At 43.3% G+C, this 121,743-nt stretch overlaps 1 protein-coding gene and 4 long non-coding RNA genes across 7 annotated transcripts; 2 read left to right on the top strand and 3 right to left on the bottom strand.

The window, feature by feature from the left end:
• Positions 1 to 5,373: 5,373 nt before the first annotated feature.
• On the bottom strand, positions 5,374 to 11,093 carry LOC116600147. 2 transcript variants are annotated; one of them, XR_004289519.1, is made up of 2 exons: positions 10,913 to 11,093; positions 5,374 to 5,952 (listed from the first exon to the last, which is right to left on the bottom strand). It is a non-coding gene; the product is annotated as an uncharacterized LOC116600147 (long non-coding RNA). The 2 variants fall into 2 exon arrangements; XR_004289518.1 differs by having other exon boundaries at positions 10,917 to 11,093.
• Positions 11,094 to 44,705: 33,612 nt separating this feature from the next.
• Positions 44,706 to 77,346, bottom strand: FDX1 (ferredoxin 1). Its single transcript, XM_032356826.1, has 4 exons — positions 77,010 to 77,346; positions 71,684 to 71,808; positions 50,473 to 50,602; positions 44,706 to 45,988 (listed from the first exon to the last, which is right to left on the bottom strand). Exons 1-4 carry the CDS (start codon positions 77,174 to 77,176, stop codon positions 45,874 to 45,876), a joined length of 537 nt encoding a protein of 178 aa, XP_032212717.1. The 5' UTR covers positions 77,177 to 77,346; the 3' UTR covers positions 44,706 to 45,873.
• On the top strand, positions 46,211 to 49,681 carry LOC116598272. Its single transcript, XR_004289021.1, has 3 exons — positions 46,211 to 46,389; positions 48,326 to 48,437; positions 48,803 to 49,681. It is a non-coding gene; the product is annotated as an uncharacterized LOC116598272 (long non-coding RNA).
• LOC116598269 lies at positions 76,547 to 120,615 on the top strand. Of its 2 annotated transcripts, XR_004289017.1 has the most exons (4): positions 76,547 to 76,708; positions 96,505 to 96,587; positions 115,700 to 115,849; positions 119,792 to 120,615. It is a non-coding gene; the product is annotated as an uncharacterized LOC116598269 (long non-coding RNA). The 2 variants fall into 2 exon arrangements; XR_004289016.1 differs by lacking the exon at positions 96,505 to 96,587.
• LOC116598271 lies at positions 94,455 to 104,550 on the bottom strand. The gene is made up of 4 exons (XR_004289020.1): positions 104,468 to 104,550; positions 98,372 to 98,539; positions 97,407 to 97,556; positions 94,455 to 95,804 (listed from the first exon to the last, which is right to left on the bottom strand). It is a non-coding gene; the product is annotated as an uncharacterized LOC116598271 (long non-coding RNA).
• Positions 120,616 to 121,743: the final 1,128 nt, after the last annotated feature.

The raw sequence follows: 121,743 nt of genomic DNA, 5'->3' as shown, positions 1-121,743 counted from the left end.
TAAACTGGTTTCACAGTCCCAGGGTGAGGGAGAACAAGCTACTCAGCAGATGAACAGGGCTGGTGTGTGCCAGACTTTGTCACAGATCTCCCCGGGTCTAAGCAGCCTTATTTGCACGGATTCTGTTTGCAATGGCCTCGTATCCTTCCGGCATTGGCCCCTGCCTTGTCTAGCACAGTGTTTTCTCCCAACTCAACCTGGGAAAACACAGCCCTTGGCCGCTCCCAAGTAAGGGAGAAACAAATGAGAGCCTCCAGACTGAGGTTCTCTGCAGAAAACAAATACTTGGTATTTGCGCATTAAAAATATCCATTAGTGGGGTTTTTGTGTGGATCCGGAGAAGCCTGAGGATATGGTGCAGGAGGGTGCCTGGGTGGCTCAGTTGGTTAAGCAACTGCCTTCAGCGCAGGTCATGATCCCAGAGTCCCGGGATCGAGTCCCGCATTGGGCTCCCAGTTTCATGGGGAGTCTGCTTCTCCCTCTGACCCTCTCCCTTCTCATGCTCTCTCTCACTCTCTCTCTCTCAAATAAATAAATAAAATCTTTTAAAAAAAGAAAAGAAAAGAAAAGGGTGCGGGAGAAGCCAGTATGTTCCAGGTGTATTAAAGATCTCTGGCCTCTCAGTGAGCGCCCTCAGCTCTTTAATATTAACTGTTTAGAAACTGCTATAATAAATATATAAACCAAATATTATAAATATATATTTATTATATATAATGTTATATATTATTATATAATTATAGTTTGTATTTATATTTTATTTTATATTTATATTTTATAATTATATTATATTATTATATTTTTATATAATTATAATTACATTATAAATATATAAACTGAACACTGAGCCCACTGCCTCTTCCTGAAGCCGTCTCTGTCCCCTCTCCTGGTTCTCTGTTGTCACCAACCACCTACCATTTATAATTTCTCTAGGCCGAAGTCTCAGATTAGTGTCTCCTGAGATGGGTTGAGCAATTGCACATGGTCTGCACACTGTTCACTGGCATAATTGTATCTCTGATGTTGTTTTTTCAGTCTTGAATTAGCTGTTGCCTTGAAAATGTAGGAGACTCCACCATGTTCTGGTTTATCTCTTGCTGCAGAACAAAGCACCCAGACCGAGCGGCACAGCACACGGACCTGTCATGTTCACACAGGTCAGAAATATGGACAGGCTCAGCTCAGGAGGCTGCTCTCTGCTCCTGGAAGTCTGCAGGCGAGGCCCAGGCAGCTGGGACTGCTGCTCAGAGTCCCAGGATTAGCCCAGGTGAGCCTCAGTTTATTGAAAACATACATATTAAAAGATAGTGTTTGCCTAGGGCGCCTGGGTGGCTCAGTGGGTTAAGCCTCTGCCTTCGGCTCAGGTCATGATCTCAGAGTCCTGGGATCGAGTCCCAAATTGGCTCTCTGCTCAGCAGGGGGCCTGCTTCCCTTCCTCTCTATCTGCCTGCCTCTCTGCCTACTTGTGATCTCTGTCTGTCAAATAAATAAATAAAATTAAAAAAAAAAAAAAAAGATAGTGTTTGCCTAAAAGATCCAGAATTGTGTTTGTTTAATGGTGAGGGGGATACAATGTAGATACCCACACAGGCTTGTCAGCGGTTCCACTCACCACCACTCTCAAAAGGGGGCTGGTAAAATCCCATCTGATCAGTTCAGGGTCTGCACTATGGCATATTGTGAGGTTCGCTTGAGAAATAGGCTCAGGTCACCTTTAAACTGGGAACCTCTTGGCCTACACATATGAAAAGGGAGAATTCCAGCCATTCTAAAGGCATTTCACACTTCTTCAGCTACCTGGTTTCCCAGCTCAACACCCCCCCCCCGCCCCGTTTGTTAATTGTTTTTATGCAAATTTTCTGGGTCCCTTGACTGTTTGTAGCAGATGTTGATGAATATTGCTTTTGCAGAAATATTGGCATTTTCTCAGGATTTTTATTCTCCTCCTCAAGTATCAGGCCCCAAGCTATTTCATTAATGCCTGTTGCTTTAATAAATATCTGACATTCCTCTCTTAATTTGTCATAATCTGACAAGTTTATTCTTCTACTTCACATGTCATCCAATGAGAGCTAGGAACCATAAATTTGGGATTGCATAATTATCAGTGGACTTACAAGACTTGTTTGCTTAAATGCAAAATGCTTTTCATACTTTGGGTGAGTTGAAATGACTCTTAAAATATGGTACCAGATTAAACAAATCCCTCACAAATTTTATGCTTCCTCTTGATGTTAAACTTCTTTTACTAAATTGGCAAAAATGGTCAGTGATATTGAAAATAATTTAAAGTCTTCAGTGAAGCAGGGACCCCATAAGTCCACTTGCGTCTGCCGCGTCCAGAAGGAACCCAAACCCGCTCTCCTCGTCAGCTGGAGAGATGGGGAAGGTACTGGTCTCACACAGGCTATGGCGTGAGATTGACCCGAGTTCAGATCCCTGCTGCAAATCTTAGGGGAAGTCTGGGTCTTAGTTCTAAAATGAACTCCCCTTATGTATGGCTCCTGTAGGCTCAGTGGCTCAGGGATTGTGCTGTGGTGTGAGAAACACCTAGATTCAAACCCTGACATTGTGACTGACAAGCTGGGTGACCACTCTCAGCCTTACCTTCTTTATCTCTAACAAGGGACTGGTAATAGGGCTATTTCACAGTTGTTGCAGAAATATAAACGAGGCACAAATACGTGTGAAGTGTTAAAGCAGTGCTATGCGGGGCGGGCGGGGATCTTGATGTCTCTGAGCTCCTTCCTCTGGCTCTTTTCCTGTGCTTCTGGACCCACGGTCCCTGCATCTCGGCTCTATCTTACTCCCAGCTTTTCAGGGACCTGATTTTCAAGCATTCTGCCCATGTGTCAGAACAGGAGTCTCCATATGCAACACCAGGGTTTTATGACACCCGCCAGGGCCAGATCCAGGGGGTAAAAGCCCCTTCATAGCACACGGCAGGCTTCCACACAGGCTGCTGTTACCTGGCACAAAGGAGAAGTTCAGGGACTCCAGGAAAACATTCAGGCTGAGCTCTGCAGCACCCTGTGGCTCAGGGAGGGGAGAGGCCGCCCGAGGCTGGAGAAAACTGTGCCCTGCAGCCTGCTTGGCTGCTGTGGCCAGAGGAGCATCTGGGGAAGAGGCTGGAGGAGGAGAAAGAGAATCAGAGCCCCTCTCCATTCTCTCCTACAACTCAGTCTTAACAGCTCGAAAACCCTATTAGGACCTGGTTCCTTAGTGCATGTCTACCAGCACTTTTGTCCCAGTTTGGAGGGAGTGCCCGCTTCATGCTCAGACCTCAGCAAAGTGCCCAGAGGAAATGCTCTGGGAGTGACTTCTGGAGGGCCATGCAGCTAATTAGAGACAGTGCCAGAATTAGGAGCCAGGTCCCACTTGAGTAACTGGTCTGTAAGGAGTGTGCTCCCCTTCTGTGGCCCCAGGGCTAAAGACGAATTCAGGAGGAGATGCAGAGTTTAGGGATGATGCCGACTTACACTCTGTATACAGCTGTAAGCATAACCATTCCTAAAACTACCATTTACCCAACATTTCCCAAGGGCCGGATCCTAATTAGATCTTCATAATATCACTATGAGGCTGCTATTACTATTCTTACTTTACAGTTAAAGAAACTGACGTTCAGTGACGCTAAGCAACTTGCCCAAAGTCACACAGCTGCTAAATAACTGAGCCAGAATTAGAATTCAGGCCCGGGTGTTCCAAAGACTGTCCTTCCACCCCTGAGAAACGCTCTCAAATCCAGGAATGAGGTCGTTCTGGAGAAGACAGGCTGCCGTCCATCATTGTAATGATTCCTGGAAGCGTCTTGGAGCAGGAAAGGAAGCTGTCGCAGAAGGAAGAATAAAGACATCCGTGGCCTTGGGAGCTGAGAGAAGTCTGATCAGGGTCAGGAGAGAAGCACAGTGAGCACTGATGTGGGCTTCTGGGTCCCAGGCAGGCTGGGCCAGAGCCCCAAGAGTGAAGTCTGGAGCAGCAAAGGGCCAAGCCAAGTAGAGCTACTGTCGTGGGGGCTTCACACGGGGAGTCGGTGATGAGCTGAGGGCCATACAGGCACCTACATACATCCAGGGACCTTCCACACTCGCTCTGGTGGCGTCTCCTTTCCCTTCATTAGCTAGCCAACAAGACCTGATCCTCAGTGGAGGAAATCATGTCAAGTTACTCATCATTAATACGCAATGCCAGTGACTGTATTATGCATATTTGATAAGTACTTTTTCAACGTTAGTAACAGCTCTATGGTCAGGCCTCGGTGTCCCCCAATTTACCTATGAGGAAACAGGTTTAGAAGAGCTGAGAAATGTATTACTAAGTAGCACACAGAACCCCCTCCTTTCCCTACAGCACATGGCCACCCCCGCCAACCTGCTTGTCATAGTCACACTCAGTGGCTGGCACGTCACCAGTCAGAGCTACACCAGGGCTTCAGGGAGGATGGCTCCGCGCTCTCAGTCCTCCCCCATCTTTTCTTGATAAAGCTCCCCCCTGCCTTTTCGTGCAGCCGAGCAGCTCCTCTCATGCAGCGACCCAGCGGACACGCCAGGCGCGGGGCTCTGTCTCCCGTCCAGACTCGCCAGGCTCGGCAGGCCAGCCCCTGTCAGGCCCAGCGGGTGAGAGATCGGCCCTTCTGCTGGACGCGTACCAAGAATTTCTCCATCCCCCTTTGCCAGAATGCATGTTTCCAATTATGTGAAGCTTCGGGAAAAGTTAACTTCCTTTTGAACCGGTTAAGTAAAAACTCCGTGTTCCTGGAGGAAAGCACCAGTCACTTCATGAGGAAGTCCCAGTGGAATGGAGCAAGGGCAGCCCCTGCCAAAGGTCCCCGCGGGACTCCCTCCCAGCCAGCAGCGGGAGTGTACCCAGCAGCTTTCATTTTGCATGCTCACTTTCCCCCATTTACAAGATCAGGGTGTCTGCTGTGGCGGAATGGAATCCTGTGGCCGTAGCGTATTGGGTAAGTGGCTGGAGGCAGGAAGGTGGCCCATGCACCACCCCCACCCCAACCATACACACACCTTGGCTTTTCTAAGGCAACCTGGAAGCAGAACTCTGGTTTGGGAGTATCAGGAGCTGCAAACGTGAATGTCAAGAGGCCTGGTAAAGAGCCATCAAATGGGATGGCACTCTCCCTCTGCCTTACCCACCCAGAGTCCTTCCTTCCTTCCCCCTGAGGGCCACTCCTCCAAGCCTTTGGCCGAGGTGTGTTCAAGACTCTCTCTTCTTTCTTCCTTTCTCTCTGCTGCCTGCCTCATCCTCCCTTCCCCACCAACACACATACACTCACATTGTGATCTTCTCCAACACCCAAACAAGAAGCACGAAGGTTTTGAGGGGCCAGAGAGGATGTCTGCCATCCTTTGCTGTCCCGTAGACTGATTTCTTCCAGCCAGCAGCTTCATATCTTCCAAGCCCACTCCAGTTTCACGCAGGCCGAGGGCCAAAATGTCGTTGCCAAATCCAAAGTCGAGTTAATCCTGGATCCCCCTTCCTCCCACTGACGGTTTCTGCTGAGCGAATTTCTCATACCATTGCCTAACAGACTTGAACTCCATCCCCCACACGCCCTCCCCCGGTCAGCCAGTTGCTGCTAAAATGGGGAACACCCACCATGTTAACTACTCCTCTGAGGGGAAGACAGAGTGGTGGTCGGGAAAGATGTCAGGAAGACTCTGGTGCTTGTGCTGCATCTTAAGAGATCTTTCAAGACTTTCTTCTAAGACTTGAAGGTACCTCACGGGGAGGTGTCTGTTGGGTGGGTAGACTGAGTGAGAGCAGACTTTCCAGGCAGAGAGCATGAGAGAGGCCCTGGGCAGAGGTGAGCCCTCACAGTCTGGCCCAGGAAGAGTAGAACAACGTGGAGGTCACCACAGCCAGAGTGCAGGATAAGAGCAGGGTGCAGGTCAAAGGGGAGGCTGGAGAGGAATCCTGAGCACATCGTCAAGGTCCCTGTGTGTAATGACAAGGATCCGGGACTCAATCTTATGGAATAAAGGAGTCACTGAGGACCTTAAACCACAGGAGATTTGCCTTTTCCAGAGATCATTCTGGGAATGTATGGAGGAAGACACAACTGGGAGCAGAAAATCTCTTGGGAAACTCTTGTAACAATAGTCTGAGAAAGAGATGAGAATCCTTAGCACGAAGGATATAGCAATCGTGGGGAAAAAGGAAGACCAACAAAGAAGGGATATTTAACACACAGAATACACAGGACATCCTGAGTGACTTGTCTGAGGTTAGGACATGCTTACACCCAGGTTTTCTGGCTCAGGGAACAGATAATTAATGGCACCATTAATTCACAGAGAAAGGAAATGCCAGAAGAGCAGAAGATTTGGGAAAGCCCATGATAAGTCTGGTCAGGGACATGTGCAGTTTGAGGTGCCTGTAGGACAAGCAAGTAGACAGGTTTCATTGGCAATTTTTTTTTTTTAGGTCTAGAACTCAGAAAAATTGTCCAGTCTTTGCATTGGCCCAGGCATCCCAGAATTCTAACCTTGTCTGCTTTCCATTCACTTCTAACCACTCTCACCCACCAATACCAATCCTCCATAGATCCCAGTCAATTAGAATGATTTTGGGAATCACGTGGACAGTATAGCTTTTAATGCCTAGAAACCGACCTCATGTGACACTCTCCACCCCCCACCCACTTGCCCATGCCTCTTACCCACCATCTAACAGAAGGAAATGTCTTTTAAACTCTTGAGTGTCTCTACTAGTGAATGATAGGATTTTATGGAGTAGCTACAGCATGTCTGAAATGAGAGATCTGTGTATTTTGGGTGGTGGTGGTGTTTTGGAGGTACCTTCTAGAACTTCAAATGTCACATGACCTGGAGCAGAGAAAAAATTATATACAAAGCTCAGCAGACTAGAAAGAAGTTAGCACATTCAGGAACTGCAAATAGATGCGTGTGAGGAGGTGGAAAAGGAAGGGTAGATAGGAACCAGATCTTGCAAAGTCTTATAAATCATATTAAAGAGTTTGGAGCAGGAAAGTGACATAATCAAATGTAAACTTTAAAAAGATTATTCTAACTGCAAGATTGGGGCAGGGAGAGAGGGACGGTCCTGGAAGCTGGAAGACCAGGTAGGATGAAGCCATTGTGATAGTTCAGGCAAGATAATCACCTGGCCTAGGGTGGCAGCTATGAGAGCAGACAGCAGTGGAGGGATCTTAGGTCTTTTGCAGAAGTGGGAACTATAGTATTTGAGTAGGAAGTCTCCTAAAGCTCTACATTAGCAGTGTCGATTCTGATATCTATCTCTCTGGTCCCACTGACCTATCCCACCTGGCAAGATGGGATCCCCGAGGCTATGAACCAGGTTGTCCTGTGGTTTAATGGTCATAAACAGCTGACTAGTCTCCACACGTGGCTGTAGGGTGAATGTAACAGGGTAGTGGCTCTTAACAATCTCCAAAGGAGACACTTTCAGGACACAACAGGCTTTGGGAAGCCACCTATAATTGCTGATATTGTGACTGTGAAGGACCACCTTCAAATTGTTGTCAGGTGAGACAAAAGAAATAAAATATGAGGAGCTTTCCATCTGTTTGGAAGAGCTAATATAAGTATAAATAGCAAAATGAAATGATATAGTGAGATTTTAAGGGGATAGAAACTAAAAAGAATATTTTTAGTTAATAAAAAATAGCTCCCAATTATTGATCACATACTGTCAGTCAAGCATTTTCTCCTTTAAAAATTGGCATAATCACTGTATGAAGAAGATGTTATAATTTCTGCTTTACAGATTAAGAAACTGGAGCCCAAGGGTAAAGTCCCCTAATTGTATTAGTTATTAATTCTGAATAACAAATAACCTCAAAACATGGTGGCTTAAAACAACAACAAAAATCTTTTCCTTCTCACAGTTTTTGTGAGTCAGGAATTTCGGAGCACTTTAGGGGGTACTTCTGGCTCAACGTCTCTTATGAGGTTGTAGTCAAGATGTCAGTCAGGGCTACCGTCTACTGGAGTCACTGTTGACTGTGACTACAGGATCCACTTCCAAGGTGGCTGACCCACAAGCTGGTGCTGGTTGTTTATGGGCCTCAGTTCCCTCCCATATGGACCCTACACAGAGCTGCTTGAATGTCCTCACAACATGGTGACTGGCTCCAACCAGGGTGAGCTGTCCAAGAAAACAAGGCAGAAGCTACAACCTCCTTTATTAGCTAGCCTGGAAAGTCACACACTACTACTTGCTCATTATCACCTTGGTCACACAGCATGGGAGGGGCAACACAGGGCATAAATATCACAAGTGAGAATCACTGAGGGCCATCTTGGAGACTACTAACCTACTAGTAAGTGCTTCATTCAAGATGCAAGCTTGGGTGTCTGAAACATCTCACTTTCTTGAACACAAAAAATGTTCTGTGGTCAAATAAGCTTGGGAAACACTGGATGAAACAAAGTCACACACTTTCTCTCCTCAGAGCTATGCACAGAGTAAGGTCATGTGACCTTGGGACCAATTTAGGAAGTAGCATCCTACCTGTGCTGCTCAGAACTCTGAACAGAAAATTTTTTGTTTTCAGAAGGAAAGAGAAGAAGGCAGTGATCGTTTTAAAGAGAAGAGCAGGGAGAGACATCCAGAGGTAAGACAAGGAACCACGAAGCTCAGGGCTACCCCTATGATGCCCAACTGTAAAGGTGCTGGGTCCTGCATGGCTTGATTTAGTTTGAACTGTGGCTCCAGAGTATACAGTCAAGTTCAAATAGATAGTAGATAGCTTTGCCCAGCTACCTCAGGGGAGAACCATTTTTATTGTTCACTTTTATTCTTTCATAGCAAAGTAAATTAAGGTCTTTAATAGGACACTTGCATTATACAAATGGTATTCACATGCTTTTGTATCTCAATGCAATTCAAGGTGAATATATTGGACTCGAATGACCTTAGAGTAGTGGCTTGTCCGCTGGTTACACAGTAGACTCACCTAGAGAAGCTTCAAACCATAACAGACCCTTAATCTCAGGAAGGTTCCTGGAGGGTTGCTGGAGGGGAGGGTAGGAGAGAAGGATGGGTTAACTGCGGGATGGACATTGGAGAGGGTATGTGCTAGGGTGAGAAAATAAATTTTTTAAAAGTGCATTGGAGGGCGCCTGGGTGGCTCAGTGGGTTAAGCCGCTGCCTTCGGCTCAGGTCATGATCTCAGGGTCCTGGGATCGAGTCCCGCATCGGGCTCTCTGCTCAGCAGGGAGCCTGCTTCCCTCTCTCTCTCTCTGCCTGCCTCTCCATCTACTTGTGATTTCTCTCTGTCAAATAAATAAATAAAATCTTTAAAAAAAAAAATAAAATAAAATAAAAAATAAAAAAAAAAAAAAAAAAAAAAAAAAAAAAAAAATTGCATTGGAAAGACAAAACAACAACAACAACAACAAAAACAAAACACCGCAGTCATACCTGGGCTGCACTCCAAGTTAGATAAATCAGACATCTAGGATGTGAGGCTCGGGGACCAATGGTTTTTAAAAATCTCCTCTTGGCAACTCTAAGATGTGGCCAGTGTTGGACATTGTTTCTTCTGTTGTTCTTCTTCTAACATTCTCTCTCTTTCTCTACATGACCACCTCAAGCCAAAATATCCAACTGTCAAACTACCTCAAAATCATGGTTTTTTTCTCCCTTCACCATACCTGGCATGGAGCCTGGACTTGTTGATCTGAGTTGAAGGCATTTCCCAAGGAGACCATCACCCCGGACATCTTTCTGTCTGGTCTAACAGAACACACTCCTACTGACAGTTTGAGGCCTTGGGCGGACAAGGGGCATGCCTAGCCAGAGATTCTTTCTTAGGGTTTTTAACATTCAGATGCCACTCTGAATAAGTTTCCCCATGGTATTGATCATTTACTATCTGAACTTTACTATCTTAAGACTCAAGTTCACACTCAACAAATCTTTCTGGGATTTTGAGACACAAAAACTCTTATCAGATCACCTGAAGTTTTTTTTGTAAAAAAAAAAAAAAAAAAGGAAAGAAAAAAGAAAGAGAGAGAAGAATTTTAAAGGTGGCAACACAGTCTTAGTTATATAACATGTATTTTTTTAAAGAAATGATCATCTCAAAAGATAATTTTATCCAACATATTTTTTATATTAAGTATAAACTAAACCTAGGGGAGGATAATACTGGCTTCCAAGATAGATTTCAGTCATTTAAAAACATTCCAAGTAGTGGTTATTGATGGGTATAGGCACATGAGGACCAAGGTTGGGAAGGAAACGTATCTCTGTGTAAGTTTTTATACTTACTAGTTTGTGAACCATGTGCATATATCACCTATTTAAAAATGAAGTAAAAATGATGAGAATGTAATCAATTATATCAGGTGAAAAGAAATGGCATTATAAGATTAATGAAGTGATTGCTTTGGTCTATTAGTATTTATTTTGCTTTTCAAGTTTAAAGTAATTAAAAACTAATCTCTTCCACATTGTTGAGTAAGTTCACTGACTCACAAATTCTGTGCCTTTTTCTCTCTTAAAGTACAGAAGTATTTTTAAAAGCCCCATTTTCTCCCCAGGGCCTCCTCACTGACTTCCCAGGGTGCTGAACACAGGACTCTAGGAGGCCTGATGCCCAAGAGATGGGCCAGAAAGCCATGTAACAAGCCAGGAAAAATAGGAAAAAATGCAGTCAGATGGAAGAAACCCTGGCTGGGCAAGGAAACACACCAGACTGGAAAACGATCAGGCTGGCATTTTCCTGGCCAATCTGGCTTGCCTATGTGGCAGATCTGGCCAATGAGGCAGAACAATCTTCAGGGGAACCATAGAAGCCAAGATCAGTGGAGAACAATTGCTTGGAGGTACCCGTCTTGAGGGAGGCGTGGGCCAAACCCTCCCGGACAAGCGGGATCAGCTCCCAGCCCCACCCAGTCTCACTCACCTACCTCCTGAAGCGTCTTTTCCCAGGAACGAAACCTTTCTTTCCGGGACAGATTTGCAGAGAGGAAAGAATGGCCATGGAAGGGGCCTCTCCCCAGCTTGCATGGCTGGTATCAGGCCTTTCAGGAAGTGTGAGGGAGAAAGCAAAGAAGCTGAAGGACTCTGTGACCAGGCTAGTGAGACTCAAGAGGGGTGAAGAGATGGGCTGCAGCTGTGGCTTCCATGGACAACCCTGGGAGCTGAACTCCCGGCCTGAGCACTCCCCCAGCATCAAGACACAGAACCAACGTCCCCATGCCTGCACCTCTCTCAGAAGATGGTGAGTACCTAACTTGGGAACATGGAATCTTAGCTCCTGATGCGCTCTGCTGGGCAGAGAAGCCGTGGTTCCCTGTCACCTCTCAGCAGGCCTCATTGCCTCCTCCAGAGTGTCTAATGTCCATGCTGTGTGTGCCATAGTCACTGCTCTGTGCCTGCCACTGCCCACAGGCACAGTCTGGAGCAGCTGGGGGGCCGAGTTCTGGAGCCAGGTGGCCTGGGCCCAAATCCCCGTGCTCTGCCAGCCTGTGATTATGTCACCAGTGGCCAATTCTGGCTAACTCCAGCTGGAAGGAACTGTATTGTGTCGCACAGTGGCTAGGATATCAGGACAAGAGCCAGAGTGGCCCCTGAGACCGATGACATGGGCAGAGTGGTTGCTGCAGAAAATCTAGCCCCACCCTCCTCCATCAAAGCATCTCTCCATGTGCTGTGAAGAGGAGGAAATTGAGGCTGAGGGCTACAAAATTCCCAGAATCTATTTCCTTCAGTGACACCGAATAACCACTTACCTTATCTCAGCCTCAGCTCGCTCATATGCAAAACAGGGATATCCTTAGTATTGACCACAAGAGGTTGTTCCGAGGAATTAACAAAATCAGGTAGGGCAGACGTTTAGTCCAGTGTTTGGCCCACAGCTGGTGCTCAGTCCGTCTTCGTCATCATAGTGGTTCCCATTCTTGGTTAGCTCAGACCTTTGTTCGGAGGCGCCCTGCCCCCTTCTCTGACAATGGCTGCTGTTTTCCTGCAGGCTCTGGTGGGACCACGTTGTTGCAAGGCCATCTGGACCATTCTGACCACTCAGACAGGGTTTGTGGCCACCAGTCCTGCTGGGTTCCTTCCCAACAGGGCCGGGAACCCTTGCTCTCAGAAAGCTGCTCACTTGGGACAACCTCACAAATTCCTAGGAAGACTGTTTCAGCAAAAACATTTCATCCCAACAATTGCATTTTCGGTGCATTGATCCCCCCACTGTTAGCAGGCATAGAAAACATCATTTACATCTGTCGCCCACAGTTGTTCCTTTGCACACGAGACCGTAGATATCCCTCAGCCTCACCCCTCACCCACCACCTGCGACTTCTGCTGAGTCTAGGCAGAGTGCACAACTCTGATTAGCTGTTTCTCAGAGGTGTCATTTCTTAACTTCATAATTCAGTTAGCAGCTTGAAAATCATTTATCCAGAGTACACAGTGAGTTGTGCTCTGCCCGCAGCACACACCCAGCGCCTGCCTACCCCCCTGACTTCACAGCACGCCAGTGCCCTCCATGTCACAGAAAGCTCCAGTCTTCAGGGTGTCCTTAGCTAGCTTGATAAACTTCCGTCACTTTTGCCTGCCCCTTCTCCAGATTTCACTCAATAAATTCCATTGTCTCCAAGATTTGTCTACTTCCTTCACAAAAGGAGACCCCCCACCTCTGTAGACATGTGTGTCCACGTGCACACACACACACACACAGTGTGACGACCCTAACCCCCCTTCACTCACCGCCTCATGAAATACACAGTGCCATATTGCTTGTTTTCGGAGTACTGACATACATAATGTATTTAAGCCTTTTGTGAATTGGATCAGGGTTTGTGCAGCTGTTTGTTCAATAAAAAGAGCCTGTCAGAATTCAGGCCATGGCAACAAAGAGGGTGCTGGATTTTTAGGCTTTCTATGGAAGCAAACCCAGCCTAGTAAAAACTTGCATCTCCCCTCCAGGCTTTCTCCCTTTTAGTCCAGCCCTTATTTTGTGGTGAAATTGAGCTGTCTACACCGCAAATCCAAGACTGCAAAGCTCCCACCTCCCTCCCACCCCATCCCCAGCCCTCCAGCTTTCCACAGTGTCTCCAAATGAAATTCAGCTTCCCTATCAAGACTTACAAAGGCCTTTGTTGCTCCTGCTTTCTTCCCCAGCCCCACTCACCTCTTCCAGTTCGCCCAGCAACACTCAGCAGAGCCATCCTCTGCTCGGGACCTCTTCCTCAGCCCCTCAAGCCTCAGTTCAGGTCCCTCCGATGTGCTCACCCCAGTCGATACACAACTTGATGTCTGGGACTGTGCCCTTCCCAGCTGTCCTCCCGGGGGCTAACCCAGTGCCCGATCCCAACGGGCTCTCAATGTTTATGGATTGAATTGATGTGTGTGAATAAATTATAAAAGGGTAGGGGGACCACCACTGAACTGCACGATGTCTTCTTAAGCAACAGACTCAGGGCTGGCTCTCTATGAATTGTGGGGCAAGCCTATCTGGAAATTAGTTACTTGCAGGATATGGATATTACGGGGAAGGAAGCCAGTAACGATGGAAATGAATTAGGTATCAGGAGGAAATAACGCTAATTGGAGTCAATTTAATCAAGTAATTTATTCATTCAACAAGCAGTTATAGAATATCCAACTGCACGCCTAGCACCCTGCTGGGCCCCCGCAATAAAAGAAAATAAGAAACAGTCCTTGCCTTCAAGGAACTCTGAGTTTAGGAGGAGACAGATGTTCACAAAAATTAGTAACAGTAAAAACAAATAACACTAATAATTATAACCCCGACTTTGCGGAGCATATCCCCTACATTCCACATCCTGGCCTTGGCATTCTACGGACCTGCCTCATTTTCTTCTTCGCAGCACATGAGTCAGCTGGGTGGGTGGGGAAGGGGAGGAAGGGCCCTCTCGTGGAGGCAGCCCGGAGAGAGCCAAGACTGGGTGCCTAGGAGGACCAGCCACGGCTCAGCTCCCGTTCCTCCTCCTCGGACAGCCCCCTTCAGGCCAGCGTGGCCCTCCCGCAGCTGGACCGGGGCCGAGTCAATCAGTCTTGCAGCCCAGGCAGTCGCACTGGGGCCTCAGCAGAGCCCGTAATTAATCTGGCTGGAAACAGAACTTATTTTTACACCTCTTCGCGTCAGTCCCCCCAGACCCGGCTTGAGCCCAGAGTGAGAAAACGTGAATTGATCACAGCTGTGAAACCATGGTAATTAGTGTGAAGTGCTTAGACCCACATTTCTGTGGCTGAAAACCTAGGCTTCCTGGCCACAAGTGATTAATAACACAAATACCTGTGCCCCGGCCTTCCACTCAAGCGTCCAGGCCCCGCGGGCAGCCCCTGCTTACCTCATGCCCCATGATGGGTGAGCTCAAGGTCTGTACGGGGCTTTGGACGCATGAAATGGGAGGGCCCTGAGAAGGGCTGCTGCAGCTACAACCTGCGGCCGAACAATTACCATTGTCAATGGGGCGAAGTGCAGCATCCTGGGGCTCACAGCCCAGCACCTGAGACCGCAGCCTTGACGTCAAGTCAAGTGGGTTCAAATCCCAGCACCTGCTAACTGTGTCCCCTGGGGCAAGCAATTCATCTCTCTGAGCTTCTCTGTTTCCTCATCTATGCAATGCAAACAACATTATAGAACAGTGCTTCTCAACTACCTGAAATGAAGGACCAGCTTTGGACTTTTCTTTTCTTTTTTTTTTCAAACCTAGACTGATACTTCCTTAAATGCTTAAACAATGATCACATACTTGGAAATGGAAGCAGGGTCAAATTGGTACAGAAATGTTTAAATACTTGTTGTTGATTCCTGTATTTCCTGTTGGGAGCCATTAACAAGCAGATTATGGATCAGCACTGATCCCAGATCCTGCTGTGAGGAGCACAGCAACAGAGGAAGGTCAAGAGGATGATAACTGCTGTGATCATGAGTCCCCCGCCCATGCCCAAGCTCAAGCCACCACCGCACCTCCATGGCGTTGGTCGGCTCCGGAGAGGCTCCACGACTCTGTAAAGTGTCACCAAGCAAACACACGGAGAGAGGAAACAAGAGTCTTCTAAGCACTATGATTATTTGTTATCTGTTGACTCTTCACTGGCATGGCTCTGACTAAAACAGTTTAAATTTATTGGATTTCTGCTTAGAATTATTGATTTAGTTCTACATTTTTAATGGCCATCTTAAGAGACTCATTTCCTATCCTCAGGTGCCCTGCCTGACAAGGCTGATTCTGCTGTGGATGGGTTTCTATGGGCGTATTATGTTGACCTGATTCCAGGGATCATACAAGCTCCCTGGATGTTACGGAAATGAGCTAAACATGGCCTATATACACTGGCCTTCAGATGGTTTCCTTCTTCCCTGCGGGCTGGGGTCCATTACTCGAAATCCCGACAGCACCAGACTCCAATGTTTACACATCCAGTTGTCTTCAACAGTGCCCAGAGCCAGAGGGACTCTAGCATCGGTGACACCCTGGAGTTAAGTCTCTACCACTGGTTCAAACTTTCCTCTTCCCCTTGGAAGCATCCTTAAGTGGTTTCATAATGGCTTTCTTCACTCAGCGTTGTATTAAAGCTAAAAACTGGAGGGGCTGAAGCATGCATAGAAAGAGTAAGGGCCTCTGAAAAAAATATCCTCCATTAAAACCAAAACACTGGCAAAAATTGTGCAAAAGCAACCCATCCAGGACTCCAGAAATTGAGGTTTTGCAACACTCCAAGGAGAATTTATTTCAGGAAAAAAGGGTGGGGGGATTGCGGTAAGAACAGTGAGGTTTGTGGCATTCTAACTAGCCCTATTCCCACCTTCTGCCTCCCGGCTACTCAATCTTGAAAACCGATGCACTTGTAACAACCACAGTTGCTCAAAGCAAGCACCTTGTGGTCACTTGAGAGGGAAAGGGGGGTTTGAGACGTCCCAGAAACTCCATTCCCAGAAAATTGTCATTATTTGACTTGTCTGGCAGCTTCCAAAAACACTCCATCCTCAGAGTTCGTCTATATTTGACCTGACTCAGACTTTTCTCTCTGAAACAGTCATATCCCTTGCCAGTTGTCCCCACCCCACCCCACCCCCCAAAAATCAGGAGCAGTTATTTAACACTGTACTTACCTGAGGAGATGATACCAGTTGGGACTAACCAGACCCTAAGCAAAAATCTCAAAGGGAAAAACTGGTGAGCGAGATGTCTGCAGCAGCCTCTGAAAAGCTCCAACACATTCCTAAGAATCTAGAAGGCCATACACACGTTCAGGGCTATGAGCTTACTCAACAAAGATCTGAGAGGACCCTACTCTCTCACACAGAGCTGGACTTGAGGCTTTGTGAAGCAGGAAGTAAAGGCTAAGGCAGAGTTGTAAATTTCCTGCCTAATCATTGAAGGTGTGCCCCAACGTACATGCAAAACCACTCAACAAAGGGGGCATTTAAGGAAATCACTTGCCCAATCATTAGCTGAGCACTAAAGCAACTGAGCAGAGTACTCAGTGACTGCATATGACAAAGACACAGACTTTGCAAAATTAGTTCAAGAAAAATTTCATGACATTGGATCTGGCAGTGATTTCCTGGCTATGACACCAAAGGCAACAAGTGAAAAAGTACAGAAATTGCACTTCATCAAAATTAAAAACTTTTGTGCATCAACGGACACTATCATTAGAGATATTATCAAAAAGGCAACCCACAGAATGTGAGAAAATATTTGAAAATCACATATCTGATAAGGAATTGTTATCCAGAATATGTAGAGAACCCTTGCAACTCAACAACAGCAAAACAACCCTGTTCAAAAACGATGAAAGGACTTGGATAGACATTTCTCCACAGAAGATCTACAAATGGCCAATGATCACATTGAACACGTGTGAAAATATGCTCAACAACAGTAACCATTAAGAGAATGAAAATCAAAGCCACAATGAGATACTTCTTCACACCCATTAGAATAGTTACTATAAAATAATCAGAAAATATCAAGTATTGGTGAGGGTGTGGAGTGTGTTGCTGGTGGAAATGTAAAATGGTAAAGCAGCTATGAAAACATGGTGGTTCCTCAAAAATTTAAGCATAAAATTGACTATTTTGCAGCAATTCCATCTATCTATCTATCCCCAACAGAACTGAAAGCAGGGATACTAACAGATATTTGTACACCAATGTTCATAAAAGCATTATTCATAATAGTCAAAATATGGAATTAATCCAAATGCCTGTCAATGGATAAATGGTAAACAAAATATGGTATATTCACATAATGGAATATTTTCCAGTCTTAGGAAGGAAGTTCTGATACATGTTACAACATGAATGAAACTTGAAGACATACTAAATGAACTAATCTAAACAGAAATGTATAGATATCATATGATTCCACTTATATGAGGTACCTAGAACAGTTAAATATGCTGAGTCAGACTCTATAAAAAAAAATGGGTAGAGAATTTCAGTATGGGAGGATGAACAAGTTCTAGGACATGAATAGTGGTGATAGTTCCATAATAATGTGAATGTGCTTAATGCCCCTGAACTGCACACTTTAAAGTGTCATTTTTAAGTTATGTATATTTTACCACAATAAAAAAATGGGCAAAATAGAACAATATTTTTTAGGGAATATAGTCCCTATCCTACTATTATAAAAAAGAAAGTACCAATACATTCCACAACATGGATGAACATACTAAGTTGAAGAAGCAAGCAAACAAAAGACCACATTTTGTATGATTCCATTTATATGCAATGTCCAGAATAGACAAGTCTATAAGTCGAGAAAATAGATTTGTGGTACCATGTGCTAGAGCAAGGAGGAGTGAGGAGGGATTGCTAATAGTATAGGGTTCCTGGTGTATTGAAAATATTCCAGAATTAGGCTGTGATGATGGTTGCACAACTCTATGAATATACAAAAAGCCACTGAATATTATACTTTAAAAACATGAATGTGGGGTGCCTGGGTGGCTCAGTGGGTTAAGCCTCTGCCTTCGGCTCAAGTCATGATCTCAAGGTCCTGGGATCGAGCCCCACATCGGGCTCTCTGCTCGGCAGGGAGCCTGCTTCCCCCTCTCTCTGCCTGCCTCTCTGCCTACTTGCGATCTCTCTCTCTCTCTCTGTGTCAAATAAATAAATAAAATCTTAAAAAAAAATGAATGTTATGATATGTGAAGTCTACCTCAATAAAGCTGTTACATAAAAAAGAGGGGGGTGAAGTTTTCTAATTATTTCTCCCAAGGGCTCCTTGGCTCTTATGCAAATTTGCCCACTCACTCCCTAGACGCTTTCGGGACAGACTTTGTTGACTTAACAGGAAAGTTTGCCTCCCTACCCATGATAGTTTTTAACTGAATAATTTAAAGGAAGTTCAAGTGGTTCTTTCCAAGGTGATTTATCTTTACTAATGCAGAAAAGTGGCTAACAACTTTCGAATGGCAATTTTTCTCACTAAAATGTGAACAACAAAACATGCATTCTCTCTTCCTGAGTATTCCTGATGCATGTGTTTATGCGGTAAATAGAACCTTAATGGAACTGAACCATCCCAAAACTGCATTGCTCTGAGATACATCCTTAAACTCAATTTCTGGGTCCTGCGGTCCTACTTCGTTCTATCTCTGATGTCACTGGGTCTCTGGGAGTTTATTTCCTCCTCAGACACTTGACCCTAAAATAAAGGCCTTTTAAAGATAGTTTGTAGTTTCTATGCTTTTCGAGAAAGGCTGGTTATCTGGCTCACATGCGCAGTCTTCTGGAGTCTGATACGAAGTCCTATTTGTTCTTCACTCCTTAGCACCCTGGGGGGATTTCTGCTAAAGCTGAACTATAACACCTGGAATGGAGGCACTTATATAATGCTTCAAATATTTGTTAAGTGAGTGCTGTATGCCGGAGGCACCCTGTCTGGTGCTGGGAATACAATACACCCAGTTCCTTCGTTAGGCCTGCAGTCTGACTGGAGGGTCCAGTGAAGGTTTTTGGCTTTTTGAGGATAAAGACTTCTGTCTTCTTTTTTCCCTTCAGTCCCAGTTCCCAGCACAGGGGATGGGTGTTGCCTCAAATTTCAGCTTGGTCTCCACTGGCAATTCCCCCCTGTTCTTGCCTTTTTTGACCCGTCTCATGACATAAAAATTAAACTCAACCGATACCTAAGTACATTGAGAGTCCTGTTGATGACTGGTTCATTTAATAAGCTAGTAATCTTAATAAATGTTATTCATTCCTCTTATATAAAATGATCTGGCATAAAGACATCAGTAACATAAAGTCCAAGGCAGGAAGATTGGAGTTGCTATTTCGAGACACAGAGGATTTTTAATGTCCTCCTAATCACGCCATTGTTGAAAGATAAAATAGTAACCGTCATAACCACTTGTGTTTTTTCTCTATAGTGCAGAAGTGCGTTCATGTACATAACATCACCCTATAAGATAGGCAGTGATTTTTCCCATCAGAATGTCAGCTTAATGAGAAAAAGGATGTTTATGTCTTGATCACTGTTGTTTTTTCAGCATCTAGAATAGAAGCACATATTGGTACATATTTGCCAGATGCAGGGATGAAGAATGAATGAATGAGCCTACAATTTATATAGAAAAAAGAATTGAGGTTCAGACAAAGTGACAAGCTCAAAGTCAAATGGCTAATGCAGTTTGAACCCAATTTAAAAAAAAAAAAACCTTGCAAAGGGGCACAAAAATACAGTTTTCCAGAAAATATAGTCAAAGTCATATGAAAAGCTGTTGAGTTTTACTAGTCATCAAAAAATACATATTAAAAACAAAGAGACTTGTTTTATGGCCCAGGTCCACTAGTAAATGTTCCATGTGCACTTGAAAAGATTTGGATTTTTCAGTTGTTGAATATAAAGTTCTATAGATGACAGTTAGAACAAGTTGGTTGATGCTTTTGTTCAAATCTTCCATATCATAGCTGGATTATTCATCTACTTCTATAATGTGCTAAAAGAGAAAGACTGAAATATCCAACTACAGTTATGGATGGTTCTATTTTCTTCAGTTCCATCTATTTTTATTTTGGAGCTTTGTTTTGAGGTGCACACACTTTGAGTACTTTTATGTCTTCTTGATGAAGACATTGGCCTTTTGTCATTATGAAATATCCCTCTTTATCTCTAGTCATATTCCTTACTTTGATGAGTTTTTTTTTTAAGTTGTTACATCAATTTGCATGGTGTTCTTTCCTTTTTTTTTTTAACTTTTAATCTGTCTTTATGTTTAAAGTATCTCTCTTATAAATGCCAGATAGGGGAGTCTTGTTTTTTTTAATCCTTATAGTCTCTGACTTTTAATCAGAGTGTTTAATCCATTAATATTTATGTGGGTTGAATAGTGTCCCCACACAATTCATGTCCACCTAGAACCTCGAAATGTGACCTTATTTGGAAACTGTGATTTTCTGAGAAGTGTGTAAACCTGGCGATTCACAGACCTGTACCCCTGGGGCTGATAATACATTATATGTTAATAAAAAATTAAAAACTAAAAACTAAAAAGCAATCCAACACACACACACACAAAAAGAAATTGTGATTTTGCAGATGGTAGTTAAGATGAGATTATTCCAAATCAGAACAGGCCCTGGTGTCCTTCTAAGAAAAGGAGTGGACACACACAGAGACACAGAGAGAGGAAGACCATGTGAAGAGATCAGATTGGCACAGATACAAGCTGAGGAACATTAAGAATCACCAGCAATCACCAGAAACAGGGAGAGAGGCATGGGACAGCTTTTCCCCCAGAGTGTCCCGAAGGAGCCAATGGTGCTCAGCACCTTGATTTTGTACTTCTGGCCACCTAACCTGTGACAGAGTAAATTTCTGTTATTTTAGGCCACCTAATTTGTGGTCATTTGTTATGGTAGTGCTAGGAAACTAACATCAGATTTATTATAATTATTGATACAGTTGAGTTTGGGTCTGCCATCTTGGTTTTTGTTTCTTGATTTCCCATCTGTTCTTTCTTTTTCCTCCTTTCCTGTCTTTTTAATTTTTAATTAATATAATATTTTTTATTCCATTTTATTTCCTCTGTTGATTTTTTACCAGTGTTTCTTTGTTGTATATATTTAAGTAGTTGATGTAGGGAATAAAATATGGCTTCTCATCATAGTCTATCCAGAATTAATCTACCATTTCATACATAGTGACTAAATCTTACAGCAATATTATATTATCAGCAACTCTTCTCATATCTTATGTGCACCCAGTTTCTGCACTTTCCTCTCCCCCAAGCCTTCCATTTTTCTCTCCCTATTTTCTTTTCCCTTCTTTCCCAGGACCAGATGATCTAATGGTAAGGCCATATTTTGTGTCATCTTACAGACGTGGGCGTATCTCTTGGTGTTGGATTTTTCCATGAAGTACCTAAGAATTTTCCTAAGAGTTAATCTGTTTAGAGAAGAGCGTGAGGTGGTGGCAGCGTCACCAGCACTCAGGTCAGGGGAGCCAGGAAGAACTGGATGAAACGGTCAAACCAGGATCACCAGGAACTGAAAGGAAGGTATGAGTGGGCTAGTTGGGGGGAGTGGTGAGGGCTAAGGCTGAGGGCCTTAGTGAAGCCTGAGGTCACTGGACCCCATGGGCCTCCCTCATAACAAGCTTGTATATTATCCTGATCGAGATTTTTAAAACCACTAATGGAAATTAAACATGATTATTATTTGAAAACTTCACTGGTTGAGCCGTGAAGAGCCTGGCTTGTAAAAGAGTAAACACGGAAGAAGAGAACCAGTCAAAAGGCTGTTTCATTCTCCAGGAAAAGCTGACGGGAAAGATTGATTTCTCTGAACTTCCCTGAAATCCTGTCTCCAAGCTCCCTTTCCCTGAATCCAGCATGTAGTTAATAAGGGAGCCGTCTCAGACCAGGAGATGAAAGAGGAAATGGACTGTTTGCGCCACAGCTGCAAAGTCAGCTGTCAGATGAAATAAATGGCCTTTACTTGAAGAGCAGAAGGAAGTGGTAGGATGGAAACAAAGATGAGCTACTTAGAAGGGCTAATTCCCTCCTCCCTGTGACCCCTCCAATTGACTTGGGCATGGTTAATGTGGCTGAGGCCAAATATTAGGGTTGCCTATTGGTTGCCTTGGCAATAGCTCATTCCAGCTTTTCTAAAGTTAAGGAAATCCTCTTCCAAGTTGCAAAGGCAATCCTTGAAGTATTTGGCTAAGATGCAAACTGTTATCAAGACATTAGAAAAGCTTTTTGTATGCATTTGAAGGAAAATCCTGTCTCTTTGAAGGTTTGCAGACCTCTTTTATGAATGTCCGAACTGGTAACACCAGACACTTCCCTTTCAGGAACTCTTTGCAAGGGGCCACTCTCATGGACAGAAGCTGGGGGGCTGAGAGAAGCGAGGGGTGACTATGACCATGAGCCCACCCCAAAGATTAGGGGGAGCAGTAATCTGGCAGAAATTGTGCCCCTACTCCCCACTTCCAGACCCTGCTCCCACAGTATATGAACCGCAGACCTGATCTGTCTTCCTGGACCCTCCCCCCGTATCCCAGAGCAGAGAGGCACAGGGGAGATGCTCCTGACATGCGGAGGGGATGGAGCTCATGCCCTGCTGCTGGCCGACTCAGGATGGCCCTTTGCTATGGTTTGTCCACACCACGCCGTCTGCTTCACCTCCCTTTCCCCTTATTGCCAAAAACAGCAATGAATTTGACTAGGATTTTCTTTCGCAAGAATATTTCTCTAGATGCAGCCTGAGTTCAACCACCAACCTGCCAGGCAGTGGATCTCAAATCTGACTACACCTGAGAAATACTACAAAACACTGATGCTTTGAGCCTTCTGCAAACTAGTTAATTCAGCATCGACAGGGAGAGGGCCCAAGCATCACTATTTTTTACAGATTCCTAGGGGGTCTGATGTGCAGCCAAGCTTGCGAACCAGTTCCCAAGGAGACTGTGTCTCAGTTGGGATGAGTGAGGGTGAGGGGTGGCAGAAATACTGGACCAGGGACACCACCTGGATTACAGAGGAGGACTAGGACAGGCGATGAGCCAAAAATCAGCAAAATCAACCGGAGCCTGATTTTTCCCTACAGAAAACATACACAGGTTTGCTCTGCTCCTGATTTCCTTGTGGCAACATTTTTGTAGAAATCCGAGTCTGAGGAATCACTGGGTTCTATGCTTGGAAGTCCTCACAGGGAGCAGAGTTGGGCCAGTGTCCTCGTGGACCAGCAGGCTCCGGAAGGTGTACACAGGGAGCAGGGAAGAGGGAAAGGGCATGTCCCCACCTCCCCGCCACATTCTCCAAATTCTGCCAGCCTGGAGAGCAGGGGCACCTAGTGTCACAGTGGTGTCCCATGGCATCTGGATTTTAGAGGTGGAATGACCTCATGGTTGTGTGCCTCAGTCATTCTCAAACCTGGCTACACACTCGATAATGTAAGACACCAGAAAAGAGAAAAAATATCTCCAATTCAGACCCCAGACCAGCTGAAACAAAAACTCTAGTTGCCCAAGCAACTTTGCTTTTAAAAAGTACCCCATGATTCTAATGTGCAGTAAGAGTTGCAGACCACTTCTAGGCCTGTCTTCTCGTTGTGTAGATGGGAAAACCGCAGTCCAGTGGATTAGACAACATGAGGCATTAGATCCATAGATGAGCCATTTTGGAAGAAACAAATCAGATCCTCATCGTGTGCTCTACACCAAAATAAACTCCAGCAATTTCAGTGTAAAAAAAAAGAAAAAAAAAACAAAACTCAATCCTTAAAAAAGAAAACCAGAAAAAAGTATATGTAAATATTCATCTGTTCAAAAAATTGTAAAGAAGTGCTTGACTACATTATTCAGGAAAGAACATGTGAATTCGACAACTGAAATGTCCTTTTTCATATAGTATATTAATGGGATTTTTTTTAAAGATGAATGCCCAGTGGTGTGGTGAGACGGGTGTTCACGCACTGTATTCGTCCTCTTTGTGAACTGTCAACTCATACCCTCTCGTACATGGCTGGGGGGGAGTATTCACTGCTAAGCCTTTTTTAGTTACTTTGAAAATAACTATCAAAAACTTTAAAAATATTCTAGAGAGAGAATGTCCTATTAGGGTTCTCCAGAAAGTTGATAGAAAGTGTGTGTGTGTGTGTGTGTGTGTGTGTGTGTGTTTACACACATAAAGAGATTTATTTTAAGGATTGACCCACACAATTGTGGGGGCTGGTTAGTCCAAAGTCTGTAGTGGGCCAACAGGCTGGAAACCCACAAAAGAGTCAATGCTGCAGTTCCGGTTCAAAGGTCATCAGTGGTCATCAGTGTGCAGACCCAGGAAAGAGCCAGGGGTTGCAATTCAAGTCAGAAGCCATCTGCTACAAAATCCCTTGCGTGGAAGGTCCAGTCTTTCCTTCCTCCCCTACTCAGGCCTTCAACTGCTTGGATGTGACCCACCCACATTATGGAGGACAGTCTGCTTTACTCAGAGTCCACCAATTTAAATGTAAATCTTATGCAAAAACACCCCCAAAGAACCATCCGGAAAAATGTTTGATCAAATACCTGGGCACTTGGGCCCAAGGCAAACTGATACATAAAATTAGCCATCAGAAATACATTTTAGAATTAAACCAATCAGCATTTGAATCTCAATTTTGCCACTGAGTAAGTATGTGATTCTCAAAGCCTTCTTTCATCTGTAAAATGAAAATAATAATACAGATCTTATAGGATTATGTGAATGAAATTATCTAATGAACATAAAGTGTCTGGCACTTATGCATTTTATTATCCCCAGTCCTAGCTTTCTCTTTGGTATTCTGTGCTAACAAAATAGTCTGAAATATGAAAAAGTTATATCATCAAAGGTGTTCATTGCTGTACTATTCATAATATTGAAAAACAGGAAATAACCTGAATGTCCAGCCATAGAAGAATGGCTAAAGAAACCAGAGGAGGAGAGAATACTAAACAACCATTAAAACTAATGGTTGCAGGCGCCTGGGTGGCTCAGTGGGTTAAGCCACTGCCTTCGGCTCAGGTCATGATCTCAGGGTCCTGGGATCGAGTCCCACATCGGGCTCTCTGCTCGGCAGGGAGCCTGCTTCCTCCTCTCTCTCTGCCTGCCTCTCTGCCTACTTGTGATCTCTCTCTCTGTCGAATAAATAAATAAAATCTTAAAAAAAAAAAAACTAATGGTTGCAAAGTATTCTCGATACTATAGAAAAATACACATGGAAAACAACAAAAGCAGGATGTAAGAGTCAGATACATTGTATGTTCTCGACTATATTGGGCAATGAAATATTAAAAGAAAATACTCAAAATATTGTTTTATGATTTCTTCTTTCTTTATTTTCCAATTCCATGTGCCTTCATGTTTTAACAAGAGGGCAAAATTAAAATAACGTTGTTTAGAAACGTGCCATTTCAGATTGCCCTCAGTGAAGACTTCTTTTCGGTGTGGTGGCACACTGGGGACCAGGAGCACCCTCTCCGTAACCTGGACCTTCTCACTCCAGCTGGGCAGACAAGCCAGGCATATCTCAGGCTGGCTGCCAAGGTTCTTTGGAGGGTTTATTGCCAGACTCCCCCCAAGGGAATGCTCCAAATATTTTTTATCAGTTGGCTCCCTCATAGAGTGAGGCCACATTTCCCAGCCTACAGCCTATATAATGGTAGCTCTATTTTCTTGATTTCTTGAGCAAAAGTGAATGCGTGCCCATGCACATTAGGGCTGTCTCCAGTTTCCTAGCCTTGAAGGTGCAGTGGGCAGACAGAAATTTGACATCCAGAGTCCCTGGTAGAACTCTGTGGACATTAGTTCATGACCTATGCGCCCTGCCCACAGTGCTGAGGGTCTAATTAGTACGATGAAGGGAGGCATCCAGCTAAAATTACCAAATCCTCCAGAAGACCGTGAACCCAGCACCCAGGAACTTAGATAACTGCTTGCATTGCCTCATCCCATGAGTTGTATGTGATCATAGAAACAAATTACTCACCCCAGAAAATTACAGACTAAGTAAGAGAAGATCAGGAAAGGAGAAAAGAGAAGCTTGTGCTCTCCCTGCAATTAAATATGTATAACTAATGCATGAACTAGGATTAAAACTTTGTCAGTGTGACAAAAGCTCAATTTCTGCTTGGGATGGAAGATCAGGAAATGACTTGAGCGGCTTATTAATAATGTAATCGTGATCTTGACGGTTAGCATCATGAATGAGCAATATCCTTTCCCGTGGTGGGAGACCTCAAGCCAAAGAGAAATATGGGAGCGGGCACCATGGCAAACCGGGTCTCCACATAGGATGGCACTGGGGTTCAGCAGTAGGTTGGTTGACCTCACCAGCATGAGGGTGGGCATGGCAGTGAATGCTGCTGTCTGCAGGCACAAGGGGAAAGCAAACATTTCCTTGGCATTTCCCGTCTTCCCTACAGTGTCCTCTTTCCTCTTTCGCGTATCTCTTCTCTTACCCTCTTCCTTCCCATTCTGACATATCCCTCCACCCTGGGTTGCCTGGCACCACTTCCTGCTCGGGGTGTGGCTACATAAGAGGCTATCTAATTAAAGTATATAGTGTACACAGCTCCCCCCAACAGAGGTATTCATTAATAACTGGAGGATTCTTGAAAAAAAAAAACATTTTTCTATTATGAAAGATAACACTTAACGTTTCTGTATAATTCCTTACATTCTTTACTCTCTGCATGAATTTCATTTGAGTATAGTTGAGATGACACTGCATAAAGGATTGTGAAGCCTACTTTGCTTTTTATTTAACAAACATTTTCCCCAAATTGTTATAGACTCATAGGAAAGATAATTTTTAAAGGTACATGTGATATTCCACTGAGTGGATAGACCATAGTTAAACTACTTCTTTGTTGTCATAATTCCTCTTAAGAATTGTCTGAACTGGGCGCCTGGGTGGCTCAGTGGGTTAAGCCGCTGCCTTCGGCTCGGGTCATGATCTCAGGGTCCTGGGATCGAGTCCCGCATCGGGCTCTCTGCTCAGCGGGGAGCCTGCTTCCTCCTCTCTCTCTGCCTGCCTCTCTGCCTACTTGTGTTCTCTCTCTGTCAAATAAATAAATAAAATCTTTAAAAAAAAAAAAAAAAAAGAATTGTCTGAACTTAGAAAAGTGATTTTAAGTCCTAGAAGTAATACTAACAGCTGACATGTATTGAATAGTGACTAGATGCCAAGTATTGTAAGTGGACAAGTAAGTAAGTGGACACTCTGTAAGTGTTCTGTATGTATTAACTCATTTGATCCTCACAGCAAATCTTACAAGAAGAGTACTGCTGACTTCACTGCTGTTTTGCAGGTAAGGACACTTGGAAGTAGACACGGTGAGTAACCTGCTGGAGTTCCCAGCTAGGAAGCGGGAAAGCAGAATTTGTAAATCAACATGCTCTGACTCCAGAACTTGAGGTCTGGACTTCCATGAGATGGATGGGCAAGGCCAAGGGCTCAGGTCTGAGCTGGAGTCATAGGTTCAGAGTTCAGGGATGAGGGCAGAGTGTTCAGCATGAGACAGGGAGAGAAATTCATGGTTGAGGAAAAAGAAAGTGGATGGGGAGAAAGAACGGAGGGGAGGGGGAAAGGGTCAAAGAATGATGTGGGAAAGGCCGAGAGAACTTCCCAGTTGTGCGGAAGCATAAAGTAGGACTTTGAAGAACAGGAGTATCTACAGTGGGTTTTTAGCAACAGCTTTAATGAGATAAAATTGATGTAAACTGTACATATTTATTTTTTTTTTAAAGATTTTACTTATTTATTTGACAGAGAGAGATTACAAGTAGGCAGAGAGGCAGAGAGAGAGAGGAGGAAGCAGGCTCCCTGCTGAGCAGAGAGCCCGATGCGGGACTCGATCCCAGGACCCTGAGATCATGACCTGAGCCGAAGGCAGCGGCTTAACCCACTGAGCCACCCAGGCGCCCATAAACTGTACATATTTAAATCATACCATTTGAAAAGTTGAAACTATCACCACAGTCAAGATGGTGAATGGACCCATCACTCCAAAACTTTCTATAATCCCCACCAACCTAGGCAACCGTGGATCTTCTATCTATCACTATAGATTAGTTTGCATTTTCTAGAATCTCATGTAAATGAAATCACACAGTATGCACTCTTTTTTCTGTCTGGTATCTTTCAGTATAGTTATTTTGAGATTCATCCATGTTTCAAGGCATATCAATATTTTATTCCTTTTTACTTCTTAGAAGTATTGCATTGTATTGATACATCAATTTTTTTATCACTCACTTGTTGATGAACATTCAAGTTGTTTCCAGTTTGGGATTATTACACATAAAGCTACTCTGAATATCCCTGTTGAGGTCTTTGTATGGGACTATGCTTTCATTCCACTAGTGGAATGGCAGGGTCCTATTTTAGGTTTAACTTTTTTAGAAATTGTTTTCCAAAGTGGTTGTACCAGAAACCAGAATTCCAATCCTTCCACATCCTTGCCAACACGTGTGTTGTCAGTCTTTTAAATTTTTAACATTTGAAATGTAGTAATATTTATTTTGATTGACATTTTTCTAATAAAGTTGGTTGAGTATCTCTTCATGCATTTATTAACCATCCATGTATCTTTCTTAAGTGTCCACTAATATATTTCCCTATTTTTCTTATTGAATTGTTTTATTGAGTTTTGGGTTATTTATAAATTTGGATATAAGTCCCTTATCAGATATGTTATTTGCAAATGCTTTCTTCCAGCCTGTGGCTTGACTTTTCATTCTATTCACTGTTATCTTTTGAAGCAGAAGTTCTTAATTTTGATGTAGTACAATTTATTATTTTCTTCTGTGGATCATTCTTTTGGTGTCATGGCTGAAAAAATCTTTGCCTAACTCAGGGTCACAAAAGTATTCTCCTATTCTTCTACAAGTTTTACAATTCTAGGTTTTACACCTACTTTTAAATTTATGATCCATTTTGAATTCATTTGCACACAGAGCAAGTATGGATCCAGCATCATTGGTTGAAAAATCATCCTTCTCCCACCAAATTGCCTTTGTCTTTTTGTCAAAATCAATTCACCATATATGTGTGAGTCTGTCTCTGAACTCTATTTCATTGATCCATATGGCTATCTTTATACCAGTATCACAATGTCTTGATTACTTTAGATTTATAATACATCTTGAACTAAGAAATTTTAAGTTCTTCAAATTGTTTCTCTATTCTAGATCCTTGCATTTCCATATGATGTTAGAATCAGCTTTTGTGAATTTCTACAAAACAAACGAAAAAAGCCAAAGCCTCCTAGAATTTTGACTAGCAGTGTGTTAAACCCATACATCAATTTGGGGAGAATTGGTATTTTAACAATATGGTGTATATCTCTCCACAAAACAGATTTTTAAGTGTTACTGGTATGTCTTCACTTCAGTACCCAGTTTTTTAGTAAAGTCTCAAAGTTATAAATATATGCTCGTAAATGTTTTGTGATGTGTGTATATGTGTGTATGTGTGTGTTTGGAAACTGTTGAGAAGGCTAAGTTTCATGTTTTGATCAACATGGTAAGGGCCAAAGCAACATGCATAGAGCCAAAAGCATAGGACTATGGGAAGCAATGGAGCTCCACAGGCAGCAAAACAGAAGTTATTAGGTTGTGTTAGTATGTCATCATGTTATAGAAAGATATTACCTAGATTTCAAGGGCCAGAAATGCTCCTAGTGACATTGGGGTAATAGACTGAAAACCTCTTCCACGAGAAAGAAAGCCCCCTCACCATGTCACCTCAGATCTGGAATGACAAGTGATAAAAATCTAGCCATCACACTTCAGAAGATCTGTTTTCTGATTTCTCCACATGAAATGAGGCTTTATACCATTGGATCACAGCTCAGTTTCCTATCAAGCAATGATACATGTGCACTTAGGTTTGAAAGCTTGCTAACTGTGAAGTAATGGAAGACTTTGTCTTTTTTCCTCCTCCCATTTTTCTTTCCATTTATTTATTTATTTATTTTAGAGAGACAAAGAACATGAGCTGAGGAAGGGGCGGGGGGGGGGGGGGAGGGGAGAGAACCCTAAGCAGGTTCTCTAATGTGGGGCCTGATCTCATGACCCTGAGATCATGACCTGAGCCAAAAATCAAGTCAGATGCATAACTGACTAAGCCACCCAGAGACCCCTCCTTCTTTTTAAATTCAGGTCCCTTTCTGATACATCGATTGATGTATCAATCTTGCATTCCCCTAACCATCACCCTTCCAAGATAATGGTGGTATACCCTTGGAGGGTATACTCCTCTCACTTACCATGCACACAGAGTTGCACCAGATAGGAAGTTCACCGATCTCTACTTGCTTCTCAAGCTGTAGAGAGGACTATTTGACTTCTGACAGTTGCTAAATTTTTCCCTGTCTGTACTTTTTTATGTGGCCAGCCTCATTCTCAGCCAGGTTAAACATAGGACAAGAATTCTATCTTATTTTTGGTAATTCCTTTGCCTTGTGAGGAAATTTCTATAGCTACTACCTTCCTTGTGTCCATTAGGAACTGAGCCACAGAATGAGAAAATTTATCCTCCAGTGAGGAATTTGAACCCAACCTCAAGAGAGGAGCAAAAATGAGCATATAGACCCGTCAGCCACCAAAAAGAGAACTATCCTAGCCTATCTTCATTTTAGTCTCTTTCTTCTAGGAATGGTTTTGCGTACTTGCAAAGGAAAGCTTTCTTCTTGCCCTGAGTCTTGTGCAGAATAGCCTTCCTTTAGGACAGGTGCTGTGGCATTCCTTGACAGTCCCCCTGCCAGGATCCAGAGCTTAAGCTGAAGCCCACAGTGGAGCTGGATACTTGGAGTGCAGACCTGGTGCCTTCTGAACCAAAACACATGAGGGAAGGTACTTCATGGTTAATTTAGGGCTGTTGTCCTGACTTCAACTTATTCAACATTTGTGTCAGTGACTTGCCGGAAAACAGAAAATCATGGAGTTAGATAGTCAGTGTGACAGAAAAAAAAACAGTGCTCACCCAATATTTGTTTCCCAGACTCCCTTGAAGTTAAGTTGGGGTCATGTGACTGATTCTGGCCAATGGACAATGAGCCGGGTTCCTCCTCCCCCTTCTTCTTGGCTTGGGATCCCCTTGTTTCCAGTGGCCCTGCTGCAGGACAGAGGGGCAGCCAGACTCACACTGCGCTTCATGGAAATGAGAAAGAAACCTTTCTGTGTTAAGTCACTGAGGTTTACGGTTTGTCTGTTAGAGCAGCTGCTGTTAATTTTGTCAGTGTAGTCCAGATTCCTAATGCGAGTGAGAAGCAATCTCTTGGTGTAAGGCTGCATCAGGACCAGTCGGGCTGTCAGTCGTCAGGTGCTGCTAACTAAACTGCAGGGAGCCAGCAGGGTCACCCTTTTGCCTTAGATTTTTCTTTTTTTTTTTCCTTCTTTAAGATTTTATTTATTTATTGGAGGGAGAATGGGTGAGAGAGAGCATGAGAGAGGAGATCAGAGGGAGAAGCAGACTCCCCAAGCAGCTGGGAGCCCGATGCAGGACTCGATCCTGGAAGCCCGGGATCATGACCTGAGCCAAAGGCAGTTGCTCAACCAACTGAGCCACCCAGACGCCCTTGCCTTAGATTTTTCTGGACTAAAAATGACACTGAGCTCACAAACACCACCCAAACAACTATATCCAGAGGTAATAGACGCAGCCTTTCTGTGAGTAGGTTAATGATATCTTCAGAAAGCATTTCAGGGGCGCCTGGGTGGCTCAGTCAGTTAAGCATCTGCCTTCGGCTTAGGGTCCTGGGATGGAGTCCAAGTGGGGCTCCCTGCTCAGCGGGGAGTCTGCTCCCCCTCTCCTGCAGCCCCTCCCCCTGCTCATGCCGTCTTCCTCTTGCTCGGTTCTCTCTCAATCTCTCTCTCTCTCAAATAAATAAATAAAATCTTTGAGAAAAAATAAAAAGAAACAGGAGTTTCAGCAATCCCTCTAAACGAGATTCACCGTGCTTTGGAGTACAGATATGGCAGGGTAGAAACCTCTGCTGGTCGCCAGGCAGAGCCCAGATAGGCAGTCATACTGGTTTCCCATTCACACCAAGGGGTGGCATCAAAACCTTTCTGCCACAGAGAGAAAGTGTGGCACTTGCCTGCTCACCACGGACAACCTCCAGCCCACTGCCAAAGAGGAGAGAGCAGCCTTCCTGCAGCAGAAAGACTGGAGGTGGTGTTTATCTGAAGCAGGGTGACATAATACGGTCTCCCTCAGAAATTAGAGCGTGATAGGAATATCAGCAACGCTACCAAAAATAAGTAAACGAGTAAAGCTCCCCCTGGCTCCATGCTCACCAAGATTTGCCTCACAGCATCCCAAAGAACACATTAGGAGACTCCGTCAGGGTCGGGGTCCTCTTCAAGTGGAACCAATATTCATCTACGGAGAGAATTTGGAAGTTGCAGCTTGACAAGATTGCTCTCTTCTTGGAGCAGCGGTGACCCAATCTCTTTAGAACCAGTTGCTTAGGAAGCACCATAAGCTCTGGGAGAAAAGAAGAAAAGGAACCCTTGAAGAGCACATTAGTCTCAGAGTGGAAAAGGCATCCATGCCGAAAAGAAGGAAAAATACTCAGGACGGTAGTCTGCTCACCTTAGAACTCAGGTATTTTAGAATTCTTTCAGTTTTAGGATGCAAAGAACTTTTGACAACTTAGCTAAAAACGATAGCCTGATGTCACAGGATCAAGCAACAAGGCAGTCAAGACGGCTTTGCGGTTCTGTCTAGCTGCCGAAGTTCCTTACTGCTAAAGGAGACCAGTCCTGAAGGGGTCTCGGTGGTGTCAGAAGAGTGCCCAGAAGAGCATGCTGCTTTCTGCTGAGCCACAGTGGCTGGGTGGCAGGAAGACAGTGGTGGCCATGGCGACGAATGTTCGGGAACGGCCAGGCTTGGCTGTGGCCTGTGGTAATCATGGCAGGCATCCTGACCCAGTCGATCTGCAAACGGCCAGGGCAAAAGAATGTCCTATAATGTTGTCCACTGGCCCAGCCTTCTTAGCCGGTGACCAGGGTACCTCCACTCACTGTCCCACCCCAGGGTCGCCTGCTGAGCAGGGTATCAGCTCATCGGTGGGCTAAGAAAGGTGGTTCAGAAGTTGAAAGACAAGAATGGCAACAATAAGAAAGGCGTTCCACTGTGTTTCTTTCCAGAACCAATTTTTGTTTATTTATTAGAATAGCTGCAGGTGAAGCTGCCAAAACCTTATAAAATATATTGACAGATGAAGTGATATTCTATCTGGGGTTTGTTTGACAAGAAGCAGGGTGTGGCGAATGTTTATAGCAGCAATGTCCACAACCACCAAACTATGGGAAGAACCTAGATGTCCATCAACAGATGGATAAAGAAGATGTGGTAAAAATATACAATGGAGTACTACGCAGCCATCAGAAGAAATGAAATCTTGCCATTTGCAACAACGTGGATGGAATTAGAGGGTGTTAAGCTGAGTGGAATAAGTCAATCAAAGAAAGACAATTATCATATGCTCTCCCTGATATGAGGTCTTTGAGAGGCAGAGTGGGGGATTTGGGGGGTAGGGAAGGAAAAAATGAAACAAGATAGGATTGGGAGGGAGACAAACCATAAGAGACTCTTCATCTCAGGAAACCAACTGGGGGTTGCTGGGGGTGGGGAGGGGAGGGAGAGGGTGGTTGGGTTATGGACACTGGGGAGGGTATGTGCTACGGTGAGTGCTGTGAAGTGTGTAAGCCTGACGATTCACAGACCTGTACCCCTGGGGCATATAATACATTATGTGTTAATAAAAAAAAAATTTAAAGAAGCAGGGGGTGGAGTAGGGGGAGCAGAGGGATGGCGGGGAGAGAGATGAAGCAGTGATCACTACGAGCTGGAATTTGTGGAAACTGGGTGTATTCTTATAGAATGGCCGTCAGGCTCAAACAAGCCAATGGGTGCAAAGTGCTTAGCATATAGTAAGTGCTCAATAAACAGATGCCATTATCCCCACTTCGCACTTGAGGATGTGATACTTAGAGAGCTCAGTAACCTGCCTGAGGTCACATATCTAGGAAGCAGTAGAGCTGCGTCTCCAGATCACACGTCTGTCCTCCCAAAGCCCGTATTCTTAGCCTTTCTCTTCTCCTTCTATAGGTCTCTTTCCCCTCTACCCGTTTACATGTTTCTGTGGTTTACTCCTACTTGGCCCCTTTATTCCCTTGCAAAGTTGCATCGGCTTAATGCCCCCTCCTCTAAGAGCCCTGAGCGGACCCACATCTGGTTATAAAGACAAGCTTCTCAATAATTTAGTCACCTGACATCCAAGTGGTGGACACAGAATGAGGTGCTAGGGTTGCAGGGGTCAAAGACCCTGCCGTCCAGCCAGTCGCAAAGAGGCTAATCGACAAAGAGGGAGCACCCACCACGTGCCCAGCTCTCTGGCAGGAGTCTCGACCGGGGCACTCAAGAATGTAGGCCATGCAAGTTCTCCCGCATTCAAAGGAGGAGTCCAAGGTAGCGGTGAGCTGGAGAAAGCAGGATGTGGGGTAGTGGTAGGTGAGCCAGGAACCACGAGATATTTTGGTAGGTGCTGTTCCTGTGGTAGAGGCCAGGGAAGGTGCTTCAGAAAGCAATGCAGGGACACCTCAACTGAGTCTTCAGGCACAGGAAGCCTGGTGATGAGGATGTGCAGTCTGTAGGGTCGCGTGCAGTAGGTACACTCGAGGTCCGGGGTCGTGCAGTGGGGTGGTGCGTGGGGCGGGGGTATGTCTGGAGCCTAACATGTGAGCAAGAGATGGCGCAGTCCAGAGCAAGGTCACAGAGAGCTTCGTCTGCAGTTCTGAGGACCCAGGCTCTGCCCCTCTGGCCTGTGTGTTTCCCAGGGTGACGGCTGGAAGCTGCTTTCCAAGTCCTACACCAGGCCTACTGCCTCGGTCTCCGGAGGACAGGCTTCGAATGAGCCGCTTTCACAAACCCTCAGGTGACTCTCAGGATAAGGCAAATTTGAAGAAAAATAGCCCGGAGGTGATGTTGGACAACGGAAGAAAGGGACGATCTTCTGTGTCTCCTTCTCCCTCACGTTTTATTTTTCCCTTTTCCTGAGGCTACAAGGGCTTGTGCTTGCGATGCGCTCCACCAGCACTGCACTGCCCAGCGCAGGGGTGAGCTGAGCGGGTAGAAGGGGAAGCGAGAATGAGCCTGGAGGCGGGGAAGGGTGAACAGAAGTTTGTACGGGTCAGAAACTGGTGTTTGCAGCCATCTGGCAACCTGCAGTCGAACCTGGCTCTTCGCGGAGACGAGGACAGTCTCCTTCCCAGCGTTCCCAGGAGTACTGGCAAAAGCTTCCTCAGGGAGCCTGGTGAGGGTTTGACAACACAGATTCTATTCAGGCTGTGTGTACGTGGGCCAAGGATGAGGGTTCAGAATGCCAAGTCAGTGTTGCTAAAGCTCCCAGTGATGGAAAAATGCTCCCTCTGTTAAGTATTTTGGCCTCGGACAGTTCAGAAAGGATTAGAGGGGAATTTCACTGCAATTCGTGGTTGATACAAAAAAAGGGGGGTGGGGGGAGGAGCGGAGAGAGAAAAGAGAAAGAGAGACAATGCCAAAAAATGAAAACTCATTTTAGCTCTTCTATTAAAGCCAGATGTATTTTAGGCCCTGTTTCCAGGCAACTGCATAATGGTAATATTCTTGAATCCTTTTTTAAAAGATTCACAACTGTCAGAGTCAGTGAAGGTCAGAAGGTAATTATGAAGTAAGAAGCTGACATTCTTGAGGCAGGATCCCTCCAGCATTAAGCTGTGACGTTTTTGTATTTTAAATTCATCTTCAGGAACTGCAAGACCTTCCCTGACACATTCCCTGGACCATGCCCTTCTGGCAAGACCCCTGACCCGATCAAACTTGAATGTGACAGTGGCATTTAACCTCCGAAATCACCCATTGGGCTTTCAGAACCCTCCTCCACATGGGCATAACCTTCCATGGGCCATTTAGAGGGTATAACAAACGTCCAAGACAAAGGAGAACGAAGAGGTCCTTTCCAGCTGGAGATTGCCTGAGAGCAGTCCGACAGGCTCAGTCTAAAGATGAGACTGAACCAGAGACAGGAGAGAGGAAAGGAGAGAGAAGGTGAGGCCTCCTATCTAGTGGTGCCTTTTCTTTAGGTTCATTGATGCATTTGAGACGGGGCAGGGGGCACATGAGTGCGGGGAGAGACAAGGGGAAAGAGTCTCAAGCAGACTCCACATTGAGTGTGGAATCCATGTAGGGGCTTAATCTCACGGCCCTGAGAGCATGACCTGAGCCAAATCAAGGGTGGGATGCTAAGCCAACTGAGCCACCCAAGCACCCCTAGTGTTCCCTTTACTCTTCATTATGTGTGTGGCCTTGGGACAAAGAAGGAAATTAACATTTATTGAGTTTTATTGTGTATACTATCATTTGAGTTTCATAATAATTGTATAGGGTTTATAGGCATCCCTACCTTAGACACGATGAAGCCAGGGCATATAGAGGTTAAGTCTTTCTGGCCCCCCAACTTACTGCTTATTTGACCTTGGAGAAGGTCATGTAAGTCCACACCCACTGATGAGAATACCACACCTTGCAGGGTACTGTACAAGATAAATGAGGTAGCTTATGTGAACACCTAGCACAGTGCTGGGTGTTTGGTAGGCAAGTCAGAATTGTTTATCTCAAAACCCTCCAGCAGCTTCCATTCCACGGGGAAAAATCAAGTCCTTACCATGGCCTACAGTGCCTACACCACCTGGAAACTCCCCTTCTCCACTCATTAACCTTTCTGACCTAGGCCTCCCCGGTCTCTGCCCACTCCCTCGGCCTTGTCTTCCCTGTCACGTTTCATTTCAGAAACCACCCTACTTAAAACAAGGTCCTTGGGGCCCCTGGGTGGCTCAGTGGGTTAATCTCTGCCTTTGGCTCAGGTCATGTTCTCAGGGTCCTGGGGTCGAGCCCCAAGTTGGGCTCTCTGCTCGCTGGGGACCCTGCTTCTTCTTCTGTCTCTCTCTCTGCTTGTGCTCTCTCTCACCCTCTATGAAATAAATAACTAAAATCTTAAAAAAAAAAAAAAAAATCAGGCCCTAACCCCTCACTCTGCCCCACTCAGCACCTTTATCCATCTTCTCTGCGTTATCCTCTCTAAAGCACTTACCACTGAAAAAACCCTATATGTTCATGTGTTTTCCATTTCTCCCACTGGAAAGTAAACTGTAAAGACAGTGATTTAATTGTTTTGTTTTGTCTTTGCTGAATCCCCAGTACCTAGTAGATGCTCAATGAAAATCTGTTAAATAAATAGGTGGATATCACCTTCTTCCCTTCCTTCCTCTTCCAAGGTCACACACTTTATTAAATCAAAGTATGGGGGGAAAAAAAGAAAAGAAAAGAAAGAAAAGAAAAAACTGTAAGGGACCATGAAACACATTTAAAGGACTCCAAGACAAAAAAAAAAAAAAAAAAATGTCCAAACCAGGGACGAGTAATGTTACTGGGGCCCCTTTAGCCACACTCTTACTCCTTCCTGAGTTTGGAATATATGTTCACTGCGCATGTGTGTGTTCACATGGCTTGTACGCTGAGCACAAAGACACCTGCTTTCCCGCATTTCAGTACCAGCATCTACTGACTGACTAGTAGGTTTTAGGAACCGTGCTCTGGGCAGAATGATCCTTGGGACATGCTTATAGCTACAGCTCGGTGGCAGGGCAAAAGCCACCAGCCAATCTCAGTATGCTCTAATATGGTAAATGCTAAGAGGGAACCATTTCCTGGCGGCCCCCATTGGAAGTTCAGAGCACATCCCAGACAGGTCTAAAAGAGCACGAAGAGTTAGCCAAGCCAAGCAGAGGCAGGATGTGCTCCAGAGATCAGGTTAAGCAAATGCTGAGTTACAAAACTGCATGAGGTATCCAGGGAACCACAAGGATTTTGTGTTACTAGACCAGGATCTCAGGATCTCTTCTTGCTGTAGGAAGGGCCTAGACTTCCCTCGTGGAATGTGAAAGATCAAATTTGTTGTCCGATTGATCATCCTAGTGGAGGATGGTTCTAATCCAGGCTTGTTAAAGGTTTCTCACAACTATTAAAGCAAGATTTGGTGAGCTCTTGGATGACACTCCGGGCTCTTTCCACTTGGGGACAGGAGAGGATGTAGACCCTTCAGAAAGCCTTGCAGCCTGGAGGCCATCTTAAAATCACTGGGAGAAGCTGGGCCATCTACTCCAGTCCATGGTCAGTGTAGAGGCTCACCCCAGGTCTGGCCAGTCTCCAAAGCCCAGGTACGAGTTGTTAAGTAACTTGAACATCAAATTCACTGAAGGAGACCCATGTGGACATGTCCGAGCATTCTAAGTATAAAGTGTTAATCATCTAGGACTCAGCCAGCCCACTTCTCGGGCTCTCTAGACCAGAGTTTGTGAAATGAGAATCCACTCTTCTGCTCATGGCTTCATCCATCCCATACAACATGAAAAATAAACCAAACTTAAAATCCTCACAAACATGTAACAATCAGGAGATTTCACATAAGAACTTGGGTCCCAGCTTCTCTTGGGGGAAAAAAAATCTGAAAACACCAGCCTGTCTTCCTATTTGGCAACAACTGGCTGGAGAGAAACAGCAGCTGCTGCCCACCCCACACCCCGGGTCTCTGTTCCCCCCTGGACCGGACATGCCTTCATATGCCAGTCCCTACATGGGGCTTGCCTAGGTGACCAGAAGCATTCCTCATCCAAAATCATAGCCCCGCATCTCCAGACTGGTTTATCAGATGACCGAATTAGCAAATTCTTTCAAGACTAACAAGTTCCAATAAACTCTCTCCTGTTAATTACTCAGTGATAGTGTTTGGCTGGATGTGGAAGGCATCTTGGAGAAGAGGGACATACAGATACTACAAAAAGGGGCCGACAGAGGAAAGGGCAGGGTCAGGTGAGGAATTAGGGGAGGCCGAGCACCCCTGAGAATCAGAATTCTGCTTAATATTACCCAGCTCCTTCAAGACCACAAGGCTTGAAGGAGATGTGTAAATGTAAAATGTGAGAGGGGGCAGGGCAGGGCAGGGGGAGGAGCTAGAACGGAATTAACATCTTGGCAGGCCCTGTGAGTCCAGTAGGGAGAGACTCCCTCTCCATTTCAAGCCTCAGGGACAAGTGTTTAAAAGAAAAACATTCATAGCCACGCACTTCTAAATTTTATTACTAATTAGAACTTAACATGCTTGGAAGTTTTGAATGAGGTGTTAAGTGCAAAGTATGTTACCTTGGGCAGGGGTGAGCTTTTTCTAGTTCCAAACTACAAAAAAGTGAAGAGTAATGGAATGTTTCACCCAGATGGTTTGGCTCTTTGATATCTACAAACATTTTGAGAACACTTAAAATATTTTTCAACTTTTCTGTGCAGTTGCATTAGGTGATGACTGTTGGCTTACTTATTTCCTGTTTAGCTTTTCCTTTGCTCTCTCTCCAAACAACTTTTGGTTTGGAAGACTCGTGGGTTTAGAGTTGGACTTGCGGCATAAAAAACGTTGTGTAATAATGGAGACACACATGAGTGCCAACAGGTGGTTTCATAATCGAATGCCTTGTGGTAAGTTCTGTTATCCTGCTGCTTGGCATATATTCTGGGCTTGAAAATGGGTATTCTGAGGTGTGCCCATGAGCCACATCAAGATGAGGCTCCGACCCCCCAAGGACAGGGTTTCTCGGGGGCTCCGGCAGAGCTCCAGGGCCGTGCATGATTCCCCCACAAGTGCAACCAGCTGGTTGGCTGAGAGCTGGTGCAACAGTCAGATGAACATTTTCGTTGCTGGTAGAGTAAGAGAAAACCAGGAAAGTCTGCTTTCTAGGGCCACGCTCTCTTTGCCCTGCACAATAAAAAAGAAACCTCAGTACTCTGAAGGTCTGGTCATTGAGCACTACACCATGCAGGACACACAAGCAGAAATCGGGAGAGGCGGGCACCGGGTCAAAGCATGCCCACCCCCCCCGGTGGGTACATGAACACTTGATTTTTGGTTTCGTGATACTGGGCAGCAGTCTCACAAGAAATAATCATCTTGCCCTTCTGCAGAGTTCAACTATCTGGCAAAAGTAACAAAGACTTAAAAACACTTGAAAGTTTGTCTCCTCATCATCCTGATAGGAACTATAACCTAATAGGACTTTAACCTTGGAAGCTGTCGATGGTATAGAACCTATCTATCTGCTTTGCTTTATTTAGTTTAGTGTCTCATTTAACATAATTACGCTTATTAATCCAAAGCTCTAACCCCGGGATTTTCTCCTCTCAGGAGCCCCCGCTATTTTATCCCAGAAACCTTTCGGGGAAACAGTGGTGGGCAAGGCAGAAAGCCTTTTTGTAGGAGAGTCATTAAAAAAATTCAACTAGGGACGACTGGGTGGCTCAGTTGGTTAAGCAGCTGCCTTCGGCTCAGGTCATGATCCCAGGGTCCTGGGATCGAGTCCCACGTCGGGCTCCTTGCTCCGCGGGGAGCCTGCTTCTCCCTCTGCCTCTGCCTGCCTCTCTGTCTGCCTGTGCTCGCTCGCGCTCTCTCCCTCTGTCTCTGAAAAATAAATAAAATCTTTAAAAAAAAAAATTCAACTAATATTGACTGACCACCTATTATGTGCCAGATACGCCTCAAGGCATTTGGAATATAACATGAATAAAAGAGATTGGATTTTAATAAGAGGGAGGAGCTGTCACTTTTGATTTTGTAATTCAAATCTGATCTTAGGTAAACTACATCAGTTGAAATTCCTGTATACACAAGAATCCTTTCACTTGGTTGTACAGGACACAGCTCAAAACCGAGTAGCCCGAGGATGCTACTTCCCCAGAGCAGAATTATGTTAAATGGAACCCTTATGGGATTATTAAAACTTTCTTCAAAGTGTTCTCTCTCATGCTGAAGAAATGGTTTCTCTCTCATGCAAAATACAGCCAATGACCATACTTGGAAAAAGTCAGATTGGGCTACCAAGAAATAAGTAAAAAAAATTTTTCTGAGCTTGATTAATAAAATATATTAAATCTCAATTTAGTAGGAGACAGGTAAGCTGATATAGAGTGCTATTCTCCCATTCAGAACAGGTTTCCATGTGGCAGGGTGTTTTGGAGTATTACAAGGAGTTGTGTGGTTTGAAAGAAATGATGTTGCTCTAAAAAGTAAACAATTTATATTTCCATTTTCAGCGACAGGTACTTTCCTTCTTTTACTTTTGTGAGAACTGCTCTTTGTTTTTTTCTTTCAATAAAGAGGCATTGAGTTATCTCCAGCCCACATTCATAGCTGTATTGTTATCTGCTTCCTTTTGTAGTTATTGCAGGCTAGAAATTTTCAACTTGTCGCTACTTCTCAAGGACTTAGCCATGGACTGTTTCTCTAATGTAAACGATTATAATAAAGCACTTTCATTTGAGTGCATTCATCGGATGGGTAGTTAGGCTTAAGATTACTCCCTGTATACATCTACTTCTTAAAAATAACTTCTAAATGGGTAAGTCAAAGAATCGAGCCCCAGCCTGCCATTCCTACGTAATAAGAATTCCACCTCTGGTTCATTACCCACAGTCACGATTTTGTCGAGAAGTGATCATCAACAATCACAGTTTTACTAACACTTTATGTGACACTCCACACAGCGCTTTATAGTTAAAAATGTTTACATGCATCATCTTTTAATTTAAGTAACTACACAACATTGTCCAGTGGATCTCATTACATGGACAAGAGAGTAGCTCAGCTGAGGTACTGGGCGTAATTAGCTCTACTACCAGCTGTGTAACCAGAGGCTCGACAGCCTCAAGATGGCACACACGTGAGGGGGAACAGACAGGCCTCAAGAGGTCTTGGTATTATATAATTTTGTAATAAAATTGTATCATATCCTATGAATTATAAAGGATTCTCATACAAATACACGGTGAGCACATATCAAAGATTTATTTAACTCATTAATGAGGGGACCAGCAGAATGACAAAGCTGGATCAAAGAAGGACCTGAAAAGCAAACACACACACATACACGCAGCGGGAAAGAGTGCTGGAGGAGACTGCCCAGGCAGCCGGAGGACAGGATGAGACCCTACAAGGCAAAACACCATAACTCTCAGTTACTTTTCTACCAAAAAACAAAACAAAACAAAAAAACCTTTGCAACTTAACAATCTTCTCTAAGGTAATTAACATCTAACTTCAGATGGGGCACCACGGGGCTCAGTCGTTTAGAGTCTGACTCTCGATTTTGGCTCAGGTCATGATCTCAGAGCCCTTGGATGGCTCCCTGCTTCTCTCCCTCTCTGTTTGCCCCTCCCCCTGCTTGTGTGCACGTGGGCACTCTCTTTCTCTCTCAAACAAATAAACCTTTTAAAAAAAATAGTCTAACTTTAGAGGGACTGGGTCCTAATCGCGAGTAAGTACTAAGTCAAAGTTATCTTCCCTGGAGCCAGGGTCAGCAAACTTTTTCTGTGTAAGGTCAGACAACAAGTATTTTAGGTGTTGTAAGTCACCTGTCTCTGTCATAACTGCTCAACTCTGCTACTATCAGATGAAAGCAGCCCGCGGCAGTAAGTAAGAGATGAGCTGGGCCGCGCGCGCCAGTAAGGCTGAGTGACCTAAAGCAGGTGGGCTGGATTTGACCTACAGGACAGTCTGCTAATGCCCCTGTCTCAGAGCATCAGGTGATCCTTGGTGCCCAGTAAGACATCCTCCAAGTACCACTTTAAAGTGAGCTGCAGTAGTAATCTTTTTGCTTTATTTTCAAGGTTTAGATAGGTTTTTTTAAACAGTCCCCAGGTCTTCAAACAATAAACCCCATGCTTTTCCCTCACGGCAAAGGAGAGCTACCTTGCTATCTCTTTGAGGCACACTCAGTCTTTGGAGTTCAGTCAAGAATCCAAGTTAAGACTCTATTAAAGATAGGACATTAAAATAAAAATATTAAGAAGAATGTGTTTCTCAATTTTCCTCAGTCTTTGGTTTGCTTGGTTTGGGAAAATAGTCTGTGAACTAACTATCCCTTTTCACTGTCTTAAGGAATCCTCATTAGGACCAACGGAAAGCCTGACGCTGATGGGAAATCACTGAGGCTTTGCGAAATACATGATGGCAGACACTCCCCAGATGGAGAAGCGCCCATCTGGAGGCTTCGTCATGATGGTGTCACGTGACTCAAGGGGCCGGAGACCATGTACCGCCTACAGGATCTCAGCACTTGTATTTCAAGAACTACCTACCTACAAGATCCAAGACCAGCAGAGAGACCTGACTTTAGCCCATTCAAAAGCTTTTTCATTCAAGGTATGTTTAAAAAAGATGATGAGTTGAACAATCCTTCTTCATACAGTGGAAATTATCTGATCTCTCAGGAAAACCAGTGTGTCCTGATTTCTGTTCAAGTTGGAGTTAAGAGGCAGGCTTGGGACACGGGCCCATATTGAGCTCATGTGGTCTCATCCGTAACGGGAGACTGCCACAGAGCAAGACACTCCTTAGAAGACCAGGTTTTGTTTAACTCAAGTATTTATGATATACCTACTATGGGGCAAATACCACCATAGAACCGCAGTTACCAAGATGAACACAACCCAGTCCTTATTCTGAAAAAGCTTTGTCTTATCAGGGGACAAATGTAGTAAGTGCTGCATGTAATAAGGCTACGTAATGCCAAATGCAGGAAATGCTGTAAAGGGCAGTCTGAGGCCTCGCCTCGGGCAGGTGAGGGAGGGTAAAGACTACTGGGTGAACCACGCTGAGGGGTCATGGTTTCAGCAGCGGCTCATAGACAGAGGGAAGCAGAAAGGCGTGAAGGCTCTGCTTAATTTTTTAACATCAAACCATGTCTAAAAAGTAAATGACAAATCCTACATCCAGGTGGTAAGATGGGCAGATGAGAGTCAAAGGAAAAGAGGAATGAGGACAATGATTAGATGATTTCTTACTAAGTTTCCGCAGGAGTAACGCGTCTCACTACAGAGACCTTTCCCATCCACTCCACTTCTCAATGGCCTCTGGTAGATTTAAATGGTCTTTTAACCCCGTTTCTGTTCTGTAATAACCACTCTGTGTCTGCAAGTGATCATGTCTTCCTCCTGCCAGCTGGTTTTCTAATTTTTAAGTTTCTAGAAACTTATAAACAAAAGAAAATCTGATAAAAACAACTTGATATCATGCGATGTGTTGACACATGAAAGGAATCCTGTTGTTGCTTAACCAAGATCATATTTCTATTCTTAAATATTTCTCTAATAGGAATCAAAGTTTGTGTATAATGTTTGAATACCTTTGAACAGTTTATACTTAGAATAAAGTTTCATGTACTATTTTTAGAATGTGCATAAAACACATTATTTCTAGTTTTTATAGAGTGGTAAGTTAGCCTATAAATAAATCCACCTAACAAATTCTGATCCAAAATGTGGTTTGCCACAAAACTTCAGGGAGTTTAGGAGCAGGAAAAGCAATTAAAAGAATTGTAAAACAAGAAGAAAAAGATGAGAAAACATATAATGAATCTAAGTCCCCCCTAAGAAAACAATTTTTTAAGCGAAATGTAATTATTCTGATAAATGCTAAATGACTAGGATAGAAACTACACAGATCACCATAATATTAAAATAGTCATTAAGAAAATAAGAAAGTTGTCTTTTAAGACAAAAATTAGACAGTATTTTCACAGTGAAAATTAGGCAAAAGGTTTTCAAAATTCTTCGAATCATTCACGTGGAAAACTAATTCAGTAGCTCTGAATTACATATGTAATTACAGGTTGGTTTTATTTGTGAAAACGAAATACAATATTAAGTGTTAGCATGTAACCAACAATTATACATACTATTATGCCAAAGGAAGCTGCCTTTCTTGATGGCAAAATGCAGAGAAATGTTAACTAAAATTACACAGCATTGAAAGGGAACCCACCATTATTCTCTCTGATTTTAACCAACTGTCAGGAAGAAAACTATTGGGAGTTAGAGAAGAAAACCAATGAACCATCATAATAAAGAATACAGAAGAATCTTTCAAAATCAATGTAAGAGCAAAATCAGAAGGCCAGTCTTCTCAGGCAGTAACGTGCCAGAAGCTAACCTCAAAGTAATGGTTACTGTGGTGGCTTTAAACCACGTCTGCAAGTTCTCTGACACACTCTCTTCAAACGAGGGGCCAGACTCAGTGCCTCACTGCTCATGAGAAGAGAGGCAGAAGTGGTGCTGTGTGACTTCCAGAACTAGTCACAGACAGGATGCAGCTTCTGCCTGGCCCCTGAGCAGCCCCGCAGGGTGCTGGCTCTCGGAAACCAGGCCCCAGCTGTGAGGAAGTCCAGACACTTTCACTGGATCACAATTCTGAAATCTTTATTGAGAGGCAGCGATAGTCTTTGAAATTAAGCGGTTTACTGAGCGATTAGTTTTGTTCATTTAATTATTGCTGTTGATAAGATACTCCTAATTTCTCTAGTTTCAGTCTGAACACGAAACGTGTAGTAAGAAGATACGAGTTCTAGTACGTATTTTCTCATTTGTCCTATGGCTCTAGACAAGCCATTTTTGATCTCTGCCTTCACCCACATCTAAAAGGGAAAAATAATACCTTTTTTAAACCAATCTTACATGTAATTAGGAATAAGATTAAGGTGAAAATATCTTGCTAGAGTTGTTAGACAAACATAAGGTAAAATATGTAAGGTTCTATAATACTAACTATTTTCTAATATTTGATTTGCTTTTTGTAAGTGAACCAAAATAACAGTTGCATACTTTCAGAACTACAAAATGCAACAGTTATGTAAGGTCAATTAAAGTGGTAAAGCTAATCATAATAACAAACCCCTTCACCCATGTTCTCATGTAATTACATTAAGAAATAATAATTATAAAAATAGGTAAAATTTTGTGAAAATATTCCAATTCTTTCTGGCTTAGGAGTTCTTGCTCGCATCCACAGCTTGTCTGGCATCGGCCACAGCGTCAGGTACTCGAACTGTCATATTGTCCATAGCCTTTGTCAAATAGATTTGGCAGCCCAATCGAGATCTGCATAAGAGGGAGAAGTTATGGTTTAGGACCAAGTGTGTTACTATTCATAAGGCAATGCAGTCGACCGGACATTTTCCTACCCAAAGCAGTGGGGGATTTACTTACCTTTGAAATCTCCATTACATCGAAAGACATACCCAACCCTTTCAAAACTAGAGGCTACACGAAATACAAGCGTGAGACGGAACAAAAAGCACAGTGTGCCAAAGCATGTTCATCTTCAGTTTCTAGCATCTCCTACAACTACTGTGTTTCACTGAAAGGGCTGACAAGCAATGAAAATATCAGAAGGCACGACAGTGGGAAAGAGAACAGAGGTTTGAGCAACACCAAGAGAACGATTCATCAATTCCCCCCACCACCACCGTCCTTGAAACCATACGGACGACAAAAGAAAGGTACCCTTTTTAAAACCTTTAAAACAAATTTGAAATAAATACATAGACTTAAGTCATCAATTATCAGATGCATTTTTTGCCACATTTTTAATATCTCTGAAATGGACATGCGTCTTTTTTTTTTTAAAGATTTTATTTATTTATCAGAGAGAGAAGGGGAGAGAGCGAGCACAGGCAGACAGAGAGGCAGGCAGAGGCAGAGGGAGAAGCAGGCTCCCTGCGGAGCAAGGAGCCAGATGTGGGACTCGATCCCAGGACCCTGGGATCATGACCTGAGCCGAAGGCAGCTGCTTAACCAACTGAGCCACCCAGGCGTCCCGGACATGCGTCTTAAAATCAACAGCATCTTACAATCACAGCTGCACTGGGAGGCGGCAGTCACATCAGAGCTGTGGGCTCAGTGACACTGTTTGATGGGCGTCTTTTCAACTGAGTTGTGGGAAGGGTGTTCATACTACAGGTGTGAGCTTAACTACCATTCAAAATAAGTCCAAAGAGACTATGAAAGTTAAGAAACATACATAGGAGGACATAAATTTGGCATTAGTAAAGCAAATATTTGTCACTGGAAGAATATAATTCCATTTTCCTTTTTTTTTCTTCAGAATTACTACCAATTTTATTTATATTTTACTTTTTTAAACAGTGACCTACAAATATATGTCTAAATAAGTATAAATAGCTCTTTTAATATGCACAAAATGTCAAGTGATAACTTTATACCGGTATTTTAATCAGCAGTGTTTTTCTCTGTGAGGCACATAAAAACAACGTATTAGTGATCCAGTCAAACCATCTACACTGTGATGGAATTCGGCATGCAGGTCTTGGTCTCATTCCTGTATCCATCCAGCACTTCCTGAGCATCTAAAGGCACAGCACTGAATGTCCGTGGGTGTGCAAGGAAGAGCACCTCACGTCCCTCACTGAACACGCTGACGTGCCGGGGGCTGTAAGGAGGCAGCATCGGGTTAGAGCCGACCAGGCAGGGGTCCAGAATCCAGCACGGCACATGGCCCGTTTCCTAATGCCAGACATTAGTCTCCTAACCTAATCCTAAAGATGAAGAATAAGCAGGGTCCTCACAGAACTGCTCTGGGACTCAACTACCAGTGTCAGTATGAAATAGTGAACTTTCAATCAAACAGAAGAGATGAGACACATTTCCAGATAATTAACATGTGAGATCGTGACCGATGCCACAGAGAGAGAAAGCCAGGTCTGAGAAGAAAGAAGAAAGCACTTACTTCTGGCCAGAAGAGATGGCACTTAGAATGGGCTTTGAAGGATGGGGAGGAGGTAATACTTAATAAAAGATAAAGTCATTTGAGGCAAAGGTAAAGGGATTCAAGGCATATTTGAGGCCATATGGGTTTGCAGCCTGGCTTGGCTACTATGCAGGGAGGGTGATGGGCTAAAACAGCCACCAGGCCACAGAGAGCTTTGAACACCAAGAGTTTAGGCTTTAACTAGTGAGCAATAAGGGACCACTGGGAAGTTTCTGAGCAAGGGAGTAAGTTTAACCAGAGGAAATACTGACTTCTGATAGAAATAATCCCCTTCTGCCAATAATTCATATTTGCTGATTACAAATAGCCTTGACCGTACTCAATTATGCTCTGAGCTCTGTCTGCAGGGCAGAAAATGTGTCAAGCCAATGCAGACCAATTCGTCTGACTGTGGTGAGTCCTAGAGAGACTGCTGGTTATTCCCAGTGTTCACATACAGACAAGATAATGCTAGTCTCCAAGGCACTTTTAATTTAGTAAGCAAGACAGAGATGGAAACAGCTGTCAGTGAAAAGGGGCAGCTTACGGGAAGCGCAGTAAAAGGACAGAAGTGTGTTATGGGGACCCAGGGACGGTGGCTCCATGAAGACAAGGCAATGGTGCCTGCGGCTGTTTTCTCCCCTCTCTCCTCTACCTTCTTGCTCTAGGTCTACCCAGTGGACAAAATGTCTATACCTCCAGACCAGGAGACCAACTGCACAGTGGCCTTGATTTCACCCAAAGTTCCACAAAATTCTGACACTGCACAAAACCTTGACGGTATGTTCTCCAGTCCCCTTTGCCATATATACGTGACAGTGGAAATACACTAGAGGGTGTGTTTACTTTACTCCTAAGGGTTGGTCTTCAGTTCAAAGAAGTATAAGATCAACAACTTTGGGGCCCAATATAACTGATGCAAATCAAGGCTCTGTCATTCTCTAGATGTGCGCACAGCCTTAAGCAAATCTCGTAAAATTACACCTTATTTTCCTGCCTACAAAATGGTGATGATACTGCCTAACCCTGGAGGTCAGAAAAATCATTGTCAAGTACCTAGGCATGATAGTAAGTACCCAGCACATAAATTGATATTTTTACAATTACAATGCTAAAAACTATCTAATGACTGCTTTCTCCACCAGACACTGTTCTAAGAGCATCACACAACAACCCAGTGTGGCAGGTACTATTATTATCCTCATCTTCCAACTACAGACACTGAGGCCTCTGTGTCCACTACCCCTGGAAATCGGTGGCACCAAGCAATGACTATCACCAAATATGGACCCACAGGTAATTCCTGAATTTCTCTTTCTATCGACCATTAATTCCACAACTAGTTGAGTGATGCCCTATGGTGAATCAGGCCCTGGAGATACAGGAAAAAAGCGACCGGTAACCATTACAGTAAGTGCTCTATGAGCCCATGTATCACCAGTCCAGCAGTGATCACAGTGAAGAAGACTCTATAATAAACATTAAAACAACGGCGTTTTATCTTAAGAAATAAAGACATTTACACAGCACTTAACTTTAAAATACATACAGGACCCGAAAGAATTCCCTTGTTTGTTTTGGAACATGTGGTACCCCAGAAATTGTTTACATGTGGTTACTGGCTGTGAGCAAAATTATTTTCATTCCGGAGGTGCCCCAGTGTCTTATAACTGCTACCTGTGAGAAGCATTGTTCTCTTTCCCCCCAACAGTCACTGTGTGCCTTCTGTGCGCTACTCCCCAGCAAAAACAGGGGTCGACAGAGAAGATGGCACCTAAAGATGTGAAGGGGGATGGGGATGGGGCAGCTACCGGACACTTTGCTCTGAAGAGACCCTGTCTTCCCGGCTTCTCCTGCTGGGAATCAGTCTCACTGCCACCAGCAGGGAAATGAACCACCAAAGGGAATAAAGGGATTCGTCACCTCTAAATAAATACCAGTGACCTAAACATTTTTGTGAGGATTAAATAATATGGTTGACATTAAGGATTTAACAAAATTACGGTTATATAATATATACAATTTATGGCTATTATTATTACTATTATTTTTAATTTCTTAAACAGTGATTTTTCATGAGGGTCACCAAATTATAGTTAAAACCAAAGGCCACCTTAATTGAGTAATCCCTTATGATCTTGCCCCCCTGAAACAATAACGTAACTAGCTAGCTCCTCTAACTCCAACTCAAAGGCTAGGTAATTTCTGAAAACCAAGCATCACTCAGTATCACTTATTACTATAAATCTGACTACTTTAAAGAGGAATTCTACCTATTGTTAATATCAAGAACAAGTTCTAATTAAATCTAAGTGTATTAAGATACACTTAGAAACAGAACTATTCTTTTTAATATAGTTACCATTATATATTGTTTCTTTAAAACTTCTGTTCTTTCAAGTAGGTTAAACTTCCCATGATAATTTCATCCAATTATCAAATCTGTCCTTCAGGAACACCATAAAAAGCATTAAATTGAATCCCAACTCATTAAGTTGTGATAAATATTAATCCCTGGCATAAAAATAGATGAAAGAAGATTTATTAGGATCTAGAACTTATACCTCCTATACCTTGAATGGATTTTTTTTTTTTTTTTACTTTAGCAGAAAGGAAAGTTTCATAAAGGTGAAAATTGTAAGAGTGAGAACAAAAAGAAATGTCACATATTCGATATTCAGAGTTTGTGGCCGTTATCTATCTGTGCCTGGAGATCACTATTACATGTGTGCGTCTGATCTCAGATAGATACAAACTACTAAAAACTTTAACTTCCCAGATGATTAGTACGGCTGAAGTAGTCCTATACTCTTACCTATCTGTTAGTCCGTAGGCCAGATCGAGCATGTCATTTTCCTCATCCGTGACTGCTTCTAGCTTCTCAAATATGTGCTCTTCAAAGATGAGGTGACAGGTCGAGCAAGCCAGGGTTCCCTCACATGCACCTAAGAAAGCAACAGACATTGAACACACTCCCCTACATTACACACAATTCAGATCTAGCTTGAACTGATTATGTCTAAATTTTAGAATCAGCATTAGCATACAGAAATGATAGGATCTTATTTCTGAATAATAATGAGATTTAGAGACAACCCTTTCCCTTTCCCATCCCCTCCGACCCAGGTGCGCACACACACAATTTGAAATCTTTCACATACGCTTTCAAAAAGGTTCTGGGCTAAGTGCTGTGAGGGGAAACACAAAAATCCACAATCCTAATATCAAAGAGCTTACAAATTAATAAACTCAGACATGCACACATACAACAACGTGTGCATTTTTAAATTTACATAGTAATTTATATAATAGCTATCGAAGTTATTTACCTTTATTCTGGAGAACTCAACACAAATTTATGAAGCCTTATACTATATGAGAGGAATGAGAAAGCAAGTAAACCCACGTCTAAATCAAATTAAATATTCCTCCCTCTCGATCACTCTTTAAAACCAAGATAGAATCAAGTAAGTCATTTTAAGAATCATGTTGGTTTTAAAATAATGAGATAAGACTATTTCTCCCATCCTGTTTTATTTTAAGTCATGAATTTGACAGTTAGTTTCTGAGTGCCTCTTATATGCCAGGCACTGTGAAAGGGAACTGAAGAGTCAGGCAATCCAAGGAAACCATGACTGGCTCTGCTCCGCAGCATCCCTGTCCCACGGGTTCCCTAGCGTCTGCAGGATGGCCTCCCAGCAAAGCTACGCTGCATAAGCAGGTCGGTCACGCGGTAACTTCTGCCACTGACCCAGGTCGAGCCCACACAGTCCCGGCCTTCTTTTCTCGCCTTAGCTATGTTGAAGCATAACTGACCAAACTTAAGCTACGGAAGTGTGCATCGCAGGATCAGCTCCAAGTACACAACATGGAAGGATTCCCCCCACCTAAGTCATTAATACACCCATCTCCTCATATAGTTATCACTTTTTTTTTTCTGGTGAGAACAGTTCAGTTCTATGATCTTAGCAAATGTCAGTTCTATGACACATTATACATCAGTTACAGTCACCACGTTACACGTGAACCCCTCACACCTTATTCACATACAGCTGCAAGTCTGTGTCCCTTCACCAACCTCTCCCTACTTCTCCAACTCCTGGCACCCACTTTTCTACTCTCTGTGAGAATTTCATGAACAGTTTATTTACTAAATCTTTCTGCTAAACAACAGCTTTCCATATATTCGAGACTGCTCTTCCCTCTCCAAGCTTAGCTACTTCAAGTCTGTCTCACATACTAACAGCTCTAAATCCCACCCCAGTCTGGCCGAGCTTATCTTCCAAAAATGGGGAGTCCAAAGGAGGATGTGATGAAACGGAACCATGCAGGAGCATGTTCTGGTTAAAATCCACCTGAAAATATTATTCTTGCTTGTTTTTTAAATAATTTTAAAGCCTTTACACAACCGTAAAGATTATAGGGTCCTAGGAGTAAGTTCAGTTTGATTTAGATTCTCTTTGGTCAATAAACAATACATAAAACATGTAACTATTATCAGTAACACGTAACCTGCTTTATTTTCCCTTGAATGACTTAATAATTTTAACAAGAGTTGTTCCCTCATAATTTAAACATTTGTCATTCACACTTTATTATCAAAAAAAAAAAAAATCAAGAAGGAAAAGAGAGACTTCCTTAAATGTTCATTTCTACTAAATCTGATTTAAAGCAGTAACAGGACTGAGTAGGAGGAGACCACACAGTGAAGCCCGGGAGTCCCAGGCGGGCTCTGGAGCCAGGCTCTCAGGCTTGCACCCCTGCATCACCTTGAGCTACTTTACCTGCCACACTTCAGTTCCCTCAGGAGTGACCCTACCAGCCTCACATGGCAGTTGCAAGAATTACATGTGAGTGTTTACTTAATATACGTCCTTGCAACCATGACATACAGGTAAGTACACTGTTACTGTTATTATTATTAATCTTGTATTAATATTGTTATGTATTAATACTATTATGGAAGTTATAAGGAATCTTAAATAACTCAACTTCCTCTTTAAATACAATAGGAATTAAACCCAAGAAGTTAAATGAATAGACTAAAGATCATATTGCTAGTTAGAGATGAGTCACGGCTTCAAGTAAGTTTCCCAATGTTGAAGATAACTAGTTCCTGTGACTCCATAACCTAAGTCACCTTACTTAAATACCAAGTATATATAATCTAATAAACATAAACACAGGGGTGCCTGGGTGGCTTAGTCGGCTGGGCATCCAACTCTTGGTTTCAGCTCAGGTCAGGATCTCAGGGTTGTGGGATCAAGCCCTGTGCCGGGCTCCATGCTCTGCATGGAGTCTGTTTGAGTTTCTCTTTCCCTCTGCCCCTCCTCTCCACATGCGCGTGCATGCTCTCTCTCTCTCAATATAAACACACACACACACACACACACACACAAACACAAATTGGTTATTTGAGCAAGTAATTGACTTTTCTATTTTTGTGTAAATTTGGAACATTTCATACAAAATGTAAATGGGTATATTTTACTTAAATGGGGGCAGGAGAGATATAGATAGATCTTTATATCTGTATCTCAAGTTCAAAAGCATAATCTTTAAAAGAAAAAAACATATACATTAAAATTCATTAAAATTAAAAACTTGTACTCTGCTGATGACATGGTCAAGAGAATGAAAAGACAAGCTACAGAGTGGGATACATGTCCAGTAAAGGACTAGGATCCCTAATATGTAAGGAACTCTCAAAACTCATGCTAGAAGAAAAAGCAAACAACCCAATTAAAAAACAGGTAATAGATATGAACAGATACTTCACCAAAGAGAATACAGAGATGACAAATAAGCACATAAAAATATATTCAAGGGCAGCTGGACTTGAACGTGTACATATGCACAACTCTGGGCCATTCAGAGCTTTCTTCGAGTAGTACAAGAGAAAAATTAGGCCATTCTCCCAGATGACTTTGGAAAAAATGATGGTGATCCCTCCCCCCGAAAAAATCCCCAGATATTCAACATCTTCAATTTTTGGAGAAAACGCTGGTGAAAACCACAACACAATACCACGATATGCGTACTAGAAACAAACTATGCTACGTCCATACAACAGGATGCTTGTCAGCAGTAAGCAGGAATGAATTATGGGCACGAGACCACTTGGATGAATCTCGGGCATTATACTGAGTGAGAGAAGCCAGTCTCAAAGGTTACGTACTGTAAGTTTATATTTAGACAACATTCTGAAAAGACTAAACTATAGGATGGAGACTGCACCAGTGGTTACCAAGGGTTAGGGATGGGTGAGGGTGTGACCCCAAAGGAGCAGCCCAAAGGAATTTTGGGGGTGATGAAACTGTTCTGTATGGTGATTGTGGTGGTGGTTACACAAACTTATACTGTGTTAAAATTCATACAGGTGTTTCCCAAAAAGGCAAAAGTCAGGTGCTTACTAGTTGGGGGGCTACCTTTAACTACAAGACCAAGAACCTACTAAATTGGAAGAAACAGCCATCATGAAATATTTTTTTTATGAGCTGAGAAAAGAACAAAAGAAAGGAGTAACTTTTCTGAAATAGCCTCTTGTTGTTCTCACAGTTCTAGGCTCTTTTTAAAAAGATGTGTATTTTCCTATGAAGTACTTTTTTCAGAGACACATCTTCACTAGTTTCTGTAAGTCTTCCTGTTTTTTTTAAATAGGACAGATTTTTAAATCTTAAAAAAAAAAAAAAAAAAACCTCCTCAGATTGTCTTATTATCTTGGGGGTCTTATAGGATTGTTTCTTCTAATCGTGATTCATGAGGTCTTGTGAATTGTAGATGCAGAATTTTTTTTTCAAAAGTGACACTTAGAGCACAATATGACCATTCTGTTCAGTACAATGTTAGCCGTTTTAAACAGGCTGAGTTGATTTCATTCTGCCTCTAAGAGTGTCTGTTATATTTGATTTCCTCCCAGTCCAAGGAATAAGAAAAGCACACCTGTTGACAGACAAAGTTTGGAAGGGACTGTAAAATAGGGGGTGATCACGAATATAGTGCATTGACGTAAAGAGTAAATATGGGACTAGAATGTATAATAGGAACTTAGCTTGCAGGAACCTAAAGTTTAATCTTCTGCATATACTCAACGTTTGTCAAATGCTTGTTAGAATCCTCTTCAGCTTTGAGTCTGGCAACTTAAGCAAGATGTGGAAACAATTGGCAAGTTTCCCGAGAGGGCAATGAAAATTATACTAGAGAATGAAAATAAAATCTTTAAGAGAAGGTTAAAAGAATTCAAGTTTCCTAGGGAAAAGAGTTGAAAGTGTATGTATAAAGAGCTGGAACATGGCTGGTGACTCTTCGTTTCATTTGACCAGGTGGTGCAAAAAGGAATGTCCCAATTTTTCCAGAGGGATTTACTGGGTATATGAACTTTTCTCTCCTTTCCAAGATGACTGAGACCATATGTACGCACCCTCCTCTTCCCTGGGCTTTTCTCACATTGCACCTTTCTGGCGCGCTCTCTACCATTTGAAACATTCTTATTTTCACTCCCTTTCTAGGACGGGATCTCTCCTCGGCTCTCTCTTTCTTCCATCTTCTTACCCTCCCCCTGGTGAAATCCCATGGTTTCTGCTTCTGTCGTCCCCATCTCAAATCCCTCCTTCACAAAGCCACCAGTGAGATCGGTCCAAAATAAGACATGCTGCATCACCTTCCTGCTCAAAATCCTTTAGCAGCTTCCCGTAACCCACTGCAGAGGTTCGCAACCACCATCTCTCCAGGGAATGGACGTGGGCGAGGACAGGTGGACAGACAGGTGTCCATAGCCCCTTCGCCAACTCTCCTCTCTGTGGCAGCTACCATGAAAGACAGTTGGTTACTTGAGCATGTGAGTTACCCACCAGTGTGTTTTCTTCCTGCCACTCCCCCTGCTTATGCTCTCTCTGTCAAATAAATAAAATCTTTAAAAAAAAAAAAAAAAAAAAAAAAGAAAGAAAAGAAAAGAACATCCTCTCTTCATTAATTGCTTTCATACCTTGGCCATAGCTACAAACTGGAAACAATCCAAATATCCCTCAAGGGATGAAAGTGTAAACAAAAAGTAGAATATCCATAAAATGGAATATGAGTATTATTTGGCCCTAAAAAGGAATGAAGTACTGATATATGCTACCACAGAGATGAACCTTAAAAATAGGATACTAATCAGAAAAAGTCAGTTACCAAAAAATAAATAAATAAATAAAAAGAAAAAGAAAAAAGAAAAAGTCAGTTACAAAAGACAACTTCTGATTCCACTTACATGTAGTATCCAGAATAGGCAAATCTATAGATAGAAAAAGATGTGATAGTTTAAGGGACCGGAAATGGGGGTTTGGGGAGTCATAGCTAAAGGGTATAGATAGACTTTCCATTTGAAATAATGAAAATGTTTTTAAAATTAACTGTGGTGAGGGACTGAGTGCAGCAAAATGGACAACAAAGATGGGCCTCGGTCACACCCCACCCTCCACAACAACAACTTGGCACTGTCCACAAAGTGCCTCTGTGGGAGCTGTGGGATCCAGGTGGGGCTGACACTCCAGTGCAGCCCAAGGATGAGGAGTTGTTTCAAGAAGATGCTGCCAAACAGGCCTGCTTCCCTCGCCTCATCCAGCGTGCTGAGTTTGAGCTGAACACTGGAGGGCAGCACGTGGCAAGGACGTCAGCAGTCAGGGCTCGGAATGTATCAGAGGGATGTGACTCTTACTAACTATGACATGTGCTCTAGCAGGAGGCCCACTGAGCACTGGGGATGCCTCATCCCCAGATCTACCCAGCTCATGCATAGATACCTCAAGCAGTCCACACGTCTCACCCACACATCTTCCTTCTGACCCTGTGGCCAATTCCCCAAGCACACTCCCAAGGGCATCAAGAGTGAGCTTGTGCAGATGACCAGGAAGCATGTGCATGAAGCCAGCCTGCATCTGCGGGCCTGGGACAGGCCGCCCTTGGAAAAGGGAAGTTGTGAGCACACAAGCTGGCTCTGCAGAATCCAGAGAAGGCACAGAAGTTTATGACTGTGCCACAGGAGGAAGCAAGCGTGCAGGTAAATCAACTGAAGGCTCCCCAAAGCCTGAGAATCCCTAGCAGGGCTGACAAAAATTTCCTTCCCAAAGTCGGTCCACGAAGACTAGAGGAGGTGACTGCCACTGCAGATGTGAAGACAACACCGCAAGACTTTGAGGAACATGAAAAATCAAGGAAACACAATGCCACCAAGAGAACACTAATCTTCAAGTAACTGACCCAAAAGACAAGAACGTCTGCTATTTACCTGATAAAGAATTCCTAATAACTGTTTCAAGGAAATTAAATGAGCTACAAAGAAACATAGAAAGACCATCAGTGAAATCGGGAAAATGACGCATGAACATGGGTAAGTATAACAAAGAGCCAGAAATCATAAAAGAGAACCAAACAGGAATTCTGGAGCTGAAGAGCACAGTGAAAGAAATGGAAATGGAAAATGCGACAGGACCATCCACGACACAATGGCCCAGGCAGAAGAAAGACCGCAGATTAGAAGATAGGACCTTTGAAACTATCCAGGGGGAAAAAAGAAAAAAAGAATGGAAAAGAGTAAGAAAGCCTATGTGATCTGCTGGTGTTTTGAACATCAAAACAAACAATCCACAAATTCCTGGGGTCCCCAATGGAGAAGAGAGGGAAAAGATGGCAAAAAGCTTATTTTAAGAAGTAACGGCTGAGAAACTTCCAAAATTTGGTGGAGTTGGACATGAAACTTCATGAAGCTCATAGGTCCCCAAACAAACTCAACTTCAAGAGATCTTTTTCAAGAAACAATATAATAAAACTGCCAAAAATCAAAGACAAAGAAGGAATCTTAAAAGCAACAACAGAAAAGCTTGTAATTTTCAAGGAAATCCCCATAAGGCTATGAGTGGATTTCTCAGCAGAAACCGTAGAGGTGGGGTGCCTGTGGCTCAGTCAGTTGAGTGTCTGCCTTTAGCTCAGGTCATGATTCCAGGGTCCTGGGATGGAGCCCCATGTCGGGCTCTCTGCTCAGTGGGGAGCCTGCTTCTCCTGCTCCCTCTCCCTCTCCCGCCGTTCTGCCTGCTGTGTGCACTCCCTTTCTCTGTGTCAAATAAATGGATAAAATCTTAAAAAAAAAAAAAAAAGAAAGAAAGAAAAGAAACTATAGAGGCCAGGAGACACCAAGATGACATATACAACATGCTGACAGGAAAAACTCCAACCAAAACACTCTGACAAAGCTGTCCTTCAGAAATGAAAGAAAGACAAAGACTTTCCCAAAAAAGTGCTCTCTCCAAATAAGATTTTTAAAAATAATAATAATAAAATACACTTAGGTGAGCAAACATTTCAAATAAAACTTTTTACATTACTATGTCCACCTTTCAAATAATCGAAAATATGATATATTAAAATATATATATAAATATACATAAAATATGATTATCATAGATGATAATCAGACTTAGGGACACATTATAGCCACACTGGTATTAGCCCCTGGTACCAGCACTTTATCAGTCATCCTTGCCTGGTTATATAACAATTTTCATGAACTTCAAGGTATGCACACTTCAGTGCTGCTTTTATTTTGGTGGCACTCTGGCTACGGATTAAGAGTTCTCCTAAATTAATAGTAATACGTATCATGACAGATTTTTGGCTTTTGTCATACCTTTTTGTCACATCTAAATTCTATTCCAAAATAACTGATTTTCAGATGCATTTTTCAGCACTAGCACTTAATGAATGCTTGGTTGAAACCGTTATAGGCTTTAAAAAATATTAAATTATAACTAGAATTTAAAACATCACCACTATATATAGTCAACAAAACCACACCAACATTCTGATTTCTACAAACAGCAGTCTACATGATAGTGACTGAAGATGGCATCACTTTAGCTACAATAACAAATGTAAAATTAACAGCTGACACAGCCTAGCTCCTGGAAACTATGGGATTCTTGACAAACTTTCGGTTTTCACAGTAATTCTGATTTTACTAGAGTAAGACCCTTAACACAGTTAATCTACAAAATTTCAAGTTCACATAATTTCAAAATTACCTTAAGAATAAGTAAGTATGGCTATTGGCTAATCTCAAGATTGGTAATAAATAAAATTTCTCCAGACTGAGTTTGGGTTTTGTTTGGTTTTAAGTGGGTGTGTGTGTGTGTGTGTGGAGAAAATCTTAAGCAGGCTCCAGGCCCAGCGTGAAGCCCAACACAGGGCTCAATCCCACAATCCTGAGAACATGACCTGAGCTGAAACGAAGAGTCAGACACTTAACGGACTGGGTCACCCAGGTGCCCCTGGCTTGATTATTTATTTAACAAAATTCTTGCCATAATATTAACTCCCAGAAAAAAGAGATCTACAGACTATTGTTCCTTTTTTTTCATGTAATTTGTTTGCCAATAGGAAAAAGATCATTTTGCGTACATGTGTGCACAAATGTAGCTTAAATGAAGACTATTTTGTGGAGAGATGATGCTAACAAGAAAGACTGCCCACTCAACCTAATCCCTTTCCCCAAAATTTCCAGAGGATAACTGTACTATTATATATTAAAAATATGATATTATATATTATATTTAAAATATTATATTAAAAAACATATATATAATATTATATTAAAATAAAAACATGTAAGTATAAAATCTTATTTTCCAAAGTAAAGTTTGATCTGGCATAGCCAGTAATGCAGTATAACAACAGGGAATCAAAAAACATGATAGGAATACATATAGATTTATGTGAACATGATCAGGATCTCCCAATTTGAATAATTTCCCTCAAAAGAGACATGAAGGAAATAGATGATATAGCAGGGGGAAAAAAAAAAAAAACAAGGTTTGAGGTAATAAACTAGGTCCGTTTGATCAGAGAGGTATAGCTGCCCCCTAGTGACGAAATATTATAATATACTCTGAAAACCAATCCTCCAAGAAATACAGATCAATATAAAAGTTGGAATTAAAAAAAAAAGTTGAAAATACACATGTTTATAAGTGTGTTACTTCCAAAATTTACCATTTTTTCCTTTTTACTCATATATGCTCATTACTTCATACAGTGAGGAATAAAACAGGAATGATTTTATCCTCCATCACAGGCTTTGAGGAGGAAGCAAATGAAGGAACAGATACTTAACAAGTTGTGATACATGCAATGAAAGACAGAAGATGCTGTGGCAGAGAATAAAGGGCTCAGGGCAGAGAGAGGAGTCCGACTTCGGCCTGGGTGGTTGCGCAGAGCATCACTGAGGAAGTGATGTAAAACCTGAGCCGAGGCAGATGAAAATCCCGTGTACAGGAGAGAGGAGAGAGGGGGTGTCCCAGGCAAGAGAAACATGTAAAGTGTGTATGATGTCTCAAAGCAAAATTTCTGGGTGAGGTCAGCTCTTGAGAAAAGGCCAGTGTGGCTGCAGTGAGAGAAAGAATGGTGAGAAATTCGGGAAAGGAAGAAGGGTAGTGGGGCTTCCTAGGCTGGGGTGAGGAATGTGATTTGTATCCTACGTGACACGGGAAGTTACTCATGCTTTGCCGTCAGGGACGTGCCTGGTCACCCCAAGTGCAGGGCTCAAGAGCAGGAGCAGGTCCGCACAGTTCCCAGCGGGCAGCGGCCGGCCAGCCCCAAGCAGTGACCGCGGGGAGGCGGGCAGGCGTATGTTGGAGGCACAGCGGACAGCGGCTGCTGACAACACCGGAGGCAGGGGGCAAGGGAGAAGGAAGAGCCAAAGACACTCTCCAGTTTCCAGCTGAAACAGCTGAGTGATACTCACGGATGGCAGGTGAGACCTGAGGAAGAACTAGTTTCGGTGGGGAAGAAAAAAAATCAAATGCTATTTAGGTATGCTGACTTTAAAAGGCCTGTGCAATTTCCAAGAAGAGATGTAAGGTAGAAAGGTGGCTCTGTAAGTTCCAGGCTCAGTGGAGGGGGAGCTAACAACGTAAATGCAAGAATTTATGGACATCAACATGGGATTTAGGGTCACAGAAGGGATGAAATCACCCAGGGAGAAACTGTAAAAAGGACTGTGTACTTGGTCAGCCTCCCCTGAGTTGAACTACAAGGGCAACACTGAAAAAATCTCCTTATTCTACGTTAGGAATCAACCAAATGGCTGCCCCAGACTTCCTGACCTCATTTCCTTCATCTTTATTCTAGAAAGTGGCTTAGGCTTAACTCTATCTTTAGTGAACCTGGCTTAGCTTACCATAAGTTTGTATTTACATGCCCAAATTTCTGGACATGTTCAGGTCATGGATCTTTAAAGTTTCTCTCCAGAGACCACATAAGTGAATGCAGAATTCCCATCAAACTACTAAAGACTGTGGCATTAAATTTTCTATATTCCTAGAGTAGCAAGGGGGAAGATTCTTCAGTGGTTACCTCAGCAGGGTGGGAAACTTTTTCTTTTTTTTTTAAGATTTTATGTATTTGAGAGAGAGGGACCACAGTGGAAGAATGGGTAGAGGGAGAAGCAGGCTCCCCGTTGAGCAGGGAGCACGATTTGGGGCTCGATCCCTCATGATCTGAGCTGAAGGCAGACACTTAACCGACCAAGCCACCCAGGCATCCAGGGAAACCTTTTTCAATGTATTCTTGAAGTGCTCTGTAATGAACAATGAACCTGTATTAATAACCATGCTAACTACAGTAGCTAATGTTTACTTTAAGCACTTGCTTTGATTAGCTCATTTGATCTTCCCAGAAGTCTCATGAGGTAGATACTAACATTATTCCCACTCTACCCTCAGTAAAACAAGAGGTTATATACCTAACCACCCTGGGTCACAAAGCAGGTTACTTGGCAGAGCTGAGAATCAAACCTATGCACAAAGATTCTATTCTTACCCAACCAACTAATGGCCTTCAAAAACAATTTTGTTTTTTATTGTGACTCAGTGTGAACTTCATTCTACACCATGACCCAGCACACATATACTTTGTAAAATAGCTCAACAAACAGTTCATGAAATAATATACCTTTGCAAAAGATCTTGTGTTTTTATATATTCTGTTCTTTCTGATTTCCTTAAAATGCTTGTTGGGAGCTACTAAATTGGTTTCACGATCCACTAATACTTGCAACCTGCAGTTTGAAAATCAGCATACTGCAATACATGGTCAATAATAATGATATATCTTCAAATTTTTAATTTTTTTAAAGATTTTATTTATTTATTTGAGAGAAAGAGAGATCACAAGTAGGCAGAGAGGCAGGCAGAGAGAGAAGGAAACAGGCTCCCTGCTGAGCAGAGACCCCCTCCCCCCCCATGCGGTGCTCAATCCCAGGACCCTGGGATCACAACCCAAGCCGAAGGCAGAGGCTTTGACCCACTGAGCCACCCAGGTGCCCCCCCTCCCTGTTTTTTTAAAGATCTTCAAAATTTTAAAAGACACCTTGAGGTATCTTTTAAATACTTATGTTTTTACTTATCTTTACAATACTTATGCTTGCTTTGATTTAGAAGGAATTAATGGAGGGCATCTGGGTGGCTCAGTGGGTTAAGCCGCTGCCTTCAGCTCAGGTCATGATCTCAGGATCCTGGGATGGAGTCCCACATCGGGCTCTCTGCTCAGCAGGGGGCCTGCTTCCCTTCCTCTCTCTCTGCCAGCCTCTCTGCCTACTGTGATCTCTCTCTGTCAAATAAATAAATAAAATCTTTAAAAAAGGGGCGCCTGGGTGGCTCAGTGGGTTAAGCCGCTGCCTTCGGCTCAGGTCATGATCTCAGGGTGTTGGGATCGAGTCCCACATCAGGCACTCTGCTCAGCAGGGAGCCTGCTTCCTCCTCTCTCTCTCTGCCTGCCTCTCTGCCTACTTGTGATCTCTCTCTGTCAAATAAATAAATAAAATCTTAAAAAAAAAAAAACTTTAAAAAAAAAAGAAGGAATTAATGGAAAGCAACTCAAGAAAATTATCTACTGCAAATGACACATTTATAATGCTTTGAGAAAAGATGTGGCTTCAAGTAACAGAGGTTGAAACTCATTTAAGTAAATGTTTAGTTTTCATTTTTATGATTTTTTTTGTCAAATGGCACATTTAGAGAGCTTTTGCTAACCAAGAAAACACACAATATCTCATCAGAAAACAGGCAAATAATTTGAGCCATTTATAAAACAAACTCTACTAGGCAATTCTATCCCTAGAATTTATTGTGAGATTATAAAACATATACATAAAAAGTATTTCTGGGGCGCCTGGGTGGCTCAGTGGGTTAAGCCGCTGCCTTCGGCTCAGGTCATGATCTCAGGGTCCTGGGATCGAGTCCCGCATCGGGCTCTCTGCTCAGCGGGGAGCCTGCTTCCTCCTCTCTCTCTGCCTGCCTCTCTGCCTACTTGTGATCTCTGTCTGTCAAATAAATAAATAAAATCTTTAAAAAAAAAAAAAAAAAAGTATTTCTGAGGATGTTCACCTTAAGTTTATTTTGAATAGCTGAAAATCGGAAGCAACCTAAATGTCCAAAGAAAGAGATGGAGAAGTCATGCATATCCATATAATAGAAAAATATGCATTATATTTATTTTTTTAAGATTTACTTATTTTTTTGAGAGAGAGTGTGCACAGATGCAGGAGGGGCAGGGAGAGGGAGGGAGATAATCCCAAGCAGACTCTCCAACGAGTACAAAGCCCGATGCGGGGCTCAATCCCACGACCCCGAGATCATGACTTGAGCCAAAACCATGAGTTGGACACCCAACAGACGGCACCACCCAGGCGCCCCCAAACTTTCGAACAATGTTTACAAAAGAACACTTAATGTCAGATATTCTCTCATAGAATATGCAATGAGGAGAAACCCAACACGTTTAGAACCAATCATCTTCTTTTATGCAAGGGAGGCATAGAACTCAAAACTCCAGCCGAGACTAACTTTCTCAGAGAAATGAAGGCCAGAAGCGGCAGGGCAGGGGGGCCGGTCACTCGGCCAACCAGCAACACCTGCTGCAGATGCCGCATGGCACACCCGGCAGCACGCCCGCCGCTCTCACACCTCCTGATTTCCAAGAGATTTTTCTGAGCTTAAAAATATTTTTTCTTTTTAAAATCCTATTTTCCAAGCACTTTGGCTTATACAGTCTTTACTCCTCGACTAACGGCACAGAAGGCCAGGGCGATTGTTGACCATCTTAGGCATTAGGTCACGTTCAGCTTCCATCCCACAGTATCCAGCCTGGGGGTGGATTCCAGCACGTCACCTGGTGAGTTAGTGAGCACTGCCGCGGGATATTCTGATTTCCATTTTTTTCCAACAGCCTAACAGTACCAAGTCTCAGTGCTGCTGTCAAAGATCAGGAAACGCTTCTGTTTACCTGCTCACGCGGCAGCCCCTCGTGGCATTAGCATAGAGACGGGTTATAATTCACCACGACTGTCAGTTTTACAATTAAGTGAATGTTTTTTTTTTTTAATTTAAGATTTTATTTATTTATTTGACAGTCAGAGATCACAAGTAGGCAGAGAGGCAGGCAGAGAGAGAGGAGGAAGCAGGCTCCCTGCCGATCAGAGAGCCTGATGCGGGGCTCGATCCCAGGACCCTGGGATCATGACCTGAGCCAAAGGCAGAGGCTTTAACCCACTGAGCCACCCCGGTGTCCCAAATTAAGTGAATCTTAAAAATGTGGAGACAGTCACACAATTTCAAACACTGTGTCGAGTACGAAACCTCAACAGTTTCATATTGCTCTTATTTTATCTAATTCATGTCTGCAAAAAATGTAACCATAATACAGGTTTTAAAAAGCATAGCAATGTCATTAGTGGTTGCAGAGATTAGAATAATGGGTGGATTTTCTATTTTACATGCTTATTAAATTTTCCAACATTTTCTACATTGAAAATGCACTGATTCTTTAATCAGAAAAAATAATGTTATTTTTTGTGTTTACACAGATTTTCTTTCTTACCCCAATTTTTTAATTGTAGTAAAATATACATAACATAAAAAATCTACCATCCTTAGCCATGTTTAAGTATACGGGTCAGTGGCACTAAGTACTTCATTATGTTGTACGACCATCGCCACCAGCTATTTCCAGAAGATATTCTTCAGCCCAGATTCTCTCCTCCCATTAGTCTCCAGCAACTTCTCTTCTCCCCTGCCTCTCTGAATTTGCCCCCTCTGGGTAGCTCACATACGGGGAGTCCCAGAGCACTTGTCCTTTTGTGTCCGGCTTACGCACTTAGCACAATGTTCTCACGGCTCATCCTGTTGCAGCTGATATCAGAACTTCAGCACTTCTTATGCCTAAAGAACAGACCGTCCACATATATACCACATTTTGTTTATCCACTCATCTGCTGGTGGACATGTGAGTTGTTTCCATCTTTCGACCACTGTGAACACTGGTGTACCAGGATCTGAGTCTCTGCTTGCAATTCTTCTGGGGATGCCCTAGAATAGCACAGCTGGATCACACAGTAACTCTGTTTCCCTGAGGACCGGCCAAACTGCCATCCACAGCGGCTGCACCGTCCCGCGTTCCCAGCAGCCCCGCAGCAGACCCCCACTTTCTCCTTCTCCCTGCCAACACCTGTTCTTCTCCCCTTCTCCTGACAGAAGTCATCCTGATGGCCCTGATGTGGTATCCTCATCACATACACAGATTTTTATATAATAAAATAGACTAGTGCAAATATTTTTAACACTTCCCTAATGTCATAATATTCTGAAGACAAAATATTGACTTAAGCATTATGAAAGTCCTATGAGGGGAATACTATTATTGCCCTCATTTGATTTTTAATGAAAGTGAGGCACAGGAACACTAGTGACTTACTCAAGTCACAGGTAGTAAAGTAAATCACTGCATTTACTTGGAGCAGTTAAAATAGAGAGAAGTAGAATAAAGATGAGAACCTCACCATCAGATCCAGAAGCGACAGCCACACTGTCTGGCTGAACATCCTCTAGGACCTTCCGCAGTGCATTCTGAAGAATCGAAAGCAACTAAAAACATTGTGTTTTCCACTGATAAGCATCTACCTATGTGATTATACACTGTAAATGCTACTTCTAACAGACACATACTGTACTTTAGAAATGCCATTGCAGACTTACAGAGTTCCTGTTGTTAGATCTTTAGGTTGTCTCCTCTAAGTTTTTTCTTACAGACATTTTTAAGACACATAACCCATTCACACTGTCCAAAACTCAGAAAGCATAAAAAGTTGTAGAATGAGGGACACCTAGATGGCTCAGTGAGTTAAGCATCTGCCTTCAGCTCAAGTCATGATCTCGGGGTGCTGGGATGGAGCCCCACATTGGGCTCCCTGCTCAGTGGGGAGCCTGCTTCTCCCTCTACCCCTTCCCCTGGCTTGTGAGTACTCTCTCTCTCTCTCTCTCACTCACTCCCTTTCTTTCTCAAGTAAATAAATAAAATCCTAAAAAGAAAAAAAGTTGTAGAATTAAAATCTTCCTCCTACCAACAGATAAGCACGGATATTTGGTTTTAAGACTCCTTCCAGAGACTTCTTTTCTTAGAAAGAATATATAATATCCCATATAATATCCCACTGTATAACTTACACACCAGCCCTCTATTGATGGGCATTTGGTTGTTTCAAATCTTTTGCTGTTACAAGTATCTCTGCAGTAATAGCCCAGTATATAGGCCTAGTGCATATGATCAAATTTGTGGAGAAATTTATAAAAATCAATTTATAGATCACAGGCTCCACATTAGCTTTCTCAGAGCTCTCAAAAGTTCAGCTTTCTCAAGGGCACGAACGTCCATCATTTCATTTACGTGTCCCCACTCAGAGCAGCAATGGCCTCCACACATTCTGATGTGAAGATGCCAGAAAACCTCCATGTCGTTTCCCTCAGCATTCTGAACTTCTGTAACAGCTGGTGTAACGTCTTTGTCCGGTAAGTCTATCGCCTCGGCCTCCTTGGGGGGAGCTTCGAGTGTGGGCCACACTCTCCCATTTCTTTTGGTGCTTGAACTTTTTTTACTGAAAGTGGACACTGGAGATAACACGATGTAGCAACTGTGGAAATGAAGGTCTCCACCCTGTGCCCCAGGTTTGCTGTTGCTCCTGGTGACTTTCCTGTTCTAATTCTCTCAAGTCTGTCTTCCTGGTTGTGTGCAGCCACTGAGGTCTCTGCTCAGTTAGCTTAGTGGTCAGCCAGATGCCCGAGCAGGGTGTCCTTCAGAGCTTGGACCAGTTAGTATTCTACCCTTTGCCGACAAGCTTGGTGTGTGTGTGTGGTGTACTCCCTCGACATTCAACTAGCCTACACGTCTGTCTCAGCCCTCACCGTGCGGGACCTGATGGGGAGCCAGGGTGAGAGGCTAGGATGCTGTCACGTCCTTCTTGGGCACGAGCAGGGTCCTGCACGTGTGCATGGCCCTTCCAGATCCCCAGGGCATTTCAAAGCCCGCTATGGACACCTTGTTCCCCACATCTTCCTTCTAAACATTTGGCCGGGCTCGCGCTTGCCCAGCTGGTGTGTGAAACAGCTGTAGGTGATGTTTCAGACTAAAGGCACAGGGACAGAGCTCCCTGCACAGAGCAGTCTCGGAGGCAGGCCAAAGAACGATGCCCTGGGATGGAGCTTTCCCGGGAAGCTGTAGGACTCGTGACCGCGTTCTGGAGATGGGACTTCCCGAGGAATCCAAATCCCATCCGCCCGGCGGCTGCGAGGCTGCTGGGCTTCACAGCTCCTGTAGTTCTGAAGCTGCGGAGTCTTAAAGCGACTGCAGGAGTGGGGAGAGGATGAGGGAAGGCCAAGTTAAAATGCCACAAATGCTACTGTTCTTACCAAGGTCAGCGCTGGGCTCAGCACTTCACTTCCAATAGCCCGTTGAATCCTCAACAGCCCTGTGAGGCCGGAACCTTTATAATCCTTTCTCACAGAAGAGGAAATTGGGGCATACGGATTTTTGAGTGGCTTGCTCCAGGTCTCACGGCCAGTAAGAGATGTCTTAGTGCTGGTTTGTGAACCATAATCTGATTCCCCAGTCTATTCTCAATCACTGTGTGCTGTACCACTTTTCATTTGTGAGAGAAAAAAATCAGAGAAACTAAGTTGAGTTAAAAGCATAGCTGAATGCGGGGGTGCCTGGGGTTGCTCAGTCATTTAAGCATCTGACTCCTGATATCAGCTCAGGTTACGATCTCAGGGTCGCAAGTTCAAGCCCTGTGTTGGCCTCCATATGCTGAATGTGGAGCCTATGTGAAGCCTACTTAAAAAAAAGAAAAAAAGAAAAAAAACTTTTTAAAGATGTTACTGAATGAACTCATGAGGAAGGCGAATTATAAATTTTATAGAATATATATTTTACATAAATTACCAATGAGTTCTTTCCCTAAATGAGTCGTTCTTTTTTTTTTTTTAATTTCTTTTCAGCGTAACAGTATTGTTTTTGCACCACACCCAGTGCTCCATGCAATCCGTGCCCTCCCTAATACCCACCACCTGGTTCCCCCAACCTCCCCGCCCCTTCAAAACCCTCAGATTGTTTTTCAGAGTCCATAGTCTCTCATGGTTCACCTCCCCTTCCAATTTCCCTCAACTCCCTTCTCCTCTCTAACTCCCCACGTCCTCCATGCTATTTGTTATGCTCCACAAATAAGTGAAACCATATGATATCTGACTCTCTCTGCTTGACTTATTTCACTCAGCATATTCTCTTCCAGTCCCGTTCATGTTGCTACAACAGTTGGGTATTCATCCTTTCTGATGGAGACATAACACTCCATAGTGTATGGACCACATCTTCCTTATCCATTCGTCCATTGAAGGGCATCTTGGTTCTTTCCACAGTTTGGCGACCGTGGCCATTGCTGCTATAAACATTGGGGTACAGATGGCCCTTCTTTTCACTACATCTGTATCTTTGGGGTAAATACCCAGTAGCGCAACGGGTATTCATCCTTTCTGATGGAGGTATAATACTCCAAAGTGTATATGGACCACATCTTCCTTATCCATTCGTCTGTTGTTTGGAGACATATCTTGAAAGAAGTTGCTATGGCTGATATCGAAGAGGTTACTGCCTATGTTCTCCTCTAGGATTCTGATGGATTCCTGTCTCACGCTGAGGTCTTTTATCCATTTCTAGTTTATCTTTGTGTACAGCGTAAGAGAATGGTCAAGTTTCATTCTTCTACATATAACTGTCCAATTTTTCCAGCACCATTTATTGAAGAGACTGTCTTTTTTCCACTGTATATTTTTTCCTGCTTTGTCGAAGATTATTTGACCACAGAGTTGAGGGTCCGTACCTGGGCTCTCTTCTCTGTTCCACTGGTCTGTGTGTCTGCTTTTATGCCAGTACCATCCTGTCTTGGTGATGATCACAGCTTTGTAGTAAAGCTTGAAATCAGGTAACGCGATGGCCCCCAGTTTTATTTTTGTTTTTCAACATTTCCTTAGCAATTTGGGGTCTCTTCTGATTCCATACAAATTTTAGGATTATTTGCTCCAGCTCTTTGAAAAATATTGGTGGAATTTTGATCGGAATGGCATTAAAAGTATAGATTGCTCTAGGCAGTATATACATTTTAACAATGTTTATTCTTCTGATCCAAGAGCATGGAATGGTCTTCCATCTTTTTCCGTCTTCTTCAATTTCTTTCATGAGTGTTCTGTAGTTCCTCGAGTACAGATCCTTTACCTCTTTGGTTAGGTTTATTCCCAGGTATCTTATGGTTCTTGGTACTATAGTAAATAGAATAGATTCTCTAATTTCCCTTTCTGTTAAATTAGTCATTCTTAACCACAGTGTAGATCTGAACCCTGTGCAACTATTTACAAGTCTACCTGCACAACTTTGCCTCTCCCTGTACTACTTAGGATGGAAGGCAGACGTCTGCATTTTTTAAAGTTCTGTAGAGGTTCTGAAACTCAGTCCCAGCCAAGAACCAGAGCATTCAACTAAAAAACTCCTTAAAATTAGAACTGTATCAATTCTTTCTGGGACAGGTATTCACTCAGGAAGGACATCTCTTAGGGAAAATGGTAGAAAGGCAAAAGGAAAGGGAAAAGCAGAGGTTTGGGGGTTAGAGACTTGAGTCCTAGACCTCCTAACTGCTCCATGTATGACCCCAGAAAAATTAATTTCCCCGAACCTCATTTTCTTCATCTATAACATAGAAGGTTTTAAAAAACAAGTCTACTTCTTAGACTTGTTACAAGAACAGAAAACATATGCTGGAATGTTGTTTGCACTCAAATGGCTGTTGTTATGATTAACCTGAACTGATGTTAGATGTAAGAATTCAGCAAATGCGACGCACTGTCAACTCTGGACAAAATCTACTCTATGAGGCACCTGAGCAAGAGCTCGTAATCTCATATGGGAGAGGGGAATCCTCCCTAAAGAGGAAAACCGTGATGAGTATTAACACAGGCATGTTTATTACACGAAGGGAAAATGGAGGAGACATAATTCTGATCTGGAAGGGCTCTTAAAAGTGCAGAGTGAACAATGCCTTGAACGAGTCATAGTCAGATATACTCCTTGGGCCTTTCCTGTGGACCAGTGGTTCACAAACTTTAACATACATCAAAATCACACGGAGGACTGTGAAAACACATTGCTGGGCTCTACCGCAGCCTTTCTGATTCAGAAGGTCTAGCACGGGGCCTAAGGATCTGCATTTCCCAAGTGACATGAAGCTAATGGTAAAAGGAACCCCCTTTGAGAACCATCTCTCCAGAGAGAGAGAGAGAGAGAGACAGCGCTTGAGCAAAACTGCCAGGTGAAAGAACTGTGTGTCCCTGAGCCATAGGAAGGCAGTTTCTGGAACATCTGCTTTGAAGGCAGTTTCTGGAACATCTGGAACATCTGGTAAAGAATACAGTCAGAGCAAGACATAAAAACTTTCTAACTAAAACATTTCCTTCTCTAACAAGAGGTAGATAAACTGCCCTTCCAGGCAGGGGAACAGACATTCAAGACCATGTGGTGATGCAGGTTAGCTGAACGTGTTGCGGGGACTATTTTGTAATACATACAAATATTAAAACAGTATGTGACACACCTAAAACGAATATAAAGTTAAATAGCAATTATAGCACAGTAAAAATAAAATTTAAAAAAGTAACTCCTTAACTCACTTAAAATAATGCATTAGCTCTATCAATACAAGAGAGCAACAGTCAAACCCAAACTGAGGGACACATTTTATAAAATAATGTACCAGTGCTTTTCAAAAGTATCAAGGTTGTGAAAAATAAGAAAGGACGAAAGAAATGTCACAGACTGAAGGGAATATGGACATATAATACCTAAATGCAATGTGGCCTCCTAGATTGAATCCCAAAACAAAAGACAGTTGGGAAAAAACAGGAAAATTCTATTAAATCTCGAGTTTTTGAGTAACTGAGTCAACATTAACTTTTGCGTTTTGATTACTATACCACAGTAATGTAAACTTTAACATTAGGGGAAGCTTAGTGAGGATTATATAAGTTGAAGGTATTTCCAAATATAACGTTAAAACCAAAAGAATAAGTCAAAACTACTCCTCCTGGGCGCCTGGGTGGCTCAGTGGGTTAAGCCGCTGCCTTCGGCTCAGGTCATGATCTCAGGGTCCTGGGATCGAGTCCCGCATTGGGTTCTCTGCTCCGCGGGGAGCCTGCTTCCTCCTCTCTCTCTCTCTCTGCCTACTTGTGCTCTCTCTGTGTCTAATGAATAAATAAAATCTTTAAAAAAAAAAAAAAAAAAAAAAAAAAAAAAAAAAAAAAACTACTCCTCCTGATATGACATTCATGACCTCTAACCTAGTGTCTTTCAACTCCAGTTGCTACCCCAAGCTTAGTGGCACACAAGTCATCATCAGTAAGGGAATGAGGCAACAGACTTCGGGGCACATGGTTAATTCAATGTACAAAGAAGAAAAATGCAGTATCACTCATATTCTTTATAAATGAGAATTTAACACTAACATGTCCTGAATTTTAGTATTTTACTTAGCATGCTAAAGGTTAAAATTCTGCAAAAAAGCCCCCAAAAGTTGAAACCCATTTAATGGTTTCACTTGTAAATTTTAAGGAATGTCCCATACTCACCAAAACCATCAATATCTAGATTATTTTCGATCACAACATCCAGGAGAGAGTCACCAACTTTTCCTTTGGCTGTTAATGTCTCGCCGTCACGGTTTACAAAGTGAACTGTTATTTTATCTTCTGAGCTGGAAAGGAAGCAGTCCTTTATTACTTTTAGTCATTTCAAGGGATACTTTAAAATATTGTTTTCAGGGGCGCCTGAGTGGCTCAGTGGATTAAGCCTCTGCCTTCGGCTCGGGTCATGATCCCAGGGTCCTGGGATCAAGCCCCACATCGGGCTCTCTGCTCCGCAGGGAGCCTGCTTCCCCCTCTCTCTCTCTGCCACTCTGCCTACTTGTGATCTCTGTCTGTCAAATAAATAAATAAAATCTTTAAAATATTGTTTTCAGGGCCACCTGTGTGGTTCAGTCGGTTAAGCAGTTGCCTGCGGCTCAGGTCATGACCCCGGGTCCTGGGATCAAGCCCTGCATTGGGCTCCCTGCTCCTCAAGAGGACTACTACTTCTCCCTCTCCCTCTGCCTGCTGCTCCCCTTGCTTGTGCTCTCTCTGTCAAATAAATAAATTAAATCTTTTTTTTTAAAACATTGTTTTCAGAGCCTGTAAGGCCAAAGAAAATAGGGTGTGCGTCTATGGAGGTGCACCCACGCACACAAATATGTTTTCTATAGTATTTTCTTTCCTTTCCACAGCTTATTTGAGAAAAAGACATCACAAAGCTGAGGTATGTCTATCTCTCCACCTACCAGAGAGGAAGCTCTACCCACCACCTTAAAGGAAAGAGCAACCACATTTCTATTAAGGCCACATGTTGTGTCACCCCAAGGGTCATGGTCATAGGTCACAGTCACATGACAACATTTAGCAATCCTCATCAGTCATTAAATCTATGTTGCTAAAATAAATAAATAAATAAATAAATAATAAATCTATGTTGCTCTCCCACAGCCCTCTTAAAAGCAATGTCTCTATGTAACATCCCTAAAAGATGAGAGCTTGGTCGTGGAGCACTGGAAAAAGGCCCTTCGTTCTGGGGTCAGTACGACACCCGTCACGCAGGTGTCTGGTAGGCCCTGTGGCTGTGAGGCAGCAGTCCAACTGCTTCCTGAGCATTTAAACATCCTCATCATGTACTCAAAAATCAAAGGGACTAGTGTAGATCTGTGTGTGTTTGAATCCATGAGAGGATAAATAAAATCCCTCCTTACGCGTTTCATTACAGGATATTATGGTACCCACCAGAGTTAGCTGACTGACTTAAAGCACTTTCACTTCTCACAAACATCACTGAACAATCTGGGAGAAGAAATTCTGTTAGAACTAGAAGCCTGTCATCCACCGCCGGTCATTTTTTAATTTTTGCCTCACAAATGAAAAGATGTACTTCAGCTGAAAAGAATTAGTTGCAATTTTCACTACCGCCAATAGATGGTAATAATCCATCAAAGAAAACTTTTGTGTAAGAAAAACCCTAGAATTATAGAATCCCAAATTATGTGTTAAATGATCTTATTTAACACATGAGGCAACTGAAAGCCCCTTTCAGATAATGCCCTCCCTGATAATTCAATGCTGAAAAAAGAGAATTGTATGAATTAAAAATTATCACCTGTGTATGTGTGTGTGTCCGAGAGAGAGAGATAGAGAGAGAGAGAGAGAATGTCCCTCCAAAAGGGCCAGTGCTCTCCAACTTCTCTTCACAGTCAGAAAGTACTTTTGAAGTACTCCTGAACATTAGTCCTCATTTTGAACTAGGTAACCGCCACCTCCCCAAGGCAGAGTGGCTGCGAATGAGGATACGGGGCGGACTCTTGGGGTTAATCCAAGAACACAGACAAAGAAAGAATGTAGGAGAACTGACCTCAGAGATACTCAGGACACGGAAAGAAAAGGTTCTGTTGACCATCTGTACAAGGAAGACTGAGAAAGACAGAAGAAACAATGTTAAGATCTGCAGCTCAGGCAAGGAGGGCTCTAGTTTAACCCACAGTTCACAGAGGTGGAGCAGCCTTGGGGAAGATGGAAATGAGTTCAAGTCTACACCTGTTTTAATTGAGCTAAAAGAAAAGAACCAGAGAAGACTGTCCAGAAGCCAGATGGAAATACGGGTCTGAGCCCAGCACCGCAGTCTAGGGATCTGACAAGGACAGATGCCCGGGAGCTAAAGGCTGCAGGAAGGACAATAGCAACAATCCCATCCTCGACGTGCACCACTGTAAGCCAAGGTTTTACCACTGCTCTCTTCTGGAGCATTCTACAGCTAAGCTTACAGCACGGAAATGTGACATCAGACTCCTCTTCTATAAAATCAGGATAACATGTAGATTCCGGTTTTAACAACGGAGGCAAAATACCTAACACAGAGGAGCGCTCAACAAACACAGATTCACAACTTTAAGGCCTCAGTCCTTTTGTTGCTGAAAAGCCTGAAGGGCCATGTACTAAAGGCGTACAGTGCACAGAAAAAACCGCAGAGTGAGAGCAATGAAAGGTCTGCTGAAGGCCCGGAAAGGAAGCAGAAATGGGAGAGGAAGAGTAATCTGCAGTTGACAGAGCCTGGAACCCAAGAATCAGATGTAGGCTGCCTCTGCGGCTCTGACACACGCACGTGAGATGACCGTGGGAAGCCGCCCACTTCCTTGCTCAGGGACAGGGAGATGCAGGCAATAGTGACTTCAGCAAGCAGCTGAGACCATTCAAGGAAAGTCTGTGGAAACTCTGGTCCTTAAAGCATCATACACATGTACATTACCCAAATACCTTTCTCCGTCTGCTATTAGTCATTGGTATTGGTGGGTTTTATATTTTCCCCCCAATTCTAAGAACTCGCCAAAAGCCCTCAGCTGTTCCTCAGGGTAAGAATTCACGCACTGAGAAATATGGTCCTTCTAAATCTTCTACCATCGTCAATTAGTCAGTCAGCACCACACGCATCTCTTTTCTTCATTTGTTACCTTTTCCTACTGCCATTTATTCTGCTTGGCCACAGATGTTTTAAGGAAGCTGTGAGGGGTGGCCATGGTAAGGTCGTGACAGACTTCTCCTAGAGATGGAAGTGATTGGCTGCGGCCCACCTTTTTACCATGGTGGGGGGGGCGGGCCTGGGGCATTTGGTCCCGGGAAAGAGCCCCTTTTAGGGCTCCCTACTTCCATAGCCACCCTAACTCTTCCAAATGACTCCTTGGGCTAAAGATTTCTCAATTCTTATGGTGTTTGCTAAACACCTAGTTTGCCAGCTACTTAACATGAATTTGTATCCCCCACCCCACCTACCTCCCAGGATTTTATTGAGAGTGAAGTACAAGTTTTGTGATAGCCCTTTGGAACCAAAATCACAACAAAATATGAAGTATTGTGTCAGGGTATTTTGGAGCAAAAGGAGTTTTTCAACTCTGTTATTGATAACTTAGCTACACGCGCAACTTCCCAAGACGGAACTACAGCCTCTAGGCTGCTCTGTCCAGTGGAACAGATCTGCACCAGCAGAGATGTTCTGTACCTGCAGCGTCCAATACAGTAGCTGCTGGCCCCACGCAGCTGCTGAGTACTTGACATGTGGCCAGTGCAACTGGAATGCCGAATCTTTTCACTGAATTTAACGTAAGTTATCTTAAAGAGCCACATGTGGTTAGTTAGTCATATCCAAACTGGAAAACACAAGCCTCAGATAGTAAGACTTGGAAAATCTAGCTGTAGCTCCAAAGTCTGCAATATGAGGCACAAGGCCATCCACTGAAACAGGGCCAAGGTGGGGAAAGGAGGATTATGAGGGAGCAGAACAGATGTGCTTCCTTCTAAGACAATTTGTCTAAGCAAGTTCAAACTTAGTAAGTTTAGGGGAGATAATTCCCATTTACAAAAGCACTCGTGTTCCCTTTAAATACTGGTTTTGCAAATATGTTCGATATATGTCCCAATTTATACACGATTTTTCAAGAATGCATCCACAGCAGAAAGCAAGACACATGCATGTAGAGAGGTCAAGGAAACAGGGACAAAGTAATCTGGCTTGCCTTCTCCATTATCTCCCCCACAGTCCACGAAAAAAAAATTTATTGAGCACACTCTACCTAACAGGATTAAAGGGGGCAAGAAGATTAAGTCCTGGTCTCTGTTCTCGAGGACCTTATCAAGAAGAAACCAGATAGGGGTGCCTGGGTGACTCTGCCTTCGGCTCAGGTCATGATTCCAGGGTCCAGGGATCGAGCCCCGCATAGGGCTCTCTGCTCAAGTGGGGAGCCTGCTTCCTCCTCTCTCTCTCTCTGCCTGCCTCTCTGCCTACTTGTGATCTCTGTCAAATAAATAAATAAAATCTTTAAAAAAAAAAAAAGGAAAGAAAGAAAGAAAGAAACCAGATAAGGCAGTGGACAACGCTCTGCCTCCAGTTCTTGCATCCTGCTGGGGGACAGCAAGGACCTGCATCACACACGGCCCCATCACACTGCTGCACTCTGAAATGATGAGTACATTTTAATTCTAGGACATCGCAGGGGGCTGTGTCTTTGAAAAACCAACATGCCCAAGAATATAAAACTTCACCATATTTGGGGGAAATTTTGTCACTTCAACATTTAATACACAACACAACACTGTGGGCCTCAGTAGCTACAGTTCACGGGTGGCCTCCCCTGAGCCCTCCCCAGTTTGCGAGGCACAAAACTACCTGTACGACCTGACTTAGTCTTCAAATAACTGTACGACGCCTACACTAGTGCTATGCCCCATTTATAAATGGGGAAACTGAGGCCTACAGTGATGAAGGAAGTTAGGCATTAAGGCCAGTTTAAAACCCTGCCTTGCCAACCCCAAGGCAGAGCCTTTTAGCCCGGAACCAGCTCGGGGAGAGCAGTCAGGGCAGTTACCGGGAACAGAGTGGGTGTTTTCCAAACAGACATTCATTTCTCTGCCAGAGAACCGAAACAGAATGTCCCAACAGGGCGGGGGGAAGGCCCAGGACGAAAACTGCTGGCCAGGATATCCGTGGGGAGCATCTTATGAAGGTCACTGCTGGCTCCGGTCAAATCAAAGGTCAGCGCCCAGCCAAACCCCGGGAGCGGGCCGCGGCAAAGCGCACGGCTTTCTGGAGGACCCCGGGAGGCGCGGGGAGCGGGAGAGCCTGGGTCCCGCGGCCCCGATTCCCGCAGGCGTCAGCGGGACACAGGGGAGACAGGCCCGCAGAAGCGCTACGGGTCGAGCGGGCCGAACGGCGAGCGATCGCGGACAGCGCCCGGGACGCGGGCGCCTGGGCAGAAGCAGCGGAACGAGGAAGCCCACGCCGCCCCGCCGCGGCGCCCGGGACCCCCGCCCGCATGCGCACGCCGCGTCTCACCTGCTCCGCGCCGGCGTCGACACGCTCAGCGTCCGGGGCAGCCCCCCCGCGCTGCCGCCCCAGCCGGGGGCCGCGCGGGGTCCGGCGACGAGCAGCCAGCGACGGGCCGCGCTGCCCAGGGCCGCGGAGGCGGCGCGCAGGAGCCGGGCGCCCCCCGCGGCGGCCATAGCCGGTGGTCACGTAATGACCGGAAGCGACGGCAGCGGTCGGCTCGGCGAGTGCGAACAGGCCGCCGCGCCGGCGCCGGACGCCCGGGGGTCCGCGGGGAGGAGCGCGGCGGCTGGGGTCCCGGCGAGGGCCTGCTCGGTGCGGCGGCCGCGGGCTGCGCGCGCCTTCCGGGTGACCTATAAACCCGGCGGCACCCCGAGTGCAGCGCCTCCCCCTGCCCGTTCCCACGCCTCCCGGGCGGGTGTGGCCTGTCGGGGGCGGGGCTGAGCGCGGGGGCGGCGCCCCTCCCGACCAGGTTGGCCTGCACCTTGCGGCTCCGACCGCGGTGGGCGCGCCGGAAGCCGGAGCTGGGAGACGCCGGCGACGTCGCACGGGAAGATACCATAGAAGGACCGGCAGGTAAGGAAGCCACCGCTGCTGTTTCGCCCTTCTCTCGCCTTCTCCCCGTTCAAAACAGAACAAAACCCAGTGTGGGCGATTATCATCCTGGAGTTCAGGTTAGGGAAAAAAGGGAATTCTGGGCATTGTCAAACGAGGACAGTAGGAAATTTCACAATGCCAGCAGACGTGATACACGGAGGAACAGTTATGATTATAAACGGATACTGGAGAAAGCCGGTATTAATTCAGGGTCAATAAATGCTCGTTCAGCCCATGAAATCCATGAGTTTGGAAACCTTTTGATGAACTGTGTTTTTTTTTAAGGGCTTCTACAAAATGCAAGAAAGATGAACTTAAAAATACCCGTTATCATGATTGATACGTTGTGGTGGAAAGAACGTGGGCTTTGAGGTCAGAAATAGCGATGTTCAAATCCAAGGTCTGCCACTCCTGAGCTCTGAGACCTTGGGGGAATTATTGTCAAGGATCAGAGTTCCCACCAAAACACTTAAACACTGATAAGATGTTCCAGTCTTCAGGGCCATTCTGAGGGTTACAGGAAAAAAAAAAAAAAAAAAAAGTACAAGGAATGGCAAAATGCGTCACAAATTTTAATGTGACAGCTTCCTGGGCCCCCCTCCTTAAAGCCATCTTTAAAGATGCCAAAGGTCAAAGTCAAGCGGATATTGCAGATGTGCTACACACAATAAAAGATACTTTAAAAATTAATTAAATGAATTAAATAGTTATTAAATATTTTAAAATACTTTAAAAAATATTCAGAACAAGGAAGTCTAGACCTGTGTAAAGGCAGTCATTTGGCTCCCAAATTGCCTAAATCTTCCCATAAAGAGAGAAATTTTCAGGCTGGAAAGGGACCACAAACCCAGACAAGTTAGTCAGAAAGAGAAGGTTTTATTTTTTTTTTAAAGATTTTATTTATTTATCAGAGGGGAGGGGAGAGAGCGAGCACAGGCAGACAGAATGGCAGGCAAAGGCAGAGGGAGAAGCAGGCTGCCCGCTGAGCAAGGAGCCCAATGTGGGACTCAATCCCAGGACGCTGGGATCATGACCTGAGCCGAAGGCAGCTGCTTAGCCAACTGAGCCACCGAGGCGTCCCGGAAAGAGAAGGTTTTAAAAGAACAGTTAAGGTTTTTTTTTTGTATATAAGAGCAAATCTTCAGACTGAGATGAATTCATCTGTAGGAAGAAAATGGAAGGGGCAGGGAGCACAGATATTCTTCTGCCAAGAAATCCAGTTCAGCTGGGTTATGGCACGTGTGGTAGTGTGTATACGTTGTTCCTCTTAGTAACCCCCATGCTACCAGCCACAGGGCCTGGAGCATATCAAGTGGGCAGTAAATATTTGTGAATAAGTGAATGTTGTTGTGTAACTTCTGTTAGTACTATCATGACAATTCATGAAGCAGTTACATGAAAATTAAAATGGAAATAATGTTCTCCAGATTTTCAAAGATGGGTAAGGCTTGATCCCAAAGATTACAAATAGCTATTCAGCAGGATTATAGAGGGGATTTGTAAACATGTGGTCTCTGAACACAGATTTAAAAAGCAATATGGAATTACTGAGGAAGAGCTTTTGCTTATGTATTTGTCCATCTTATAAAACTCCTGGGACTCCTGGGTGGCTCAATCGGTTGGGCATCTGCCTTCGGCTCATGATCCTGGGGTCCTGGGATTGAGCCTTGCGTTGGGCTCCCTGCTCGGTGGGGAGTCTACTTCTCCCTCTCCCATCCTTCACCGGTGCTTGCTTGCTCTCTCTTTCTCTCCCTCTTTCTCTCAAATAAATATAAATTAAAAGAAAACTCCCATTCCCCCGGACACCTGGCTGGCTCAGTCCTTAGAGCAGATGACTCCTAATCTCAGGGTCATGAGTTCAAGCACCACCTTGGGCATGGAGTCTATTTAAAAAACAAAACGAGACAAAACAAAAGAACCTTGCATCCTGCCATCTTTCACTCCTGTCATAATTTTGAAGCTCTTTTCAAATTCTGTTTTTCCCATGAAGTTGTGCCTGTTTATCCCAACAGATAATGTTGCCTAAGCCCTCTGTCTGTTCTTGTAAAACTGACAGTACCTGTTATTTCAAATAGAATAACGTTCATGAGGGGGCTTCGCAAATTGAAACGTGTCATAAAAATTCAGATTCGGTGTTTGTTGAGTACCTGTTCTGCACTTCGTGGTACCGTGTGCCCCATTGCACATACTTTATGGAGCCCCTCTAAACAGAAGTCCCCCCCCAAAGTCAGGATGCGGTCTTAGTCATCTTCATATTCCCAGCACCCGGCCCATTGCCAGGCACAAAGCAGCCATTTAATAATGTCCCCGTTAAGAGTATTAGGAACTTTTACAGTGTGTATCTCATTTCCTGATCACAGCAACCCTGTAGCGTAGACATGCCTTTAATCAATAAGTGCCTTTGATCAGAAACTATTTATTGACATAAGCAGTGCATTGATCACCAAGCTAGTACTAGACACACAGCAGTGAATAAAATCATCCCTGCCCTCTTATTTTACAGACGAAACTGAGGTGCCCAGTGGTGGCTTTCTTGGAATCATACTGCTAGTGAGTTGTAGATACAAAGTTTAAATCTAGGTCTTCCTGCTTCCTCTTCCCAAGTCCAGGGCATAAACACAAAAAATTATATTTTTATTTTTGTTACATTTTATTAAATATTTACATATATAATTTTATTGTGTGTGTGTGTGTGTGTGTGTGTGTGCTTTTTTTGAGACAGATTGAGAGGGACAGTGAGAGTGAGGGGCAGAGAAAGACAGAAAATCTCAAGCAGGCTCTGTACCTAGTGCAGAGCCCGACATGGGGCTTGATCTCATAACCCTGAGATCGTGACCTGAGCCGAAATCCGGAGTCAGACAGTTAACTGACTGAGCCACCCAGGTGCCCCAGTTATCATATGTCATTAATATGTATTTACATGTCATATGTAAATGTGACTGTATTCAGTAGTAGTTGCTTAAGATTCTACACGGTCCACATAATTTAGGGATAAGGTCAGCAGTTCTCTGAATTTTTTAGAAGAAGTGCAAAATACGACCTGAGTATATTTCACCCCAAGAAATTACTCTACCCCCAGGTATTTATTGCTAAGGCTGATGATATTGGTGTGTTTCCTAAATTTAAAGATATAATTGGTATTTAAATTAATTGACCTTCCTGTCTGTAGTCTTGTCTTGCTCTAAAACATCCTGCGTACTGCTCGGAGGCTGATGCCATTAAAATACTGATTGTGACACCTGGGTGGCTCAGTTGGTCAAGTATCTGCCTTTGGCTCATGTTGTGATCCCAGAGTCCTGGGATGGAGCCCCATATCACACCCTGCTTCTCCCTCTCCCTCTGCCATTCCCCCTGCTTGTGCACTCGCACTCTTGCTCTGACAAATAAATAAAATCGTTAAAATGATACTAATATGATTGTGTTACTTTCTTAATGAAAATCCTTGAATGACAATTCATCCCCGTTTATTAACAGACTAAAGCAAACTGCTCAGCTGGACACACAACTCCCCTCAACCTCTGCCTTCTACTGCCTATCGGTCCCGCATTGTGTCCTTCTTCCCCGCAGGTTCTGTTGGCTGCCTGAACCCGGCTGACTTAGAGCTGGCCTCCAGGACTCCAATCCTTGGAGGAACCATTCTCTGACATAGGCGCCTTTGGGAGCCTTACACACTAGAAATCCCTCTGTCACAGCTTCACCTTTAACTGTTATATGCAAGTAAGGCTTGGATCAAGTGACTCGGTCAGTTTCCGGTCCTGTTTCTTTGTTAAGATTACTTTTTATATACTTTTAAACTTTTTAATATGTCCTTCAAATGTTAATAGTTGGTTGTCTTTTTTTTTTTTTTTTTTTTTGGTATTTTAGCCACTCGTGATGAATAATTCACTTGGGGTTGCAAAATGCAGGTGGTCTAATCCTGTCGTTCCCTCTCCATTGATCACCCATCCTACTCCTATAGACAAATTGGCCTCCATACTCCTACAGACAGATCTGAAGTAGAACCTGTATGGGAAACGCAGGATATATACTTTAATGTTTCCCTTTATTCATGTTCTCTCTTTATTCAAAAGCTAGTTTTAAAAAGTTCTAATCTTTTGGGGCACCTGGGTGGCTCAGTTCGTTAAGCATCTGACTCTTGATTTCAGCTCAAATCACGATCTCAGGGTTGTGAGATTGAGCCCCTTGTCAGGCTCCACACTGGGCATGGAACCTGCTTAAGATTCTTTCTCTGCCCTCCCCACTTTATTTATTTTTTTTTAAGATTTTATGTATTTATTGTTTTTAAAGATTCTATTTATTTGACAGATTACAGGTAGTCAGAGAGGCAGGCAGAGAGAGAGAGGAGGAAGCAGGTTCCCCGCTGAGCAGAGAGCCCAATGCTGGGCTTGATCCCAGGACCCTGAGATCATGACCTGAGGCGAAGGCAGAGGCTCCAACCCACTGAGCCACCCAGGCACCCCAAGATTTTATGTATTTATTTGACAGACAGAGATCACAAGTAGGCAGAGAGGCAGGCAGAGAGGAAGAAGCAGGCTCCCCACTGAGCAGAGAGCCTGATACGGGGCTTGATTCCAGGACCGTGAGATCATGACCTGAGCCGAAGGCAGAGGCTTATTAACCCACTGAGCCACCCAGGCGCCCCTTCCCTCACCACTTTTAAAAAATTTATAATTTTCTAATAAATAGTATATTTCACCTAAATTTTCAAAATCTGTTGTCATAAACTTTTTCCCTAGTGTTACCTTTTGAAAAATTTTCTGCTATAACTACATTTCATAATTTTTATATTATTTTCTGAGTCTTTTCTCTTTGAATACTCATAGCAAGAGTTTGTTTATTGGTCTTCTCAGATAACAGCTTTGGCCTGATTGTCCTGTACTATATCTTTGTTTTCTAATCTTATCCTTTATTTTTAAGTGGTCTCTACACTCAGTGTGAAGCTCAAATCCGAGATCAAGAATTACGTACTTAACCTACTGAGACTTCCAGGGGCCCTTATTCATTTATCTTTATGATTTGTTTCTTTCTGCATTCTTGGGATTTACCTGTTTTTTCTTTTTCTAACTTCTTCATCTAGATACTTACTTTATTAATTTTCAGTTTGGTTTTTGTAAGAAGTATTTAATTTCTCGGCGTATTTAAATTCCCTCTAAGTAGTGTGTTTGGGTGTGTCAAAGAGTTTGAAACGTGATATTTTCTGTATTACTTGGTTTAAATATTATCAGATTTCCATGCTGTTTTTCCTCTGATGGTGAGCCATGTGGAAGTGTCATAAATGTGTAAATATACAAAGGTCAGAGGTCAGTAACACCACAGAAGCAAAGATCAGTGAACCTGAAAACACAGCAATAGAAAGTTTCCAGAATGACATTCAAAGATAAAAAAGACTAGAAAACCATAAGACCATGGCATCATTGGGCTGTTGGATGATATCACATGGTCTAACACACTTCTGTTTGGATTCCCAGAGGAAAGAGAATGAGACTGAAACGAAGATGTTTAAGACCTTTTACACCAACAAAAATTAATAGAGCTCCTGCTGTCAGACTCCCTGAAAGAACTGCTACAAGGAGGGTGTTTAGTAGGCAGCTTCCAACACGGCTCTGCGACCCCACCTGCCGGCGTTCCCACAGAGGTGTGACGACACCCCCCACCCCCGCCCCCGAGCATGGGCCAGACCTAGTGATCGCTTCTGACAAGTGGAACACAGCAGAAATGATGCGATGTCCTTTGTGCCTTATGTTTCCAGAGACTGTGAATTGTGCCTTGCTGGTTCTCTTCCTCTGTTGCCTTCCTTGTTTACATGCTTTGGTGAAGAAGCTGCCATGTTGGGGACACTCACATGGCAAAGAACTGACGACAGCCTCTAGCCAACAGCCAGCAAGGAACTGAGACCTTCATCCAGTTAACCAGTCGTAAAGACGGGAATCCTGTCAACAGCCATTTGCGTGAGCTGGGAGGCAGCGCCTTCCTAAGTGGAGGCTTCATATGACTGTGTACCCACCCAGCACCTCGACCATGGCCTCTGAGGCTCTGAAGCAGAGGGCCCAGCCCAGCCGCTCCAGATCCAGAAACAGAAAATAAATATGGTTCCTGTTCATTCCACTTTGGAGCAATTTGTTAGGCAGCAATAGACAGCTAATATAGTGTTCTTCGAGAACAGTGAACTTGAACCCAAAAGGAAGGACTAAGAGGCAAGAAGAAATGATAAGCAGAAAATTAGCAATCTTAAGTAATAACTGGTTGTAAAATAATAACACCAACTATGGTCTCATGAGAAGAGAAAAATAAGAGCAAGGTAGAATTCGTTATTGAACCGGCATGTAATCAGTAATAAGACCAAAAGTGTTACCAACGCAATCTTCTCTCCCTTTCTTTTCGGTAACAGGATATCTTGTGTTTTAGCTGAACACGTGTCTCACAAGCCAGAGGCCACACTTTCCAGCTGCTCGTGCAGGTGCGTGTGTCCCTGTAACAGCTTTTGCTAAAGCCCTATGGGTAGAAGTGATGTGTGCAACCAGGTAGCCTTTTTAAGGGGAAGCTCTGTGTTTTCCCTTCTGTCCATTTTCCTCTCCCACTGGCTGCAAAATGGCAGCAACCAGGGTGAGATGCAAACACAGAAGCTAAATCTTAGAGATGACAGATGGTCAGAGCAGGTCTGCCAGCCTGGGTTCCCTGAGACCGCGTGTGGCAGAGTTGCCTCCCAGCGTCGGTGCTGCAGCCCCTGCACTGCGAGCCCAGCCCGCTCCTGAAACGCTTCACGGGAGAGCACGGGAGAGAACGGGAGAGAATGTAACACCAATGCCGCGTAAGATACTTACTTGAAGAATTCTTCTTGTTACTGCAGCGTAGCCTCCATCCTGACAAATACATCCTTAAAGTTCCAAAAGAAAGAATGAAAGAAGGGAGAAAATCATTTAAAGCATTTTTTTTTAAAAAGAATAAAATGAAATCTTGAAAATAAGTCCCAATATATCAGAAGTAAATGGATGAAATACACCAATGAAGAAGTAGACTTTCGTTGAGGATGCGGATATTCTGATTCTATGACATTTGGAAGAAATTTATCAAAATTATAAAAGATATAAAAGGATAAAAAAATACAATCAAAAGATAGTTTGCCCTATTGCTGTCCAATTAAAGGGACATATTTAAATCCAATTAAATAGACCAGGGAAAATGCATTATAAAGGATAAACATGGTCACTAAAAAAATACTAAGCATTTAAATCAATTTGGAATGTCTAGCAACTCTAAACCTACAAGTATCTAACAACATAGCATATATTTATGAATATAAATATATTTACATAATAAAAGTATTATATAAATAAAGATTCATATTTTTATCTATATGAATAGATAGGAAGTTTCTAATTGGATTTACATATATGTTAACTACCCTGAGATATTTACAGACTTCTGATACTTCATTGTTGGCATATTTTGTTTTCAGGACTATACTGTAGTAGCGGTCAGTAGCATAGACTGGTAGTGCTTTAATCACACTATTATTATTGAAAAAGACTCACTGCACAATGTTAATTCATTTTCATTCAGTTTTAAGTTGGAGAAAATGGCCAGAAATTCTTTCAACTTTACAGTTTTAAAAAATGCAGTGAAGGATGTTTTTAATTTCTGAAATTTAGGCCAAACTATTTCTTGCCAAAATAGTTTCCAAAGATCTAGTTTCACAAGGCATGAAAGTCCCTCAATGCACTTAAACACCTCTGTGTGAAGCAGAGACAGATTGAGCATTGCCCTTGAGTGATACCAGTGGCTTGATTTTCTAATAGCTCAAATCAAAGATCATTTGATTCGCCAATAGCTCAAAAGTCTTCTTTAGCCTCGGGCCTGGACTAAGTCATCGTAAATGTTTGTAGAACTGCAGATTGGCGTATTGTGCATAGGGTCCAAGCCAGGAGAATATATGGTTTGTGGAACTGTTCATTCACTGTTCATTCAAATTTTTTAGTACAAAACACTCAGTAAATGGCCAAAAGTTCTATGTCTTTGCAAAAGATTGCTACGTTGATGTAATGTTTTGCAGCCATATCAAAATGATTATGTTACTATTCTATAGGTCAGATTTGAAATGGGACTTCCAGGGCCACATTCCTTTATAGAATCTGCAGGAGAGAATCTGTTTCCTTGTCTTTTCTGGCTCCTAGGGAGCCACGTGGAGTTGTTTCCCCCCCACCTTTATTTGAGAGAGGGTGAGAGCGAGAGAGTGAGCACGAGCAGGGGGAGGGGCAGAGGGAGAAGCAGAGTCCCTGCTCAGCAGGAATCCTGTCACAGGATTCCATCCCAGGATCCTGGGATCATCACCTGAGCTGAAGGCAGGTGCTTAGCCTACTGAGCCACCCAGGCACCTTTTTAAAAAAAAAAAAAATTTCCCACCTGCATTCTTGGGCTCACTTCTTCAAGAAACCAGTCAATATCTGATCAGCTGGTTGAGTCCTGATATCATCACATCCCTTGAATCTTTCTTTACCTTTTAAAACATTTATTTATTTATTTTAGGTTATCTCTATCCCCAACGTGGAGCTTGAACTCAGGACCCCAAGATCAAGAGTTGCATGCTCTTCCGACTGAGACAGCCAGGTGCCCCTCCCTGACCTTTCTTTATCATATTTCTCTCTTACCGCAATAGAAGAAATTTTCGCTTTTAACAACTCATGTGATTTGTTGGGGGCCATCTGGATGATCCAAGATAACCTCCATTCTCAAGGTCCCTAACTCTATTCACATCTGAAAAATCCCTTTTGCCATATAAGGTAACAGATTCGCAGGTTTCCAAGAATTAGGGAGTGGCCATATAGATGGGCCATTATTTTGCTCCCACATTTGAGTTTAAATATCAAACAAGTTCAGCATTAACTTTAACCACTGAAGGAGCCTTTCCATCATCACTCCTAATTTCTGGGCTGATTCCGATCACTGTTCATTAATTAAGGTTTCAAGATTTTCTTCAACATAAAGAAGTAATACGTATTATGCCTACCATTGTGCCTACCAAAGGTTTTGCAGTCACTGGAATGTATTACAAGAGAATAAATATGGTAATAGCTAACATTTATTGAGTGCTTACTCTATTCCAATACTTTTCTTTGTGCTTCACATGTTTTGAGTTATTTAGTCTTCACAAAAACCCTGTGAGGTGGGTATCAGCATCATTACCATTTTACTGAGGAATGAAGTTTGTTGAAGTTTCCATTTAAATTAAATGAAGGTTTAGGGTGTTACCAAAAGAAATGATACCAGATAGCCTTCAGTATAGTTGTTTTTAAAATATACAAACACAGAAAGTGTACCACGTATTTTATATTATGTTCGGTCAAAAATGAACATATTCACCTTTAGATCTGAGAGAAAAAATAGAATGGAATCTACACATTTTCATTTCTTTGAAACTGAAAGAAATGCACGTGCTGGGGTGTGTGTGTGTGTGTGTGTGTGCGCATGCATGCCTGTGTACATGATTATGTGTGAAGAGAGAGAGTGACTCAGTGTAGAAAGGGGTTTCTTTGGTTCTTTTTTTATCTTGTTCCTACCATTTTTGCTCTGTGATGTCTGTTCAGAACATTAAATGTATATTTCACCCTTGGAATTAATATGCAGATATTAATTTAGAGTTGTTAATATGCTAGTGTTGGGGAAGAAAGATTTTACTCTATCAAGGTTCTTCTGACTGATCTAAGAGTTAAACTGACATGCAACAGATCAACAGGAAAAAGTCAAGTTGAATTTTGTTTTACAGGGAATCCACAAAGACATAAGATTCCAAAGACAGTCAAGTGAGATATATATATATGTCTTCCTGAACTAAGGAAAAGGGGGTAAGGGGTCTGGAATTTCAGAGGCAAAGAAAGCAATCCACACCAGAAGATGAGAAAGAGTAAATGTTTGGGGAACAAATGTTTTTCCAAGGCCATTCAATAACAATGAGACAAAGAGAGGACTTTGATCAAACAGACCTTGCTAGGCTGCTTCCTGCCAACCATACCCTGTTCATATGACAACGTGAGTATCTATGGTGATGGTTCTCTTCCTAGAGCAGGTCCACAATCTAAATTCTTTTAGACAGTAAAATTTCATCCTGAGTCTTTTAATGAAGAAGCTTGAAATAATCGGCATGCCACAATGGCATATTTGGGGCTGGCTTGCCCTTCGTTCCTGCACAGACCAGACTAGAATAAAAAATAACAGTAAAAAAAAAAAAAAATCTGTTAACAGTATTGTGGGATAGGTTAAAGCTAGGCTCCAGTAGGGCAGCAAGTGATTTCTTTGGATTAAGATTGAGTAACTGGAAAGCAATTGCCAAATTTCCTTAGATAATTGACTTACAGCTTTGGGTTACTAAAAATTGTTTTTGTTCTCTTCCAATGTCAGTCATCACTTAACAGGAGTTTCTGAATATTACTCTGCTGTCTAGCCTCAGATTGGGGCCTGCTGTGAAGAATCCATTTCCATCAAACCTTACTTTAAATTTTGACCAACTTTTCAACTTCCCAACTCATTTTAAAAGCTTCATCTTTGAGCAAATTAAAATCACTCTGCCTCCCATTTTCTGTAACAGATAAATGGTCTGTTAAATAAAAATTCAACACTTGACAATACGATGTTGGTGAATCCATGGGGCACAGGCACTCTGCTATGCTCCTGGTCGGTGTGTAAAATGGTCTGACTTCCGTGGAGGGCAATATGATAATTTTCATAATATTACAAAAATCTTTTACCCTTTAACCCACGAATCCCACTCATGGGAGTTTGTCCTGTGTGTGTAGCTATGTAATATAAAATGATGTGTGCACAGTGTTACTTATTAGCATCACTGTCTGTATTAGCAAAATATAAAAAGTGTCCTTCATTCAAAAATTAAATGAACTATGGTACTACCCTGCAATGGAATAATACGCAGCTGAAAAAAGTAAATGAAGCTCTTTGTGTACTGAGGCACAGTGATTTCCAAGATGTATTGTGAAGTGAAAAAAACAGTGAATATAATGTATCATCTTTTGTCTAAGGAAGAGGAGAAAAGGGGCGCCTTGGTGGCTCAGTGGGTTAAAGCCTCTGACTTCGACTCAGATCATGATCTCAGGGTCCTGCGATAGAGCCCTGCATTGGGCTCTCTGCTCAGCAGGGAGCCTGCTTCCCCCTGCTTCCCCCTTTAAAAAAAAAGGGGGGGGATAAGTATTTGCATTCGTATGGCTTGAACTTGTATAGATAAACCCCAGAAGGATAAATAAGAAAAAAAGAAGCAGAACAGTAGGGATAGGGTTGACAGGGTCAAGGAAAGGGAGCAAGACTCCTCAGTGTGTGCCTCGTGATGGGTTTTAACTTCTGGACAATGCCAGTGCGTTACCTACTCAAAACAGAGCAAAACAAAGTAAGCAAATCTTTGAAAAGAAAACAAGAGTCCTCTTTCCATGGTTCACTGATTTTTCTGAGCATGTTACACTTTTTGATAATCTTGTATATGAACTCAAAGCATTCAGAAGCCGGAGCAAGGAGAAAAATGCAACATTTCTCCTGTGAGAAAAAATTGAGAGCCAGCACATTAAAGAAAGCTGGATCCAGAAGAGCTTAGAAGGGCAAAACAGCATCATTTCCTAGCCAGCAGGATCTAAATGGTACTTAAACATCTGTATACATTGAGAAAACTTGGACCCCAGATGTTAAATGACTTGTCACAGTCACTCAGCTAATTTATGGAGAAACTGGGACGAGACTCTCTGGACACCTAATGAACAATGTGAGTACTTCTGTCTTTACATTGCGATGCTGTCTATTAATTACAGTGATTCCCTTTCTGATGCAGTAAAAATAACATGTGTCTAGTGCTCTGAGCATTTGAATATTAAGTGCTTTGACCATCCCATTATATGATCATAAAGTACTACAGTGTAGTAGTTAAGATCACGGGCTCTGGAGTTAGACTTTCAGGCTCTGCTCATTTCTTACTTGCTGTGTGATCTTGGACAAAGTACTTCTCAAGTCTCTGTTTCCTCATCCATAGGATGTATCCATGGGAATACAGCCGTCCTCACCTCGGAGGATTGATGTGAAGAGTAGATGACGTAACACATCTAAAGGACTTAGCCTGGCACCTAATATGTGCTCCCTGAGTGTCATCGTCATCATTGCTTTTATTTTACTGATGGAAATCTGAGGTGGGCGAGAATGGTTGAGTACCTTGCCCAAGGACCCGTAGGCTACAAGTGATGGGTCAAGAATTCAGTCTAGGTTTTCTTACATTAAATCTCATGCTCTTTCCATCCCTAAATAATTCATAGATTCCATGTACTTGATTTTCCTCTAACTATACCAGTTTTTCCTGCTTTGACTTGCAAATCAGTCAATATGAACCTTTGCACACCAAAGAAAAGGTAATAGCCCAATGTGTTTGGATGGAGAAGAGAAAAAAATCTCATGTGTGCAATCAGATATGATTTTGGTGTCATCATCGGATCTAACAGATTATAAATAAATATTAATTATTTGGGGATACCTGGGTGACTCAGTTAAGCTTGTGCCTTTGGAATCAAGCCCCACGTCAGACTCCCTGCTCAGCGAGGAGTCTGCTTCTCCCTCTACCTCTCTCCTAGTTTGTGTTCTCTCTCTTTCTCACCCTTTCAAATAAATAAAATCTTCTATATATATATATATATATATAAATTATTTTGTGTATGCTAACATATTCCTTGATATCTATTTGGTGGTTAGAAAAGATTTTCCTCACATAAGGAAACCAACTTCATTCAGATATATAAATATATATATTATAATAACATAAATTATGTAATACTTGAATATGAATTATATATATCTGTATATAATTTTATACATACATACTCTTCTATATACTGTAGTATTATATATAATTATATATTATATATAATTATGTTTATATGTAATACTATGATTATGTACATATAATTTTTATATAACACGGTAATATATCAATTATGTACCTATATGGTATATAGTATATATAATATACATATAAACATTTGTATGTTTAAAATCATCTTAAAATGATTGTGCAGCTGAGTAATATTCTGTTATATATATATATATACACACATATATATTTATATACACTATATATACACTACATTTCCTTTTTTTTGTTAAGATTTATTTATTTATTTGACAGAGGAAGACAGCAAGAGAGGGAACACAAGCCGGGGGAGTTGGAGAGGGAGAAGCAGGCTCCCCGCTGAGCAGCAAGTCCGATGCAGGGCTGGATCCCAGGACCTTGGGATCACAACCTGAGCGAAAGGCAGACATTTAATGACTGAGCCACCCAGGCACCCCATCACTACATTTTCTTTATCCATTTATCTATGGATGAATACTTGAACTGTTTCCATATGTTGGCTACTAAAAATAGTGTTGCAGTAAATATAGGGGTGTATATAACTTTCTGAGTTAGTGTTTTCATTTCCTTTGGATAAATACCTAGTAGTGGAATTACTGCATCTTATGGTAGTTCTATTTTTAATCTATGAGGAACCTTCATACTGATTTCCACAGTGGCTTGCACCAGTTTGCATTCCCACCAACAATGCACGAGGGTTCCTCTTTCTCTGCATCCTCGCCAACATCTGTTGTTTCTTGTGTTTTTGATTTTAGCCATTCTGACAGGTGAAGGGTGATATCTCATTGTGGTTTTGATTTGCATTTCCCTAATGATGAGTGATGTTGAACATCATTTCATGTGTTATTGGCCATCTGTAAGTCTTTGGGAAAATGTCTGGTCAGGTCCCCTGCCCATTTTTTAATTGGATTACTTGGTTTTTTGGTGTTGAGTTGTGTACGTTCTTCATATATATCGGATATTAACCCGTTATTTGATATATCATTAGAAGATATCCTCTCCCATTCAGTATTCTGTCTTTTTGTTGTTGATGATTTCCTCAATTTGTGAACACTTTTTATTTTGGTGTAGTCCCAGTAACTTAATTTTGTTTTCATTTCCTTTGCCAAAGGAGACATATCTAGAAAAATGTTTCTACAGCTAATGTCGAGATATTACTGCCTATGTTTTCTTCTAGAAATTTTATGGTTTCGGGTCTCACATTTAGGTCTCTGTTCCATTTTGAGAGTTTTTTTGAGTGTGTTTGGAGGGATTATTATTATTAAAGTCAGACTTCCACTCCATCACTTCATGAGTCAAGGTCATCACTGACCTCCACAGTGACCTTCTCACTGTCAAGTTTCAGTCCTCTTACTTCAGGGTCAGCAAGCAGCATTTGTCATGTCAATATTCTTCTGCAAATGCTTCCTTCTCTTGTTTTCAAGAACACGTTTCTTGGTTCTGGTCCTTCTGTCTCCTTTGCTGGTTTATCCTCATATGCCCAAATCTAAATGTCCCCCATCAGTTTAAGGACTGATCCTCAAACCTTCTATTTTCCCCTCTTTCTGCTGGGAGATCCCATGCAGGCTCCTGGCTTTAAAATTTATTTACCTATATACAGCTAAAGCGTAAATTTATATCCAGCTCAGTCCTCTGGTTTTCTTAGGCTGAAAACCTTGCAGTTATCCTTGGGGCCTTGCTTAATCTCTCATCCCACATCCTGTCATGCAGTCAGTAAATCCCATCATTTCTACCCCTAGGATGTATTAAAATTAAGCTACTTATGACCCTCCATCTGCTACCACCCTAGAGGCAAACCACCATCTTTTCTTGCCTGGATTGGTGCAGTTGGCCCCCCATTGAACCTCTCTGCTTCTGCATCTGCTCTCCCTGTTGTTTCTTCTCAACACAAATTTTATTAAAAATTTATCAGATTATGTCATTCTGTCCCCAGCTAGACCCCAAGGCCTCACCTTTACTTCTCATCTCCACCCACTTTTGTCCCACATTGTTCCTTAAACTCTTCCCAGCGTAATGTATCGCTTACCTCAAACTGAGGACCCCCCCCCCGACTCCCCTCCCCACCAAAGCAACCCTGATGGAAATCACAACTATCCCTTCAGCAGTAACTCCTCCCTGGAGGGAGCGCTCCTGCAGCCCAGATCACCCAGACCAGTTTGGGCTCGACACCAGACTCACACCTGCCCAGATGGACCACGGAGAGATGGACAGGTACTTTTTTTACCTCATTACCATACTGAAATCTCCACCCAAGGAGGAACACAAGCCTCATTTACATAACCTACAATTTATGTGACTTCTAGGCCTGTGTCCTTAAGGTCCTTGTGTGACCTCACACACTTCTCCCTACAATGACTGGGCTCCAGGAAATACTCCTCCTAACCCTACATAAAAGGAGTCATGGGGAGTCACGGCTTTGGAAATTCTTCCCCGGATCCCCTTACTTGCTGCAAATATTTTTCTTTGTCCAACAACTCCATCTGGTGTAGTTTCTATATGTGACTCACCAACGAGCTAAATCCTGTTGGTTCAGTTACAGTTCCTCTGCTCAGAGTACATGAATGGTTTCCCAGCTCATTCAGTGCAAAAGTAAGATACGATGGCTCACGAGACCCGGTAGGACCTGTCCCTTCTGCCTCCCTGACTGCACTTCCTACCTCTCACCTATTTCTTTCCTGCCCCTTTTCATCAGCTCTTCCCTCTGCCTGAAATCAGGCTTTCCCTCCAGACAGCTACATGCCTCCCTCCCTCACTTTCTTTAGATGTCTTTTCAAAGGTTACTTTTTTTAGTGAGGCCTTTGCAAACCATAAATAGCAACTGCCCACCCCCCTTCCCTATGTCCTCTTCCCTGCTTTCCTGTGCTGTACAGCATTTATTGGCTGTCTCACACATTTTCTTTTAAAGATTTTATTCATGTATTTGAGAAGGGGAGAGAGCAAGCGAGAGCACAGGAGCAAGGGGAGGGAGAAGCAGGCTAGGGGCTCAATCCCAGGATCCCGGGATCATGACCTGAGCCCAAGGCAGACACTCCACCAACTGAGTCACAGGGCGCCCCCATCTCACACATTTTATACTTATTTCCTTATTGTCTGTCTCCGTATCTACCCTTCCCCCACCTTCCAGAACATACTCTTCAGAAGGTTAGCAACTTTAATGTACTCCCAGTAAGAATGGAGTAAATCCTCTGATTTAAATAAATCAACGTTTGCCCATAGGAAGCATTTAATAAATATTAGCTGAAAGGATTAATGAGCTGAAAAAACTCACCCCTTGACTTGAGGGTAGAAGTAAAGTGAAACACCCAGAAATGCAAATCCAAGTGTTAGAAATATGTGGAGAGCCTGGTGGGCCCGATGTCCCTGGAATAAAGAGGTCCCAGGGACCAGAAAGCCACATAAGCTATGTGTAAGACCCAGGTCAGCCCCTGGGATTCTAATAGTGGTAATAATTATCAATGGCAGTTTGCCAGAAAGGCAACTTTTGCATATTGAAAACAGTAATTGAGGATCAGTGAAAATCGTTAAACAACAAAAATTTAACTGAGTAAAAAAAAAAATTTAACTGAGTAGTTTAAAAGATCAAATTGACTTTATTGAATGATTCATGAATGGGACAGTAGACCATCTAGCAAATAGAAAGGAGCTCTTTTGAGCTGCGAAAAAGAAAAGGTTTTTAAAAGAGGAAAATACTAGCAAAGGATACATTGTTTCAGGCAATGTACCCCTCCTAAGGAGAGCAGAAGCTCTTTCAGTAAATTTCCTAGTACTGACCAGGAAATTCATGTTGGCCAAGAAAGGGTACATGCCTGGGGGTTGAAACTGCAGTTAGCTTAGGCATAGTTAAGTCTTGGTTTATGTATTCACATGGAGCCCTTAACTGAGTGACTCCATTTTTTATTAAGATTTTATTTTTAAGTAATCTCTACATCCATGTGGGGCTCAAACTCACGACCCTAAAATCAAGAGCCACATGCTCTACTGCCTGGGCCAGCCAGGCACCCCATAAGTGACTCCCTTTCAAACCTGTGGTTTTCTTTTAAACAAAATGGAAGGTTGCAGCTTCTATAAGCCACACTAGCCAACATAATTAATTACTATTAAGGACACTGGGAAAAAAAAAAAAAAAAAGCAAATGTGTTCAGAAGGAATGATCAGAATCCCTTTAAACTCGTTCTGCTGGGAAGTAGAGCTTGACAGAGTCAAAACTAAGTACCATGTTCAGGGTAAGTGTATTCTGTTTCCACTTCATTGAAGATTGTGGACAAAGCCGTAATAGACAAATTTAGGCAGCACTGGCCGTTTTCGTTCAGTAGATGGAGCCAGAGTAGAAAGGAAGCAGTCTAGCAGGTTGCGAAACCGCACAAAGAGGGATTTGAAAGTGGGACTCCTCTGTGGATTCCAGCCCCAGAGCCCATTAGGCGGCCACCTGGGGCTGGCGCCCGTCGCCAGTTGGTTGACCAGGGAGGTGGACAGTCTCTTTCCGAGCCGACGATGTTCGTGCCTCTGCCTTGAACAGCTCTTGGCTCCGCTTGCTCATTCTCATGCTTCGGGTGGCAGTGAAGCCTTCCGCGGCTTTCCTCGCAGAGAGAGGTCCTCCTGCGACCCCCGAGCCATGCACCCTGCTTATTTACTCCTGGGCTAACCAACCTCTGTAATTACACTTTGTTTCCATGATTATTATCTGCTTTTCCTGCTGGAATGTAAGTCCTGCATCCGCGGGCACCAGACCTGACCGTCCCCCACCGTGTGCTCAGCACCCTGCAGACAGGCCTCTGCAAGTGGCGAACATTCGGGAAATATCTAGTAAACAGATTAACTGGAATTCTGGGTTGTATGAAGTGCCAAGCACTTTGCCCAGGTTTTCACATACGTTTTCTCCCTTTTCTTTCATGAGAGAAACATTTACTGTGGAAAAACTGAATCTTCAGGAGGGCATATACTTTGTCCAAGGTCCCATAGCAAAGCTGAGAATTAAAACCAAGTCTTTCCGATTCTAAAATCTCTGCTGGCATCTCAGAACTTTCATAAACAAACATTTTGTAAAGCAAGCGGTAGTGTGTTACGGTAAAGTTTCCACAGGAGAGCCAAGGGGGAAAAGTAGGAGACGCCAGGCAATTGTCCGCAGCACTCAGTTTTGCGATCCGACCTTAGCTCATGTGCCAGGCACTGCATAGAGTTCAAAGCAAAGTATGCTTTCTGAGACTGGATGCAAATTTAGAGGAGACGGCGTAGGCTCTTCTCTTTCTTCCTCCTCCTCTCCTTCTTTGTCCACAACTCATGCTTCCTTCCAGCTGACCTGCTCCTTTCTTCACTCTCTGGGCGCACTCAAGAAAAGGCAAAAAATTAGACTGTGACTATATCATTCCAAGAAGGAGGATCCAGTGTTGGACAAGTGTAAGGTAGTCACACTTAGACAAAGAGGGACACATAGAAGGTATGAGAAGTAACAAAGTAGAATGTAAAAACATCCAGATCACCCGTAAAGAAGGATCCGGGATCCTGAGATGGAAGTGTATATGTGGGTGGGAGACAGGCATTCAGGAGTGGAAGAGAGCAAGACTGAGCAATAATGACCCACATGTAAAAGAAATCATGTGAAATAGAGAAGCAGCTTGTGACATTAGTGCTCAGGACAAAATGTGATTCAAATTCTCTCATTCCTTCAATAATATGAGTGTCACAATTAAGACGAAAACTAACAAGCGAATACAAAAAAAGACCCAGCTTGAAATCGCAGATTTTTAGAAATAATACTTGGTTTGCATCTCCTAGCACTGCTATATAGAAAGTGACTCATACTTTCATGCTTTCAAAGTCCAGAAAGGAGCTGAATTACGGTGCTTTAATGCAAAACAATTACCCTGGCATACTCCAAATTTTACTTAAATAAGTGGAAAGAAGGCCATGACGGGAAAATCCTCAGCCATAGTCTGCACAGAAGCCCCCCGGGAGGCAATTGGCTAACTGCCTCGAGGTGTAGCCAAAATGGGGTGAAAACGTGAACACGTTGCCCTTGTTTCTTAGGTTCATGTTGAGGACCAGCCAGGCCTTGGTCCCTGGGAAGTGTGATGGAGTCCTAGCTTGCCGCATAGGGGCGTAGCCATAAGGTAAGCTGGTGCCTCCACTGTCTCATCCTGCTGCCTGAGGCGGGGGTGTTCTCATCAGCCCGGGAGTGATTCTGGGGAGGGGACTCTCTTCTCCATGCACACTCTCCAGAATCCAAAGTGAGCAGAGGCAGCTTCTCTAAAATGATATCTAGTTACTACTTTTCATTTTTTTAAAGGTTTTTAAAATTCATTCATTTGAGAGAGACAGACAGAGTGCGAGCGCAGGAGCAGGGGCAATGGCAGAGGAAGAGGAAGAAGCAGGCTCCCCACTGAGCAGGGAGCCTGACGTGGAGCTTGATTCCAGGACCCTGAGATCATGACCTGAGACGAAAGCAGAGGCTTCACCGACAGAGCCAGCCAGGAGCTCCTTGAATGACTTTTTAAAGGGAGGAGGAAAACCAGTCTGGCAAGAGGAAGGAAAATTTAAAACAAAACAAGATTAGCCCCCTTCACATCACAGTTTGCCATCTCAAGCAGCCTCTTAAAATGTCATCGCAGTATTTGTAGCTTCTTCCTGTAGGTGGCAGCATCTGCGTTTTAGGGGACACCATCAGTCTGCGGAGCCTGGAGGATCAGGTCAGCAATAGTGGTTGGATGTCTTACTTTTCCTTTTCGTAAGAAAAAAATTCTTAAAATGTCTATTACATTTATAAAATGCATGACTTTGGAAATGTTCCTGAACATTGTGTTCAAAAAGCAGGTTACCAGTTTGAGGGGATGTGAAGCAGGCTGGAGAGAGAATTCTGGCCATGAATGTGGACAATGACTTATCTCTGGGTAACAGGGCAGTTAGTAAGTGAATTGTTTTTCACTTGGTACCTTCCCAGATGGTCTCCAATGAGCATGGGTTTTTTCAAGACCTTGTTTCTCCTCCTTGCTGTCAGTGTCCTCGGGCCCTGGGAAGCTGGAGATGGTGGGGCCTTGGGTACCCAGACACTTCTGGTCTCACCAAGCTCTTCAGTGTCTTAACTGTGGAATGAAAATAATGCCAGAGAATGGGACTCTTGAAGCAGAGCTTGAGAGGTAAAGGATCTTTGTAATCCTCCCCAAATCCAGAAGCAGGTTTACTGTGAAGCTGATAAAACTTAGACTTCAAGGCCTGCCCCTCACTGACACTGATCCCTTTCAAAATGTTGTATCCCACTCAAATTCCTGATTTGGAATTACAGGGCCCAGAAATGACCCCGTTACAGAACCTACCAAACCCAGATCTCCCACTGGCAAAGCACACCAAAATACTCTTGGACGACTTTTTTGCTATCCTTGTGTGAAGCAGCCTAGCTCTTATGCATTGAGGGGGCTGGGGGTGGGGTCCCCATAAACTCCCCACCAAACTGGGAGGCCAAGCCTCAAGCACCCTGTACCTCATTACCTAGCACGTGTCTAGCACATTGCAGGTGTCCAGAAGCCATTTGCAGCACTGTTAAATGGCAGTGAATTTGCACAGAGAAGTCAGAGTCTGCCTAACCAATTTCTTACTCATGGAGCCACTGAGGACTAGGCCTTGTAGAACTGTTTCTGGTGACCAGGAGAAAGGGTGCTCTGTCCTATGTAAACAGGGCCATGGAGATGACCCCCATCCCCAGACGAGCCCTGGGCGCTAGTGATTGGATCTGCCGAGTGAGTTTTCATGGCGGTACAACGCAGGTAGACTCTCTCCCAGGAAAGGGCTCTGTCTTCCCTCTTTGAAAAGATGCATCAGCATTTTTGTGACACAAAGAAAACAAATCTAGTTATATGACCTAAATCTCTCAAACACAAGAAAGCAAACAGACATGGGTTACCAAATGAGAAGAGTGAAGAAAAACCTCAGCTGCCACATGACCCCGCCCTTTCACTTCTGGATATACACACCCAGAAGGAAGGAAAGCTGGGACTCGGATGGATGTGTACACCACGTTCATAGCCACATAGTTCGTAACAGCCGAAAAGTGCAAGTCACCAGTGTTCACCTGCAGATAAGCAGATAAGCAGAATGTGGGCTATGCATACAATGGAATAGTGGTCAGTCTTTTTTTTTTTTTTTTAAGTTTTTTATTTATTTAAGTAATCTCTGCACTCCACAAAGTCAATGACCCTGAGATCAAGAGTTGCATGGTGTTCGGACTGAGCCAACCAGGCGCCCTGGAATAGAATTCAGTCTTAAAAAGGAATGAAATTAACACATACTGCAGTGAACCTTGAGGATATTACATGAAATAAGGCTGTCACAGAAGGACAAATACTGTAGGATTCCATCGATCTGAGGTATCCAGAGTAATCATGTAGAGACAGAAAATGGAATGGTAATTGCCAGGGACAGGGGTAAATAGGGCGTTGTTTAATGGGTTCAGAGTCTCAGTTCTGGAGACGGTGGTGGGATGGTTGCACTACAGTGTGGTTGTACTTGATGCCAGGGACCCGTACACATAAAAATGGTAAATGTTATGTTATTATATATTTTATTATGATAAAAAAGCCCATGCCGAAAGACCAACCAGATGGAACAAGGAATTAATACTTTTCTTTATTTTACCAATATCTTAACAAGACCGGGTTGATTATCTATTACAGAACTGTTCTCAGGGTGCCTGGGTGGCTCAGTGAGTTGAGTTTCCTACTCTTGGTTTTGACTCAGGTCATGATCTCAGGGTTGTGAGGTCAGGCTCCATGCCCAGCAGAGAGTCTGCGAGGGATTCTCTGTCTCCATTTCCCTCCGCCCCTCCCCCTTTCTCTCTCTCTCTCTCTCTCAAATAAATCTTTATTACAGAACTGTTCCATAATATAGATGTGAATTATTTGTGAAATGTTAATTGCTAATATCATATGAAGCCTTACTAAGTGTCAGGAACTGTGCTAAGGGAATTGTGTACATTATCTTAATTCTCAAACCCAGGCTGTGTTGGTACAGGTACTATTTTTATGGTCATTTACAAGTTCAGAAAGTTAAGACTTAGAAAGTTTGAAGGCATTTGCCTGGAAGGCAGGATTAGTGCCTGGTAGACACCAGATTCAACCTTGGATTTACTACTGGGAAGAAATATTGCTAATTTCAGAGTTTGGGGTCCATTTGGCTTTTTTTGGTTTGTTTGTGGTGTGTGGGGTGTGTGTGTGTGTGTGTGTGTGTGTGCATGCTTAAGAATGTACTTATTTATTTGACAGAGAGAGAGAGCACAAGCAGGGAGAGCAGCAAGCAGAGGGAGGAGCAGGCTCCCCACTGAGCAGAGAGCCTGATTCGATTCCAGGACCTTGGGATCATGACCTGAGCCAAAGGCAGATGATTAACCAACTGAGCCACCCAGGTGTCCCTGTTTCTTTTTAATAAAAAAAAATTTTTTTTCACTTTAACACTTGCTTAAAGAATTTCTAAGGAAAGGAATCTGAATCAGGAGACTCCAAATGACACTGATATACCTGGAGAATAGAAGAGTAGAACAGCCCTTCTTTCAGCATTATGCCTGAAACAGTGCCTTGAGGGGGCGCCTGGGTGGTTAGGTCAGTTAAGCAGCTCACGTCTTATCCTCAGGATTGTGAATTCAAGCCCGGCATTGGTTTCCACACTGGCTGTGGAGCCTACTTTTAAAAAACGTAAAGCGGCCCCTCATATGCACTATGGAGTTGGGGCATTAAAGTCGAAATCCAAGGATGGGGGAACTGGAAAAGCATCGGTGAGCAAATATTCCATTATGGATACAGATTTTTAAACTTTTTTGTTTTCAGGTTTTATAATTGTAATTCCTGACACATTGTTCAGTAGTAAGTTTTTTTTAATAAGTATAAACTGGGCAAAACACTGAGACCAACTAAAGAATTCAGGGATTGTATTCTGGTGATTTATAGAACCGCACCTTCCCCCAAAGGATTGACTGGATGTGTTATTGTATCTTTTTAAGTGTGTGTGTGTGTGTGTGTGTGTGAGAGAGAGAGAGAGAGAGAGAGAGAGAGAATACCTCTCCGACCTTCCACATCCCCATCAGAGTAACAGAAAAGATTCTTTGAAAAGAGTGAGATAACAGCACAGGAAACAAGAAAAAGCGTCATCAGCAAACCAGAAGTCTTGATAAATTTCTGAAAGGGAAAAGGCAGATAGATGACTGATGAGAAAGTGTAGAAAACTGTAGGCCTGGGCACAAGAACTGAGCACGTGTCTTCCCAAGGGAGCCCCAGAGGGAGTGCCTGCCCAGAGGACAGGACAACGATATGATGATGGGCTGTGGGGCCATCATCAGTGGCGTCATTAAGGAGCAGGATACAGCCCTCTGCACAGCTGGGCCCCTTTCTCTGACCTGTGTAAACAGAGCTTCCCAGCTGAGACTTTGTCCTCAGGCTAAAAACCAGTGTTGTCCTCCAGAAGGCAAGCTATCAGCTCACAGAGCCTTCTTGGTGAGGGTTGTGTGAACTGGAGGGGATACTGAAGAAATTATTATTATTTTTTTAAGATTTTATTTATTATTTGACAAGAGAGAGACACAGCGAGAGAGGGAACACAAGCAGGGGAGTTGGAGAGGGGGAAGCGGGCTTCCTGCCGAGCAGGGAGCCCCTTGTGGGGCTCGATCACAGGGCCCTGGGACCCGGGGACCCCTGGACCCCGGGACCATGACCTGAGCCGAAGGCAGATGCTTAATGACTGAGCCACCTAGGCTCCCCAAGAAATTCTGCATCTCTGTAGTAAACTCAGCCTGGAAATCACCAGACTTCAAATGCACCTCCACCCCTAAACCTGGAAACCTCTGGGTTCTGGGATCTGGGGCTTGTGCTTTCCTCACAGGAAACCCAGCCGGGAAGCCCTCCGGTCCACAAACTCCACCTACTCAGAAACTGCTGTCATTCTGTTGGAGTGAAAAAGCTTAGAGAAACAAATGTAAACCCCCCCAGGAGGAAACCCACACCAGCTACTGATACTAAATTAAGGTGTTTGTGTAGTTCCTCATTCATTTGTATAAAAGGACAGCAGGGAACCTCAGACTTGGGAGAAAAAACAATACAAAAGGGAAAGCCTTAGAAAAATAAATAACTGAAGCTGGAGGAAAAAGATAATCCAAGCAGTTAAAGAATAAAACAATAAAAATAACCCTAGTGAATGATGCACGCGTAGATCACTCACATTCTTAACACCTGTGTCAGCCAGTTAATATAATTACTATTTAAAACCATTTCAGTAAGAGCAATAAAAATGCCAATTCATATCAGAAGAATTTATAATCTGCATACTTTTAAGACAATTATAGTTTGCAATCCAACAACATGAAAGAGTTCTTGGAAAGTAAAATTCAAAATTTCAATGGGATTTCTAAGTAGTAATATAAATACAATAGAAGATCCAGTTGGTTACCGGAAGTTGAAGTAAAATGACAGGAAATATGAGAAAAAAATAAGATGCATGGAAGTTAGCTCTAAGAAATCAAATACTTCTCTAAAGGTGATTCCAGAAGGTATAGGGGACCATGGAGAAAATGAAATTGTCAAGAAAATAATGAAATAAATTTCCTGTACACACACAAGAGTTTCTAGATTGACAAAACCCACTCATTACAGAGCAGGAAAAGTGAAGAAACAAAAGTACATGTAGGCAGCATGGAAACATTTTAGAATTTTAAGAACAAAAAGAAAACCCTGAATGCTTCCAAAGAGGGGGGTAAATAATCAGACTGTGATTGCAATTTCTTCTCAGCAATATGAGTCACCAGATCATTTATAAAACTCATGTATATTGAGTGAATACTGTGGGCTAGACACTGTTCCAGGTCCTTGTGATGATGTATCGGGAACCAAAGAGACCAAAGTCCTTCCCTGGTGGGTCGTTACCAGAATGTTTTCCAGGTTCTAAGGGGGTACAAACAGATCTTTGAATTCTGAACTTTGCCAAACTTCTAATAAAATTTGAGGCCATTTTGAGACATTCAAGATTCCTTACAAAACAAAACCAAAGCTCAAAGAAGTAATCCAACAAATTATAATCCAAGAAAGAAAACAGGAAGGATGCCATCTGAGTATGACCCAAAGGAAGTGAAGAAAGCAGGAAGAGGAGGAAAGGACAGGAGGGAGAAAGGATCTATTAGTTCTTAAAGTTCAGAAGACTCTCATTTAAGCTGCAGAATTGCAATTGAATAACATTACATTTCCTTCTCAATGGAGGTTCATCCACTCTACTCAGTTTTTCATAACAGAGGACCTATGTGCCTGGCACTGTGCTGAGTGCTTTATATGGATGAACTCTTTTAATCTTCCGAAGACTTAATTATAATAACAGAGCCAAGTATAAATATAGTAAACCATGACCACGTATATATGGAGAGATGTCTGTGTGTAAATCTATCCATAAAACAAAGACTTAAAAGTAGACCTCTTGGGTGCCTGGGTGGCTCAGTTGGTTAAGCGACTGCCTTTGGATCAGGTCATGATCCCGGAGTTCCGGGATCGAGTCCCGCATCGGGCTCCCAGCTCCATGGGGAGTCTGCTTGTCCCTCTGACCTTCTCCCCTCTCATGCTCGCTCGTTCTCTCACTCTCTCTCTCAAATAAATAAATAAAAATCTTAAAAAAAAAAAAAAGTAGACCTCTTAAGTGACTAGGAATAAGAGCATCTTGTCTAACTAAATAAATCCAGAAGAAGTTTGGGTATTATTTAAAGTTACAAAGAATAATTTAAAATACAGTTTTTAGAGAAATTAGAAATACAACTGAATTATAAATAGTAGAACTAACACAAGTTAGGAGGTAGAGGCGCGCATGCGTGGCTCAGTCAGCTAAGCGTCTACCTTGGGCTCAGGGCATGAGCCCAGAGTCCTCGGGTGGAGCCCCACATTGGGCTCCCTGCCCAGCTTCGAGACTGCTTCACCCTCTGCTCCTCCCCCCGTGCTATCTCTGTCTCTCTATTGCTCTCTCTCAAGTAAAATCTTTAAAAAATAAAACAAATTAGGAGCTAGAGAAGTTGGAAGTGTAAATATTCTTCCTTATCTCTCAGACAGAAATCAGTAGACAAAAAAAAAAAAAAAGAAAAAAGAAATCAGTAGACACTTTCTAAAGCCGATAAATGGAGAAACAGAACTATAAGCATATTCTTTTAAATTATAGTAGTGACGGCTACAGTAGCTGTTAACAATGCCCGTGTGGAGAGCGTCAGCCTGGGCTACAGGGTATAGAGGTCACATTTATTTTATACTCTTCTGTACCGATAACATTGTTTTCTTATTACATGCGTATAAAACTATAAACTAGCATCGAGCTACTTCAAGAATAGTAGATACAATCATTTTTCAAAGAGTGGAAAAAGCCTAAATGAATCTTTTCCACAAACACAGCAATAATATTTAACACAGCATATGTAATTCAAAGAGGAGTTGCTTAGTCACCATTGCTAAATGTTTTACAAAGGGTCGCAGTTTGTAAGGAAAAGTGTCTCAGGTCAAAGAGAGCTTCACATATTAGCTACTTGACTTTTTTTTTTTTTACAATTTTATTTATTTATTTGACAGAGAGATCACCAGTAGGCAGAGAGGCAGGCAGAGAGAGAGGAGGAAGCAGGCTCCCCGCTGAGCAGAGAGCTGGATGCAGGACTTGATCCCAGGACCCTGAGATCATGACCTGAGCCAAAGGCAAAGGCTTTAACCCACTGAGCCACCCAGGTGCCCCGCTACTTGACTTTTTTAAGTTGAAAAAGTAAAACCCACTCTCCATCTTTTCTAACTGTGAATTTGGAAAAAGTTACCAGTATCCTATGTCCTATCCCTGTTGATCCTACAAATGGCTCGAAAACTGATGAACTAAGGACTTTGAACTTTCAAAAACAGGAATTCATCACTGAGGATTAGTCCTCTGTCAAAGCAGAATAAGATGCCATAGTTAATATTTATTTATTGAGCCATGGAATGCAGTGGCGTAGAGGACAGAAAGTCTGTCTTACCCTGCTCTGTCCCCAAGCAGCCTGGTGACCTGGCCAGCACTTCATCTTAGTTCCTTCCTGTGTGGAGATTGGATAAAATACTCTCCTCGCTGCTTCATGTTGTTGGTGTGAGGGTCAGAAAGGATCGATCAAAGGAAAGACCTTTGAAATATTACGCCACGCACTGAAAGATTACAATGTTGGGCGCCTGGGTGGCTCAGTGGGTTGAGCCGCTGCCTTCAGCTCGGGTCATGATCTCAGGGTCCTGGGATCAAGTCCCGCATCGGGCTCTCTGCTCAGCAGGGAGCCTGCTTCCATCTCTCTCTCTCTCTCTCTCTCTCTGCCTGCCTCTCCATCTACTTGTGATCTCTCTCTGTCAAATGAATAAATAAAATCTTTAAAAAAAATTACAATGTCATTATCATTTGGATGATAGACCTTCAAAAATGGAAAGAACTTAGAAACTATCCAAATTTCTTTAATTCACAATTTCATTTTCTCATCTGTCACTTGCTTAGAACCCCTGCATATGTTAAGTCTTACAATAGAATTTGAACTAAAAGTATATTTTTCTGAGCTACATCCTCTTCTAAAATTATAAGGAATCATAGGCTCTTCATGCTACAAAGGGTTACCAGCCACCTCGTGTTTTAATTCCCTTGTTTTAAACATGAAGCAATATTAGCCAAAGAACATACTTGGGCTAAGATAAACACAGGACAGTGAACCCAGACCCGGGGTTAAAAGCCGGTCCCAGATTCCCAGTCTATATCCGTTTCCACGTCACTGCCAAAGCAAGAAATAAATGGCCATTTATGGATAATCACAGTTAGTAAAGGTATATACTGCCCTGACTAGAGTATGCTAATTTTTTCTAACCATTCTCGTAATATTCAAAAAGATGTTCCTTTCCTCCGGGCACTCTGTAGGTTGAGTGTCTGCCTTTGGCTCAGGTCAGGATCCCAGCGTCCTGGGGTTGGAGCCCCGTGTGCGGCTGGCTCTCTGCTCAGTGGCGAGTCCGCTTCTCCCTCTGCCCTCTGCTGCTCCTCCTGCTTATGCAAACTCTCTTTCTCTCTCTCTGTCAAATAAATAAATACAATCTTTTTTTTAAAAAGTTTCTTTCCTCAAGCAGCAACTGTATAACAAACTGAACAACAAAAATGTAAAAAAATGAATGAAAAAAATTTTAAGTAATTATACTTAAAAGTAATGTAAATACTCAAATCTATGCTATAAATAAAACTATGTTTGAAAGCTATCAGAACAATTAGGCATTTAATATTCACGTTAATTACCAACATTTCAGTAAAACTTGCTTTCTTTTTACCCTTCACACAAACCCACAGAGGAGAGGCCGAAGATATAAATGGTTAAGAAGACAGGGTTTTCAATCAAGATATGAGTTTAAGTCCCAGCTCTGCCCTTTACTAGATATATAGATTTTGAAAATGTTCTCAACCTCCCTCAGCCTCATTTCTCTCCTCTGTGTTATGGGAACAGTAATGATTGTTTCATAGGGTTGTTGTAAAGATTAAAAACCCACATAATTCAATAAATGGGACTACTCGTTATTATTTGGGATTTTTACAGGGGAAGAAACTAGAGCTCATAGCAATTGTTTGCTCAGCTTATAAGCAGTGGAGACAAGACAGAAATCTGGGTCTTGCCACTTTGTTATTCCCTGCTGCCCAGCGTCTATACCCAGCACTTTGTGAACCACACGGGAAAAATCCTCCTCTGACCCCACGGCCCGATGCGCAGCTTTTCCACAACCAAGAGAAAGGTTCTCCTCCTAAGTAGGACAGCACTCTCAGCCGATTTCAGATGATATGGCCTCCAAACGGATGCGTCTCTTTTGGTGCCTGCCAACGGGAGTCACTTGATTCTTTCAAGTTCACAGCCCTCGTGTGCTGGAGAGGAGGTGGGGTGGGCGTGCCTGCCCATCTGTGTCGCACAAGCCTCTATTATACTCTTGTCCCTCCTCACTCACCCTGTGTCCCGTGAGGAGGACGCACATGCCATCCACTGCCCCCCACCCACCCATGCCAGGCGTCTCCGGCCATGATTGGGAAGGCTGAGAGGGTCCTTATCCTTCTTCATCTTGGGGTCTGGGTGCTGGCTCTTCAGCATTCAAATCCTCCCCAAGCACCCTAAACTTGTCCCTGAGGGGCCTCATGCAAATTTGACTTCCCCTGCCCTGGGCATTAGGAGTCCCCATCTTTGTATTTGTGTAGCTCTCAGAGCCCAGGGTGAGCTGAACATTGTTCTCACTCCATGAGTGTTTGCTGGAAAAAAGCTGGAAGGAAGAAGGAGGAAAGGGAGGAATCCGTGGTCTTGTCACACTAGAGTTTCTTGAAAATGGTGTAACAGTGAGGTCACCTTCCTAGTTCCAAAGCTATTTACGGTATTTATATTTTTTAATCTATCTACTTACCTGTATCTGGAAGTGTGGATAATAGAGAAATCACTCGGGACGCCTGGGTGGCTCAGTTGGTTACACAGCTGCCTTCGGCTCAGGTCATGATCCCAGCGTCCTGGGATCGAGTCCCACATCAGGCTCCTTGCTCTGCGGGGAGCCTGCTTCTCCCTCTGCCTCTGCCTTCCATTCTGTCTGCCTGTGCTCGCTCTCTCCCCCTCTCTCTCTCTGATAAATAAATAAAATCTTTAAAAAAAAATTCTTTAAAATAAAAAAAAAATAGAGAAATCACTCTAATTTTAGTCTCAGAAGTCATACTTAAAATTTTGGAGTAAGTGTATGTGTGTGCTTGTGTGTGTGCGTGTGCGTGTGCGTGTGTGTGTGTGTGTGTAAATTGGGGTTGGACCTTAGCACTGTGAGAGCTGAACTGCAAATAGGAGTGGACTCCGGGAGTCGGACTTGGAAATCCAAAGCCCTGAGTTCTTACAGATACGCCTCCAAGCTTCTGTGTAAACCTGGTTGAGTCACACTCACAGAACTGTTAAGACGGAGGCAATTCTAAAGGATGTCACTGGTACAGAACTGTCATGGGCAGTGATGACAATGTGTTCTGAACAGTCGGTTTTTTAAAGACCCTTGAGAGTGATTCATGCACTATCCAAATCTTCTCAATGCTTATTGGTCTTTATGGATCCTGTTGTACCATTTGAGTCTTATCTGTTTGTACTTTCTCCCTGCGTCAATGAACACTTCTAGAATTCATGACTTACGGCTGTGCTGCCGTTCATTCCCACTAATCCTGTTTCTGACGTGACTTTAGAATCTGTTCCCAGCCTCTCTGCTCACACCCTGACTCCCCTACTCTTTCGATAATTCTCGTTGAGACGCAACAGCCTCCTAACACTTACATCTGCATTTTTTATGATCATTCTCCATTATGTCTGCTCTATTCTAGGACATTTAAATAAATTCAGGCGGCCATGTAGCTCTGAGAGCGAACAAAAAGCTCAACTGTTGGCTGTAGCTGGCTTGGCTATTTCCTTAAACATTCTCTGGTCTCCGATCTCTTGGCATTCTGTTCCAGCTCCTAATACCAGTTGCAGAGACTCCAGGCTTTGATTACCTAGGATGGACGTGATTCTCTTTCATGCTGCATTCTCTTTGACCTAACATTGTTCCCATTCATAAGCCCATATCTGCAACCGAGGCTAAAAATTACTTTCATTGCCCCATTCTGGCTCTGACGGAGTCATTTTAGCCCAACAACCTACTCATCCTGAAAAGGAGAACAGGCAGAGTCTGTCGTTAGCGCGTTGTTCCAACACTCAGATTGTAACGTGGTTCTCTCTGATTCTAGTGCCAACAGCAGAACGTTAGTGTGGTTGTCCGAGGTTTGTGACTTGGCTGGTATGAGGCACAAAGGATCTTTGGCAACAGAAGGCTGGGTGGGAAGGAAACAGAAGCCGGCTCTTCGGGAACACCCCCCAGTGGGATGGATGGTAGACTGCAGGGAATTGACCGAGCATCGCAGGCTGGCCATGGGGAAGATGAGATGAGGCACAGGCAGGAGGGCTCACCAGTCTCAGCTACCAATCCAGAAGCTGTTCCATCTGCCACAACAGCCAGCCAGATTACACTCTTCAGGTTTTTATCTTAAGAAGCATACACAGGGGGTGCTGGCTGGCTCCGTTGGTGCAACAAGTGACTCTTAACCTCAGAGTTTTGAGTTCAAGCCCCACATTGGGTGTAGAGATCACTTTAAAAAAACTTTTTAAAAAAAGCATACATATAAATAAATCCTTTCTAAGGATTCCATTCATTCCTTTGGTAAATAGTTAGGCACCAACTGTATACCAGACATTGAGTGAACAGTGAAAAGGGAAGTTGGCTTTCCTGACTTCTTTGGCAAGCTTTGTTAAATAACTTGGCATGTACCATCCTTCTTTACTGTCTTATCGATATTAGAATGGGTTTTGGACCTGGAGATGTGTCTTTTAACCAATGCATTTATGCAAACAGTTCTCAGATGGGCCACAAATATGTGGCCAAGATAACATTACAACCTTCATTCCTGCTCTGGAATAAGGATGCAACCTTTCAGTAAAAGAAATCCTTCATAGACAAATAACAAAATTACACATTAGTGGTTTCTGGATGTTTTGAATTTTCTAATCAGTTTTTTTCAACTGGTCATCCCTCTATATTCAGTTCAAAAAAAAAAAAAATCCCAACCTGGACTCTTGGATAGTTAATCATCACAACACAGTTTTCAACAATACACCCTTGTGTTTATGCTGTCAGGAATACTCGGTGACCCAACAAGAAATGATTACATTTTGTTGAACTCGCGTCTTACAGCAGGACTGATAACGAAACAAAAAACTAGTCTCTTGAGAAGAAACTAGTTCATACCCCTAAGACTCAGTGTCCAGTGAGAGAGATCACTTCCATAAATAAAGAGGCATGTCCTATTCTTGGCTTGGAAGACACACACTGTAAAGATGTCCCTTTTTTCTAAAACCAACCTACAAATTTATTACAGCCCAATAAAAACTCTAGTGGAATCTTTTTGGAACTTGGCAAAGCAGTTTTGGAGTTTGGAAGAATAAAAACATATAAGGAAGATCCAAACACAAGGACTTTCTGGAGGACTTTGGCAGTCATTGAAACTGCAGTATTTACCGCTGACATATACTGCTTTAGGGACAGGTAGATGATCGATCAAACAAAATGCTGAGCACAGGAGCAGATCCAAACAGGAACAGGATTTGGTTATAGCACGAAGTGGTGAAAAGAAATGTGTTACTCAGACCAGACATCATGGCTAGTCATTTGGGAAAAGAATAAAGCTGGATCCCTGCCTTGAACTTCCAATTGAAATAAGGATTTAAATGTTTTAAAAATCACAAAGCACTGAAAACTCTTTGATGAATGTTTTTATGATTTCTTAAGGGAAGGGGCCTTTAAGCCTGACACGAGCCTCCTCACTGCGAGTAGTCCTGGTGTGACAGATACGCCTCCTCCTCCTGCAGGAGCTGGGGGCCATAGGTCCTCTTCCAGCCCAAGCGTCATGGCTTTGAGGAGGGGTGTGGGGGGAACACCCCGTGACTTGCTGACGAGAGAAGAAACTGTTCAAGACTGGATCTTACCTGAGACACCCGCATTAGTACAGCTACTGCTGTGGGTCCACCCACATAGGGAGGGCCTTGAAGGACAATGGGCAGGAACATCTTCCCACGGTTAACACTCCAAGCAGTGCAGGGGAGGCTCGGTCAGTGGAGTATATGACTCTTGATCTCGGGTCATGAGATTCCTTCAAAAATGAATCGATTGTAAGAAAAGAAAAGAAAAACGGTATTCTTAAAAAACAAACAAAAAACTCTAAGGGCATCGTCTTGCCCACCTTCCTGGAAAGAGCAATGGCCTTAGAGTTTAGAATCCAGGGGGACAAAGGCTTCAGTCAAGGAACTCATTCACGATTCCCCTGAATTGGAAAATTAAGTTCTTATCTTGCCATTTTTTTTGGCACACAGAACAGAAAGTTCAAGTGTAGGCTCGGTGATTAATTCTGATTATAAAGGGAAGGAGAGGTACTGTAGCAAATAGTAATCCCCCGACACACCCCGTCATGATCCCACGGCAGTGTAACAAGCCAACAGGACATGCTTAGAACGCCACATAGCGGGGCACAGATCCCTTGGGAATGAAAATTTGGGTCACTCCAATGAGGAAAGAGCCCCGACCAGCTAAAAAACAGACAGAAGGCAAAAGATCAGTTTTGTTTTTTCAAGATAGTATGAATGTATTTTGGCTTGTGAATCCCAGGAAGTAGATTAACTAACACGTCCGTGTATTTCCATTTTAACCACAAAATCTGCTCGAGGTTCAAAGAGGAAGACCTTTTTTTTTTTTTTTTTTTTTTGGTTACGAGTGGTTCTGCAGGGGAATTCATACCACCTGCGACTTTTCATCTTGCTCTCTCTCTCCAACCTCGTTCAACCCCTGCCTCCGGGCCCCGAGAGCTCTCTCTCCTTGCCCCACAATACTTTGCTATGTGGCCTCTCAGTTGGCCACATGAGTTCCATCTTTATACACACATCTTGTGCTCGTACCCCCCTTCTCCTTCCGTGGCTGCTCATCTAGTACTGAGGTACTTCGGGGTTCAGCCCAGCAGGCCGCCTTGAAGCCTCGTGAGTAGATGCCCCATGGAACTAATGGCGTCCTTCCTACTTTGCTCAGAAGTACCTAGAACACCCTGTTGGCATTGTGGATTCGTGTTTGTCTCCGCTTACCAGATTTACCACTAAAACCCCAGGGTTTGGCACCAAGAAGAGCATATAGTAGGTGCTCAACGGTACTTGAGAAGTACATGGCTGAATAGTCAGTGTTGGGGCAGGCTGAGAATGAATAGGCTTCTAGCCCAGACTTTATTTATTTATTTATGTTTATGATTTTATTTATTTGTTTATTTGAGAGGAGGAGAGAGCAGAGGAGAAGGGCGGGGCCCGGCCAGGTTGCTCCAAGCTGAGTGCAAACCCCACCCAGGGCTCAGTGTCATAACCCTGAGATCATGACCTGTACCCAAACCAAGAGTTGGACGCTTAACCCACTGAGCCACCCAGGCACCCCTCAGCCACAGACTCTTAAATGGAACAAGTATTTCTCTAAATTGATTCTACCTTAAAGAACTAAAACTGAGATACTGAAGCACTTAGAAAGAGCCAGAATTCATTCTATTCTCTAGAGCATGTAAAATGTAACTATTTTTCAGACCCAATATTTAAGGGGGAAAGGTTAGGTTGGCTTCCGGGCCTGTGGGTCCAAAAAGACAACTGGTAAGAACCAGTTGGCCTTTTGCCAGCTTTGACTCTGACCACGTGCCTGTCCTCTCCTGGTTAAAGGGCAAGAAGAAGTTGTAGAAACACAACAGGGAACTCCAGTGCATTTTTCAGGATTGGCAGCTTCTGTGACCATGAAGTCTTGGAGGAGTTCCGTATTGTTGGTGTAGGTCACGGTTTGCGTCTGCATTCCAGACTTCCATCACTCAGTGATTGACTTCTTCCTCCCCCTAACATTTTCCCGAGGTCTGATAATCTGTTTGTAAACGCACTGTGTATTAAGAGCATGTACAGTTCTGGGAAAGCTCCACCTTCCTTCTTTCTTCTCAAAGGCGGTTTTTTCCAAGGGGCCTATTTTAACCCACCATCGTTGTTGGGGTGTACTGACCATGGCAGAAGTCTTGTGATTTCTCCAAGTGGTCCTTATTTTGCCCTGAGTGTATTTCAGTCATTTTTGTATCCGGTTGGCCTGTCTAATTTGAATGATGATTTCTGCCGGGCATGGGACTACTCACATCCAGCTTTCTGCTCGGGGTAGTGACTCACTGAGTCGGATTTTCATTCCACAAACTCAGAGCAAATTAGGTACCAATGGGGAGCTACATTAAAGCTTTTGGGATAGGAGAAGTGATTTTATGTACTAAAGGAGTAATTTACCAAATGTTCCTTAGTGATCTGAGAAAAAAAATTGCCGAGCTTCTTATAGCATTTGATTTGTTTCCAGGAAGTTAGTCAAAGGGAGGATCTGAGCTAATATGAATAAATGGATGATCTTAGATCTTACCAGTTCTCAAAGCACTGATGTGGCCTAATTCAGTGAGCATGTAAAGAAAATGTGCTCAAAGACACAGACCTGGCTCTCTGAACACTGAAATTTGCTCTGTTTTCCTCTCCGAGGAAAATAACCCAAGGAGAAATTCTGTTTGCCCCTCATGACTTCTCTCGGGGTTAGTTTTTTACTTTACACACCAAATGATAGTGAAAACGTGCACTTTTAATCTCACATTACCACACACCAGGCCTCTCTTGTCATCGTGTACTCCTGAAGCACGTTCGCCATTTTGAACTTAGAAAGTCAGTATTTGTCATGTTGAAAGAGGAGTCCTCTAATGGCTTCATCAGCCCTCCCCACCTCTTCACAATCACCGACAAATCTTCACACAGTCTACAGCGTTAGTGGAATCTCTAGTAATCAATTGCTTTACAATAATCTGAACAGAATGGGATCCACCACAAATATCTCTGGTGCTCACTGTGTGCCAGGCAGTGAGCCAAACACTGCAGATAAAATGGTGCCTGAAAGTGGCTTCATCCTTACGTTCATGAAATTTATACTCCAGCTGGAAAGATGGACATAACAAGTCTTCATATAATAAATGTCTGATCAAAACTCTCAAACATGTCTAATCAAAACTCTGAGAGTTTTGATCCCACTAAGAAACTGAATCCATTTGGATGGAGGTCAGTCTTACTGAGCTTCTCAAAAGTATTTGATATAGTTGATCACCCCCTCCTTTTATATACATTTCTTCAGTTGATTTCCAATTCCAGTTATACTCTAAAATTTGTAATCTCTAAATTCATTCATGAGTCCCACATTCAGTTACAACCCTGGTCATCTTTCTAAATTTGACACCCATATGTCTAACTGCCTACTCGGCATTCCTTCTCAGATGCATATTAGCATCTCAAACTAAACGTGCCCCAAACTGAATCCCCTTTTCTACTCCACACAAACCTACCTCTTCCCTAGTGCTCACTATTTTGCTAGACAGAACTCCTATTCATTCAGTGATTAGGCCAAAAATCTTGGAATTGTCCATAGCTTTCTTTTTCTTTCCTCCTCCTCATTCAACTTAACAAAAGCTCCTGTTGGATTTTCTTTCATCCTATAACACAGTTTCACCATCTCCCACTGCCCTCATCACCACTCTCTTACTCCAAGACACCATTTTCTATCATCTGGATCATTCTAGTGAATTCCCACCTGACCGCTTTGATTCCACTCTTGTTCTAGTCTCCGTACAGCAGTCAGAGAGAACCTTGTAAAACATAGGTCTGATTATATCATTTCCTTGTTTATATCCTTTTGATGGCTTCCCGTCACACTTGGGTAAAATCCCTACCACGGCATGTAAGGCTTTACGTGATCTGGTCTTTACCTGCCTCCCTGCTCACCTTCCCTCCTACTCTTCCAGGTATTCTGGAGTTTGCTCTGTACATTCCTACTTTGGGATCTCGGCATTTGCTTCCGTCCGCCTAGGATGTTGCTCACCTAGACATCACGATGGCTCTTTTCTTTAGTTCAGTTCATGCATGTCTCTGTTCAAATGTCAACTTTCAGAGAGGACTTTCCTTGTTATTAAATTGAACTACTCAAACAGCACTCCCTCCCCATCTCTTTCTGTCAACCCTCTTGACATACTTTGTTTTCTTTCTGGTTCTTATCACTCCCTCACTTTGTGTGTGTTGTGTGTGTGTGTGCGCACGCATGTGCGCATGTATATGTGCTTGTCGTGTGTGTATTTATTTTGTGTCTCTGTTAGGATGTAAGACTCAAAAGCACAGGAAGTTTTGTCTTATTCACTTTCGTATCCCCGCTGCCTGGAACGAGGAGTGTCTGGCACACTGGAGGGATTCTTCACATCTAGGTTGCATGAATGAGTGTAATGATGGTAAAAAGGCAAATTGCAGGGGATGATAAGGTAGCGTACGTGGGCAGAACACAGAGTGAGGCATCAGGGAACGAGGTGGATGCACATTCTGGAGAGCATTTCTAAACAGAAGAGGCCGCCGTGCTAGTGTGGATATCAGAGTTCTCTGATAGTCTCAAGACGGTCGCACACCCTCCTTCTGAGCTGACCCGCGGGGGGTAAACATAAAAGCTCTATTGAAGAGAAATGTTTTTCATGTATAATTTGGTTTTACTTTTTCCCAGAGAAATGTGACCAGCAGTATCCCATTTATCTGTGTGACAGATCTGGTAGGTAGTTGGACAAGAGAGATGAAAGGAGCGGGAGCGGAAAGCAATAATGGCAGTTTTGTCTCGGTGAAAAAGCCGTGAAACAGAGAGAAGTCTTGTGACATATCCGGCATGATAGCGGCCAACTAGACATGTCATTGATCCTCCTCATTTATTACCGATCTCTGCCTCCAGGCCCTGAGGTAGGGGCGGAGGGGGAGAGAAGCTTCTGCGTCTCTGTCCGGAGTGGATATGTTTCCTGTCTCCTCAGCCCAGACTACCACCTGCCATTTTCCTCACGACTCCCGCAGGTCTAAAGTGAGGCAAGCAGGAGAGGTTTAAGGAGAGAGAAGGTGCTCTAGATGTTGAATTGATAAATTAGTTGGTAAGAGAAAAGGGAGCAAGAAAGCAGGTTCTTCTGAGTGAATTCATGTGTACTCACGCCCAGGTACAAGTCCGTGATTTGGGCGTCTGTGAAGGAAAGGAACGCAGTTAATAGCATGAACAGAATTGAAATGTATGGAATTGGGACACAGTCACGTGGAGAATTACCTAAGTTTCTCAGCCTTCTGTGTTTTTAAACTTAGTGACCTCTCAACTATCAGATAGTTCATATTTATGTCAAAGTATCTTTTCTTAAAGACTATGAAGAAACTGTATTCGTCAGGTACAACTTTACTGACATATCAGATTTGATTGTGTCACTTCCGTTTTCCCCCTGCAGTCTGGGCACACGAGAAGGTCAGAAGGACCATATCAAACAGCACCATTCTGACTTGGCCCACAGCAGGCCTCCATTCCGTCTGTTCGGGGGAGGCCGTCCACAGATGTGATGCCTGTGGCTAGAGCACAACATCTCTCATTCCCCCTCTTTCCGCCTCTGATGTGCACCTTCAGTGGCCCTCTGTGAGCTTCTCTAGCTCAGTGTCCCTGTGACCGTGCCCTGTTTCACTCCCAGCCCTCCAAACCCTACTCTTCTCTGGACTCCTGCCCCCAAATTCTGAGGCACAGAATGTTCTGCTCTTTTTTTTCTGTAGCCTGCCAGTGTAGCGGGAGGCTGACTCGCAGGGCCTGGACATCCCATTTATGTCATAACACGGCCCAAAGACCCAGATGCTGTGTCCGAGAAGGTCACTCTGCCTCGCTTCCTACTCCTCAGGAAAGATGACAGGTTATGGAAGATAATGGTAAGTGGCTCCTGAAAAGCCTCTCCAAAACCTCCTGTCCATTTGTGCCTCTCATTCGACAGCCTGAAAGGCAGCATCCTTGCTTTCCATCTTTCCTTGCATCCAGAGAGGCCCTGCGACCCGGTTCTGGCCCATGGGGCACACCTGGGGCTGCTGGTCAAGGGAGAGGGGGTGATAAGAGAAATTCTCTCTTGAGTGTAGAATTGATGGCTAGACCTCCAGTGTCATCATGTAACCAGGAGAGAAAGGTCAAAAGAATCAAATACATCAACCTGACATCACCAACTTAGAGAACCAAGGCCAGCACTTCTTGTTAAGTGAGAAAAATAAGCTTCTGTCTTTCAAGTGTCTATAGGTGGTTTTCCTGTTGTTTACGGGTGAACGTAAGTACATGGGTGCTGCCTCACCACATCACAGCCCCCTTTACAGGCTTTGTAAGCAGAAGCTTAGGACCTCTTGGTCACCATGAAAGAGCTAAGATGTTTTTTTAACATAGGCTAATTGGAGGCTAGAGCTGAATTATTTAAGAAAAGGGAGGGATCTAATATGGGGAAAGATAAAGAGTCCCAAGATTAGGAAGAATGGGAAACCATTAGATCCTACAAAGAGTGGGGCCTCAAGTGGCTCCAACCCAGTGCCTCAGAGGGGCAGGACCTCAGAGGGGTGTTACCTGTGTTACCAAGTGCCGCAGTCCGGAGAGTGAAGATAGGATCGTCTATAGCTAAGTCTGTGGTTAATAAAGAAGTTCATCATAAAGGTATCTGTCTACCCATTGAATGCTTGGAGACAACTGAGGAGCAACTGAAAATGGCATCATGTAGTAGTAGAAGGAGTAAGTGTAGCTCTGGCAACTGTGTAGACTAAGGGCCAGGCCTCCTGGACCTACAGGTTCTTACATTTTTGTGCGATCTGATTGTCTGTGGAGAAGTGATGGGAATCATGCCTGACTATCATTAGACTTTCCATCTGCCCTCAAACATACAGAGGGGATTAAGCTAGACTTCATTTTTTTAACCTATGTCTTTATGTTTAAGTTAAGTTTCTTGTAGATAGTATATTCGTGGTATTCTTGGGTATTGTTTTTCTGTCTAATCTTTTCATTTTATCCAAGTAAATTTTGTGATTTTAATAAGTGTGTTTAGGCCATTTGCATTTAATGTAATTATGATTTGGGAATTAAAATTTGCCATTTGTAGTTGTTTTGTTCATTCCACTTTTGTTCATTCCATCTCTTTTTGCCTTCTTTTGGATTCCTTGAGTGTTGCATTTGGGGGAGCTTCATTTTAAAACTACTACAGACTTACTAGTTTTTACCTCCTCTTCAAAAAATGTTAGTGCTTACTCTAGGATTTAAATATGCATGTCTAATTCATAAGTGGCCACTTTCAAATACTGTTATAGGACTTCATATATTGTATAAGGGCCTTACAACAGTGTATTTCCAATTCTATTCTTCCATCCTTTGGGCTATAGTTAGCATACGTTGAACTTCCACATATGTTGCAAAAACAAAATATGTTGATACAACTGATCTTTGTTTTATATAATCAGTTATCTTTTAGAGAAGTTAAGATAAGGAAAAAAAAGATTTTTATATTTACCTTCACATATGCCAGAGGTCTTCATTTCTTTGTGCAGATCTGAGTACAAAATAGTATCTTTCTAAAGTCCATAAAAATATTTTCCTAAAATTGTATAAGGAAAACCTTACATCGTCCCAGAGACCGTTTGTCAAGGTCCGTAAAAGACAAGAATTGATATCCAAGTTGCTCCTTTTTAATGTGTGTATACATGAGCTGGCGCACTGCGTAGCTGACCATTTTTCCTCTTCGGAAGAGCTCTTTTGTATGGTCATAGTTGTGTATGTCTGTCAAAATATCTATATTCTGGCCTTTCCAAAGTTCAAACTTTAACTCTTTTGGACATGTCATTACTGTCACAAACTGAGTGTACAAATTACTCGGAACACGTATTTTGACTCTACTGCTTAGATCGCCATTTGTGGCCTATTTACATGTTGATGCCAAATTCCATTAAAATGACCTATGTGCTAAATTAAAAGTCAGTTAAACAAGGCAGAGTAATTTTAAAGTCCTGAAAGTCCCAAGATCTATTGTTAGATATTTAGCAACTGAGATATTTCAACATTATTCCCAAACTTATAACACTTGTTATGTGAACTGCCTCTAGAAAGTACGATACAAGGAGAATGCAGCGGTGTCTCTAATGGAGACCCAGAAATAGGTCCTTGTCAGCCTCGTGTTCCCTCATTCTTTGGCAGATGGCAGATTTGCTTCCTTGGAATATATTTGAGAGAGAAAGTAGCTCCTTACAGGCCATAATTGTTATGGTACAGTGTTTGCAAATATAGAATTCACATCCTTTTGCATTTATTTGGGTTTTGTGGTTTATTTTCGTGTTGCTTTTGTGTGTCTCCACATAAGTCATCAGTCTTACTTCAAAAGTAATAATATTTGTCAGAAAAGGTATCTATGTATTTTAAAATATCCATGTCCTGAATTAATGGTCCAAGGAGCTGTCCAGATTTAAAGTGAATTTTTATTTGTTTGTCTCCATTTTTGGGGATCTGTGTCAAAAAGGCCAGTGTCCTACACAGAGTTCTCAGATGGCCTGTGCTCCAAGTCCTAGCTCCTGAGCCCCGTCTCCAGTCTGATCCAGTCACGACTTCTGACGATGTCTTGCCCAGGCTTCGATCACAGAATACCGCCCACTGGGTGGCACATAAAAATTAAGCAGTTATTTCTCACAGTTCAGGAGGCTGGAGGTAGAAGGTGGGCGTGCCAGCGTGGCTCTGGAGGGAGTCCTCTTCTGGGTGGCCCACGGCTGCCTTCTCACTGTGTGGCAGGGCCGGGAGAGGAAGCAGATTTTCTCGTGAACTCTATGAGGGCACTGTTTCCACTCACGAGGGCTCCACACTTGGGACCTCATCTAATTCCAAGCAGCTCCCAAAGGCCCTACCTCCCAAGACCCTCACAGCAGGAAGCACATTTCGACACATGGTTGGGAGAAGGAGGACACAAACATCCGTCCATAACAACAACAAAAAGTGACTGGAGCCTAACAGGTCAGGGCTCAGGAGTCCAGTCACTTGTTTGTGTGTGGAAGGGGAGAGGTGCTGTGACTGCCCAGGTCTGGCCCCCACAAATGCCAGGGTTATCTACCCACGCTAGCCCAGTGCATGGGGAAGCTTCCAGCTGGTTCTTTCCATCCCACCCTGGGAGGGGGATACACCTCCTTTACCATCAAAAAATGCTTTTTTTTTTTTTTTTTAAAGATTTCACTTATTTATTTGACAGACAGAGATCACAAGTAGGCAGGGAGAGAGAGGAGGAAGCAGGCTCCCTGCTAACCAGAGAGCCCCATGCGGGGCTCGATCCCAGGACCCTGGGACCATGACCCAAGCCGAAGGCAGAGGTCCCAAACCACTGAGCCACCCAGGCAGCCCCAAAATGCTTTTTTGGTGATTGAAAAGGCACTTCTGTTTCCTATCAGATTTTATTTCCTATTAGGGAACGTTCTCAAATGTGGGATAAGCCAGAGGTTGTGGGGATGCGGATATGAAGTAAATGCTCAGTTCTCTCCATTCCCTCCCTCCTCCAAGCTGGCAAGTGGAGTCTGGGAGGCTTCTCGCGTCTCAGCCTCAGGTCCCAGACGTTCACTCCGTGCTGCGTTGGTTGACGCGCTGTGGGAGAGGAATGGCCGTCTGTGGGGAGTAGGAAAGAGGAGGAGAAAGTGATGTCTGTTCCTGAACGGGAAGAGGTTGGGAGTTTGTAGGACTATCTGGAGAGGGGGTGGCTCTGATCTAATGGCCCACGGTTATCCGCTGCCTGGACACTGGCTCTTTTCTTTTCTGAAGGTCCGGAATATCACCAGCCAGGGCCCTCCAGTCTGGCTCACTGTGACTCCGTTATTTCCCGACAGGCTTTTCTTCCTGATTTGATCCTGGGTCAAAAACATATGGCACAGGCCACACTGGCCCTCAGCTACCTGGCTTCAAGTCACCATCGTTATCTCCTGCCTCCACGGCTCATTGTCAATAAATACATATACAGACCATCTCAATAAACAAACTTGATTTGGATTTTCAACTTCAAAAAATTCATTTTCAAGAGCAGGACTAGGTCAGCCGTGCGGAAAGCCCCCGCTGACACTGACACAAATACGGAAAGGAGGATTAGGGTTGAAGTGAAGCAGTTTTTCTGGAGCCAGAATATTCTGGTTGCACACACATGTGTGGATGAAGGGCACAGTGTCTGGGAAGAGCCTGAGAATATGTTCTGAAGATTTGCGACCTTGGGTGATTGAAAGACAAAAAAGTATCTGGCCAGACCTGATTTACCGCCATTTACTGGGCAATTGGTCAGTGACACAGAAAAGAGTGTCACGGGGTTAGAGGACACAGAAGAAGCCAGCTTTGCTGAGTCTATAGACCCCTGCTCTTGCAGTCTCCACCCCTACCAACCGTCCCTCCGGCTCTCACTCCACCTCTGGCCCCGAGTGGACAGCAATGCTGGTTCCACCCACAAGTGTTCAGAATGGTGGGCTGTCCTCCAGATTAACCATGAAAGGGAATGCAAAGCCCCAAGCTCGGACTACTGAGTTCCCGCACAGACCTGTGATTCCTGTCTCTAACTACCAGTCCCTCGTCCCTCCTCATTTTCCAGCTCTCTGGGCCTCAGACAAGGTTGTTCACCTGTAAACCCCACAGAGCTGAACAGACCATTTACCTTGAACTTTGAGAAGAGCTTAGTCCCCAGCTCACAACCACCAGAAACAGCTCTGCCTGCAGATGGCAGGGGTCTCTCTCTACCCGCAGCAGTGTTCCCGTGGGAAGTGAGAGAAGGGCTCTCACAGCTCATGTCCAATTCTTGGAGTCACAGCCACTTTGTTGTAGCCTCTTACAGCTGCTGCATGTCCCATACTGATGAGGTCTGTTGTCCTTGGGCTGCAGCCACCTCAGCCGCTGTCGCTCCTGGAGTTATCACAAGGAGATGCTGTGTCACTCCCTGTCACATCAGCTCCGCCGGCTCCACAGTGATCACATCTGCCACCATCCCCTCGGCAGCAGTCCCCACCTGGCTCCGGCACAGACTGCGGTTCACCTTAGAGCCTCATCTCCCTTCACACAACAAAATAAATATTTTGTGAGCTAAAGGTGAAGTTTTAAAAAGTGAAGTACAGAAATAAATAAAAAGAGGGGTTTTGGTTAAATATGATAGACTGAGCAAAAGGAAAGACTTACTCCATTCCACCCACCTGCCAAAGACAGGTCTGTCACCAGGCTGCACTGTCATCTCTGCGGCCTTTGCTGTCTGTTGCCTGTTTTTTTCCCCAAATAATTGAGAAGTAGAATAACCTCCGTGTCCCTTTTCATTTTTTTAAAAATATTTGATTTATTTTACAAGTAGGCAGAGAGGCAGGCAGTGAGAGAGAGAAAAGAGGAAGCAGGCTCCCTGCTGAGCAGAGAGCCCAATGCGGGACTCGATCCCAGGACCCTGAGATCATGACCTGAGCCGAAGGCAGAGGCTTTAACCCACTGAGCCACCCAGGCGCCCCTGTGTCCCTTTTCTAAGAGGAAGGTGAGAGTGTTCAAGTTGGAGGGTTTTTCTCATACTGGATGATGACATTTCTGCATAGGGAACTATGATTTATTACAAGTAAATTATGTACTGGAAACACTTAGATCACAAATGAGGCAACTTGGAATAATAATTCTGATGAGAGGCTCTCTACTGCAAAGACACGTCATCTATTCGACTCTTCTGAAGCATGGGCTCTTCTCAGCTAACAAGATCTGAAGCAGTCTGCCCAGAGGGGAGAGGCTTGGTAAGTGGCGTTTCTTCACTGAACCCCTTCAGGAGGGGAGACAGGCT

This window comes from Mustela erminea, chromosome 9, assembly GCF_009829155.1.
Source record: "Mustela erminea isolate mMusErm1 chromosome 9, mMusErm1.Pri, whole genome shotgun sequence".
NCBI classification, from domain to species: Eukaryota; Metazoa; Chordata; class Mammalia; order Carnivora; family Mustelidae; genus Mustela; species Mustela erminea.
The sequence above is the reverse complement of the archived record's forward strand: the minus strand, read 5'-3'. Positions and strand labels throughout refer to the sequence as shown.

Coding starts and splice junctions, on each gene's coding strand:
- FDX1 (XM_032356826.1), bottom strand. CDS start 77,176: ATGGCCGCCGCGGGGGGCGCCCGGCTCCTGCGCGCCGCCTCCGCGGCC. Junction 50,603..71,683: donor TCTAGATATTGATGGTTTTG/GTGAGTATGGGA, acceptor TTGCTTTCTTAG/GTGCATGTGAGGGAACCCTG. Junction 45,989..50,472: donor GCCTACGGACTAACAGATAG/GTAAGAGTATAG, acceptor CCTCTTATGCAG/ATCTCGATTGGGCTGCCAAA.